General features: G+C 44.8%; 3 protein-coding genes across 5 annotated transcripts; 2 read left to right on the forward strand and 1 right to left on the reverse strand.

Annotated features, from left to right (window-relative positions):
* Positions 1-17,959: 17,959 nt before the first annotated feature.
* On the forward strand, positions 17,960-29,069 carry LOC136313559 (pulmonary surfactant-associated protein D-like). The gene is made up of 8 exons (XM_066244094.1): positions 17,960-18,085; positions 19,686-19,887; positions 24,048-24,164; positions 24,416-24,532; positions 24,803-24,919; positions 25,298-25,414; positions 26,005-26,088; positions 28,420-29,069. The coding sequence occupies exons 1-8, from the start codon at positions 18,083-18,085 to the stop codon at positions 28,800-28,802; spliced, it is 1,140 nt and encodes a 379-aa protein (XP_066100191.1). The 5' UTR covers positions 17,960-18,082; the 3' UTR covers positions 28,803-29,069.
* An 18,001-nt stretch (positions 29,070-47,070) lies between these two features.
* Positions 47,071-54,347, reverse strand: LOC136313563 (transmembrane protein 254-like). Its single transcript, XM_066244100.1, has 4 exons — positions 54,216-54,347; positions 52,691-52,794; positions 52,246-52,305; positions 47,071-47,444 (listed from the first exon to the last, which is right to left on the reverse strand). The coding sequence occupies exons 1-4, from the start codon at positions 54,318-54,320 to the stop codon at positions 47,324-47,326; spliced, it is 390 nt and encodes a 129-aa protein (XP_066100197.1). The 5' UTR covers positions 54,321-54,347; the 3' UTR covers positions 47,071-47,323.
* On the forward strand, positions 54,195-106,753 carry LOC136313561 (pulmonary surfactant-associated protein D-like). 3 transcript variants are annotated; one of them, XM_066244096.1, is made up of 9 exons: positions 54,214-54,330; positions 60,512-60,643; positions 97,007-97,208; positions 101,704-101,820; positions 102,072-102,188; positions 102,459-102,575; positions 102,954-103,070; positions 103,682-103,765; positions 106,101-106,753. In XM_066244096.1, the coding sequence occupies exons 3-9, from the start codon at positions 97,010-97,012 to the stop codon at positions 106,481-106,483; spliced, it is 1,134 nt and encodes a 377-aa protein (XP_066100193.1). In that variant the 5' UTR covers positions 54,214-54,330; positions 60,512-60,643; positions 97,007-97,009; the 3' UTR covers positions 106,484-106,753. The 3 variants fall into 3 exon arrangements, with proteins under 3 accessions (XP_066100194.1, XP_066100193.1, XP_066100192.1); XM_066244097.1 differs by lacking the exon at positions 60,512-60,643 and having other exon boundaries at positions 54,195-54,330; XM_066244095.1 differs by lacking the exons at positions 54,214-54,330; positions 60,512-60,643 and adding an exon at positions 95,297-95,422.
* Positions 106,754-120,081: the final 13,328 nt, after the last annotated feature.

Genomic DNA, 120,081 nt, shown 5'->3' on the forward strand with positions numbered 1-120,081 from the left:
AGTTCATAGCATTACAGGCATACCTCAAGAAGCTAGAAAAAGCTCAAATAAACAACTTGACCCTGCATCTAAAAGAACTAGAAAAAGAACAGCAAGTAAAGCCCAGAACAGAAATAAATATCATAGAGCCTAAAGAAACAATACAGAGGGTCAATGAAACCAGGAGCTGGTTCTTTAAAAAGGGAAACAAGATCAATGAACCTTTAACCAGATTCACCAAAAAAAAAAAGAGAGAGGACTCAAATAAATAAAATTAGAAATGAGAGTAGCGAAACAACTGACACAACAGAAATACAAAATATTGTAAAAAAAAAATACTATGAAGAACTGTATGCCAAAAAACTAGACAACCTAGATGAAATGGACAAATTCTTTGAAACATAATCTTTCAGAAATTAATCTGGAAGAATCAGAAAACCTAAACAGATTACAACAAATGAGGTAGCAACAGTTATCAAAAAACTCCCAAAAAAGAAAAGTCCTGGGCCTGATGGCTTCACAAGTGAGTTCTACCAAATATTCAAAGAAGAACTAACTCCTATCCTTCTCAAGCTATTTCAAAAAAATTCAAGAGGAAGAAAGACTTCCAAGCTCCTTTTATGAGGTGAGTATAATCTGATTCCAAAACCAGGCAAATAGGCCCTGGCCGGTTGGCTCAGTGGTAGAGCATCGGCCTGGCGTGCGGAAGTCCTGGGTTCGATTCCTGGCCAGGCACACAGGAGAAGCACCCATTTGCTTCTTCACCCCTCCCCCTCTCCTTCCTCTCTGTCTCTCTCTTCCCCTCCTGCAACCGAGGCTCCATTGGAGCAAAGATGGCCTGGGCACTGGGGATGGCTCCTTGGCCTCTGCCCCAGGTGCTGGAGTGGCTCTGATCTCAACAGAGTGATGCCCCAGAGGGGCAGAGCATCGCCCCCTGGTGGGCAGAGCATCAACCCCTGGTGGGCGTGCCGGGTGGATCCCGGTCGGGTGCATGCGGGAGTCTGTCTCACTGTCTCTCCCCGTTTCCAGCTTCAGAAAAATACAAAAAAACCCCAAAAAACAAACAAACAAAAAAACCCAGGCAAAGACAACACAAAGCAAGAAAATTATAGGCCAATATCCTTGATGAATTTCGATGCTACAATCTTCAACAAAATATTAGTAAACCGGATTCAGCAATATATAAAAAAATCATACACCATGATCCAGTGGAATTTATTCTTGGGAGGCAAGGCTGGTACAATATTTGCTAATCAATCAATGTGATTCATCACATAAACAAAAGGAAGGAGAAAAACCACATGATAATTTCAATAGATGCAGAAAAAGCATTTGATAAAGTCCAGCACCCATTCATGATCAAAACTCTCAGCAAAGTGAGAATACAGGGAACATACCTCAAGATGATAAAAGCCATGTATGACAAACCCACAGCCAACATCATACTCAATGGGAATAAATTAAAAGCAATCCCCTTAAGATCAGGAACAAGGCAGGGGTGTCCCCTTTCACCACTGTTATTTAACATAGTTCTGGAAGTCCTAGCCACAGCAATCAGACAAGAAAAAAAAAATAAAAGGCATCCAAATTGGAAAAGAAGAAGTAAAACTATCATTATTTGCAGATGATATGATATTGTATATAGAAAACCCTAAAATCTTAGTCAAAAAACTACTAGACCTGATAAATGAATTCAGCAAGGTGGCAGGATATAAAATTAATACTCAGAAATCAGAGACATTTTTATACACTAACAATGAACTGTTAGAAAGAGAAATTAAGGAAGCAATCCCCTTCACCATTGCAACCAAAAAAATAAAGTACTTAGTAATAAATTTAACTAAGGAGATTAAAGACTTGTACTGAAAAAGTTATAAAACATTGATAAAAGAAATCAGGGAAGGTACAAACAAGTGGAGGCATATACCACGCTCATGGTTAGAAAGAATAAACATCATTAAAATGTCTATATTACCCAAAGCAATTTATAAATTCAATGCAATACCGATTAAAATACCAATGACTTACTACAAAGATATAGAACGCATATTCCCAAACTTTATATGAAATTAAAAGAGAACACGAATAGCCTCAGCTATTCTTGAAAGGAAGAATAAAGTGGGAGGTATCACACTTCCGGATATAAAATTTTACTATAAGGCAAGACTCAAACAGCCTGGTACTGGCATAAGAACAGGCATATAGATCAATGGAACCGAACAGAGAAACCACAAATAAACCCACAGCTCTATGGACAACTGATATTTAACAAAGGAGGTAAGAGCATACAATGGAGTAAAGACAGCCTCTTTAATAAATGGTGTTGGAAAAATTGGACAACTACCTGCAAAAAAATAAAACTAGACCACCAACTTACACCATTCACAAAAATAAACTCAAAATGGATAAAAGATTTAAATGTAAGCCATGAAACCATAAGTATCTTAGAAGAAAACATAGGCAGTAAGCTCTTCGACATATCTTGCAGCAATGTGTTTGCTGATTTATCTCCATGGGCAAGTGAAATAAAAGGATAAACAAATGGCACTATATCACACTAAAAAGCTTCTGCACAGCTTAAGACAGTAAGAACAGAATAAAAAGACAAACTACACAATGGGAGCATATATTTGACAATACATCTGATAAGGGGTCAATAACCAAAATTTAAATAAATTTTTATTAATTTTAATGGGGTGATATCAATAAATTAGGGTACATAGATTCAAAGAAAACATGTCCAGGTTATCTTGTCATTCAATTCTGTTGCATACCCATCACCCACTGTCAGATTGTCCTACGTCACCTTCTATCTAGTTTTCTTTGTACCCCTTCCCCTCCCCCTCTCCCTATCTCCCCTTCCCTCCTCCCACCCCTTGTAACCACCACACTCTTGTCCATGTCTCTTAGTCTCGTTTTTATGTCCCACCAATGTATGGAATCCTGCAGTTCTTCTTTTTTTCTGATTTACTTATTTCACTCCGTATAATGTTATCAAGATTCCACCATTTTGTTGTAAGTGATCCGATGTCATCATTTCTTATGGCTGAATAGTATACCTTCGTGTATATGTGCCACATCTTTATCTAGTATTCTATTTTTTTTACAGTGATTAAAGCCTTTAAGCAAACTCTTGGCCAATACAGCAAGAATCCATAAAAGAGTAGTGTCCTTAACATGTTCACCAAGTCCAAGTTGGCCCCAACACCATGCCAAATCTCTGAAAAATGCAACCCAATCCAGCTCATTCTGTTAGGAGCTGTCACAAGGAGCAGGAGTCCAGGAAAACTCCACATCCAGGAAAAGTCTGCATGGCACTGGAATTGTTGTCACAATTCTATACTTTGCAGCTCACGTCCAAGTCCCAATGACTGCTGCTTCTAGCTGGTAATGATTCAGGTAGACTGGAAAAGCCATCTGCAGCATGTGTAGATATGGAGCTTCTGTTCTCTTCTGCCTGGAGAGATGAGACCAGCTTGCTTTTCCTTGGAGCTCTGTGACTGTGGCTTGGTAAAGAGAACCTTGGGATACACTAAGCTGGGTGGCAAAAGTAGATTCATAATAGAAGTTGGTAAAAGGGGGAAAGAGAGCTCTAAATTAGGAGTAGGTCCCAGCCTGAAATATGAGTGGGGCATTGAGGTAGGAGGAATAAAGGAAACACTATATATTAAACAAAGCAGCAGAAAATAGGACTATCAACAACCACAACAGAGATCTTCGAGGGAAGAATAAAAAACCTCACTATTCAGGAAAGACATAGTTAAGTGGCCCTTGTGCAAATGAGATCAGTTTACCTGCTTCTTGGAAGAAATACCCTAGGCTCATCCACAGTTTTGTAGATGGGGCTGATGACCCTGGGCACCTTCAGCCTTCAGTGGCAAATCCCAGCTTTCTGGGCAAGGTTGGGTCATAGGTGGCTGGAGCAGGGCTGGAAGAGACTGAACCCTCCCTTAGAGGAGTGAGGGGGAAGCCTACCTTCCAGTGTCTCTGTTTCCTCACAGCAGAGGCATGTAAGTCTGGCAGGCTTTAGCTCAATGACCTTCCTTTCCACTATTGAAGCAGGTCCCAGATGGCATCCTATGAGACCCCTTTGGGGCATTGGAGCCTTTAAGGCATATCCTAAAAGCTGGTAGTTCCCCTGATCTCTATTGGGCTTTTTCTGCCTCTAGGTATTTTAAAAGCCATGCTCAGAAGATCTCGCTGAGGGGTTTGAGGATCCCCATCTGCCGGTATGAATCTTTTCCATATATCTGGAGCTATTTGGAAAAAGACAAAGCAGTGTTATTAGCTGGACCTAATAAAGAAGGTAGAAGTTTGCAAGTAAAAAAGATTTGGCGTCTCCTGCTCATCAGCATTCAAAAGAAATTTAAAATTTTTTTAAGTAAAAAGCATGATATGGTAGACCCATAGGAGTTCCAGGATATGACTACCCCCTTTTAAATTTTTTTAAATTGATCTTAAAATATTTGCTGGGTACACTTTAATAATACCTTAACTTTAAAGATTGTAAGAATGACAAAATACAGTAAATGCTTTTGCTTCATATGCAGGAGCATTGTCAGTTTAACCAGTTTAGAAAATCCAATAATAGAAAAATGCATACAGAGAATGAGCTTAGCAGCCTCTTCTGTTCTGACAGAGGTTACTATAAATCCAGAATATGTATCCACTGTAACATGGACATAGGACTGTTTGCCAAATGAAGGTATATGAGTAACATCCATTTGCCAAAGTTGTCCTGGTAGGGGTCCTTGAGGGTTAACTTCAAATGAAGAGGCAGATTGTAGTATAGGACCCCTTGGACAGAGTTTCCCAGTCTGCCGTGCTGCATCCCGAGAAAGTTGAAATTGTTTACACCGGGCTGCAGCATTCTGGTGATGAATAGTATGAGACTGAATTGCTCGATCTGTCATGGTTGCTCCAAATAATTTTCTTTTTGGTAGCTTGATCAACAAGGGCATTTGTAGGCCCTGGCTGGTTGGCTCAGTGGTAGGGCATCGGCCTGGTGTGCAGGATTCCTGGGTTTGATTCCCAGCCAGAGCACACAGAAGAAGCGCCCATCTGCCTCTCCACCCCTCCCCCTCTCCTTCCTCTCTGTCTCTCTTTTCCCCTCCTGCAGCCAAGGCTCCATCTGAGCAAAGCCACCCTGGGCACTAAGGATGGCCCCATGGCCTCTGCCTCAGGTGCTAGAATGGCTCTGGTTGCAACAGAGCAACACCCCAGATGGGCAGAGCATTCATTCCCCCCTGGTAGGCGTGCCGGGTGGTTCCCGTTTGGGCGCATGCGGGAGTCTGTCTGACTGCTTCCCCATTTCCAACTTCAGAAAAATATGAAAAAAAGGGGGGGGATTTCCTTGTGCTAAAGCTCCAGGGAGCATGGAGTGAGCTTGAGTATGTCCTATGAAACATGGAGCTCTATGTTGATATACAAGTTTTTGAAGAAGGAGGAACTGCTGAAATAGTTTATCAGCATTTGTCCCTAAGACAGTAGTCTTTATAGTGGAAACACCATAAGTAAATATTTGCTGTCTGTATATAGATTAAAGGGGGAATATGGCAAATGCTGAAAAGCCATGATAATCGCATATAATTCTAGACTTTGAGCTGATTTTAAGTTGACAGTTTTAGTATAAAGTTGTCCATTGATTTGCAAGAGCGATTTGCCATTTAGTGGAAGTTTCCCAGAGCCATTGTTGTTGATCCTTTGAAAAAAGGAACAACAATAATTTTGAGGCTCAAAACCTATAAACTGTAAGGGTCACCTATGCCCCTTGATAATCCAGGAGGCAACAAGATCAAAATTTGGAAGTGTAGTATTACATGGGCTATTAGATGGTTCAATGTGCCCAAGCTGTAGCTGCTCTTGTACCAATTGAGCAGCTGCCCTAAGTTTCTCCTGAGAAAGGGGCCATTGTTCTACCCATACAGGATTATCTGATTTCCAAGTAATTGGGTCTGCACAATGCATTATTGAGGTAGCAGGAGCTACCAAGGCCCCTGTGCTAATTTTTTTTTTTTTTCTGAAGCTGGAAACGGGGAGAGACAGTCAGACAGACTCCCGCATGCACCCGACCGGGATCCACCCGGCACACCCACCATGGGGCGACGCTCTGCCCACCAGGGGGTGATGCTCTGCCCCTCTGGGGCGTCGCCATGTTGCGACCAGAGCCACTCTAGCGCCTGAGGCAGAGGCCACAGAGCCATCCCCAGCGCCCGGGCCATCTTTGCTCCAATGGAGCCTTAGCTGCGGGAGGGGAAGAGAGAGACAGAGAGGAAAGCGCGGCGGAGGGGTGGAGAAGCAAATGGGCGCTTCTCCTGTGTGCCCTGGCCGGGAATCGAACCCGGGTCCTCCGCACGCTAGGCCGACGCTCTACCGCTGAGCCAACCGGCCAGGGCTCCTGTGCTAAATTTTGATATCCTAATCCACACCTTCTGGTATTGGGTGCCACTTCTATGGGGGAGAGAATTCCTCGCTGTTTTTTCCCTAGACCCTTGGTGGGCAAAAATCCCTGATCAAGCATCTGAGTACTGACTAAACCATTAGGACTGATAAGCAACACTCCCATATTTTTCAAAACATCTCTACCTCACAAATTAATTGGCCATCCAGGGAGCACATAAGGCTTAAAAAATCCAGAATGACCTTCTTAATCTTCCCACTATAGAAAACTAGAACTTTGTTGAGGGGATTTACTCTGCCCTATACCTTGTAATTCTGTGGCTGCTGCATGAGTGGGCCAGGAAGGAGGCCAATGTAGCTTAGCAATAACAGATACATCAGCTCCATTATCTAAAAGTCCTTTAAATTTGTGCTCATGTATTGTTAGTTCCATTTCAGGGCGTTCCTTATGGTTTTTTTTTTTTTTTTTTAAATCCAATTGGCAAAATCAGAGGAGCCAAATCACCAATTTGCTTGGGGCCCCTTTTGCAGGATGTGGCCTGAGAAGCAGAATTAGCATCCTTATACTATTCTTCTAACTGTCTGAATTAGCTGTGAGACACATTCTTTTTTTTTTTTTTTTTTGATTAATTTTGATGGGGTGACATTGATAAAATTGTCTTCTGTCACCTTCTAACTGGTTTTCTTTGTGCCCCTCCCCTCCCCCAACCCCCTCCCTCTCCTACCCCCCACCCTGTAACCCCAACACTGTTGTCCATGTCTCTGAGTCTCATTTTTATATCCCACCTATGTATAGAATCATATAGTTCTTAGTTCTCTCTGATTTACTTATTTCACTCAGTATAATGTTATCAAGGCCCATCCATGTTGTTGTAAAAGATCCGATGTCATCATTTATTATGGCTGAGTAGTATTCCATTGTATATATATACCAAAACTTTTTAATCCACTTGGCCTCTGCCCCAGGTGCTAGAGTGGCTCTGGTTGCGACAGAGCAACACCCCGGATGGGCAGAGCATCGCCCCCTGGTGGGCATGCTGGGTTGATCCCAGTCAGGCGCATGCGGGAGTCTGTCTGACTGCCTCCCCATTTCCAGCTTCAGAAAAATACAAAAAAAAAAAAAAAAAAAAAAGAATATCATAGCACTGTTTGAAAAGAAGAAATGCACCCCCATGTCTATGGCAGCATTGTTCACAATAGCAAAGATCTGGAAACAGCCCAAGTGTCCATCACTGGATGAGTGGATTAAAAAGCTTTGGTACATATATACTATGGAATACTACTCAGCCATAAGAAATGATGATATCGGATCATTTACAACAACATGGATGGACCTGGATAACATTATACTGAGCGAAATAAGTAAATCAGAAAAAACTAAGAACTTCATGATTCCATACAGATGTGGGACATAAAAATGAGACTCAGAGATATGAACAAGGGTGTGGGGGTTACGGGGTTGGGGGGGAGGAGATTGAGAGGGTTGAGGGAAGGGCACAAAGAAAACTAGTTAGAAGGTGACAGAAGACAATTGGATTTTGGGTGATGGGAATGCAGCATAATCAAATGTCAAAACATATGTTCCCTGATTTATCAATGTCACCCCATTAAAATTAATTTAAAAAATCTATATGACCATATATGTGAGTGTTTATTTCTGGGTTCTCTATTCTATTTCATTGGTCTGCCTGTCTGTACTTATGCCAGAGGCACAGTTTTGATCACTGTAGCTGTGTAGTGGGTTTTGAAACCAGGAAGTATGAGATCTCCAATTTTTTCTTCTTTTTCAAGATTATTTTGGCTATTTAGGGCTCTCTTAGATTCCAAATGAATTTTAGGATAAAATTTTCTATTTCTGAAGAAAATGTTATTGGAATTTTGATAGGGTTAGCATTAAATCTGTATATTACTTGAGTATTAATGTCCTAACATTATTTAGTCTTCCAATGCATGAAGTTGGATATTTAATTAATTAATTAATTAATTTATGTCTTCTTTGATTTCTTTCAGCAATGTTTTATAATTTTAATTGCATAGATCTTCAATGTCTTTGGGAAGGCTTACTCATAATAATTTTATTCTTTTGATGCTATTGTAAAAGGGATTTTAAAAAGATTTTATTGATTTTTGAGAGAGGAGAGAGAGAGAGAGACAGAGAGAGAAAAAGGAGAGAAAGAAAGAAAGGGAAGAGCAGGAAGCATCCACTAACAGTAAGTGCTTCTCATATGTGCCTTGACAAAGCAAGCCCAGAGTTTCGAACCTGCAATCTCAGCATTCCAGGTCAATGCTCTATCCACTGTGCCACCACTGATAAGGTAAGATTGTTTTCTTAATTTTTTTCCTGAATTATTCATTATTAGTGTATTGAAATACAAGTGATATTTGCATTTTGATTGTGTATCCTGCAACATTGCTGAATTTTTTAATTTGTTCTAAGAGGTGTTTGTATGTATATCTTTATGTTTTTCTACATAAGATTATATCATCTGTGACAAAGATAATTTTACTTCTTCTTTTCTAATTTGAATGCCTTTTATTCCTTTTTCTTACATAATTCCTTTGGTAGAACTTCCAGTACTATGTTGAATGGAAGTGGTGAAAGCAGATATTCTTGCCTTGTACTGAATCTTAGAGGAAAAGCTTTCAGTCTTTCACTATTGAACTAGGTTGGCTGTAGGTTTTTTATATGTGGCTTTTATTTTATGCAGGTAGTTTCCTTCTACTCTGAGTTTGTTGAGTGTTTTTTAATTATGAATGAGTGCTGGAATCTGTCAAATGCTTTTCCTGCATCAATAGAGATGATAATATGGTTTTTGTTCTTTGTGTTAATGTGGTATATTACATTAATTCTCTTTTATATTTAGCCATCTTTGCATTTCATGTATAAATTCCACTAGGTCATTCTGTATAAATCCTTTAATATGCTGTTGAAGTTGGGTTGCTAGTATTTCGTTAAGGATTTTTGCATCAATTTTCATTCAGAATATGGTTCTGTAGTAGTTTTCATATAGTATTTTTGTCTAGCTTTAGTATCATGGTAATGCTGGTCTCATAAAGTGAATTTAGCCTGACTAGTGATGGCACAATGGATAGAGCATTGACCAGGAATGGTCGCTGAAGTCTTCAGTTGAAACCTGAGGTCGCAGGCTGTGGCCTGAGGTCATCAGCTTGAGCACAGGATTGCTGGCTAGGCTTAAGCCCAAAGTCCCTGGTTAAGGCATGTACAAGAAGCAATCAATGCATAACTAAGTGGAGCAATGAGTTGATGTTTCTCTCTATCTTCTTCTCTCTCTCCCTTCCTCTCATTCTTGAGTCCCTTGAAAGAGCTTGAGAAGGATTGGTGTTAATTATTCTTAATATGTTTTGTATTATTCTCCAATAAAGGCATTGAGTCTTGGGCTTTTCTTTATTGGGAGGTTTTTGATTACTGATTCAGTCTCCTTGTTATTGGTCTGTTCAGATTTTCTTTTTCTTGATTCAGTCTTTGTGTGTTTTTAGAAATTTATCCATTTCTGCTAGGCTATACAATTTGTTGGTGTACAATTATTCATAATATTCATATTTAACTTTATTTCTAAGGCTTTAGTTGTAATCCTCTCATTTCAATTTGTGTGTGTGTGTGTGTATGTGTGTGACAGATACAGAGAGAGAGACAAAAAGAGGGACAGATAGGGACATACAGACTGAAAGGGAAAGAGATGAGAAGCATCAATTCTTTGTTGCAATATTTGTTAATCAATTGCTTTCTCATATGTGCCTTCAATTCCTAGGGGACTATAGCTGAGCAAGTGACCCCTTGCTCAAGCCAGCAACCTTGGACTCAAGCCAGCAACCTTAGGCATCAAGCTAGCAACCTTTGGGCTCAAGCCAGCCACCATGAAGTCATGTCTATAATCCTATGCTCAAGTCAGCGACCCCACGCAAACGCTGATGAGCCTGCACTCAAGCTGGATGAGCCCGCACTCAAGCCAGTGACATGTGGGTTTCTGAACCTGGATCCTCTGAATCCCAATATGATACCCCATTCACTGCACCACTGCCTGGTCAGGCTCATTTCCAATTTTTATTTGAATCTTTTCCCCTTAATTAATCTAGCTAAGAATATCTCAATTCAATTGATTCTTTCAAAAAATCAACTCTTAGTGGTTGTTTATTTTTTGCTCTTTCAATATTTTTCATTTCTATTTTGTTTATCTTTGCTCAAAACTTCATTTTCTAAGTTTGTATTTAAGTTTTTTTAAACAAGAGAAAAAACAGAGAAATTTATAAGCATGATACTTCATATATAAAAGGGAGATTCCTGGGGAAAAAATTAATAACTCTCTAAGTGTGGGTCTTTTTCATCCATTGTTCTATGTTCTCAGGACCCCTCAATCTTCTTGGAATGTTTAAAATATTATTTATTTAGAAATGTTTTTGGTCCCATTTTCACAATTAACTCATTTTGAAAGTTCTGCACTTGAGTTTGCGTCCCACCAGAAGGAAACTTCAAATCTGGTGTGCCGATTCCACAGGCTAGAGGTCTAGAACAGGGGTCCCCAAACTATGGCCCGTGGGCCGCATGCGGCCCCCTGAGGCCATTTATCCAGCCTCCGCCGCACTTCCGGAAGGGGCACCTCTTTCATTGGTGGTCAGTGAGAGGAGCATAGTTCCCATTAAAATACTGGTCAGTTTGTTGATTTAAATTTACTTGTTCTTTATGTTAAATATTGTATTTGTTTTCGTTTTGTTTTTTTACTTTAAAATAAGATATGTGCAGTGTGCATAGGGATTTGTTCATAGTTTTCTTTATAGTCTGGCCCTCCAACGGTCTGAGGGACAGTGAACTGGCCCCTGTGTAAAAAGTTTGGGGACCCCTGGTCTAGAAGGATAATTGGCGGGTGTAGGATGGGTGAATCTGCTCTCTTTTTATGTCTGATCTGTTTGTGTGCTGAGGCAGAGGGAGGCAATGTGGGCTGAAACCACAGGCCCCGCGGGGCTCCCTCGCTTCTCCATTCTGGTGGAATCTTCTGTCTTGCTCTGTCCTGAGTTGTCTCAGGGACTTCCTATAACTGCAGGCACTGGACCCGGCTGGAAAGGAATGTCTGCTTCGATCCCACTCCCAGATCGAAGTTGGAATCAGTTGGAGTCTCACTGGTTCCTTCTCTGGTTACTTGAGGTATAAATTGGATTGTTGATGTAAGATCTTTTTTAGTGTAGCCACTGACAGCCATGCACTTCTCTCCCAGCACTGCTTTCAGTGAGTCCCATAGGTTTCGGTGTTTTGTTTCTCATTTTCATTTGCTCATGGTTTTCTAAATTGTCTTGTAACTTTTTTGACATTGGTTGTGTAAGAGTGTGATTAATTTCCACAGATTTATGTATATTTAAGTTTTTCTTCTGCTTTGATTTCTAGTTTCATTTCATTGTGATCAGAAAATATATGTTGTATGATTTCAATATTCTTGAATTTGTTAAGATTTGTTATATCTTTCTGACCTGTGGTGGCGCAGTGGATAAAGCGTCGACCTGGAAATGCTGAGGTCGCCGGTTCGAAACCCTGGGCTTGCCTGGTCAAGGCACATATGGGAGTTGATGCTTCCAGCTCCTCCCCATTCTCTCTGTCTCTCCTCTGTCTCTCTCTCTCTGTCTCTCCCTCTCCTCTCTAAAATGAATAAATAAAAAAAAAAAAAAAAAAAAAGATTTGTTATATCTTCTTGGAAATGGACCCTTTTGTCGTTATATTATGTCCCTTTGTGTCTCCTGTAATAGATTTTGACCTGAAGTGTATTTTGTCTGATATTAGTATAGCTGTCCTTGCTTTCTTTTAGTTCCCATTTGCATGAAATGTCCCTTTCCATCTCTTACCTTTCAGCCTGTGTGAATCCTGAGCCCTAAAATGAGTCTTGGTTAGACAGCACATAGTTGAATCCTGGTTTTCTTTAAACTATCATGTAAGTACACTACAAACCTTGTTACTATGTTCAAGTGACACTTAATTGCTATGTTGGAGGATGTGTGCACTTCAATTTTATTGTGTATAATAAAATCCACTTCCAAAGTGCTTCTGACAAGTGATGCTTGTACCAACCCTGATGCCCATTTCCCATTTTCTTTAATCTTTATGTTCTCTACCCACTCCACCCCAAGTACTAAATTGTCAGTTATCACATGGGTGTGTGCTGGTTTATTTGCATATCTTTAATTATTAATAAAGCTGAGCATTAGAGAGAGAAACCCTTCCCTTCTCTGGAAGTGATAAACCTCATTTTGTCCACATTAATTTAGATCCAAGTCGTTAACCCATTAGAAACCCTTCCCTTCTCTGGAAGTGATAAACCTTATTTTGTCCTCATTAATTTAGATTTAGGTCATTAACCCATTAGAAACCTTTTCATTCTCTGGAAGTCAAAAACCTCATTTAATCCTCATTAATTTAGATCCAGGTCATTAACTCATTAGTAATGCTTTTGTTATAAGCATTGAAGGAAAAAATAAGATGAATACGTTGTGAGGATATAAAACATGACTACAGTTATAAATATGGTATTATATACTTTGAAATTTGCTGAGGATAGATCTTCAGTTTTCATATACACAAAAAAGAGTTAACTATATCAGGTGAAGTATGTGTTAATTTTATTGAGATTGGTAATTATTTGTAATGTCTATGTATACCAAATTATCATGTTTTACAATTTACATATATAATTATATTTGTCACTTATTACTCAATAAAATTAGAATTTTTTTTTTTTTTTTTTGCATTTTTCTGAAGCTGGAAACAGGGAGAGACAGTCAGACAGACTCCCGCATGCGCCCGACCGGGATCCACCCGGCACGCCCACCAGGGGGCGACGCTCTGCCCACCAGGGGGCGATGCTCTGCCCATCCTGGGTGTCGCCATTTTGCGACCAGAGCCACTCTAGCGCCTGAGGCAGAGGCCACAGAGCCATCCCCAGCGCCCGGGCCGTCTTTGCTCCAATGGAGCCTTGGCTGCGGGAGGGGGAGAGAGAGACAGAGAGGAAAGCGTGGCAGAGGGGTGGAGAAGCAAATGGGCGCTTCTCCTGTGTGCCCTGGCCGGGAATCGAACCCGGGTCCTCCGCACGCTAGGCTGACGCTCTACCACTGAGCCAACCGGCCAGGGCTAATTAGAATATTTTTAAAACAAGACAAGGAATAAAGTTGTGGAGGAAACTGAACTAGCATGCTGTTTGTTTTGAATTGGTGCAACGATATGGAAAGCTGTATGGAAGTTTCTCAAAAAAATTAAAATAGGACCCCCATATTATCCAACAATCCTTTTTCTGTGTATATGTCTAAAGAAAATGTTATATATTAAGATACCTGCACTCCTATGATCATTGCAGTAGCCAAGATGTGGGAACAACCTAAATGTCCTCTTACAGATGAATAGAAAAGGAAATGTAATCTGTATAAAACACAATATTAAATAGATATAAAAACAAGAAAATCCTGCCATTTGTGACAACATGGATGAATCTGGAGGGCATTAGATTAAGTAAAATAAGCCAAAGAGAAAAATAGAATAGTACATGGTCTCACTTATATATGTAATCTAAAAAAAAGTTAAACTGATAAAAAGAGGGTAGAATGGTTGTTGCCAAGGTCTGGTGTAGAACATGGGAGAGACTGGTGAAAGGCTACGTGTTTCAGTTCTAGAATGAATAAGTTGAGGATCTAATGGTGACAATAACTAATAATACTGTGTTGTATAATTGAAATATTCGCCAAGAGTAGACCTTAAGCCAGGCATCCCCAAACTATGGCCTGCGGGCTACATGCAGCCCCCTGAGGCCATTTATCTGCCCCCGCTGCACTTCCGGAAGGGGCACCTCTTTCACTGGTGGTCAGTGAGAGGAGCACTGTATGTGGCGACCCTCCAATGGTCTGAAGGACAGTGAACTGGCCCCCTGTGTAAAAAGTTTGGGGACCCCTGCTTAAGCATTGTTACAAAAAGAAAAACAAAAGTGGTAACTGTGAGGTGATGGTTGTGTTAACTTGATTATGGGACTCCTTTCATGATGTATATACCAAGTCATCAAGTCATCCCATTTATACTTTACATATATTACGATGATATTTTTCAATTACATAGCACTTCAATAAAGCTGGATGAACAAAGAAAAATGTGTTACATACATACAGTGGAAGACTATTCAGGTTTATAAAGGGATGGCACTCCTGCCATTTACAACATGGATGGAGCTAGAGGACGTTATGCTAAGTTAAATAAGCCCAACACAGAAGGACAAATACTTCCTGAGCCCACTTTTCCGATGAATCTGTAATAGACAACGAATAAAACCTGAGAGTAGGATCAGAGAGTAGGGTAGTGGTTACTAGGGGCTGAGTGTGTGGGGGGCAGGCAGAGGAGTGCTCAAATGTGTGCTCAAAGTTTCAGTACCCTACGTATTGTTAAATATTTGTTAAATTAACCCTATGTATAGTAAAAAATTTGCTAAAAGGTGAATCTTAGGTTAAATATTTTTGCTGTAACACATAAAGATAAAAATAGGAGACAGGGCACTGGCCGGTTGGCTCAGCGGTAGAGCATCGGCCTGGCGTGCGGGGGACCCGGGTTCGATTTCCGGTCAGGGCACATAGGAGAAGCGCCCATTTGCTTCTCCACCACCCCCCTCCTTCCTCTCTGTCTCTCCCTTCCCCTCCCGCAGCCGAGGCTCCATTGGAGCAAAGATGGCCCAGGTGCTGGGGATGGCTCCTTGGCCTCTGCCCCAGGCGCTAGAGTGGCTCTGGTCTCGGCAGAGCGACGCCCCGGAGGGGCAGAGCATCGCCCCCTGGTGGGCAGAGCGTCGCTCCTGGTGGGCGTGCCGGGTGGATCCCAGTTGGGCACATGTGGGAGTCTGTCTGACTGTCTCTCCCCATTTCCAGCTTCAGAAAAATACAAAAAAAAAAAAAAAATAATAATAGGAGACAGGAGGAAATTATCAAAGATGATGGATAAGTTTATAGCCTTGATGGTTTCACAGGTGTGTATCTATTCCAAGTTCATCAAATTGTTTGTATTAAACTTGTACAGCTTTTTCTATGTCAATTTTAAATTAGTTAATTGGTTTAAAAATGACTTCATACTCTCACAGAGGAGACAGGGAAAGAACATGAGAATACAGGTTACAGTCACAAAAGAAGTTAGCATAAAGTGACTGAAAATGAGGGGCATGGCCATCCTGTGCTGAAATTGTTGTGGACTCTCTTGTGGAAGAGGGGTAAGAAATGGATACATCAGGGCCCTGGCAGGTTGGCTCAGCAGTAGACTGTCAGCCAGGCGTGTGGAGGTCCCAGGTTCGATTCCCAGTCAGGGCATACAGGAGAAGCGCCCATCTGCTTCTCCACCCTTCCTCTCTATCTCTTTCTTACCCTCCCACAGCCAAGGCTCCATTGGAGCAAAGTTGGCCTGGGTGCTGAAGATGGCTCCGTGGCCTCCACTTCAGATGCTAGAATGGCTCTGGTGCAACAGGGCAATGCCCCAGATGAACAGAGCATCACCCCTGGTGGGCATTTTCGGTGGACCCTGGCTGGGTCGGGCACATGCGGGAGTCTATCTGACTGCCTCCCCCCTTCTAACTTTGGAAACACACACACAACAAAAAAACAAAACAAAATAAAAAACACTGAAATGGATACATCAGGTATGCAATACAGTGTAATTTTCTTGAACAGAAGTAAAAAGGAACAAATCAGTGTTAGTGCAATAGTTTTTGGTTTTATAATAAGATAATTGAGGCCCTGGCCAGTGTCTCAGTGGATAGAGTGTCAGCCTAATGAATGGATGTCCTGGGTTCAATTCCCAGTCAGGGTAAAAACTAAAAGCAACCATCTGCTTCTCCCTCCACTTTCCCCTTCCCTCTATCTTCCACTCCCACAGCCACTGGCTTGAATGGTTCAAGTGTGGCCCCAGATGCTGAGGGTAGCTTGGTTGGTCCCAGCATGTCAGCCTCAGACACAAAAAATAGCTCAGTATTCGAGCATCAGCATTAAATGGGGATGCCGGGTGGATCCCGGCCAGGGAGCATGGTGGAGCCTATCTCACTGTCTACTCTCCTTTTACTTAAGGAATAAAAAGAAGATGATTAAGATGTCTCAATGCCCATGAAGTCAGGCTGGACAGGTACCTGGCATGCCCTACATCTATCCCCACTTCCTTCCCCCATCAAAAAACAGTGAGGGCGTGGTGACTCAGGTAAGAATCAGGTGAAGGTCTGGAGTGGGTTTCAAGTTTATTGCCTGGGCCATGATAAAGATCAGATATTCTCCATGAAAATCAGATTAGAAGTTAGAGAAGGGCATGAAGCCAGAAACATAGAAGAATCAAAATCCAACTATCAAGGAGAATAACTGAGAACAACAATACTGTGGCACCCCTGGGGCAAGAACTGAAGTCAAGGTCTTGGCCAAGTGTTTGGAGCCCAGACGTGAGGTCAAACAATAGCAAATCAGGCTAAGGTGAGGAGTCTTAAAAGTCTATTAGTGTCCCAAGTTAGCCTTATGGCAGAGATTTTCAAACTTTTTTATTAGCAAACATAAACTAATTACTAAAATTCTGTGGCACAGCATGTAATATTTTTTGCCAATCTGACAAAAAAAAATATGATTTTGATTCATTCACACCAGATGTCTTCTGCTGAGTTGGCTGTTGTCCCTCTTTTTATTTGACAATCTAAGAGCAAAAAGGTTAGTACCTCTGACTAAATAGTCAGGTACAGCATGTTTTAAAACTTTCAGTGGCACACAGTGTGCTGTGGCACACATCAACAGCCAGGAGCAAATCACACCACCAACAGGGTGGCCACAGGCAAGGGTTGGAGACATGGGCTGCTGGCGTGTGGACTTAGGCAAAGGGTTGATGCAAGAGATGAAGTCACAGGGTCCCTGAAGGGAGCAGAGATGGCAGCAACAGAGTAGGCTGGGTATTGCTGCAGTTACTGGAAGTCAGTTTCCTGGGGATGGTTGCAGTCGTGTATCAGCAGCTCAGGGTTCCAGACTGGTTACTAGAGCCATACACAGGGCAACACAGCTAAGGAAGAGGAAAGACGAGGGCAGAGAAGTTAAGTCCATCCCACACAAGGCAGGTGAGGGGCACTCCTAGGTCGAGAGCAGGAAGCATAACAGTGACCCCTGCCAGGTGGCTGCTCCCCTACCTCTGTCCTCACAGGCTGCTGCTGCCCCTGCAACCCCTCTACATTTCCCACACCTGCCAAGAAATGCCAAGAAGCTCCCAGCTCTTTCCCAGTATCTGGGTATTCACGTTGAGGTAGAAGAAAGAGAAATGGGTACAGCTGGTTCTGGCTCTTGAAATTTGCAGAGGCAGGTTGCTTTTGCAATAGTCGGACATCCTTGAGCCACTCAGTGTCTTCTCTGGCCCGTGGATTCCTGGATATCTGTAAAATCTAGACACCAGTGAGGCCCCACAGATCACAGGGCTGCAGTGAGGTGCAGGGAGGTCATGGACTGAGGGTGCTCTGTACACTTTCAGGTGACATGTGTGTAGTGTTAGGGATATCAGTGGCAGGCTTCCAGAACCCTGGTGGTGGTGAGTGACTAAGTCAACAAGGAAGAAAACTGCCCCTTAAAGAGTTCTCGGAAGACCAGGGCTGGGCAGCTGAGTTTCAGGTCAGTATAAATAGCTGGTGCCTGCCAAGGAGAGGCTAATTTGCCTGGAGATTCTTGAGTCCTAGAGGAAGCAATGGTGAGTGTCTCGGTCCCTGCCTCTCATTTGGTTTCCCGTCTGTCCAGGGAGCATCCCTGCCCATTCTGTGAGCTTATTTCATAGGAGTGGGGAAGGCAGTGTCTGTGCCGCTGTTCCGGTCTAGGAGGTGTGAGTGTGGGCACGAAAGGAGGCACAGTGAGGGAATGAGGGCCGCTCTTCTGCCCTTCACGTTGCCCCTTAGGTCAGTGGGGGATCTGCTTTCTGGGCTGGGGCGGGGGTGGGTGCTGAGTAGGATGTGACGCCTGCCCTGACCCCAGACGTCACTGTCTGGAAGCCCCACTGGAAATGGAGTTCCAACTCCTGTCTTGACTCCTGCCCATCCCTCATTTCTTCAAAAAAGAAGGTGGAAGAGAAACAGATGGGGATTCACAGGCCTGGGTTCTGACCTATCCTGGTACCAGCGGCCTGTGGGACATCGATAAACATGCTTCTCTCATATCTGTACTTAAAAACAAAACAAAACATTTCCTGGATCAGGTCACTGATCTCCATCCAACTTTTAGAGAAGACATTCTTTCCAATAAATTTCAGTCTGAAGTCCTGGCATAAACTGACCAGTGTGGGGGTGAAGGGGCTGAGCTCTGCCCTTCCTCCACGGGCCCAGCCTAGAGGCCCTAGCTGAGTCCTAGGTCTAAAAACCTGGGAGCCAGCTCCCTCCGAGGCCGCTTTCTGCTCCCAGCCCTGCAACTCCCGTGAGCTCCTTCCACATTCATGACTTTACAGTTTCCTCCCAGGAGAGGAGCCCACCATTGAGTGACCAGGTCCTGCACCCTCCCCGAACTCCATAGCTCTGAGTCCCTCTCACGTGCCATTTGGACGCCCTATTGGACAACCGCTCTGTCTCACCCCGAAGACTACCCTTTCTCTACTGAGCACGTCTCATCAGCCCGTGCTCCATGGGGCCCTCTTCTAAGTTGTCTCTCCAGCTGTTAATACGGTCTCTGAGAGCTTTCAGCTGGGATCCATGTGGAACTTTCTGCATGGAGACAGCGTCTAGTCCAGGAATGGCAACTCAGCCGACGAGCATGTACCCATCTTGTGCTCAAGACAGATGTCACTAAGTGTTCTGGCTGAGTGGCTCTGGACTCTGGCTTCTTTTCAGACCTGCACTGCAGTCCACCGGTGCTAGTCCATCCACGGCTCCGAGTGACAGGAAACGGGTTTGCGTTTTTTGGAGCTAAGCCAACCCCTTAATGACACAGACAGGGAGAAGGAGCTTCAAAGAGAGGAAAGGTCCTGCCCCAAGGCACTTCATGCGCCCTGCCTCGAGGAATTCGACACTCCAGCCACTGTGCCAATGGCAGTGTGCAGGGATGTCACTAGGAGGGACACACGGGGCATCAGAGAAGAGGTAGATGCGGCTTCCCCGTGTCGGAGAGTCTGTAGGTAACTCCTGCCTCCCAGGCCAGGCTGTATGCCTGCCTCGTCCTACCTCATTCAGAGCCCTGCTGCTTCTGACCCCACAGAAGGGAAGAGGAGGTAAGAGAAGGGTTTCTCCTGACCTTCAGGAGCTGGGCCAAGCACTACCCGTGTTCTCCAACCAAGAGCAAATCTTTGCTCTTTCTCTCCATCTGCCTAGGCCATGCTACTCCTTCTCTCCGGGCTGATGCTGCTCACACAGCCTCTCAGCTCACTGGGAACAGAAGGGAAGAACTGTACTGAGAATTCAGTGACCACCACTGCCTGCGCCCTGGTCACATGTGGTGCTGCGGAGAATGGCTTGCCTGGTCGTGATGGACGAGATGGGAGAGAGGGCCCCCGGGGCGAGAAGGGCGATCCAGGTAGAGCTGGGACCCTGGGCTTGTCCAGGTGGGCAGGGGTGGGCATTAAATGGTAACCAACAGAGCAACTCTGTTATATTCTGCTGTGGAAGCCTTGGGAATGGAAACCCACCCCTTTGGGAAAGAGAATTCCCCTCCTAGACATTCAGTCCTCCTGAAACACCAATTACCAGTTGGCAAATCACTGGCTGCACTGAGCCCCTGGTGTGTCCCCCATCACCCAGTGGCACCGATTCCTCCCCTGGGATGTTCTGATTCCTCTCACCCCAAGAATGAGCAGATGGCGGGTAATGACTGGTATTTGGGGCCCTCTAGAACCATGTTCCAACCTTAGCAGCTGTTCAATGTGGTCATGGTGCCTGTGCAGGCTGTTAAACATCTAATAAAGCCTACCGCCTGAAGGGTGGGAAAGCATGAGGCTCCGTGGCTCCCTACTCAGGCCTGAGCAAAAGGATTGGCCCTGAGTACTCTCCAGAGAGAAGGAAAGGGAGCTCACAGTTCTTTGTCCAGCCCTGTGCTCGGGCATTCACTTGTGTAATTCGTGTACTATTTATAAGTGGCATATTATCTTTACTTGACAGGTAATAAAATTGTCACCCAGGGGCTAAATCGCACTCAATATGGAAGGTGATAAGGACATAGGCTTCTTTGTCAGACCAGTCTGTGCTTGTTTGCTGCTACATCTGCACAGCAGATGGCTTGAGGGACAAGCCACTCAGTGTCCCTGTGTCTTTGCTCGTCTGTAAGTTGGAGAACATTTCCCACAGTGTGACAAATAATTGAGCCAAGGCTTTACTTTGTTTTATTTTTTGTGGAGTCTTCGGTATAAAGTGGCATCTTCCTGCTGTACCATCAGGTGAATTCTGAGTTTTCCAAAGGGACTGTTTGTAAGGCTTTTGTCCAAAAAGTAGTGCCCCCTAGGAGAGAGTCTGGGTCTGACCGGCAACAGAGAGAAATCAATAAACCAGCAGTGAGGATGACAAAATCCTCCTGGCACTGGACTGGGACTCTGGATATTGAACAGTGGCCTTAATGTTTGTGAAGTTTGCATTTTGGTTGAAGGAGGAAGAAGACATTAAGCTGCAAATAATAGGAATCATGCCAGGCTTTGCAGGGTGGGGCAGGAGGAACTATCTATCTGTGCTTTACAGACAGAAGGGGCTCCCAGTGGAATGGGCTGGGGCTGGCGAAGGCCACCTGCAACTGGACTCACAGAAGGGTGGTATTTAAGGGGACAGCTCTCCCTTGGAGGCTCCCAGAAACCCTGAATTGAATCCTGGGGGCTAGGGGGCGCTTACATACAGCGGCTCTATTGACATGTGGCACGGAGCATGGCTGAAACCTCCGTTTCTCATGCAGGGGCCTCATGCATGTCCAGCCTGGAGTGGGGCCCTTGCTTGGAGCAGCAGTGGTGTACAGTCACACGGGGCGACAAGGCCCCACACTGGCACCTTTATTTCAGGCCCTTCAGTCACTTAACCTTTAGGGTCTGAGGATTTCCTGGAGAGCTTGGAGCAAGCTTAGGACCCTGACCAAGTAGGTCTGGGCAGGGCTTGTGGCCACGTGCCCTGCAGATCTGATGTGTGTGGTCCCATAAAGCTGCTGTAAGAGACAATGTGAGGTGAGATGAGAGAGCCGAGGTCCAGGTGACGACCACTGCTTTAGAGGAAATGCCTGGGACTGGTGCAGCCCTATCTCTCACTTAGCTCAATTCTTGCTGGTTTCTTCAGCTAGCAGTTTTGGGGACTTCTCTTTCTGTCACTGGAACGCTGTGTGGGGAGGCTGGTGTGGGATTGGGACCTGCGCTCCTCAGAGGAAACACCACAGCTATCCCTCCCATTCTGTATTCACCACATATAGGTGTGGGACCAGCCTGTTCTGCGTCTTCGCCCCTCCTAACAGACTCTATGTGGCTTTTCCTCTAAATCCATAGTTGTAGGACTTCCATTCAGCTCGATTTCAGGTGGTTCTGAATGATGGTCGTTCTGTAGTTTAGTTGTCATTTTGATGTGGTTGTGGGAGGATTCAAGTACCGCATTTACCTGTGCCGCCATCTTGACTGGAAGTCCTCTGCTCATTTAAAATTCAGATTATTGGCTCTTTGTTATTGAGTTGTAGAAGTTCTTTATATGTTTTGGATATTAACCCTGTATTAGATATATATGATTTGCAAATATTGTCTCCCATTTGGTAGGTAGCCTTTTCATTTTGTTAGTTTGCATTGCTGTTCAGATTTTTAATTTTAATAGTTACTTCCACATTACTTTTGAAAGGTTCTGAAAATTGATGCTTTCATTAATAGTGTGTGAGAGATGCCCACTTCTTTAATCCAAATGGAGATTTTAGCTTTTGTGTCTCAGGGTCCTGCTGGTTCTGCTGGTGCTGCCATGGTTCCCACCCTGCTTGTTACTGATGCTCCCAGCTCTCCTGAGCATCCAACCAACGTGGGACCCAGAAGCCAAACCATGATCTCTTTCTATCAACAGGGAGAGACAAAGCAAAATGTGTTCTCCTTATACTGTGGCCTATTATTGAGCCATACAAAGGAATGAAGTACTGAGACATGCCAAAGTGGATAATGCTCAAAAAGTCATTCCAAGTTAAAACAAAGGACACAAAAGGTCATATTTTGATTGAGCCCATTGATATGAAATATCCGTAAGAGGTAATAGAGACAGAGAGCAGAATAGTGATAGCCAGGGCCTTGGGGCGGGACAGACGGGACAGGGTGACTGCTGAATGGCTGTGAGCGTTTCTATTGAGGTGATTAAATGTTTCTGAACTAAATAGTGCTGGTAGTTGCACGACATTGTGAAAGTGCTAAAGACCAATGAGCTGTATACTCTAAAAAGGTTCATTTTACATTATATACATTTAACCTCAATAAAAAAGAATAACCAAACTCATAGAACTGAGTTTAAGATTTTAAAATATTAATAGCCATTGGCTCCCTTTAGTCTTTTTGGGTAAATCTTCTGTAATCTCCAGCTTAGGCAGCCCCTTCTTGAGGTAACAGGTCTTTTTTAAATGTTTATTTTTCCAATAGAAATATGTGGTCATTGAGATAAACAGGAGAAAGTGAAGATGACCTTAACTGTGCCACTGAGAACACATCTCAACACTTCGCACAACCTTTCCTGTGGTTTTTCAGTCTGTTACACACGCACACACCGTACCATGTCTGCACATGTTTATGAAACAGAATCATAGCGAACATAGTATTTATAGCATGCTTTTCTACCTAATGACACAGCAGATCATAATTTTGTCTGTTTTCCATTGGTTAAAGAGCATATTACTTAGCATAATTTCTTCATGATTTGTTCTTGATGTTCCATTGGCAGGTTTTTTCTTTTTATAACTGAATACTATTCCATTACATGTGTGAGTGTGTGAGTGTGTGTTTCACATCTTTATCCATTGATCCATCATGGACACAGGCTATTTCCATGTCTTGAGTACCGTAAATAATGTTGCAATGAACAGGAGAGTACAAATAGCTTTTACAATGAGTGTTTCATTTTCTTTGGATGAATATGCAGAAATGTTATTGTTGGATATATAAATATAAATACTTTTATATTTTAGTCCTATTTTTAATTGTTGGAGGAAACTCCATACTGCTCTCCATACTGCATATGGCTGCACCGATTGACAATCCCACCGGCAGTTCACAAGGGTTCCATTCTCTCCACATCACCACGGACACTTGCTATCTTTTGTCCTTTTTATTATAGTCATTCTAACAGGTGTGAAGACATATGGCGTGGGTTTTATTTGCATTCCCTGATGATTAGTGTCAGGTGTCCTCTCTGATATAAAGTTGGGTTCTAAGAAGGGGAAAGCTAGAGTCCATGGCCCAGGGTAGGTGTGAACAGAGGGCCTGCTGTGAATTCTGTGGCCCTGGGGCGGGGACAGGACAATGCATGAGGGTCAGTCAGGCCTTGGCTCGAATCTGCTGCCAGTTCGGGCACGCCTGTTTCCTCTCCTGTAAAGTGGGGGTGTGAACACCCATTTCCTGGATCACCAGTCACCAAGGAGTGTGGAGGTGGAAGGTCTACACTCTGCACAACCCTCCAGAAATGCCAGGGGCCCACCCTACACTTGTAGGTCCTCCTAAGTCGGGGCCAGTTTTATGCCCATTTCTTCTGCTGCTACAGGTTCACCCGGAGCTATAGGACCAATGGGGTTGCCTGGACCAGTTGGTCTCATTGGGCCCAAAGGGGACAGTGGCTCTGCTGGAGAACCTGGACCGAAGGGAGATGCTGGACGACCGGGTGAGCAGCGGGGCGTGGGCTGCAATGTCTGCACGTGGTGCTGCTGCCCCTACATGGTGTCGCTTGGCATGCACATGTCCCGTCCCAGGAGAGGCTGTCTGGAGGGAGCCCTGGGTGATTTCTGGAAGCCGCACTGCTACTGGGCTCCATCTAAAGAGGGGGCTGCTTCTCTGACTTCTGCCACTGCTCCCACCTCAAGCACTTCCGCCTCCAAGATATTAGTACACTGACCGGGCTGGTCCATTCCCCAGGACCTCCAGGACCTGCAGGTGTGCCTGGTCCAGCTGGAAGAGAGGGTCCCAAGGGAATGCAGGGCAACGTAGGACCTCAAGGCAAACCTGGAGCAAAGGGAGAGGCTGGGCCAAAAGGTAGGTGGTTGGTATGTGGCTGGTCTGGAATGGGGGAGGGAGAATGACGGTGGCACTCCGTGATGTGACCTAAGGCATGCTCATAGTGCCAGGAGGAGCCTAGAGCATCAGCATCAGGTAGCGCCCCTGGAGGGGGCCACCAGTGAGGAACAGGGACTTCCCAGCCCCCTACCCCACGTGGACTGGCAGGGGAGGGGCTGCATCACTGAGGAAGGGATATGCACTGCACACAGTCTTGGCCTCATTTGTCCCAATTCGTCCCGTCCACAGGAGAAGTGGGTGCCCCAGGCATGCAGGGCTCTGCAGGGACAAGAGGCCCCCCGGGTCCTAAAGGAGACACAGGCACCCCTGGTGAGCGTGGAGCCCCTGGCAATGCAGGGGTAGCAGGTGAGTGACAGCAGAGGCTGGGGCAGGCCTTCAGTTTTCCTGTGTCCACCTGAAGCTGCTGAAGACTGTCCCTCCACCAGCAGCCCTGTCTGGCTGGAGCTGGCATGGCTGGGCGGCGGGGAGGGTCTGCATGCAAGGAGGGTGCATCTAGGCTTGAGGAACGCTCTGGGGAGGGCGTGATGAGCAGCAGGGACTGTCTGCAGGAGGGAAGGTGGGTGCTGGGTGATGGCAGGGTCAGTGTACAGAGGGTGCCTGGCTGGCTCGGAACAGACGGTCAGTGTGGAGGGCGTGTTGCAGGATGTAGCCCGGTGCATGTCTGTGAGGGTGAGATGCGAGGATGTGTGAGGAGCTCCCCTACCGCGTCTTCTCTGATCTCAGGGCCTGCAGGAGCCGCTGGTCCACAGGGACCTCTAGGTGCCAGGGGTCCCCCAGGACTGAAGGGGGACAGAGGTGCACCTGGGGACAAAGGAGCAAAGGGAGAGAGTGGGCTTTCAGGTAAGGTAGCCCCTCAGGGGTGGAGGGAGGAGGGCTCTCTTCACTCAGGACAGCCCCTGCGCTCAGTGGTCAGCCCACTGCAGGGGTGGCTGAAAAGCAGGCAGGCTGACTGGCTGGAGGCAGGAAGGTCAGGCTCTGGTTTTAACTTCCGTTACTTGGTGGAGGGCAACCTGAGCAGATTTGCCGTTGATCATGGGATCAAGCAGAGCTCCCTCCAGTACATCGGGTGGCCCTGAGCATCAAGTAATCCGAGGATGGGAAGTTTTTGGGGAACATGCAGTCTTGTCCCCTGCCTCACCGCAAAGGAACTGCTATCAGATTTCCAGAATTTGGAGTGATAATGTCACCTGGATCTGTGTCTGTCAGGTCAAGGACTTGCTCAGGGGCCGTTTGTAAACAAGGAAACTGCATTAAACCCCATGGGCAGGAGGGCCCAGGAGTGTCAGCAGAGGTGGACTTCCTGGGACCAATCAGAGCTGCTCAGCACTGACCCCAATAGTGTCAGGACCTAGGCCCCCTTCCCTACAGGCCCAGACTCTGAGCAGAACCCTGGCTGTGCTGACCTGTCACTTGGCCTGTCTCTCCTGCAGATGTTACCGCTCTGAGGCAGCAGGTGGAGGCCTTACAAGGTCAGGTACAGCGCCTTCAGGGAAGCTTCTCTCACTATAAAAAAGGTAAGTTCCTAGACCTGGACCTGAACCTGAACCGGACACTAAGGGTCCCCCCCAGACCAGGACTGTGTCTTGGTTTGGAGTTGGCGGGCCTGAGGCAGGCCTGCTGAAGGACTGTAGTGGGTGGGGACGATGGCTGGGCCGGTGACTGGGGCAGGAAGTGGAGCTAAGGGAGGGGGGGGGGTGGACAGAGCAGTGGAACCGCACAACCAGAAGCTGAAGGAGATGTGAGGACAGACACCGGATGTAGCCCTCTCACCAGAGCAGTGCGCTGGCGGAGCACGGTGAAGCTAAGAGGCTCCAAGATCCCCCCAGCTTCACAGCCACCCGTGCTCTGAGCCAGATCAACGCCCCGAGTCCAGTGCAGCTCAGCAGACCTCACTCCTGCTGGCCATGTGCTGGTCCTGCCACATATGGGGACATCCGCCCACCAGGATGCATTTCTTATTTCTGTGGGTCTTGTTGTGCGAATCAAGATGGTGCTGCCCAGCCCACAGCAGCGGGGATTCCAGACACTGTCCTGATAGTTGGGGCTGGGATGCTGTCACTGGGTTCAAGGCGATGGTGGATGACCTTGGCATCCGGCCACTGAGAATCTCACCTGAGCCATGCCCAGGTCTGGCAGAGACAGGCTGCCTCTGGGCCCTGGCCAGTGCCCGGCTCTCACGCCCCTCCCTGGGTTTCAGAGCAGAGATTCCTCCCTATCCCTGGGATGCTGAGGAGGCAGAGGCCTCCAGGAGCACACACCTGAGGGCCTTGGCCTTTGGGAATCTCCCCCTCAGTCCCTAATTTGCCCCACGTCTTCCCCTGCCTTCCATGAGGTCACTTTGAGCTCAAGTCATTCAGCAAATCTCGTTGATCTAAAGAAGAGTTTCTGAAGGAGGCAAGCCTACAGGGGGCGCCATAGGGATGCTCCTGAGTTCCCAAGCCAGCTAAGTGCCTAAGGACCCAGGAGGGAGTTTCAGGCATGGGTGTGTCTCCTCCCTCCACAAACGTGTCTGCATACGTGCTCACTCGGTCATGTGCACGCTTATGCAAAAAGGACAACTTCTGACACTTACCTGCCACACATATGCTTACATAGCTCTGCTCACTTGACATCATCTTCATACACGAGCACACACACATATGCAGGCACACACAGATATTCACACCCGTCCAGATGGACCGTTAGTGCTCCCGTGCACGTTTGATGGACACATGGCCACAGCGTGTATGCACATGCGGTGTACATACCCGGTCATGTAATGGCACGTGAATTCTTGCACTATCCTTGTCCAGGGATGCTCTGGGTGCCTTCAGTCTAGGCTCAAGAATCTGCCCCTGGAGCCCTTGTGGAAGGTGCTCGCAGGAGAAGGGCATGGGGTCAGGTGCAGCCTGGGCTCCTCTCCCCCTGTGAGGCCGGGGCTCAGTCCTCTCAACCCCTGAATGTTTCTGAGCACAAACCCAGGCGACAAAGAGATGGGAAATGAGATGGACTAGAAAGAGACAGTGGAAGGTCACACGGGGTATACTTGTATAAAACGTATTCCCACATTAGAGAAGAGGAATTGGAGACCGTGAATAAGGAAGTAGCTTAGCCTTGCCCACCGGGACAGCCACTGCCAAGGTGGGGCTGCACAGCTGGCCTCCTGACCCAGACAGGGCTCTGTGCAGCGCTGGTTCTCGCCCCGCCCCCACCCCATGCACACGTCTCAGATGCCTCCCCCTTGCCCAGCACCCGGCGTCACCCACATGCACACCAGGAGGTCAGCACTGTGCTGCGCAGTCAGAGGTTAGCACGTCGCTGCTCTCCGGTGGCCACTGTCTCCCTCCTTTCCCTCACCCCTCACCCAGCTCACAGGCTCTCTGACAGTGCCACGTGCTCAGCAGGGTTCACAGTGACATCAGAGCGAGCAGCCGAATTGCTTGCTGTAAGCTCAGAGACTCCCAGGCTGCGTGGTGCCATTCCCCAGTTCAAAATGGTCTGACTAGGCCTAATTAGAAACCCAGTTGTGGCACGCAACGTGGGGGGACATGGAACAAGCACGTCTCAGCTGTGTTCTCAGAACAAGTAAGGTTTAATCCCTAACTCTGCATTTGATGCTTCCGTGAAGCCGAGCCTCTTACTTAACCTCTGTGAGGCCAGTGTTCTCACCTGTAACTGGAGACCCCAGAACCACCTCCCAGGGCGCATTGTGCAGCTGGGGCTGCTCCGGAACTGACTGTCTGACTTTTGTCCTATCTGGTGCCCTGACACCGGTGTGGGAGGCCGGGCTCTGGTTGGAGCACACACGTCCCCAAGCCTTGGCCGGGATCTGCCAGAACCCCAACCTGACTCTCCCTTTGTCCTAGCGGAGCTCTTCCCTGACGGTAGAAGTGTTGGAGATAAGATCTTCAAGACAGCAGGCCTTTTAAAACCTTTTCAGGACGCACAGAAAATATGCACCGAGGCTGGGGGGCAGCTGGCCTCCCCACGCTCTGCAGCTGAGAATCAGGCCCTGCATCAGCTGCTCGTAGCTCAGAAAAAGGGTCCTGCATTCCTGAGCATGACTGACTCCCAGACGGAGGGCAAGTTCACCTACCCCTCAGGGGAGCCCCTGGTCTATTCCAACTGGGCCCCGGGGGAGCCCAACAATGACCGCGGAAATGAGGACTGTGTAGAGATCTATGACACTAATGGCAAGTGGAATGATATGTCCTGTGCAGAATCAAGCCTTGTGATTTGCGAGTTCTGAGCCGGCCAGGGTGCATGGGCAGTGGTGGCTCAGGGTCCAGCATGTAGGTCCAGGACCTGTGTGCTGGCTACATTCCAATAAAGGCTGACACCTCTGCTGGCCAGGGCTCCTCCACTGAGCCATGGATGAGGCCAGGGGCAGGGCTTCTGTGGAACACGACTCAGAATATAATATGAAACTGTCTTCACTCACCGGCAGACCTGTTCTGGAAAGAAGGAACCAGCCTGCTTTCCCAGTTGAAAGAAATAAAATTATATCTTAAAGATCTTCCTGTCACAAAATCCAATGGCTCCTCCTCAGTCTTCCGCCTCCTTGAACTGTCAGCCACATTTGACCAAGCTGGTCACTCCCGCCTCCGTCACTGTTCCTCCTTTTGACTTCCCAGACACCACTCACTGTTGCTGCCTTTTGTCCTATGACTGTTCCTTATCCCCTTTTGCTAGTCCCTCCTCTTCTTCTTGACCTGTTAATGGTGACATGCTCAAGTCCTAAGCCCCTATACCAGTTTCCCCTTACCCTCACTGCAGGGATGAGCTCATTCAGTCCTGGCTTCAGATTCCTTCCACTGATGGCACCACGTGTGTACCCCTGCTCAGGACACCCCTGGGCCCCTGCTCCTCTGCTCCTCTAGCCACTGCGGGCTGGTCCCGAGGTCTGGGAGGTTTCAGTGGTTGCTTTGGCTTCAAGGCTGAGCCCTGGAAGCTGCACAGCACAGTGGGCCAACCTGGCAGGTCCTCCGCCTCCCTGGCCAGATTGTGTGGCCGTGCATCCAGTAGGCTCATGTTGGCACACCCAGGACCTCTTTCTCTCCGTGTCAGTATGGCTGCCTCTTGGTTCATGGGTAGGCGTACCATCTGCACAATCTTATTCCATCTGAACTCTCCGGCATAGAGGGTGTCCCACCATGCTTACATTGACCCCCAGACCTCCTCTGTCTGACAGTTTCAGGCTCCTTCCCCACTAGGCCTCAGAAGCAGTCGAGGCAAATCCTGTTTATCTACAGATATGGAGACCAAGAGAGGAGATGAGAGACTGGCCCAAGTCCACAGGGGCGGTCAGTGCTACAGTGTGGTCCTGGATAAAGTCATCAGACCCCAAACCTCATACATTTTGTCCTAAAAATTTTAGGCCACAGGCCTCTGTATGTTAGTTCATCTTAATGATACTTGTGCTTAAGAAAATAGAATAATACCTGGATAAACCACACAGGCTCCTAGGAAGTGACAACAATTCCTTTCTCCCAGAGAGGAAGCCAACCACTCTCCTTTGTCCCCGGGGGCTGAGGGACTGCCCCTTCTAGCCCCTTATGAATGGAAACCCCAAACCCTACCCTCTTGCCAACAGTGCTGCAGCCACACCTCCTATGGAGGACAGCATGTCTGAAAACAAAAAGCCATACCTCCCAACAGCACATGGATCAGGCTCTCTGCTAAAGCCTTTACCTGATACTGTACAAATCCTAATCCTTAGCAGCTTCTGAAATATCATATGTCAGTTATGCAAAAGTGAGCTAACATTCTGGCAGAGGCCACACCTGGGCCCCATCAGCCAGGGTGCTTAGAAAGGCCTCTTTCTTGCAGATAAAAAGAAAAAACAACTGGGTATGGTTTGTGCCAAAAGGAGGCATTTTTTTCTAAGAACGAAGAGTTCTGAGCTAGCTCAAGGCCAGGTCTGCAGAGCAACACGGTGCTGCCGCCTCTGTCCTATTCACCTCTCCCTGCATCTTCACTCTTGTCTGCTGTCACACCACCTTCTTCTGCTCTGGTCTGTCCATGCCCAGGCAGAGGGAGTCATGTGTCCCAGAGATCAGAACTCTTCTTGATGTCAAGTCAAAGATCCCTGTGGAATGAACCTATCTGTCTCAGATGCCCACCTGTGGTCCACTAAGCTAAACCTGGGTTGACCACACAGGACTGTATGGCCTGTGGGACCCGTGCACAGTCATGATGGTCTGGGCAGGCCCTCTGTAAGTGACCGGGCCCATCCTAGTACTTAAGCCAAACCTGTTCTTTGACAAAACTGAAGGAGAAAATGGAAGAACAATAGGAATCAGAAGGCAGAAAAACTGTCTCCAATGGTGATGAAAGTCAGAGATGTTAGACCCCTTGTCCAGGAAGAAGCTTTAGCTCAGGGGTCGGAAACCTATGGCTCGCGAGCCAGATGTGGCTCTTTTGATGGCTGCATCTGGCTCTCAGACAAATCTTTAGTAAAAAAATAATAACGTTAAAAATATAAAACATTCTCATGTATTACAATCCTTCATTTTCTGCCACTCATGTTCACTGTTGAAGGTGGCTGGAGCCAATCACAGTTGTCCTTCGGGACAATACCAAATTTTTATTGGATAATGCATAACGCACACGGGTCGTTGTATGCCTCTCATGAAATTACATTTAAAAATATGTGGCGTTTGCCCTGGCCAGTTGGCTCAGCGGTAGAGCGTCGGCCTGGCGTGCGGAGGACCCGGGTTCGATTCCCTGCCAGGGCACATAGGAGAAGTGCCCATTTGCTTCTCCACGCCCCTCCTCCTTCCTCTCTGTCTCTCTCTTCCCCTCCAGCAGCAGAGGCTCCATTGGAGCAAAGATAGCCCGGGCGCTGGGGATGGCTCCTTGGCCTCTGCCCCAGGCGCTAGAGTGGCTTTGGTCGCAACAGAGCGACGTCCCGGAGGGGCAGAGCATCGCCCCCTGGTGGGCAGAGCTTCGCCCCTGGTGGGCGTGCCAGGTGGATCCGGGTCGGGCGCATGTGGGAGTCTGTCTGACTGTCCCTCCCCGTTTCCAGCTTCAAAAAAAAAAAAAAAAAATATGTGGCGTTCATGGCTCTCTCAGCCAGAAAGGTTCCCGACCCCTGCTTTAGATCGAACTCCACTTGGCTCTGGTTTGCTCTCCAGCACAGAGGACAAGAAAGGAGGGTCATTGGACTCTGTAGGCACAGCCTGACTAAAGCAGAGGACCAAGGCAAGGATCTCAGAAAGTTCCTGCCTTACCAGAGACCTCTCCTGCACTCACATCATGGGCAGACTAGTTTGTTTTTTTAGGTTCGCTTGCCTGCACTGGGGCAGTGCCTTGTGTGTGTAGTCTGGGAAAGGCTGCAGTGCTTGCCCTCAGGGCAGCAGATTGCAAATTGCAGATTTCCTTTCTGTTTGGAGGGGCCATTTTTGCTATTGTTGGCTGGAGAAGGTGTTTCTTCCCCAACCTGTTTCTGAAGAGAAAGAGAGCGAGAGCGAGAGCAAGAGCGAGAGCGAGAGCGAGAGAGAGCGCACTCAGGGGTTCGGGGAGGACTGCGGTTTCAGCCCAGCCTGTTGTCTGGGGACTGCTGTTTTGCTTGTGGGGACCTTGGAGTCCAGGGGGAGAGTCCAGAGAATGAGTCTGGGTTGTGGAACCAGAGCCCCAGTCAGGGCTTGGAAGCCCTGAAGAATGGGAAGCTGTTTTCACTGCCAATTTGCTGGTCTGCCCTTATGATACTTTTATAAATAGAATGGCCCACCATCCTCTGACTCCTCAGATCCTTTCCTGTCTGCCTGAATTCAGTGTGAACCTGCATGGCCATGGCAACAGGCACTGGTCCTACACACATCATGGGCAAAGGTCAACAGTATCCGCCCACCCCAACCATAGTATCCGTGGTCTCTAGCTTAGGAGCCTAGGTGCCCAGGGAAGCCAGGACTGTTGTGACTCTTACATCTCAGGAGATGTTACGATCCTCACAGTGCCAGGTGACATCACGGGAGCCCACGGGGATCCTTCCATGTCTGGAAGGTGACAACCACAGCAGTTTCATACAAAAGCCCCCTTTCAGTTTAACGGTATATTCTCAAATCACCTCCTGATTCTCAGCCCTCCTGCCACTAAGCCAGCCCACATCCCACAGTGAACTGATTGTGGGGAGTGCTTGACGTTTGCTCTTTTAGGATCCTGTCTGTGTTCTGAATTCCCTTGATTGAAATCCCTGACAACTGAGTTGCTTAAGTTCAAGGCTCTTTCAACCACTCTTATCTTTTGGATGTCCTTAATTCAAGTTTAATGATGTGCTTGACCTTTTCAAGTTACAGTGTGTTATAAACTAGAGCCAAGAAACCAGGTATCTATTAGGGGGAACAAAATACTAATTTAGAAGTCCAATATTTATCCAGGCCCCTGGTCATACCCTCATAGATGCGACAGCCCTGCCTGTCCTTGACATTAGGGATAAGCTGTAGAATTGTGTTCCTGCACCCAAGAGAGGTGCTGCGCAAGTGTATCTGAAATGAGTGGATGACTGTAACATCTTTTAACTGGAGAATAAAGGGGAGCCATCTCTCTGTGCAATCAGCAAGCTGCTCAGAGATCAAGACACTCATTATTGTTCAATTTAGTTGTGACTCTTCGGCCTCTGTATGGCTAATAGCAGGTATCTTGGGGTAGATTCTACTTTTTTTTTCAATATTTCAATAAGCGAGAGATTATGATAGCAGGCCTGTGACCTGTGTCGCAGGTGAGGGCCAGCGCACGGTTCTGAAACTCCCCCTTTTGTCTTGCCATGGTGATAACAGAAGCACTCACCAGTGCATTTTTGTATAATCCAGCACTCTGAATCCTGAGCAAATGCATGGAAAACAAGATCATCTGAGATCAGCTGGATGGGTCTACCTGGTCCTTGCGTGGGATTTAGGGGTTGTTAGTGCAGCATTCATAGCCCATCTTCACTGGATGAGTTTTGAGTATTATCCTATCTGACTTCCATCTACTTGACCACTACCGTTTCTCTCAGACTGGCTGGCTCAATGACTTGGAGCCACAGAGGAAGTCAGGAGGGCCTTCCATATATGAGCAAAATGGTACTTTTTAAATTTGTTTAGTAAGTAGGCAGAGTGAATGAAATGAGTGAATCTGAAAGAGCTGAGGGAATGAAGTCCTACATTCCTATCGGTATGCCTGTGCGTAGGGCTGCAAGAGTGTCTTCAAGATGTTACCAGGCCTTTGACCCGAGGCCGTAGTGCTGTGACCACACTGCCAGCCTCTCTGCACTTCTGCGCATCCCCTGATTCTTCCTTTCACAGTAAGTGGCAAGACCAGGCCAGGGCAGAAAGTTCAGGTGACAAGTTCTGGCCAAACAAATGCATTCTGTGACCAGGCGGCTGGATCAAAGCAGGAAGGGAGGGTATCCCCGGTGCTGGGTGTTGAGACAGCAGAAAGCCTGGCCCTGGCTACAGAGGCTGCTGTGAGAACAGGAGGAGGACGTAAGGCAGTGATGGGCAATCTTTTGAGCTTGGTTTGTCAAAATTCGCCAAAAACCCGAGCATAACTCGGGTGGTGTGTCACTTCGAGAATAAAACCAGAATTTCGCGATATTTATAGTTTAAATAAGAAAAACGTATAATTGTGATATATAACTGTATTTAATAAACCAAAAACTAACTTTTTTTTTTTCTGAAGCTGGAAATGGGGAGGCAGTCAGACAGACTCCCGCATACGCCCGACTGGGATCCACCCAGCACGCCCACCAGGGGGCGATGCTCTGCCCATCCAGGGCGTCTCTCTGTCGTGACCAGAGCCACTGTAGCGCCTGGGGCAGAGGCCAAGGAGCCATCTCCAGCGCCCAGGCCATCTTTTTGCTCCAATGGAGCCTCAGCTGCAGGAGGGGAAGAGAGAGACAGAGAGGAAGGAGAGGGGGAGGGGTGGAGACGCAGATGGGCGCTTCTCTTGTGTGCCCTGGCCAGGAATCGAACCCGGGACTCCTGCACACCAGGCCGATGCTCTACCGCTGAGCCAACCGGCCAGAGCCAAAAACTAATTATTTAACTTACCTGCTTAGTGACTTCCTTTGTTCATCTGTCAGTTGGTTTCTTTTGTTGGTCTTGATATTATTTAACTTGTGTGGGGTGCCGTGAACTAAGATAAGTGAGGGAGAGGGGGAATTCTTTAACCTGCCTATTAGTGACTTTTTTGTTGCTAAATTTCATTGGCTAAATCTTCAGTTGAAGGTTGGTATTACGTACACTTTAAGCCCAAGCAAGCGCTACTAACTTCATCTGTCAATCTGTTTCTTTTGTTGGTTTTGATATTATTTAACACTGAGAATAAGGTCTCACAAAAGTACGTAGAGGGAAAAGTTGTGAGTAAAGCCATTGCTATATTTTTCAGGGTGCTAAAAGTGTCTGGTAATTGGTTCCAGGCACTCCAAATTTCCTGTTCATAGTGGCACTCCTCTTGATTCTCCAAGCGGCTCTTTTCCAGATTCTCAAGCTTTGACCTCAAGTCGACAAATACCTGAGCCCAGATGCTGTCTTGAAATTCTGCAAGTTGCATCTTATGGAAATTAAGATGGCTGCCGCTATTTCTAATGGCGGGAAACGGCACCCATAGCACAGGCCCTCGCCTCTCCCAGCCTCCCCCTCACTTATCTCAGTAATGATGGTCAGTTAGAAATCCACGACACCCCAGAACAGTAGATTGGATGATGATTGCTGTGGTTATTTGGTTGCTGGTAATGGCGATCACAGGGCCCCCAGAGATGCATCCCCCGCAGCATTCCGCTGCTCCCTGCTCCGCCGGCCAGAAGTGAGATCAGAGATCCCCTAACGGCCTAACTGGAAGTCCCAGAACTAGATGCTCTCTGCCAGAGTTCTGTTGTTTTGGCCTACAGACCTCCAGCACAGAGTGTCTACACTACAGCAAAAGTTTTATCCTTGGCTACTGCACCTGGCCATGCAGGAGCCGAGGATGAGATGTCCTTATCAGCATGCAGCCCCATACTTCCCTGGTATGCGGCCGCGTGTCATCAAAAATGACTACACCTGTCAGTGCTGACACGCGTTTCATAGGTTCGCAATCATGGACTTAGGGGATTGGAGTTCTCCAAAAGCACGGTCTAAAAATGAGTCAGGCTGGGAAGACCTCCTCTGGAGGCCTTAGGAAAGAACAAACATCCCAGAACAGTCAGAAAAATCACTTTAAAAAACATAATGCAAATGGACTCGGTTCTTATATAAAAGTGTTTTACAGAAATGAACATAATTGCAATTGCGTGCTACTGACATTTAATGGATAGAACAAAAGAAAAGGCATCCAAAACAGGCCCAAGCATGTATACCCATATACAGCATCTCTGCATGGTAAAAATAGATTACAGAAGATCACAGGAAAGTAAGGGATTGTTCAATTAATAATTCTCAGTTTAAGGGTTAATTATTTAGGGGAAAATATAATCAGATTCTTTTAGTTATATATAAAATTCAAAATCATAAAAAACTATAAGTGGTGATTTTTGTAGTCTCTGAGGACAGAAGAGCTATCTAAGAATGATATCACAGACGAAAATCCAAAACGATACTGTTGATACATCCAACCTCACAATAAATATAAGACTGCTCTGCCAAAAGTAAAACAATGTAAGATTAAATTTAAAATGCTGATACATTTGCAAAGTACATAACAGATAAATCAATAAAAATGATAAATATCTAGGTAGGAATGAGGAGAGAAATGTCTAAGAATGAGAAAATTAATAAGAAGTACTGATGGCTCATAGTTATGAAACATGAAAAATATAGTATCTTAGTAGTAACTAAGGAAATTCAAATAAAACAACAGTAAGTATGTAAAATTTATGGAGTAAAGCTATACTCAGAGAAAATACATTACTTTCATTGTTAGAAGTTAAAACAAATAAAAGCATGGCGTTAGGTGTGGTGTTAAGGCATCTCGGATGCATCCGTTCATCCTCCTCGTCACACCCAGTGGTGCTTCCGGCTCGGGACCCCTCAGTTCTCTTTCTGATACTGCGTCCAAAGCGCACAGCACCTTTCCCCCTACCTGCCTTTGGAGTGCTGGGAAGCAGACCTCATGAGTGTAAGAGGAGATGATCACCTAGGAAGTGCGGACACAGGACACAAAAAAGATCAACACAAGTGGTCAAGGTCATTCTCCAGAGTATGTTTTTGCTGGGGAAAAGGCTCACACTTGCAACTCTCCACATGGAATGTGATAGTACTTTTGTGGTTGCCAATGTCGCGTTGCATGAAACTACACCGATGGAGGGTAAGACACTCAGACAGCTTAATAGAGGAAGGAGAATTTGAAGTAGCCAGCAGAGCACTTGGGGCGAGTAGCACCAAAGCACGAGCTCTCCAAAGTTAGGTTTCTTACATCTTATACGCCTTTCACGGTGTCCATGCAAGGGGCCTGTGATTCCTTTGTCTGAGGTCCTACGTGCACCTCATGACTCAAGGTGGGGCACGGGCGTTTTGGCGGGGCCGCGAGGGGGAAGGGGTTTCCGGACCCCTGGTCCTACCTATTTACAGATCCTATCTTTCTTGTGAGTATGTAAGTCCCCAGGAGATCAGTCAGGGATCTATAGGATGTGGATAATCTTGAACTGGCTGAGTCAGTCACTCCTGCAGGCTCCTTCTCCTGCATGCTCTGGTTTCTCCCCTCTCAGTCACAGTTCCTTATGTGAACAAGACGCTGAACTTGGCAGAAATACCAGGCAGAGCTGGACAAGTTCTTTTCCAGTCTCAGATCCCTTGGTAATAACTGCAGGGTTAAAGCCTTCTAGGGTCTCATCCAGGCTGAGTAGGAGGTAGTTGATTTGCTATGTCTGCCAGTGACATGAGGTAGCAGAGGGGCAGCACATTGCTGGAGATGCCATCCTTGGCTTAAGAGGGCACTGCTCCGCATGACCTCGGGAACCCAAGTAGGGGGTCCCCTGAGCTTCAGCAGAGAGCCAAGTGAAGCCACCTCTGGGACCTCTGCAAGAATCCCGGAGCTTCCATCGGCTGGGCTTCCAGGAAGCCCAACGACAGAGTTCCGACAATGTCATCTCCATTTGAGACTTGCAGCAGATCCCGCCCTCTCTCTCTGGGCTCCTATTCTGCTGTCCTCACACATCCCTAGACAGTGTCTCAAGTTTACTTAGTTACAGGTCCTCAGCCTGAATTCTTCTAAACTTTTGAGAGAGTGTGGAGTCACCACCAAGATCGTAAGTAAACACTTAGCAATGTTCTCCAAAAGGAGCTGGTTTAGAGAAAACCAGTTTAGAGTCTAGAACCTCTCCCTGCTGATGGCAAGGGGTAGGGTTTGGTGGAAGCCTAGGCCTTAATTCTGACTGGACTTCCCAGAGATACCGCAAAGTTCACAGAGATAGCTCAGGGAGATGTGCGTGCATGCAGCCTCCGCTGCGCCAGTCCTGTCCTTGCAGGGACTCTAGCAAGAGATCTGAGAGGGGCAGACAAGCAGGGGGCGGGGATGGCGAATGGGTCCTGCTCTGAAGAGCTCACAGGGAAGGTATGAAATGAGACAGACACACAGACAAGGAGCAGAAAGTTCCTCCAGCACCTGGGCTGCTGGACAAGAGGGCCCTATGGTCATCCAGTGGGAGCGTGCGTCTGGAGCAGGCCCCACAGCCCAGGGGCATTTAGAAAAGGCATGCTACGTGGGTGTAGCACCCAGGGCAGAAGGGGAGGGGGGGAAGCAGGAGCATCTGCAGTGACAGAGAAGGGGCTCAAGAGACCCCACCCTCACCTGGCCCCCATGTGAGTCTCAGTTTTCCAGTCCAGTCCTAGAGTCACCAGCAGAGGGCTCCGTGAGGTTGCAGCTCTTGCACAACTGAACCCACTCAGCTGAGAAAGGAGACTGCCCAGAGCCGATTCCAAAATAAGTCTAGCTGCTTCTGTCTTGGATCCAGGTTGGAGCTGAGTCGAGCTCCAGAGAAGGGAAACGGGTCTCACATTTTAGGGGAAGACTGCAATTCATTCATTTGTCAACTCGTATTCATTCGGTAGTTACTGAGAGTGGCGTGGTCCCAGCTCTTTCAGAGGCCCTGGGACTTCATAGTATGGCATAGTTTGTCACACTAACCCCAACAACTATGAGGACTTGTGCTTGGGTGGCACTTACTGCAGGCCGGTGCTGTCCTGGCTGCTGACTTCCATCAGTTCACGTCTTTCTCACAACGGCCCTGCGAGGTGGGCACTGTCAGCATCCCTATTTCACCAGGAACGGAACTAAAGCACACATCTGTGTCTGCTCAGGGCCTCACAGCTGCAATGCGCTGGAGCCAGAGCTTGACCCCAGGCAGTGTGGCTCCAGAGTGCTCTTAAGGACTTTGCTACCCGGACACAACTCAAACAAGTAAATGGTCAGGATGATTTCAGATGTCTATAATCCCTTATAAGAAAATAAAGCAGGGTGTTGTAATGATGACCGGTGTCAGGGTAACCCTCGATTCAGTTGTCATATTGAGACTTTGCAGGGAAGACAATGGTGACAATAAGTGCTAAAACCTGGCAGCAGGGGGATCATATTATCACCCACATGAGCCTTGGGGGTCAACAGGGTATTCCCGTCTGGGTGGTCTGACACTTAAATTCGGAACTCACAGCAACTTTGCGCTGAAGCCACCATGACCAAGTCCTGATTTCAAACTCACCAGGATTTGATACTGGGCCTGTCTCTTGGAGAAGATAGCCTTCACTCCCTGGGTTATCAACACGATGCTGTCCATGGTAGCAGCGAATGAGTAATTAGCCACAAAGATCACTTTCTGTGTATTCGTGGGCATCTGGAGGAAGCCAGAGGCCGTGCCCTCAAGGAGGGAAATGATCAGAAACTGGTCGAGCGAGGCCGCACTTCTAAGCAGCTTCTGGGCTCAGGTGGGGGGACAGCAGTCTGCACTGGGTGCCCAGTAATAGCAGCTCCTTCCACTGGAAGGTCCCATCAGTCCATTCCATCCCTGAGTGGGACACGGTGCTGCTGTGGCAGGGGAGATGCCACCAGGGGAGCCCTGGGTACTGGTATCGTGGACTGTTCAGTTGTTATTTGTAGGAAAACGGCCAGAGATCGGAATGCTTCACTGATACAAGTCCTTGGCGCGGACTTTGGAACGCCAAGCCCACCCCTGCAAGCACTGATAAGAGTGTTTAAAGGAAGTATCTGATCCCTATAGCCATTTCCTGCATACCTGGAAGGTTTTAGTTAATCATCCTCTGCACCTGAACCCATGCTCTGCTAATTTAACCCATGCTCTGCTAATTTAACCTATGCTCTGCTACTTTGCTTATGATTAAAGAAACAAATAAATACGATGGGGCTGCAGAGATCTGGGCTGTCAGTCCTAGAGGCTGGGCTCCCTGCACCCATCTTTTCTCTATGTTGCGTCTTGTCTGTTTTCTCTTAAGTCCTGCAGCCCCTCCTCCGTGCACACCCATTGCCGAGCTGGTCTAACAGTTACTCACGTTTATTTTTCAGATTCTGACGTTGATGTTAGGGTGATTATAGCTCTTCTTTAAGGGGGGTTGGGGACATAGAACTGCACTGTCCGAGGCCTGTGCAGTTTGGCTGCTCTTGGACCTGTGTAATGGGGTGTGCCCTGGGGTGGGGCTGGCCACTTGTCAGGGCACTTGGGGCAGAAGCAAAAGAGGGAGCAGAGGGCTCAAGCCGGCCACACATCCCTTAACTGATGTGCTTGTTTCTGTGACCAGGGAGACACCTCGGGGGATTACCGGAAGATTCTGCTGAAGATCTGTGGTGGCAACGACTGAGCAGTGACTGGTGGCTCCCTTCTGTCCACCTGCCAGCAGCAGTAATGACAGGATAAGGCCAGAAGAATGTCCTTTGTTTCTATCCAAACCCCATCTGTCCCCAGGACTCCAGTTCCAACACTCCATAGAGCCCTGGCTCTGTCCCCCACTCACCCTGTCCCTCACTTGGCCCATGCCCCACTCTGCCCATCCCTCAGTTGGCCTGTGCCGGCACTTGGTCCCATCCCCCCATTCAGCCCTGTCCCCCACTCAATCCTGTCTCCCACAGGGTCCTCCACTGGCCCCCACCCATCCTGTATCTTGCTAGAGTCCAGAAGCCTGGGTCCATGTGGAACTTTTTCAGATGCCTTTTCCATCCTGTGTTGGTCAAATAAGTTTGTAAATATGATAAATAAGTTTGCTCACTTATAGTTTGCATTGGGTGTGAGGGACAGGCTGTAAGCAGGCAGGATTGTTATACCCTAAGGCCGCGGTTTTCAACCTGTGGGTCCCGACCCAGGCTGGGTAGAATGACCAAAACACAGTCTGCCTAAAGCCATCGGAAAAAATATATTTATTATACAATACATTTTTAAATAAAATATGTATTTCCGATGGCTTTAGGCAACCCATGTTTTGGTAGTTAGACCCCTGCGGGGGTCGCCGCCCACAGGTTGAGAACAGCTGCCCTAAGGCTTAGTTTTAAGACTAAGCCTTTCACACCCTAAGTGACTTTGTATCAGAGACTTCCTTGTTTGTATGTTGGATTAAAGGTTTTGATTTCTACACTACAAAATGGGGCAGACTGGGAGCTTGCTCTCTCACTGTTCCTGAGATTAGCATTAGAGAGGAGAGCAGAGAAGGGCCATGTGGAGGAGGCCAGGAGTAGCAGCCAAGATGGTGGAGTGCTGAAGAAAAAGCCCGTTTGTGCAGAGTTTGTGCAGAGAGAGGAGATGGGGAACAGAGGTGAATAAGTTCTGGTGAGGTTAGAAACCTTTGATTCTAGGAAACTTGGATAAGTCAGTGGGTTTGGGAGCCCTGAATGAAAAGGGAAGTGTTTTCCCACTGTGTGTATTTCTTGCCTACCGGGTGCAAGCTAGGATAAAGTTAATGGCCCGCCAGTTCATGGCTCCATTGTTTCATTACCATCTGTCCGATTAAATGCAAACCTGCATGGGCCAGGTGGCTGTGATGGTGGCCATGGCTACTGGCTTTACATTTTGCATAGTCTGTGGCAGGATTCAGAATTCGGTATGGAGCCACCACCACCTTTGAGCAGTGGAGCACAGGACTGGCTGCTGTTATGGTTCCCCATGGCTGACCTTTTGGGGGCCATAGGCTGGCTGACTTTTACAGCCATGCGTGAGGAAACCGAGAGCTCTGTAGGAGAGGCTGCCAGGGACCTGCAAACTGAGAAGTGGAAGGAGCTGGAGCAAACATGGGAGAAAGAGATGCCAACCCTGGAGCTGGAGCAAGCACCAGAGGAGGAGGCTGACCAGGTTTGTGAGATTTGCCTAGAAATGGAGCAGCCAGTGGAGAAGGAATCACAGGTTCATGAGTTTCAGCTTGCCCTGGATATTGTGGAGAGCCAACAGCGGCAAGAGGCTGGGGCTGGGGCCAGAGTTGGGGCTGCAAGGCCTGCTGAGCAGAAGGTGGTGGCGGCCCGGGGCTGGAGCCCGGCAGCAGGAGCTGATGTTTTCAGTTCCTTTTTGAAGGATGAGGAGAATTGGTCTGGAGTTGTGATCTGCAGTCTCCAGAAGGTGATAGCCCAGCAGCAAGAAGTACTTACTGTGCCCCTGGTAGGTCTGCGATTTTGGGACATAGGGCAAGCCATCATGCTCTCTGGAGCAGAGATGGAAATGCTGACTGCCATTGCCACATGCTCCTCCTTCGGACAGTGTAAGACCTGCCAGGACGGCAGGAATGAGAGGGGTGGCTGAGGCCCCAGGTGCTTGGACTGGTTTCCCGAGTGTGCACTGGTTCATTGGCTGGATGGACTTACGGATTTTGGACAATGGGAAATACCCTGATGGCGGTGGGGGCGGCTTAGCCGGAGGCCATCCCCTGCCCTGGGAAGCTTTTCCCATGGTTAGAAAGAAGTCCATGGACATTTTGTGCTTTTGACAAAGTGCTCAGAAACTGGCGAAGTGTATCTTTGTAATTGTTGCAATTGTATAATTTGTCATGTTGTTGTAACTTGTGTAATGTGCTTAATTTCCTTGTGCAGGAATACCAGTGCTCTTAGATTGTGAAGCAAGCAAAAGGGGTGGCATGTTGGTCAAATAAGTTTGTAAATATGATATATAGGTTAGCTCGCTTATAGTTTGTATTGGGTGTGGGGGACAGGCTGTAAGCAGGCAGGGTTGTAATACCCCAAGACTTAGTTTTAAGACTAAGCCTTTCCCACCCTAAGTGACTTTGTATCAGAGACTTCCTTATTTGTATATTGGATTAAAGGTTTAGGGTAGACGTCTACTTGGGGATACCTCCTGATTCCACTGCCTCTTGGACGTGGGGAGAGGAGGGAATGACTCAAGGGGCATGGAGCAACTGTGTGCCGGACTCTGGCCTGGTCTACCTAGACCTGCCTCCTGCTAGAAGAGAGTAATGCAGGCCCTGGAAACGATGACAAGCCCTACACATCACTTCAGCTCTGCCTCAGTTTCCATGCTGGAGCCTCTTGACCAGGGGTCCCCAAACTACAGCCCACGGGCCGCATGCAGCCCCCTGAGGTCATTTATCCGGCCCTCGCCGTACTTCCTGAAGGGGCACCTCTTTCATTGGTGGTCAATGAGAGGAGCACATTGACCATCTCATTAGCCAAAAGCAGGCCCATAGTTCCCATTGAAATACTGGTCAGTTTGTTGATTTAAATTTACTTGTTCTTTATTTTAAATCTTGTATTTGTTCCTGTTTTGTTTTTTACTTTAAAATAAGATATGTGCAGTGTGCACAGGGATTTGCTCATAGTTTTCTTTATAGTCCGGCCCTCCAATGGTCTGAGGGACAGTGAACTGGCCCCCTGTGTAAAAAGTTTGGGGACCTCTGTTCTTGACTAACACCCAGCATGCTTGGCTGAGATGTCCCACCCCCAAGAGGTCCCTTGTCTTTCAGTGTCAGATGTGACCTAACTGGTGGGATGGACTACTTCACATTGCACAACTGGCCATGGACTCACTTTGACCCCAGTGGTCTCCATAGTTGTGCCTGAGCCTAGATTCAGTCTGATCTAATGTGATATTGAAAAATGATCTGTGACATTACCTCACCCTGTTGTCTATACCAGATGTGTAGTGTGATGACCTGGTGGCCCACAGGCACTATCTGACCTGCACTGAATTTACTTGGGTCTCCAAAGAGTCTTTTTATTTTTAACTTTATTTATTGATTTCTATTTTATTCATTGAGAGACAGAGAGAGGTAGGGAGAGAAAGAAGAGCCGCTCCTGCATGTGTCCAGAGCAGAACTCTAACCAGCAACTTCTGCACTCTGGGAGGACACTTCAACAAACTGAGATTTGGCCAGGTCTTTTTCTTTTTTCTTTTCCTTTTTTTCTTGATTAATTTTAGAAAGTCTGAGAGAGGAAGGGAGAGAGACAGTAGGGGGAAGGAGCCGTTCATTTATCATTCCACTCAGTTGTGGATCCACTAGTTGCCTCCCCAGTGTGCCCTGACAGGGGATTGAACCCACAACCTTGGTGTTTTGGGATGACGCTGCAACGTTTCTTACTGACAAAAATATTTATGTGGGCACAGACAGAAGTCAGTCCCAAGCCTCCTGAAATCAGGGCTGAACAGTTGCGTTGCTAAATTTTCTCTAAAACCCTTGCTACTCAAAGTGGTCTGCAGATCAGTAGTGTTTAATATCACTGGTCAGGCTGGGAGACAAGCTGGATCTTGGACCTGCTCCACACTCTCTGAATCAGAATCTGCCTGAGAGATCCACCTTATGGTCAAGTTGGAGAAAAGCAGGATGACTCACTGGCAGTTTACCTTCCAGTAAAACTATGCTCTCACTTAATGCATTAACAATAGTTGACAGAGTTGCTTTGCTTAGATTTCCCTTAAATTGACCATTCCATTTTTATCCCAGCTACCATGCAAAATCATCCATACTCTTTTTAATGATAAAACTAAGTCTTGGAAGGTGACCAACTTGCCTAAATTCCTGTAGTTCCGCCCAGAGTAAACCCCACAATCATCTCAGTGAGTTGTGTAATGTTTTGTACATCATACTAATCAAATAGTATGATTAATGCTATCATTAGTGTGCATGGTGATTTTACGTAATTATTATACTTTATATGCTCACATGTATTGAAGAAAAATTTAATGATCCAAGACTGGCTTTCTGTAGTTATTTTTGCTTAGGAAGACTTTTTAGAAACTCAGTTCACGTGCAGTACAGACATGTCTAGTTGCGAGTGACGGTGGTTCCCATGTGCTTGTTTAGGGAACACTTCCCTACTTTCTATTATAGATGGCTTTCCTGTCTTTCATTATATATAGCTAAGTCAGGATTTCAACCATAGTGGCAATTTTTACTGATATCTATTACTAGGAACATCCCATGCATGCAGAACAAAGGAAAGGTAGAAGTTCTTTCATGACTATGTCCCTGAACAGTATTAGTTATATGTCATTGATGTTGTCCTAATCCAACTTTATGACTTACTGCAAGCAGAAATGAGGCAATCAGTATATTCAATTTTTAGGAAAGCTTAGGAACCATCTTAAAATGTTTGTTTAGAGATTGTAAATATAGTATTTTGAATAGGATTTTCACATGTCCGCTGTGGAATCAGAATATAGATCTCTTCTTCATAAAAAGAAATGTGAAATGATAACTATAGACTCTCATTGTCCAACCTTGATGAACAGGGAACAGTTTGATGGGGAAAAGTGACCATGCAGAAAGAGGGCTTCACAGACTTCAGATATATCATTCAGCTGCTCCCCTGGCATATGTGTGTGTGTGTGTGTGTGTAATATATAGATACTTTTTTTGGTCAGCGTTGATGACAGAGGGATAAATAACACAACCCAGGCTGCTAAACTAAGAGGTTGAATTAACAAGGCACCATTGATATTATTGTCATGAATTCCCTTGGACAGGGCCATACTTTTTAAAATCTGAGTGGGATAGCCTTTATATTAACTGTAAACTATTTTACCTTACCAAAAAGCAACCCCTAATAAGAGGAGACCAGAGAGAGAGACTCAGATTTGTAGATACTGATCTCCACCAGAAACAATGCTCTTTCAGGCCTGTGTTTTTACATGGGGCCTTATTTTAGGGACTGGACCAATTTCCCATAAATGTTTGCTTAGAACACACAGCACGCCCTCCTGCAGCAAACTACCCCAGGTGCTGTGGACGCTGGTGCACCCCAGCAGTTTATAAAACATGCTACACCAGACTATTTATCAGGGGCACTGACCACTTTTCTCTTGGACAGCCAAGTAAAAATTAAAGACATTAGCCAACACAACAGCCATATAGTGTGAAGGAATAAAAGTGATACCTATTTTGACACATCAGTAAAAAATATGTTTGGTGTGGCACAGAATTTTAGTTATCAGTTTTTTTTTCCATGAGATGAAAAATGTTGAAAATTGGTGCTCTACTAAATCATGCAAGGAAAATAAGGCATGTTCCCTAGGGAACAAGCAGGTAGATGTTCATGGCTCCTAGTGGTGACAAGTCATTCCACCAGGATAAGGGGACAGTCACAAACCGTCCTGTCTCAACTGGCCAATAGTACTAAGGAATGACAAGGTGAACGGGAGGGAGAGGTGGTAACACACCGGATCACCAACGCACGAGCATTTCAGATCAGGAATGACTGTACTGGGATAAGTCAGGCTGAGGGGGGACATCTACAGAGTGGAGAAAGGAACCAAGAGCAGAGTGGAAAAAGGACACAGGCATCCAGTCGGGGGAACCAAGAAAGGTGGTCCTACCAGTCAGACAGTCGTCTGCTTCTGAGCCAAGAGCACACTAATGGGTTCTGCCTTCTTCACATCAATATCGGAATGACACTAGGACATGAAATCCACGTTCCCGTCCCTTGCTTCATAAACACTGATAGAACAGCTGCATGCAAGGCAAGGGGGCAGGTGCCACAGGAAAAAGAAAGCTGTCGGAGATGTGGTCCTGGCTTGAAGGAGTGATCGAGTGGTGGCCATCAGACCCCGCACCCTACAGGGCTCTGTGTACAGGGGCCATGTGGAGGGAAGGCTCGCTGACTGGCAGGATCAGGGACGGCATTCTCCAATTCTCTCCTCTGTGTCAGCATGTCCTTCGTGCCTTTATGAAACTGCTCAGCCTGCCCCGTTCCCGGCCCTTGCTGATCTTCCTTGTCTTGCCTGGTGGTGTGAGAAATGGAAGCTCGAGAGAAGTTCTTGCCCCACTGGTGCTAACAGATGAGTGTGGGACTGATGTGTTGTGGGCGTGTGACTCCACCCTGTTCAGTTCAGAAAGGTGGAAAAGATTTTGGGAAAGAGAGCTAAGATGGTGGTGGTATGGGTAATGTTGTTAGTCACAGCGTGGGCACAAAGGTTTACCAACAAGTGCCTCACTTTGGTGGCGCAGTGGATCAAGCATCGACCTGAAACGGTGAGGTTGCTGGTTTGAAACCCTGGGCTTGCCCGATCAAGGCACATATGGGAGTTGATGCTTTCTGCTCCTCCCTTCTTCTCTCTTTCTCTTCTAAAAATGAACAAATAAAATCTAAAAGCCAAACAAAAAGCCAAACACACAAACAGAAAAAGATAAGCCAACAAGCAAATTTATTATGTGGCTTAACCCACATGATAGGGACAGAACACCAATACAGCCAAGGACTTCAAGAGGAGGCTGGAAGCCCTTTGCTAAATATGTTGGTCTGCAGAATAGGAAATCTAAAATCTTCTCCTATTGTTGGCTCAAGCTCCACCAGAGCCTATGAAATAATGAATCACAAAAGGGCCTAAACTTCCAGAAAACAGAAAGATGGAATAAACATAGCACCCACAAATCAGATTCTTCAAGTTTGTTTCCGGTGTTTTGGTCTGAAAGCAATCAAGATGGAGAGGGAGGCTATCCCAAAGAGGAAAGTCTGCAGGAACCAGAGTAGCTGAGCCCGGCCACTCGTGATGCCTTTAGACCTACAAAAAAGAGAAAACTTTAACCGCCACAATGTTAATGTTAAGGTTTCATAGAAGGTATTTTTATGTTTAAAAAAATGTATTCCTTCTATGTACTTTGATTTGGTTTATTTTTCCATTACCTCCAGCTGCTTACCCTTGAATGGTTCGTTCATTTATTTTCATTTTTCTTGTGCATTTAGGATGGTACTCCTCTCTTAGAAGCAGTCTGGCTACTGCCTAGAGCACTGTATTATGAAACTGTTTCTCAGATGATTTTGATGAGTGGTCAGGGTTAAACAGAACTGGTATCCTTCAGAGCAAGTTTTCCTTTTTCATTTAATGCTTTTGAGAGAGAAAAAGACAGGAATGGAGATAGAGAGAGGTGAGAGGGAATGAAAAGTATCAACTCATAGTTGCTTCACAGTAGTGGCGCACTGATTGCTTCTCATTCGTGCCTTGATGGGGATGGGGTGGCTCAAGCAGAGCCAGTGACCCTTGCACAAGCCAGAGACCTTAGGATCACGTTCATGATCCCACCAGGTCCAAGCCAGCGACCCAGCGTTCAAGCCAAGACCTAATGCTCAAGCTGGCCAGCCCACACTCAAGTTGGAAACCTCGGTGTTGTGTACCAACGACCTCAGCATTTCCGGTTGACGCTCTATCCACTGTAGGACCACTGGTCAGGACAGAACAAGTATTGAGGGCAGACCAAATGTGAATCTTATCTTGGCCAGCTGTCAGCTGTGACCTTGGGCAAGTCACTCATTCTATTGATATCTCAGAATCAGTTTGTCGAAAAAATAGGAAAACTAGTATTTACCTCATCAAATTTGAGGTGATTTATAAAATATACACCAAGTGCTTAGTCAAGGGCTTGGCATATAGAAATAATAAACACCTGTAAATAAACTGCTTGAAACAAAGCTCAAAAGAAAATGACTCAGCCTGACCTGTGGTGGCGCAGTGGATAAAGCGTCGACCTGGAAATGCTGAGGTTGCCGATTCAAAACCCTGGGCTGCCTGGTCAAGGCACATATGGGAGTTGATGCTTCCAGCTCCTCCCCCTTCTCTCTCTCTCTGTCTCTCTCTCCTCTCTAAAAATGAATAAAAATAAAAAAAGAAAATAAAATAAAAAAAGAAGTAATGGAAGAAAATGACCCAACTGAAGTGAATGGCTTGCTACAGTCTCATCTGTATGTTAGTAGGTCTCATGTGGATGACTTTTAATTTAAAACAAAATGTTAAATACAATAGACGTAAAAATGATATATAGCTAACCCTTGCACAATTTCGATGGTAAGGGCACTGATCCCTCCACGCAGTTGAAAATCTGTGTATAACTTTCTTTTTTAAAGATTTTGTTTATTGATTTTACAGAGAGAGAAAGGTGGAAGGACCAGAAAACAGTAGTTGTTTCCCACATGTACCTGAGCAGGCAGCCCGGGGTTTCAAACCTGCAACCTCAGCATTCCAGGCCGACACTTTATCCACTGCGCCACCACAGGCCAGGCTGTGTATAACTTTTAACTCCCCGCCAAACTTACCCACAATGCAAACACTTGGCCCTCCACATCTGCTGATTCCCAAACTCAAACTGAAGATACTATTTTCAATCAGCATTTGGTTAAATCCACAGATATGAAACCCATGGATATGGAGGGTTGACTGTATTTATTGAAAAAACAAAACAAAACCCTGTGTTCGTTAAGAGTTAAGTGTAATTTTTCACATAAATTAAAGGCGAAAAATCATATGAACATCTTAAATTCAGAAGAAGCATCTGAAAAATCTCAACGCCCATTCGTAATCTAAGTTCTCAGCAAACCTATAAATAGAACTTCTTTACTCTGGTAGAGGAGATCCACACAACTCTAGAAAAGACACAATAGAAAATGTTCACAGGTTTCCCTTTCATCAGGAACAAGGCCAGCATGCTCGCTATCACCACTCCTAGTCAGCACTGAATTGTAGGTACTAGCCAGTGCAATAAGAAAAGAAACATAATTAAAAAGCACAAAATTGAAAGGAAGAAATGAAACTGCCTATATATTCAGACATAATAGTGTACCCAGAAAGTTAAAAGAACTAACAGATCAACTATAAGAATGAATTTAGTGAGGTCACTGAGTATACAATCAATAGATAATAATCAACTACATTCATACATTCTACCAGCAAACAATAAAAAAAGGGCCAGAATGTGTGAGAGATTCATGTTTATGCAGTGCCACTTACAGTAGTAAAAACATGACTTAAAATTCCAGCAGAAGGGAAATTTTAAAATATATAATTATATTCATATAATAGAATATCATGACCTAATAAAATGAGACAAACTTATAAATACATGGAGAAAAAGGTGTATCTGACAATGGGAAAATGTTATAGATTATACATGTATGTATATTCATTATGGGGCTATAAAGTCAAACATATAGTCCAATCTTATCTGTGGATAAAAGGAAATAAAGTCCTTTTTATAGCGGGATGGTGGGATTGCAGAAGCTACAAATGTGGTACGTATCTTCATGTATGGATTCATTCACTTAAATTTATTCATTCACTCATAATTCAAAAGGAAGATTTATTGTTTTATATATTACAGCATGTTAGACCATAAAGAAATGATTTCAGAAAAAAATAAAAACCTCTCCCTCCATCACTCTAAGAACTGGATATGGGATGTTCATGAGACGTTTGTTTTTCATTAGAGGCTCCAAACCAAGAGTACACGAGGTGTCAAGTACTCCAACACTGGAAGGTGAGGGCTGGACCACACATCTCCAAGCTAAGATTTCACCGGGAGGCTGCAGAGGGCAACGCAAAGAGGTACTAGTGTTGCAGCATTTCCTACTGCAAGTCAACCCCAAGAACAGTTTCAACAGAGCCACTTGGAGAACATGACACAATGGAATTTGGGGGACGGGATTTACATCTGATTCAAAAGCTGAAAGACTGGTCGGCTTGCCTAATGGGTAAGAGTTTGTACTGAGAACTGACACACTTGCGGAGTTATCCACTGGCAGGACAAAGAAGCTGTCACTGTAGCCATACAGATCTTGTGCAAGGACACTGGAGGTGGGTGGGCTTAAAGGACACCCCAGCCTTGTGGCCTAAATGAATGACAGAAGAGATCCCCACACAGTGGACTTTCCTCCAATCACAGATCCTGAGGGGAACTGCAAGTGATATGCTGGAGGCTTTGTCTGAAGGGACCCTTAGAGGAAATGTGGAAGAGAGAGTGACAGGAGGTTTCCAAAACCCACCAGGGCCCCTCGGGAGAGAAGAGCCAACACTGGGAATGCAACTTCCATAGCACCCAGAAGGCTGATCACAAGGGAGACTGTACTCTGTTGCCCCTATCCACCACTACCACTCCAGGGGCCACAGAGCTGCTAGTGAATAGGGGAAATGGTGGAAGAGAAGACTACAAATATACCCTCTCTCCTACAATGGGCCCCTGAGCCTCATCTAAATGAGGGCAGACATTCTGAAATTGATGCAAGTTTATAGTTCTAATAAATAGAATGGCCGAGACTAGGTCATACCACAATGAAAACCTATGGAAGTCCTCAGATTTCATCCTGGCTAGGGTGGCAGACAGACAACGATCGACAGGGTCAGTTTATTTGGAGAGGGTGGGAAAGAATAAAGCGCTTGCTGGTCCTCTCCTGGGACGTCTCCTGTGTTCAATCGCTTAGAACAATGGTCCCCAACCTTTTTTGGGCCACAGATCGGTTTAATGTCAGAAAATATTTTCATGGACTGGCCTTTAGGGTGGACGGATAAATGTACCACGTGACCGAGACAAGCGTCAAGAGTGAGTCTTAGATGGATGTAACAGAGGGAATCTGGTCGTTTTTAAAAAATAAAACATCGTTCAGACTTAAATATAAATAAAATGAAAATAATGTAAGTTATTTATTCTTTCTCTGCGGACTGGTACCGGTGCGTGGACTGGAGGTCGGGGAACACTGACATAGAAGGTAAGAGTACCATAGCCTATTTGAAGCACTCAGCAGTGTCTGGCGGAGTTTGTCCTCGAAAAATATTAATTATTTTTATTATTAAAACACTGTAGTAATAAGGTACCATCTTTTCCACTTTGAGAAACAACACTGCAATAATAGAGGGAGATACTTAATCGTCACTGGAAAAGAATCAAGTGCAGAGCAGCTGGCATCACTACCACCATCCTCCATCCCACCATGCTTTCTGGATATGCCACGTGAGTGCAAACCTAAGGAGCAGCTTTTCTAGTCCTCTCACACACTATTCACCCGCACTGGCACTTGCTGAGTGGCGTTCAGTCAAGGCGCTTTAACTCTCATTGCATCCCAGAATTATCAGTGGAGCTTGTAAAAATAACACATTCCCTTGTCTGAAGCAAGGCCGACCAGACCAGGACCTTGGGGGTTTGGAAACCAGGCTTGTGTACTTTGATAAAGTTCCTCAGTCGACTCAGTTGTGAAAGTAGGATAGAGAATCATCACCCTTGTCAGGAACTAAGCTCTTTTTCAAATTTAGAACGCAGCCTCCTTCAAAATCTGTTGATCTTGTTGGGGCTATACAGAGAATTCTTTTTTAAAATAAGAAAAACAATCTAAATTAAGTACTAAATAACTGATTACCTAGCACAAATAAAATGAATTCATTAACTACTTATTGAGTATTCCCTCTGAGGTAGGCTCAGTATTAGGCGTGGGGATTCAACTCCACCTTGAAAATGCTTTCAGTCTAAAAGTAACATGAATTTTTTAAACGTGGCTTATATTAGATACGTAGAGCAAAGTGACAAATCCCTGTTAAAAACACTTACTTGCACAATGCCATGGCATACAAGGACTCTCCCACGTGAATCAGCCAGGCAAGCCAATATCTGAAACAAGAGTCAGCCTAGGCCTGACCTGTGGTGGCGCAGTGGATAAAGCGTCGACCTGGAAATGCTGAGGTCGCCGGTTCAAAACCCTGGGCTTGCCTGGTCAAGGCACATATGGGAGTTGATGCTTCCAGCTCCTCCCCCCTTCTCTCTCTCTGTTTCTCCCTCTCCCTCTCTCTCTCCTCTCTAAAAAAAAAAAAAAAAAAGTCAGCCTAGTTTAAGGTGATGGTTATCAGCTGATGACATCTACACAGAAACCGCACAAGGAAAGGTGCTTTGATGTGACCCAGCACCAATCTTAGATACTGAAGGGCAACGGCAGGCCTCCGGTGTACAGCGAGACCAGAACTGCAGTGTCCACAGCCCGTCCTGCAGCTCTCCTTACCCATTGTGCAGGAGGGTGTGATGATGGTCCACCAAGTACTGACTGAACGAGCCCAGGGGCCCTAGGTTCTCATAAGGAACACTCTGAGGCCAGAAGACAACCCACTGAAAGAGAACCGAAGACACAGAACACCTGTTAGGACACTTAATCAGCCAATGTCTAATTTTGAGAGAGGCTATGCAATAATATTGATTCTACCATAACAAGAACAGGTCACAGAAACTCTGAACTATGTCATCTCAGGTTCCACTCTAGACTTCGATTTTCTAAAAACTATTCTAGTGGGAGAGTTATGCTGAGGAAACTGTGTGGTTGTCAGACTCAGTGCCCAGGTTGGATGACTTCTGTTATTAGTTAACTCCACCAGAACATTATTTTATATAGGTTGTTAACCAATTTTAAGAGTTGATACGGCCCTGGCTAGCTTCTTCCCTGCAGGAACGGTGGGTTGAGCCAAACCCCCATTTAGTTCACAATCCCTTTCGCTTGTTTCACTTCTACCTCTAAAACCAGGACTAACCCCTGCACAGGATGGGAAAATAAGTGAGATCGGGCTTGTCAAGTGCTAACAGCAACTGCTCAATTACTCAAGGTTTTTATAATCTTACCAATTTTCCCTCTGTCTTTGTGTAACCTCTATTAGCCTAGGCTTTGCAAAATAATTAAATCCCAATAGGTCCAAAGTTTATTGACCCAATCAGATTTCAGTCAAGCGCAGTTCTACTTCTAGCATTACGCTGTTACATACTTGGAATGTAAATAAAGCATAAAACACCAATCCATCTTCCCAAACCAAGGACAATGGTACGGGCAGCTCCCCAATACCCCAATTTGAAGCCACCAAAGTTTATCTCAACTATATTCTAACTAATCAGAGATGCAGAATCATTGAACAGAAACACACCTTTGAAGTTCTTCAGTCCAGCACCTCCATGTTAGATATGGAGTAATAGGACAAAGGTGGTCAGGTTTCACAATAACTAACACACTTCTAATCCCCAATCTCCAGGATGTACCGGGCAATATCCAAAGTTTGCCTTCATGCAAAATCATTTCAACTCAGTCCCGAACCTAGTTTCCCAGTTCTCCCGTTATCTTTCAAACGAACACTGCCTGACAAAATCGCCCCTCCTGTCATCGGTGAGCCCTGCCTTCTTGCTTCCACATCTGTGCCTTAACACCTATAAGCTCTCCATCCCCTTTTACCAACTAAATCCTACCCATTCTCTACGTTTGTCTCCGTTTGGAAGCCGTGTCCTGACGTGGCGGGCCTACAGCACCCTGTAAACGTGACTCCCTGGGCGAGCTCTGAGACTCGGTGAAACCGTCTGACCGCGGCGCGGAGAGGACGCACAGGCAGGAACACTCTGGGGCCGAACGAGACCGACCAGCCCACCGAACTTCCGCTTACTCCAGTAACCTAGGCAGCCCACAGTCCCCAGCGCCAGAGCTCGGGACAGGGCCCCTTGCACTGCCAGGGCCTGGCCGGCCAAGACCAGCTGCCCCGCCCCTTCGGCCGCCTCACCGCGAAATAGACCAGCCCAAGCAGTGTGACCAGCGAGGGAAGGGGTCTGGCTGTGCGGAAGTAGGCGGTGGTAGCCTTGCCGGCCTCCGACTTCCCTGCCACCATCCTGAGACAGGTAGAACTGAGCCGTTGGGTGAGGAGCCCTCCCCGCCCCCACCCTACCCCGGGAAAGCCTGAGTAGCCGGTTCCTCAGGCCTCCAGCACCGGCGGAAGGAGCGGGCTGACCAGTGCGCCTGCGTCTGTTCCGGCATCTGGTCTCTCCCTCGGCTCCGAGTGCGCGATTGCGCCTGCGCGAGGGGATTGCGCAGCCGGGCACCGCTAGGCGCGGAGACGGAGGGCGGGCCCGGGGCGGGGCCTCGCGAGCGCTCCTCCCTGCTTCCATCCGCGCCGGGCAAGCAGAGCGTCTGCGTGGTGGGAAAGTCCTAGGGCGGCTTTGCGGGATTCTGGCCTAGTGGTCTGGACATCCGTCCTGCAGGGGAGACTCCTTTCTGAGTGTCCTTTCCTGCGTTTGAGATAAGGTGTTAGAAATAGGCGGCGCTTTACGTACAAGTTGAACAACCACGGGGTCTGATTTTTGAACTTAAGCTGGCTGTGCTCTGTGAGAAGGCATGCTCTTCCTTTTCATTAGCTGCGTGCTGCGTGGAACCCTAGGGCATAGCAATTAATACTGCGGGGCTGGGCAGTAGACCGCCTGGGTTTAAGCCCTGGCTCTCGACTAACTTTTTGCTAAGCTTAGACTAATTACCTAACCTGTCTATGCCTTAATTTCTGTCGTAACCCATCCTCTCCATGTGTGACAGGAATGGCTAAATTCTTGACCCTCCAAGTATCCTGTATTGTCATCCCCTCTGGGTTAGCAGAGAAATTTCTCACCCTGCCTTATTTATTTTATCTCTATCCGCTAGATGAATTAATGACCTAAACATTGAAAATAATGAAGAATATTTGGAGAAGAGTTTTACGACTTTTGAGAAAGGGGAAAGAAACTTCTTAGCAGGTTATTAAAAGCCACAGAAGGAAATATTAAAAATAATTTTAATTTTTATTTATTGTTAGAGAGAATAGGAGGTAGAGAGAGAGAGAATGAGAAAAACATCGATTTATTGCTTCACTTCTAATGCAGTCATTGGTTGATTCGTGTATATGTGCTGAGCCTGGATAGATCCTGCAACCTTACCTTATTGTGTGGATGCTCTATGCAAGTGAGCTAGCTACTGGGATAGGGCAAGATTCAAAATTTGGTTACAGCAAAATTTAAATATACTTGTGAAAGGCATCACAATGTTGAAAGACCTAGAATAAGGAATTCATTACTATCTATACTACACGAGTGAAGAATATGAATTGGACATCTGTAAAAGAGAAAAAATGAATGGTCAAGAAACATGAAAAAATATTCAATCTTAAGACAATTTGTGATTTGGACAATAAAGCAAAAGTAAGGTTTTGTTTTTTGCTATAAGTTTGGTCTACAAGGAATCAAGAGACTATGAAAAACTATAATTAAAGCATTTGGTATTGGGCACACAAATCAAATAAGTGGATGGAAAATGACACTCCCAAGATAGATCTGACATATACCCAAGCATTTATTTTATGATAAAGCTAACATTTCAAATTAAGGAGGAAAGAATGAATTATGCACTAAATTATTTCCAGATGATTGGTTGTCTGGGAAAAAAATTTTTTTTTTTTTCAGAGACAGAGAGAGAGTCAGAGAGAGGGATAGACAGAGACAGACAGGAACGGAGACATGAGAAGCACCAATCATTAGTTTTTCGTTGCGTGTTGCAACACCTTAGTTGTTCACTGATTGCTTTCTCATATGTGCCTTGACCACGGGCCTTCAGCAGCCCGAGTAACCCCTTGCTTGAGCCAGCGACCTTGGGCTCAAGCTGGTGAGCTTTTGCCCAAACCAGATGAGCCCGTGCTCAAGCTGGTGACCTCAGGTCTTGAACCTCATCCCAGTCCAACGCTCTATCCACTGCACCACCGCCTGGTCAGGCGTATTTGGGAAAAGTTTCAAACTCTAACCTCAACCCAACAGAAAATAATGCAGTATCATGAGATACAGAGATAAGAGTCCCTCCAGTAGAGTCCTGATGTAGATGGACATGTGCCGATACAGCAGGAACCCACACAGTTTCACAAGAACGTGGAACGGGTGAAGTGATGTAAACACTGTTATGGAAATAGGGATAGTATTGTTTTTCCAGAGAATTAGGAGCAATTTATCGTTGCAAGAAGGAACAGTGTGAAATTGAATGAAGGACGGTGAAGCTGAAAAGGCCGATAGAGCAGGGGTCGGGAACCTATGGCTTGCGAGCCAGATGTGGCTCTTTTGATGGCTGCATCCAGCTCGCAGACCAATCTTTAATAAAAAAAATAATAACGTTAAAAATAAAAAACATTCTCATTCCATTCATTTCCTACCGCTCATGTTCATGGTTGCGGGTGGCTGGAGCCAATCACAGCTGTCCTCCAGGACAACACCAAATTTTTATTGGATAATGCATAAGGAACATGGGTCATTGTATGGCTCTCACGGAATCGCATTTTAAAATATGTGGCGTTCATGGCTCTCTCAGCCAAAAAGGTTCCCGACCCCTGCGGTAGAGGGTTCTGGTCATTAGTGTCATTAGATGGCAAATTGCCAAGCTGAGTCAGTGAATAGTTTGTTTGTTTTGTTTGCTTGTTTGTTTAATTAGTGGAGTGAAATTGGTGTACACTTGATGGAGGTAAAAATTGGGAGCAGGGAAGATGAAGGGTTGATAAAGTGTAATAATGGGAATGGGTAAAAGATGTTATTCATTCAAATATTGAAAAGCTATTGATATTTCCAAGGACTTGTTTAGTGTCAGGCACACTGCTAGGCTCTGGAGAGACAACCATGAACAAGACAAGTACAGTCCAGACGTCAGCTTGGGCACAGTGTAGTTCTAATTACACGCAGATCAATGGGGATTTACCAGAGGCAGTAGAAGTTAATGTTTTCATACACTGACCACTCTGACCTTAAGGTCAAAGACCCTGCATCCAGAGGTTACAGAGCATTACATAACAGATGAAGAAATGAGGCACAGCCAATCTGTCAGTGTGTGGTGAAACCAGTGTGTGCTTGTCTTGCCTAAGAAATCTTCAAATTCAAATAATGATGATTGATGATGATAATGATGATGATGATGGTTGATGATTAGGTTTTGTGCAGGATTTTGACCTGTGGAACACAAATTTCTTTTTAATACAGAGGTGAGGAAAAGTAGGTTTACAGTTTATTCTTGTATTATTATTTATTAGTTATCGTAATATTTTCCATAGGAACAACTGTAAATCTGCTCTGCCCACCCCTGTATATGTTTGGGAAGTGGTTTAGGGGTGGCATGAAGTTACATGTCAATAAATGTTAGCTCTTCTTTTTTCGACTGTCACATTTTAGTGACCTAAGTGCTGGAAGTGGAAGGATGAAGCAGTAAATGGCTAAAATGCACTGTGAGACTGTATCACTCTGAACTGCCAACATACATAAAGTCGTCTCAGCAAACTCAGTGTACTCAAAGCTGATTTGCTGAGTCATCAGTTTGCCAAAATTGTCAAATTTCTGGATTGTGGCTTTAGTACTTCAACAGGGATGTTACATAGCTTTGTCACATGTTTACTCTTGGTCATGGAGTAACTTTTCTGTGTATATATACGAATATATTATGAATCCCTTGAAGTGTCATTTCTTGTTTCATGATGTCTAGAATTTTTAAAGAATTTTAGCCAATTTCTGAGGCAGTGCATTGTATTAGTTAGGAGTAGATATGGCTGTAAGAAAGCAAACCCTTATCTTCCCCCCACAAATTCAGACACTGACCTCCAGGCCTGGTTTAGGGGCTCCATCGCACCCTTCATTCTGTTCCCAGTTTACCCCTACTAGGCCTGTGCCTTCTGGTAACTCTCTCAGGCACCCTCTCTCCCGAGTGAGTGATTTTACTATTGCTTTGAAATATTGCTGCACATTCATACAATTTGACAGAGATCGACTTCTCATGAATAAATAATACTTCATCATAGAGTAGGGGTGGAATGAAGTGAACATGCCCAATAATTTCCCTGTGAGCACTCATTGAGAGAGAAGGAAAAGAGTATCATTTAGAGACAGATGCAACATCTTTGTAAAACTAAAAAAAAAAAATAATAAAAAGAGAAAATGAACCAATTTAAGAATAACAAACACATTATTGCTAAGCTATGCTTAGAGTAATTGTAGAACACAGTAGGGGCTCAGAAATATTTCTTGACTAAATGACTGAATGAAATATTCTGTTTCAAACATCTATGTAGAAGAAAAATGTTACATTTTCGGAGTAGGCAAATTGAAGAGTAACAGATTTATCGGCTTTTAAGTTTCACTTTTAACATCAGGAAAACAGTGGAGAAAATGAACTAAACATTCATTGGATACAGAAAGTGGAGGACACATCCTCAAATTTAAGAGGGGGAGCTGGAGGAAGAACAAAACTACATAGCACCTTTTTTTTTTTTTTTTTTTTTTTTAGAGAGAGAGAAGCTCAGAAGGAGAGAAAGGGAGATTGAGAGGGTGGAGAGAGAGGTGAGAAGCATCAACTTGTAGATTTGTCACTCTAGTTCATTAATTGCTTTCTCATATGTGCCTTGACAGGAGGACTCAAACTTGGGCTTTAAGTTCGTGACCCCAGAATCATGTCAATGATTCTGCACTCAAGCCAGCCACCCCACACTCAAGCTGATGAGTCTGCAGTCAAGGCAGATGAGCCCACGCTCAAGCCAGCAAGCTTAGGCTTTCAAACCTGGGACCTCAGCGCACCAGGTCGACACTCTATCCACTGCGCCACCACTGGAAAGGCCACAGCACCAAATTCTTAAAATCATCTGTTTATTGTTGCGTTTTTCTTTTTCCTTTTAAACCAGATGATAATTTTCTCATTTTAACCAAATTGCCATTTTTATCCATTTACTTTTGCTCAAGTATTTTCTTCTAAAATCACCTGGATCTCTTGGTGGTGCCTGAGGCAGAGGTACAGGCCAGGTGGGCACAAAGGAGCTCAGTCCCTGGAAATAGCCTGGCTTGGTTAGAGAGCTAAGAGTTTGTGGGAAGCCTGGCAAAGGAATTCCAAAGGTGAGGCTGAAAAGCAAGTAGTGCCAGGTCATGAAACTCCCTCTGAGGCATTCTGGTAAGTTCTGACTTGTCCTTGCAAGTGACTGTTGGAGCTTACGAACTTAGAGTTTACTGAATGTTGGTTCAGAGCAGAGTCTGTATTCACGGGACTCCATGCTCAGTGCACACCTGGTATATGTTAAACTCTTACTGTTAGGAGGTATTTTTCAAAAGCATAAAGGACTCAGTGGCTATCCCTTGAAGCTGCGCTTGACAGAGAATCAGAAGTTAGAGAGTTTTCAAGCGAAACGTTTGATGACTTAGGGAGGAGGATTAACAACACGACTGGCAATTTAGGGCCTGATTTGTTGATTTTTGCCAGTGAGATCTATATAATGGAGTAGGGACAGAGGCATGATTGACTGGAGTTGAGAAAAGAATGCGAAGTGAGTATGTAATTGAAGGTCTGGTAAAAATGTCCTTTGGAAGCAGCTTGATGGAGCGGGCACAGGCAGGGTCGCCACCTGGTGTGAATTCAAGGTACTGAGAGAAAATGTAAAACAAAAACAAACTGGATAACTGGGGGAGAAAAAAAACCCGGAAAAATTAGTTTAGGTTCAACCTTATTTTGGTTTTCTCTGTTCTCTTAGTCTCCAAAGTCCTTCAATACATTCAGCTCTACAAGTATTCCCCTCAGCTACCTCAAGCACCTCGTTCTGCCCAAATGGACTGGTTGAGCTATAAGGGCCTCTAACCCCAAGTAGCAGCATAGGACCCGTCTATAGTCGTGACTCATTAGAATGACCTCCCATTATTTCATCTGCTCTTCAAGACTGTACCCCACGCTTTCCCCTCATTGGTTAGGGAAGCATGATCTATGCTTGAATCAAGTCAGAAACGAGGGTTCTCCCTCTGCCCGCACCTCCTCCACTGACCTCCCCAAATAAAAGCCTTAGTTTGACCAGCTTTCTGTTCCTGGGCATTTTGCTCTCTTTAGCGCTCGACCTCAGGCAGGTAAATCTCTGTGTTTCTGTGCTTCTCCTGTCACAGAGCCTAGGGTGGTTTTAATGCCCCTAGTATTTTTGGCAGCTTGAACTAAATAATTTAATTCTTAATTAGGCCTTTGTTGATGTTTTAACCAATCTTCCTGCTCAACTTCTTTTGTTCTCACCAACAGGGTCATAAGTTGCTGAGTGGTGTCTCTTTCAAGTAGGAGGAGATAATTCAGGGCTTGAGGAGAATTTATGAGTCTGTTTTGCAGAAGGAAAGACTATCTTCTAAGTGGCTGTGACCAGTTGCTGACGTGCAGGTAAGAAAGTGTTATCAGTGGCTAAAGAAACACAGATATCTCTCTCAGTTCCCTGGAACTCCCCATCCACTCTACTCCTACCCCAGCTGCATGAAAACTCCCTACTTTGGCTTTTTGAGAGAGACAGATTTAAGAGATCTTGCTCCCCTGTCTTGCTTTGACCAAATAGAATAAAACTTTACCTCTAAGCATTATCAGGCTGAAGGGGCCCGTTTACCTCCATGTGAAAATCCCAATAAGACAGGAACAGGAGTTGCAGCAAAGAATGGTTAAGGGTTTGTTTTAGGAAGTGGCCCACACCTGGAGTCACAGGTGAGCTAGCTCAAAGACCTAGCTCCCCATGGCTTTCAGAGGATGGGTATCTAGGAGAAAATCATTGATCATGGTGACTAAGGGGATAGGGGTAGTTGATCAATGCATCTGGCTCTGCTGTCAGCCCTGGCTTGGCTTCCTCTGGGCTGGCTGCTTTTCTGTCTCTGTGGTTAACAGACCTGAGACTTTGTTCCTAAGATTATTTGGGGTTGACCTGAACCTCATTGTCCTGAGGGCTTAATGAATGAGGGAGTGGATATGCAAGGGATAAGGAGGCAGGTGAGCCAGGGTGCTGGATGAGGTCAGTTTGAATCAAAAGGGAAGAAAGAAGAAAGTTCATATTAAAGAAATGAAGTGTCTGCACAGTTACACGAGCACCAGTGTTTCGATGTTTTGGCCTACTAGTGCATTAGGTAGACAGAACGGAATGTGGGAGGTTACTCTGCAGCACTCATGTGTAGTGGGAATAAGAGATACACAGGGTGAGCAAAAGTGGGTTTATACATGCGAGTATGCATAACAGCATTTATTCTTGTATTACTACTTATTAATTATGATATTATTTTCTGTACAAACAACTGTAAAAGTACTTTTGCCCCACACTGTATATCCACATAGGGCCACTCAAGATTTAAGGAACTCAATATATGAAGGGTCTTTTCTTTGGGCCTGCCATATACATTTATAGCAATTTATTTAAATAGAACAGTGGTTCTCAACCTTTCTAATGCTGTGACCCCGCAATACAGTTCCTCATGTTGCGGTGACCCCAAACCAAAAAATAATTTTGGTGGCTACTTCATAACTGTAATTTCGCTACAGTTATGATTCGGAATGTAAATACCTGATATGCATTATGTATTCTCATTGCTACAAATCAAACATAATTTAAACATAGTGATTAATCACAAAAACAATATTTAATTATATATTGAGAAATATTTATTACTAATGGACCTCCTTACCTAGTGTATTAGGGCTACTATTCTGTAAATAGCTGCTTAAGTAATGGATCTGTTTTTTCCAGATTAGTGGCAAGTTTTCTATATAGAATAGTGTGAACTACGTCATAGGATACACTGCAGTTTCTGCACAGCATGGTATCTTTCAGGGCTCTTTCACACTATAAAGCAGCGGTTTCTGCGGTGGAATCCACATCTCATTTACTTCAATAGGAGACCCGTGGATTCCACAGAAGAGAGATCCCCTGTACGGTAGAAATGCAATTCCGACACATTTCTTCCTCTACTATTCAAGTCAATCGGAGGCCGCAGCAGATTCCGCTCAAATATAGAGCATGTTGCTTAATTTTTTCCACGCTAGAACTTTTCCTAGAGCAGAAAAATTCCAAAGGTGGAATCTGCCACCCCCAATAGACTTCTATAGGAGGCAGATCTTTTACACTGCAGAATCCGCACAGCAGATGCCTCAGTGTGAGGCCTCTTTCAGTCTATTGGGGGTGGCGGATTCCACCTTTGGAATTTTTCTGCTCTAGGAAAAGTTCTAGCGTGGAAAAAATTAAGCAACATGCTCTATATTTGAGCGGAATCTGCTGCGGCCTCCGATTGACTTGAATAGTAGAGGAAGAAATGTGTCGGAAACTGTCATTTCTCCGCCTCTTATTGAAATCAAAAGGAGGCTGTGGCGGATTGTGTGGTAACCCAAGATTCTTGGGAGTTCTCTTCCACAAAATCCGCCGCACTCCCAATGAAATCAATAGGAGGTGGATTCAATGCCGGAAACCTCTGATTTAAGCAGTTTCCTCATTCAGAATAGGGGAAATTAGTGGGAGATATGGGAGATAATTATACATTGGGGAAAAGTGTGAATTACATCTTATAGTGGTCTCTTATAGTGTAAGACCGATGTAGTTCACACTGTGTAAATGTATGGTGCTTTGTGTAAGTGTAAGCTGCTTTGTGTACTGTGTAATGATTACACACAAAGCACCTTACACTTACACATATTGTGTGTATGGTGTGTGTACTGTTTTTACATTATTAACCTTTTTTATACCAGCAGGCTGTCTCGCAGGCTCTCTTGGCTCTCTGCCTCTTGCCTCTCCACCTCCTAGGCTTCTGTCCTCCGGCGCTTGCTGCACCCGCCCACTGATGACATCAGCAAGCGCCGGACACATGTAATGCGCTGCTATGGACAAGCAGCTGCGCTGCTATGGACTGTGGAGCATTCTCCCCGCTTCCCCCGCCCCTTAGGCCCCAGGCAGATGATGTAATCACGTCTGTGCATGACCGTAGGCATTCAGTTTGGAACGCATGTCCATAACGGTGTGCATTCAAGCTGAATAGCGCTGCTGCAGACGGTAGCGCAGCTTCTCAGTGGCTAAAGCCATCGGAAATATGTATTTTCCAATGGCTTTAGGTGACCCCTGTGTTTTGGTTGTTCGACCCCCACCGGGGTCGCAACCCACAGGTTGAGAACAGCTGAAATAGAAAGTGGGACATGTGAATCCTTCTGAATTCAGATAAATGTATTGGCTGCCTATGTTCTGTACTATGTAGGGGTTTAAAAGTGCAGGCATTGGCTTGATCCCAAGGTCACTGTCTTGAACAAGGGGTCACTGACTTTGCTGGAGCCGCCCATCAAGGCACATAGGAGAAAGAAATCAATGAACAACCAACGTTGAAACAGCTGTCAAGTATGTGTTGCATTTTTCTATACCTAGAGTATTAAAAAAACCCACACACATTTGTGAAGAGACAGAGTCCTACAGTTGTGAAGCAAACTTGAATGGCCTATAGTTTCCTCATCTGGAAAGGGAAGGTTTTGGTCATCTCAAAGGACTTTTTCAAGGACTTGATGAATTAGCATGTGATCTAAAAGTCATAATTCTTCTTCACTATCACTCTCTGGTCTCTCCTGCTCCCAACTTCAGTATTCCTTAGGAATGACGTATTAAGCTACGTGGGTCCTCTGTGAGCCTGACAAAGCTCCGTTCTCACAGCCTGCAGTCTGTAACACGGTAGGGTGATAGCAACAAGCCTGAAGTCAGAGGTTAGACTGCCTTGGTAAGAGGCTCACTCTGTGGTCTAAACCTCTCTGCCCTGGTGTTCTCAAGTCTAAATGGGGGTAACATACTATTTTGTTAGGATATTATGGGTATTAAGAAAATTAGATTCAAGTGGTGCTCACTTATTGGAATGTAGGGTTATCAAAAGGTGGAGTAGGTACGGTAATCAAGAGACATGTATGAGGTGGGTACTTCAGGGGTTTATTAATCCTACTCGAGAAGTTTTCACTTTATCACTCAGAAAGAACCTAGACTAGAGATTTGTCATGGCTCCCAATGGTGAATTTCTTTGGCAGGAGGCAGCCTATGTGTTGTACTATGTAGGGGTTTAAAAGGACAGGTATTGGCTTGATCCCAAGGTCACTGTCTTGAGCATGGGGTCACTGACTTTGCTGGAGCCCCCCATCAAGGCACATAGGAGAAAGCAATCAATGAACAACCAACGTGCTGCAACAAGTTGATGCTTGTCATATCTCCCCTTTCCTTTCTCTCCCTCTCTGTCTCTCTCTTTCTCACTCAAAAAAAAAACAACCCCACAAAAAACAAACAAAAAACCAGGCCTGACCTGTGGTAGCACAGTGGATAAAGTGTAAACCTGGAACACTGAAGTCATCAGTTGAAACCTGAGGTCATCAGCTTGGGCTACGGATCACTGTCTCACCTTGAACCCAAGCTCTCTGGTCTAATTCCCGGTCAAGGCATGTATGAGAAATAATAAATGCGCAGCTAAGTGGATTGATGAGTTGATGCTTCTCTCCCTCTTTCTCCTTCTCTCTCTCTTCCTTTCTTTAATAAAAAACAAACAAAGAAAGAAATTTAAAACTTCTCTTTATTTTTGGAAGATTCTGAGAAGGTTTGGTGTTAATTATTCTCAAAATGTTTGATATTATTTTCCTGTAAAGCCGTCAGGGTCCAGGACATTTTCTTATTTGGGGGTACTTGATTACTCATTTAGTCTACTTACTTGTTATAGGTCTGTTCAGATTTTCTTTATCTTGATTCAGTCTTTGTGTGTTTTCAGAAATGTCCCAATTTCTGCTTTGTTATGCAATTTGTTGGTGTGGAATTATTGATAACATTCGGGAACAAATTTTCTTCATTTTCTATTGCATGAGGTTTTAGATTTGTTTCTATATATTTCTGTATCACTGATTCCAAATGTGAAATTCGTTTTTCGGTTCATACTCTAATTTTTATGCAATTTTAATTTCTTTTTGTTACAGTTAATGAAATGCATTGGTTTTTATATATTTTTATTTATTTATTTATTTATTTATTTATTTATTTGTATTTTTTCGAAGTTGGAAACAGGGAGGCAGACAGACTCCCGCATGCGCCTGACCAGGATCCACCTGGCATGCCCACCAGGGCGCGATGCTCTGCCCACCTTGGCATGTCGCTCTGCCACAATCAGAGCCATTCTAGCACCTGAGGCAGAGGCCACAGAGCCATCCTCAGCGCCCGGGCAAACTTTACTCTAATGGAGCCTTGGCTGTGGGAAGGGAAGAGAGAGACAGAGAGGAAGGAGAGGGGGAGGGGTGGAGAAGCAGACGGGTGCTTCTCCTGTGTGCCCTGGCTGGGAATCAAACCCGGACTCCTGCATGCCAGGCTAATGCTCTACCACTGAGCCAACCGGCCAAGGACTGCATTGGTTTTTAAATTGGAGTTAAAGGGCAACAATGTCTCTTGAGTTGAACATAACCACAAGGCAATTAATGTTTTACAAACATCACTTTTACATAATTGTAGTGGTTTTAAATGTAAAAAATTATTATCTGATAAAAACACCCTCTTATTTTGTTTTAAGATTGAATCATGGCTTCCTCCAGTAGGTATAAATGTAAGAATAGTCCTGGCACCTTCTGTTATATATGTGGCTGTTACACACTTCAATGTCAAAGCCGCAATATTTCATCATTCATGACGTGCATATATTGCCTATTTTCAAGTTCCCCTTGGTAATCAGGACAAGAATTGGGCTCCTCATATTGTGTGTCATAATTGTGAGGTAATGCTTTGTAACTGGACAAAAGGAAAATGCAAAGGAATGCCTTTTGGTATTCCCATGGTTTGGCGTGAACCTAAGGACCACAGCAGTGACTGTTATTTCTGTCTGATCCATACAAAGGGCATCGGCAAGAAAAAACGGCATATGATTGCATATCCTAATATTCCTTCAGCAATACAACCTCTCCCACACTCTGAGACACTCCTGGTTCCAGTTTTTAATAGTTTTATTTCTTCTAAGGATGAAGAAAGTGAGCATGGTGATCAAGTATATTTTGATAAGATGCATGAGGAAACAGTTGTAGAATCTGAAGGGTATTCTTCTGAAGCCAAGTAGTCATTAGCCAACCCCTCAGCAGTTTAGCCAACCCAAATTGAATGACTTAGTAAGAGATTTGGGCCTATTAAAGAAAGCAGCTAAGTTATTAGCCTCTAGGCTTCAAGAAAAGAATGTACTTCACCCGTCAGCTAAAGTATCCCATTTCAGGAAGCATGAACAAAAATTTGTGGCCTTTTTTTCTGAAGAGAAACACTTTGTTTACTGTCATGATATCTGTAGTCTTCTCAGCCAGCTAGGTGTTACCACTTACAGTCCAACAGAATGGTGACTATTTCTTGACAGCTCTTAAATGGAGTCTAAAATGTGTTCTCTACATTACAATGGTAATGTTTATGCAGCGGTTCCAGCTGGTTATTCAAATCATCTGCGAGAAGATTATAATGACATAAAAATTGTCCTTGAGGCCCTGGCCGGTTGGCTCAGTGGTAGAGCGTTGGCCTGGCATGCAGAAGTCCTGGGTTTGATTCCCGGCCAGGGCACACAGGAGAAGCGCCCATCTGCTTCTCCACCCCTCCCCCTCTCCTTCCTCTCTGTCTCTCTCTTCCCCTCCCGCAGCCCGGGTGCTGGGGATGGCTCCTTGGCCTCTGCCCCAGGCACTAGAGTGGTTCTGGTCACGGCAGAGCAATGCCCCGGAGGGGCAGAGCATCGCCCTCTGGTGGGCAGAGCATCGCCCTCTGGTGGGCGTGCTGGGTGGATCCTGGTCGGGCGCAAGCGGGAGTCTGTCTAACTGTCTCTACTCGTTTCTAGCTTTGGCAAAATACAAAAAAAAATTTTCCTTGACTTTCTGAAGTATGAGGAGCATAACTGGATCATTTGTATGGATCTTAAAATGGTAAATTTCCTGTTAGGACAAGAGAGGGGTTTCATGAACTATCCTTGATTGCTATGTTTGTGAGATAGCCGAGCTCAGGAGAAACACTGGACTGAGAAGGAGTGGCCAAAACTGAAGCTCTGGATGTAAAGATGCAAAATATTGTGAATGAACCTGTAGTTAATTGAGTCAGGATCATTTTTCCCCCACTTCATATCAAACTTGGCTTAATGAAGCAGTTTGTTCAGGCTTTGAATAGAGAAAGTGAATGCTTTCAACATATTATTTCTGCTTTTCCTGCATTGTCTTTCGAGAAGATAAAAGCAGTTGTATTTGATGGACCTCAAATTTGAGCTAACATATGTGATGAAGAATTTGCCAGGAAGATGAATAAGGAGGAGAAAACAGCATGGCAGTCTTTTGTGGCACTTACAAAGAACTTCCTTGGCAACAAAAAAGCAGAAAACCATGAACTTCTCGTGCAAAAGATGCTGTTGCCTTTCTGCGACATTAGATGTAACATGAGCGTTAAGATTCACTTCCTGGGCTGTCACCTTGATAAGTTTCCTGAAAATCTTGGAGCTGTTAGTGATAAGCATACTACCGCTAGAGCATCAAATGAGATTGTCCTCAACAAGTACACAAATGCAAGAGCTACAAACGCAAAGTTTCACCTGAAATGAATTTAAATAAGTTCTGTGGAAATTTTATGATTAAAATAAGTGTTTTAATATGTTCTATTTCAAAATTGTAGACATTCTGATGTAATTATATCTTTTAGTATATTACTGTATTTACTACATTATATAAATTATTATATTTTCACAAAGATGATGCCCAAGAAGACATTCTTCTTCATTACGTTAAACTAAGTGTTGAAAATTTTCCAATAAAATGAAAACCTAAAACCTTTAATTGCAAAAAAACTGTAGCTTACAGAGAAAAACCAATGTCAGATTTGAGATCAGCACACTCGAATTAGGTAAGAACAGGTGTTTTTGTGGATGCAACAAAAATTTTATAATACTTGGGGAAGACAAGATGGCTCTGGAGTAGGTGGATATACCAACATCCACCTCCCAGAACCAAAGTGGATTACAAAGTAATTTTAAGAACTATCATCTGGAAAAACCAACTTTGAACTAAACTAAGAGGACTCTTCAACCAAAGAACACTGAAGAAGCCCCACCGAGACTGGTAGGAAAAGTGGAAATGCAGAGAGGGCTGTCCAGTTCCCCAGAGCAAATGGCAGCCAGGAGAGACTCACGTAGCAGGAAGTGAGTTTAGCAGAGAGGGGAGGGTCCTGAATCCCAGGAACAAAGCCTCAGCCTACAGCCCCAGAGCCTAGAAGAGGTGTAAGGACAGTATTTAGCTGGAAACAAGTCAGGATACTGTTTGTGAGAAAGAGTCTGATTTGTCAGATCCAGGATTCTTCTTAAAGGGGCCGCACAGAACACATCTCTCACAACCACTCACCCAGGGCTCTGGGGGATGGGGAGAGAGGAGAGTACTGGAGTAGCAGGAAGAGAGTGTAATCTAGGAGGCACAGGGAGAAACATTTGGAAGACAGCCACCCTAACTCCTGGGACGAGTCACTCCCCAAATCTGAAGTGAATATTTCCCCCAGAAACAGCAATACCAGCAAAGGGAAGCAGGACACCAGCCAAAAAAGCTCTCCCGCAGCACTCAGAGCAGAGTTTCTTAGAAGGAGGGAGCTTTCAGGTCTATAGTTGTGAGTGTTAGGGTCTGAACTGCAGCGCTGCCACCTCCCACGTGGCTAAGGGTTCCCCCGAGGGTGGGTGGCGGTGGGACGCGGAGGTGCAGTTCTGTCAGCAAGGGCAGAAGCCTACTGGCTGCTACTGGGCTCACTTATGAGCTCAGTCTTGCCTGGCTGGGGAGGAGTAGGCATGCAAAAGTGGTCAAGCCCAGCTGCCAGCAGCCTGTAATCTAGCCTCTGGAAGAAGGGCGGGAACCCTGAAAGGGGTGGAGATGAGCCCTTGAACAAGGGCACAGGAGCACAGCCTTGCCCTGCCCGTGGAACCAAGGCTTGAGGCCTCACTTGGGAGGCGGCTCCTCCCATGGGGTTGGAGCCTAAAGCCCAGAATACGCAGAGTTCTGCTACTGAGCTGAGCATAGGCACGCAGTCCTGCCTGGCTGGTAGAGCCAAGGCTACGAGCCGTTCCATGAGTGGGCTCCTCCTGCAAGGGTGGGATGAAAGCCCGGAAACAGGCAGAGACCTGCAGCTGAGCAATAGTGCTCGCCATTGCCCTTAGGGCCGAGCATAATGCCACTCATGGGTTCAAGGCGAAGGCCAAAGCCACCAAGGATTGTGCACCCGAGCAGTAATCACAGCCACTTCCGTGAAGGAGAGGTGGAAACCGCAGCAACAGCCCCAGTGGGCAGGCACTGGCAACGCCCAAACCCAAAAGCCCTAGGCAGCAACAGAAGAGGGGGTGGTGGGCCTGCAGACAGACCATACCTACGGAACAGAGGCCATACCCAGTGGACATCAGTGGCCAAAACCTTCCTTTACACAGAGAAAATGCAAAGGGAGAGAAATGCAACACAAAAGAACCAAGAGAAATCCCTAGAAAAGGACCTAAATGAATCATATATAACCAAATTACCAGATGCAGAGTTTAAAATAACGATTGTTAGGATGCTCAAAAATATTAGAACAACAATAGATGGTCATTATAAACACCTAAATAAAGAGATAGCAAATATAAAAAAGGACATTGAAATAATAAAAAAGAATCAGTCAGAAATGACAAATACAGTATCTGAAATAACACAATGGAAGGAATTAAAAGCAGGATGGATGAAGCAAAGAATTGAATCAGCGAGTTAGAGGACATGATAAATAAAGGCACAGAAGCAGAGCAGAAAAAAGAAAAGAGACTCAAAAAGTCTGAGGAAACTCTAAGAGAGCTCTGTGACAACATGAGGAGAGATAACATCCGCATCATAGGGGTTCCTGAGGAAGAAGAGAAAGAACAAGGGATAGAGACTTTGTTCAAGCATATCATAACTGAAAACTTTCCTCAATTAAGGCAGGAAAACATCTCACAAGTTCAGGAAGCACAGAGAACTCCATTAAAGAGAAACCCAAAGAAATCAACACCAAGACACATCATAATTAAAATACCAAAGCTAAGTGATAAAGAGAAAATATTAAAAGCTCGTAGAGAAAAAAAGACTATCACCTACAAAGGAGCCCCCATAAGGATGATTTCTGACTTCTCAACAGAAACACTTGAGGCCAGAAGGGAATGGCAAGAAATATTCAAAGTAATGCAGAACAAGAGCCTACAACCAAAACTACTTTATCCAGCAAGGCTATCATTTAAAATTGAAGGAGAAATAAAAAACTTTACAGACAAAAAAAAAACAAAAACAAAAAACAAGGAATTCACAACAACCAAACCAAGGCTGCAAGAAATGCTAAGGGACCTGTTGTAAACAGATCAAAGGAGAAAAAGAATATAGCAAAAAAGAATACAATATCAAAGAATAAAATGGCAATATGGCTCAGCAGTAGAGCGTCAGCCTGGCGTGTGGAGGACCCGGGTACGATTCCCAGCCAGGGCACACAGGAGAAGCGCCCGTTTGCTTCTCCACCCCTCCACCGCGCTTTCCTCTCTGTCTCTCTCTTCCCCTCCCGCAGCCAAGGCTCCATTGGAGCAAAGATGGCCCGGGCGCTGGGGATGGCTCTGTGGCCTCTGCCTCATGCGCTAGAGTGGCTCTGGTCGCAACATGGCAACACCCAGGATGGGCAGAGCATCGCCTCCTGGTGGGCAGAGCGTTGCCCCTGGTGGGCGTGCCGAGTGGATCCTGGTCGGGCGTATGCGGGAGTCTGTCTGACTGTCTCTCCCTGTTTCCAGCTTCAGAAAAATGAAAACAAAATGGCAATAAACAATTACATATCAATAATAACCTTAAATGTAAATTAATTAAATGATCCAATCAAAAGACATAGGGTAGCCATGTGGATAAGAAAACAGGACCCATACATATGCTGTCTACAAGAGACACACCTTAAATCAAAAGATGCACATAGACTGAAGATAAAAGGATGAAAAAAATATTTCACACAATGGAAATGAAGAAAAAGCTGGGGCCTGACCTGTGGTGGCACAGTCGATAAAGCATTGACCTGGAAATGCTGAGGTCGCCGGTTCGAAACCCTGGGCTTGCCTGGTCAAGGCACATATGGGAGTTGATGCTTCCAACTCCTCCCCCCTTCTCTCTCTCTGTCTCTCCTCTCTCTCTGTCTCTCTCCCTCTCTCTCTCTCTCTCTCCCCCTCTCCTCTCTAAAATGAATAAATAAATAAATAAAATTTAAAAAAAGAAAAAGAAAAAAAAGCTGGGGTAGCAATACTTATATCAGACAAAATGGACTTTAAAACAAAGACTATAGTTAGAGATAAAGAAAGTCACTACATAATGATAAAGGGAGCAATCCAACAGGAAGATATAACCGTTATAAATATCTACGCACCTAATATAGGAGCACCTAAATATATAAAGCAGACTTTGATGGATTTAAAGGGCGAGATCAACAGCAATACTATAATAGTAGGGGATTTCAATACCCCATTAACATCATTAGATAGATCCTCAAGAAAGAAAATTAATAAAGAAACAGCAGACTTAAAGGACATATTAGATCAACTCAATTTAATAGATATCTTCCAAACCTTTCACCCTAAAACAGCAGAATATACATTCTTTTCAAGTGCTCATGGTACATTGTCTAGAGTAGACCACATGTTAGGGCACAAAAGCAGTCTCAACAAATTTAAGAAGATTGAAATCATATCGAGCACTTTCTCTGATCACAATGGCATTTAAATAGAAATCAACCACAACAGAAAAACTGAAAAATACTCAAACACTTGGAAACTAAATAGCATGTTATTAAATAATGAATAGGTAAACAATGAGATCAAAGAAGAAATTAAAAAATTTCTAGAAACAAACAATAATGAGCATACAACAACTCAAAATTTATGAGACACAGCAAGAGCAGTCCTGAGAGGGAAGTTTATAGCATTACAGGCATACCTCAAACAGCTAGAAAAAGCTCAAAGAAACAACTTGTACCTATATCTACAAGAACTAGAAAAAGAACAGCAAGTAAAGCACAGAACTAGAAGAAGGAAGGAAATAATAAAGATCAGAGCAGAAATAAATGACATAGAGGCTGAAGAAACAATACAGAAGATCAATGAAACCAGGAGCTGGTTCTTAGAAAAGGTAAACAAAATCGATGAACCTTTAACCAGACTCACCAAGAAAAAAAAGAGAGAGGACTCAAATAAATAAAATTAGAAACAAGAGTGGAGAAATAACAACTGACACAACAGAAATACAAAATATTGTAAGAAAATACTATGACAAACTGTATGCCAAAAAACTAGACAACCTAGATGAAATGGACAAATTCCTTGAAACATATAATCTTCCAAAACGTAATCTGGAAGAATCAGAAAACCAAAACAGACCAATTACAACAAATGAGATTGAAACAGCTATCAAAAAACTCCCAAAAAAGAAAAGTCCTGGGCCTGATGGCTTCACAAGTGAGTTCTACCAAATATTCAAAGAAGAACTAACTCCTATCCTTCTCAAGCTATTTCAAAAAATTCAAGAGGAAGGAAGACTTCCAAGCTCCTTTTATGAGGCAAGCATAATTCTAATTCCAAAACCAGGCAAAGGCAACACAAAGAAAGAAAATTATAGGCCAATATCCCTGATGAATTTAGATGCAAAAATCCTCAACAAAATATTAGCAAACGGATCCAGCAATATATAAAAAAAATCATAAACCATGATCAAGTGTGATTTATTCTTGGGAGGTAAGGCTGGTACAATATTTGTAAATCAATCAATATGATTCATCACGAAAAGAAAAGGAAGGAGAAAAACCACATGATAATTTCAATTGATGCAGAAAAAGCATTTGATAAAGTCCAGCACCCATTCATGATCAAAACTCTCAGCAAAGTGGGAATACAGGGAATATACCTCAACATGATAAAGGCCATCTGTGACAAACCCACAGCCAACATCTTACTCAATGGGAAAAAATTAAAAGCAATCCCCTTAAGATCAGGAACAAGGCAGGGGTGCCCGCTTTCACCACTCTTATTTAGCATAGTTCTGGAAATCCTAGCCACAGCAATCAGACAAGAAAAAGAAATAAAAGGCATCCAAATTGGAAAAGAAGAAGTAAAACTATCATTATTTGCAGATGATATGATATTGTATATAGAAAACCCTAAAATCTTAGTCAAAAAACTACTAGACCTGATAAATGAATTCAGCAAGGTGGCAGGATATAAAATTAATACTCAGAAATCAGAGACATTTTTATACACTAACAATGAGCTGTCAGAAAGAGAAATTAAGGAATCAATCCCCTTTACCATTGCAACCAAAAAAATAAAGTACCTAGGAATAAACTTAACCAGGGAGATTAAAGACTTGTACTTGGAAAATTATAAAACATTGATAAAAGAAATCAGGGAAGATACAAACCAATGGAGACATATACCATGCTCATGGATAGAAAGAATAAACATCATTAAAATGTCTAAGCAATTTTAAAAAGGCAAAAGATTTATATGATATGAAGAGAAACAAGAGTATTAAGCAATTTATAAATTCAATGCAATGCCGATTAAAATACCAATGTCTTACTTCAAAGATATAGAACACATATTCCAAAAATTTATATGGAACCAAAAGAGAATACGAATGTCCTCAGCAATCTTGAAAAGAAGAATAAAGTGGGAGGTATCACACTTCCGGATATCAAGTCATATGATAAGGCCATTGTACTCAAAACAGCCTGGTACTGGCATAAGAACAGGCATATAGATCAATAGAACAGAACTGAGAACCCAGAAATAAACCCGCAATTTTATGGACAACTGATATTTGACAAAGGGTGTAAGAGCATACATTGGAGTAAAGACAGCCTCTTCAACAAATGGTGTTGGGAAAATTGGACAGCTACCTGCAAAAAAATGAAACTAGGCCACCAACTTACACCATTCACAAAAATAAACTCAAAATGGATAAAAGACTTAAATGTAAACTGTAAAACCATAAGCATCTTAAAAGAAAACATAGGCAGTAAGGTCTTTGACATCTCTCGCAGCAATATATTTGCCGATTCGTCTCGATAGGCAAGTGAAATAAAAGACAGGATAAACAAATGGGACTTTATCAAACTAAAAAGCTTTTGCACAGCTAAAGACAATAAGAACAGAATAAAAAGACAAACTACACAATGGAAGGATATATTTGACAATGCGTCTGATAAAGGGTTAATAACCAAAATTTATAAAGAACTTGTAAAACTGAATACCAGAAAGACAAACAATCCAATGAAAAAGTGGGCTAAAGAAATGAATAGACACTTCTTTAAAGAGGACATAAAGATGGCCAATAGGCATATGAAAAATGCTCAACATCACTAATCATTAGAGAAATGCAAATTAAAACCATGATGAGATATCACCTCACACCAGTCAGAATGGCACTCATCAATAAAACAACACAGAATAAGTGCTGGCGAGGATGTGGAGAAAAGGGAACCCTCCTGCACTGCTGGTGGGAGTGCAGACTGGTGCAGCCACTGTGGAAAACAGTATGGATATTCCTCAAGAAATTAAAAATCGAACTGCCTTTTGACCCAGCTATACTACTGTTAGGAATATACCCCAAGAACACCATAGCACTGTTTGAAAAGAAGAAATGCACCCCCATGTTTATGGCAGCATTGTTCACAATAGCAAAGATCTGGAAACAGCCCAAGTGTCCATCAGAGGACAAGTGGATTAAAAAGCTTTGGTATATATATACTATGGAATAATACTCAGCTGTAAGAAATGATGACATCGGATCTTTTACAACAGCATAGATGGACCTTGATAACATTATACTGAGAGAAATAAGTAAATCAGAAAAAACTAAGAACTATATAATTCTATACATAGATGGGACATAAAAATGAGACTCAGAGACATGGACAACAGTGTTGGGGTTACAGGGTGGGGGATAGGAGAGGGAGGGGGTTGGGAGAGGGGAAGGGCAGAAAGGAAACCAGTTAGAGAGTGACAGATGACAATTTTATCAATGTCACCCCATTAAAATTATTTAAAAAAAAAGAATTTGTCTCATGGCAAATTCAGGCAGAAGAATCGAATAAGGATGCTAATTCTGTTTCTCAGGCCACATCCTGCAAAAGGGGCCCCAAGAAAATTGGCGATTTGGCTCCTCTGATTTTTTCAATTGGATTTAATAAAATAGGTCAGGAACGCCCTGAAATGGAACTAACAATACATGAGCATAAATTTAAAGGACTTTTAGATACTGGAGCTGATGTATCTGTTATTGCTAAGCTACATTGGCCTCCTTCCTGGCCCACTCATACAGCAGCCACAGAATTACAAGATATAGGGCAGAATAAATCCCTTCAACAAAGTTCTAGTTTTCTACAGTGTGAAGATTAAGAAGGTCATTCTCAATTTTTTTAAGCCTTATGTGCTCCCTGGATGGCCAGTTAATTTGTGGGGTAGAGATATTTTAAAAAATATGGGAGCATTGCTTGTTAGTCCTAATGGTTTAGTCAGTACTCAAATGCTTGATCGGGGATTTTTGCCCACCAAGGGACTATGAAAAGAACAGCGAGGAATTCTCACCCCCATAGAAGTGGTACCCAATACCAGAAGGTGTGGATTAGGATATCAAAATTTAGCATATATCTTTGGTAGCTCCTGCTACCTCAATAATGCATTGTGCAGACCCAATTATTTGGAAATCAGATAATCCTGTATGGGTAGAACAATGGCCCCTTTCTCAGGAGAAACTTAGGGCAGCTGTTCAATTGGTAGAAGAGCAGCTATAGCTTGGGCACATTGAACCATCTAATAGCCCATTTAATACACTTTCATATTTTGATCTTGTTGCCTCCTGGATTATCAAGGGGCATAGGCGACCCTTACAGCTTATAGGTTTTGAGCCTCAAAATTATTGTTGTTCCTTTTTTCAAAGGATCAACAACAATGGCTCTGGGAAACTTCCACTAAATGGCAAATCGGTCTTGCAAATCAATGGACAACTTTATACTGAAACTGTCAATTTAAAAACAGCTCAAAGACTAGAACTATATGCCATTATCATGGCATTTCAGCATTTGCCATATTCCCCCTTTAATCTATATACAGACAGCAAATATTTACTTATGGTGTTTCCACTATAAAGACTGCTGTCTTAGCCTGACCAGGCGGTGGCGCAGTGGATAGAGCGTTGACTACGATGCAGAGGACCCAGGTTCAAGACCTTGAGGTCGCCAGCTTGAGCTTGGGCTCATCTAGTTTTAGCAAAATTCTACCAGCTTAAACCCAAGGTCGCTGGGCCCAACAAGGGGTTACTCGGTCTGCTGAAGGCCCGTGGTCAAGGCACATATGAGAAAGCAATCAATGAACAACTAAGGTGTTGCAACGCGCAATGAAAAACTAATGATTGATGCTTCTCATCTCTCTCCGTTCCTATCTGTCTGTCCCTGTCTATCCCTGTCTCTGACTCACTCTGTGTGTCTGTAAAAAATAAAAAATAAAAAAATAAATAAAGACTTAAAAAAATACTTAAAAAAAAAAGACTGCTGTCTTAGGTATAAATGCTGATGAACTATTTCAGCAGTTCCTCCTTCTTCAAAGACTTGTATGTTAAAATAGAGCTCCATGTTTTATAGGACATACTCGAGCTCACTCCATGCTCCCTGGAGCTTTAGCGCAAGGGAATGCCCTTGTTGATCAAGCTACCCATAATTATTTGGAGCAACCATGACAGATTGAGCAATTCAGTCTTATAATATTTATCCCCAGAACTCTGCAGCCCTGTGTAAACAGTTTCAAATTTCTCGCGAAGCAGCACGGCAGGTTGGAAAATCCTGTCCAAGGGGTCCTATACTACATTCTGTCCCTTCATTTGGAGTTAACCCTCAAGGACCCCTACTAGGACAACTTTGGCAAATGGATGTTACTCATATACCTTCATTTGGCAAACAGTCCTATGTCCACGTTACAGTGGATACATATTCTGGATTTATAGTAACCTCTGTCAGAACAGAAGAGGCTGATAAGCATGTTATAGCTCATTCTCTGTATGCATTTTTCTATTATTGGATTTTCTAAACTGGTTAAACTGACAATGCTCCTGCATATGGAGCAAAAGCATTTATTGTATTTTGTCAAACCTTTTGAATTATAGGTATTTCTTACAGTCTTTAAAGTCAAGATATTAAAGTGTACCCAGCAAATATTTTAAGGTCAATTTAAAAAAAAATTTTAAAGGGGGGAGTCATATCCTGGAACTCCTACGGGTCTACCATATCATGCTTTTTACTTTAAAAAATTTAAATTTCTTTTGAATGGTGATGAACAGGAGATGCCAAATCTTTTTCTCCTGCATACTTCTACCTTCTTTTATTTGATCCATCTAATAACACTATTTTGTATTTTTCCAAATAGCTCCAGATATATGGAAAAGATTTATATAGGTGGATGGGGATGATTAAACCCCTCAGCGAGATCTTCTGAGCATGGCTTTTAAGATACCAAGAGGCAGAAAAAGCCCAATAGAGATCAGGTGAACTACAAGCTTTTAGAATACGCCCTTAAAGGCTCCAACGCCCTAAAGGGGTTTCATAGGATGCCATCTGGGTCCTGCTTCAATAGTGGAAAGGAAGGTTATTGAGCTAAAGCCTGCCAGACTTACATGCCTCTGCTGTGAGGAAACAGGGACACTGGAAGGTAGGCTTCCCCCTTGCTCCTCTAAGGAAGGGTTCAGTCTCTTCCAGCCATGCTCCAGCCACCTATGACTTAACCTTGCCCAGAATGCTTTGGTTTGCCACTGAAGGCTGAAGGTGCCCAGGGCCGTCGGCTCCATCTACAACTGTGGACGAGCCTAGGGTATTTCTTCCAAGAACCAGGTAAACTGATCTCACTTGCACAAGGGACACTTAACTATGTCTTGCCTGAAGAGTGAGGTTTCTTATTCTTCCCTCGAAGATCTCTGTTGTGTGTGTTGATTTGATATTCTGATTTTCTGATGCTTTGTTCAAAATATAGTGTTTCTTTTATTCCTCCTACCTCAATGCCCCACTCATATTTCAGGCTGGGACCTACTCCTAATTTAGAGCTCTCTTTCCCCCTTTTGCCAACTTCTATTATGAATCTACGTTTGCCACCCAGCTTAGTGTATCCCAAGGTTCTCTTTACCACACCACAGTCTCAGAGCTCCAGGGAAAAGCAACCTGGTCTCATCTCTCTAGGCAGGGGAGAACAGAAGCTCTATCTCCATGCATGCTGCAGATGGGTTCTCCAGTCTACCTGAATTATTACCAGCTAGAAGCAGCGGTCATTGGGACTTGGACATGAGTTGCAAGGTATAGAATTGTGACAACAATTCCAGTGCCATGCAAACTTTTCCTGGATATGGACTGTTCCTGGACTCCTGCTCCTTGTGACAGCTCCTAATAGACTGAACTGGGGTTGGGTTGCAGTTTTCAGGGATTTGGCATGGTGATGATGCTGACTTGGACTTTGTGAACATGTTAAGGACACTACCTTTTTATGGATTCTTGCTGTATTGGCCAAGAGTTTGCTTAAAGGCTTTAATCACTTGAAAAAAAAATAAAAGACTCGATAAAGAAGATATGGCACTGCCCTGGCTGGTTGGCTCAGCGGTAGAGCATCGGCCTGGCGTGCAGGGGACCCGGGTTCGATTCCCGGCCAGGGCACACAGGAGAAGCGCCCATTTGCTTCTCCACCCCCACCCCCTCCTTCCTCTCTGTCTCTCTCTTCCCCTCCCGCAACCAAGGCTCCACTGGAGCAAAGATGGCCCGGGTGCTGGGGATGGCTCCTTGGCCTCTGCCCCAGGCGCTAGAGTGGCTCTGATCGCAGCAGAGCGACGCCTCAGAGGGGCAGAGCATCGGCCCCTGGTGGGCAGAGCTTCGCCCCTGGTGGGCGTGCTGGGTGGATCCTGGTCGGGCGCATGCAGGAGTCTGTCTGACTGTCTCTCCCCATTTCCAGCTTCAGAAAAATACAAAAACAAACAAAAAAAAAGAAGATATGTCACATATACACCATAGTATACTATTCAGCCAAAAGAAATGATATCGGATTATTTACAACAAAATGGTGGGATCTTGATAACATTATCCGAAGTGAAATAAATAAATCAGAAAAAAAGAAGAACTGCAGGATTTCATACATTGGTGGGACATAAAAAGACTAAGGGACATGGACAAGAGTGTGGTGGTTATGGGGTGGGGGGGGAGAGACGGAGGGAGAGGGGGAGGGGGAGGGCAAGGGCACAAAGAAAACTAGATAGAAGGTGATGGAGGACAATCTGACTTTCGGTAATGGTATGCAACATAATTGAATGACAAGATAACCTGGACATGTTCTCTTTGAATATATGTACCCTGATTTATTGATGTCACTCACCCCATTAAAATTAATAAAAATATATTTATAAAAAAATAAAAAAATTTTATAATACTTTATAAAATATAAAATATTTTATAATATATTATAATATTATAAACTTATTTTTTATAAGTTTATAATATTATAAAGTGTATTTATTTTTTATTTTGTTGTTATTAATTTTACTGGGGTGACATCAATAAATCAGGGTACATATGTTCAAAGAAAACATGTCCAGGTTAGCTTGTCAATCAATTATGTTGCATACCCATCTCCCAAAGTCAGATTGTCCTCCGTCACCTTCTATCCAGTTTTCTTTGTGCCCCTCCCCCTCCCCTTCCCCTCTTTCCCCCTCCTGTAACCACCACACTCTTGTCAATGACTCTTAGTCTCGTTTTTATGTCCCACCTATGTACGGAATAATGCAGTTCTTGTTTTTTTCTGATTTACTTATGTCACTCTGTATAATGTTATCAAGATCTCAACATTTTGTTGTAAGTGATCCGATGTCATTATTTCTTATGGCTGAGTAGTATTCCATAGTATATATGTGCCACCTCTTCTTTATCCAGTCATCTATTGAAGGGCTTTTTGGTTGTTTCCATGTCTTGGCCACTGTGAACAATGCTGCAATGAACATGGGGCTGCATATGTCTTTACATGTCAATGTCTCTGAGTTTTTGGGGTATATACCCAGTGGAGGGATTGCTGGGTCATAAGGTAGTTCTATTTTCAGTTTTTTGAGGAACCACCATACTTTCTTCCATAATGGTTGTACTACTTTACATGCCCACCAACAGTGAATGAGGGTTCCTTTTTCTCCACAGCCTCTCCAACATTTGCTATTACCTGTCTTATTAATATTAGCTAATCTAACAGTTGTGAGATGGTATCTCATTGCAGTTTTGATTTGCATTTCTCTAATAACTAATGAAGATGAGCATCTTTTCATATATCTGTTGGCCCTTTGTATTTCTTCCTGGGAGAAGTGTCTGTTCATGTCCTCTTCCCATTTTTTTATTGGATTGTTTGTTTGTTTATTGTTGAGTTTTATGAGTTCTTTATATATTTTGGATATTAGGCCCTTATCTGAGCTGTTGTTTGAAAATACCATTTCCCATTTGGTTGGCTGCCTGTTTATTTTGTTGTCAGTTTCTCTTGCTGAGCAAAAACTTCTTAGTCTGATGTAGTCCCATTCATTTATTTTTGCCTTCATTTCCCTTGCCTTTTGAGTCAAATTCATAAAATGCTCTTTAAAACCAAGGTCCATGAGTTTAGAACCTATGTCTTCTATGTACTTTATTGTTTCAGGTCTTTGATCCATTTTGAAGTAATTTTAGTACAAGGGGACAAACTGTATTCAAGTTTCATTCTTTTGCATGTAGCTTTCCTGTTTTCCCAGTACCATTTGTTGAAGAGGCTTTCTTTTCTCCATTGTTTGTTGTTGGCCCCTTTATCAAAAATTATTTGACCATATATATGTGGTTTTATTTCTAGACTTTCTGTTCTGTTCCATTGGTCTGAGTGTCTATTTTTCTGCCAGTACCATGCTGTTTTGATTGTGTGGCTCTATAATATAGTTTGAAGTCAGGTATTGTAATGCCCCCAGCTTCTTTCCTTGTCTTTAGGATTGCTTTGGCTATTCGGGGTTTTTTATAGTTCCAATAAATCTGATGATTTTTTGTTCCATTTCTTTAAAAAATGTCATTGGAATTTTGATGGGAATTGCATTGAATTTGTATATTGCTTTGGGTAATATGGCTGTCTTGATTATATTTATTCTTTCTATTCAAGAACAAGGAATATTCTTCCATCTCATTGTATGTTTTTCAATTTTCCTTAACAATGCTTTGTAGTTTTCATTATATAAGTCCTGTACATTCTTTGTTATGTTTATTCCTAGGTATTTTATTTTTTTTGTTGCAATCTTCAAGGGGATTATTTTTTTGAGTTCATTCTCAAATGTTTCAAATGTTTCCTTGTTGGCATATAGGAAGGCTATGGACTTTTGTATGTTAATTTTGTATCATGCGACCTTACTGTATTGGCTTATTGTTTCTAGTAGTCTTTTTGTAGATTCTTTGGGGTTTTCGATGTATAGGATCATATCATCTGCAAAAAGTGATAACTTTACTTCTTCTTTTTTGATATGGATGCCTTTTATTTCTTTGTCTTGTCTGATTACTCTGGCTAGAACCTCTAGCACCACATTAAATAAGAGTGGAGAGAATGGAGCACCCTGTCTTGTTCCTGATTTAAGGGGAAAGCCTTCAGTTTTGTGCTATTTAATATGATGTTAGCTGATGGTTTATCATATGTGGCCTTTATCATGTTGAGATATTTTCCTTCTGTACCCATTTTGTTGAGAGTCTTAAACATAAAATTGTGTTGTATTTTATCAAATGCCTTTTCTGCATCTATTGATAAGATCATGTGCTTTGTGTTCTTTGTTTTGTTGATATGGTGTATTACATTAACTGTTTTACGTATGTTGAATCATCCTTGAGATTCTGGGATGAATCTCACTTGATCATGATGTATTTTTTTTAATATGTTGTTGTATTGAATTTCTAGTATTTTGTTTAATATTTTAGCATCTGTATTCATTAGAGATATTGGTCTGTAGTTTTCTTTTTTTGTGCTATTCTTGCCTGGTTTCGGTATGAGGGTTATGTTGGCCTCATAAAATGTGTTTGGAAATGTTGCTTCTTCTTCAATTTTTTGGAAGACTTTGAGTAGAATAGGAATCAAGTTTTTGAATGTTTGATAGAATTCACAAGTATAACCGTCTGGGCCTGGGCTTTTATTTTTGGGAAGGTTTTTAATAGTTTTTTTTTTTTATTTCTTCCCTACTAATTGGTCTGTTTAGGCTTTCTGCTTCTTCTTGACTCAGTCTAGGAAGGTTGTATTGTTCTAGAAATTTACCCATTTCTTCTAGATAGTTGAATTTAGTGGCATATGGTTTTTCATAGTATTCTACAATAATTCTTTGTATATCTATGATATCTGTGGTGATTTCTCCCCTTTCATTTTGGATTTTGTTTATGAGTCCTTTCTCTTTTTTTCTTGGTAAGTCTTGCCAAGGTTTTTTCAATTTTGTTGATCTTTTTAAAGAACCAGCTTCTTGTTCTATTTATTTTCTCTATAGTTTTTCTGTTCTCTATTTCATTTATTTCTGCTCTGATTTTTATTATCTCCTTTCTTCGGCTGGTTTTGGGTTGTCTTTGTTTTTCTTTTTCTAGTTCCTTAAGGTGTCAAGTTAAGTGGTTCACTTGGGCTCTCTCTTGTTTGTTCATATAGGCCTGAAGTGATATGAACTTCCCTCTTATCACTGTTTTTGCTGCATCCCATAGATTCTGATATGTTGTATTGTCATTTTCATTTGTCTGTATATATCTTTTGATCTCTGCACTTATTTCTTCTTTGACCCATTCATTTTTTAAAAGTATGTTGTTTAGTTTCCACATTTTTGTGGGTTTTTTCCCCCTTTTTTGCAGTTGAATTCTAGTTTCAAGGCTTTATGATCAGAAAATATGCTTGGTACAACTTCTATTTTTCTGAATTTGCTGATGTTATTTTTGTGGCCCAACATATGGTCAATTCTTGGGAATGATCCATGTACACTGGAGAAAAATGTATACTCTGTCACTTTGGGATGAAGTGTCCTATAGATGTCTATCATATTCAGGTGCTCTAGTGTTTTGTTTAAGGCCAATATATCTTTATTGATTCTCTGTTTGGATGACCGATCTAGAGCCATCAGCGGTGTATTGAGGTCTCCAATTATGATTGTATTTTTGTCAGTTTTTGTTTTAAGGTCAATAAGTAGCTGTCTTATATATTTTGGTGCTCCTTGGTTTGGTGCATATATATTAAAAATTGTTATGTCTTCTTGATTCAGTGTCCCTTTAATCTTATGAAATGACCAATTTTGTCTCTGAGTAATTTTGCTGTCTTGTAGTCAGCATTATCAGATATGAATATTGCTACACCTTCTTTTTTTTGATGTTATTTGCTTGGAGTATTGTTTTCCAGCCTTTCACTTTGAATTTGTTTTTATCCTTATTGCTTAGATGAGTTTCTTGTAGGCAGCATACAGTTGGATTTTCTTTTTTAATCCATTCTGCTACCCTTGTGCCTTTTTATTGGTGAGTTTAATCCATTTACATTTAGTGTAATTATTGACAATTTTGGGTTCCCTATTGCCATTTTATACATTGCTTTCTGTTAGTTTCATGTCTTGTTTGATTCTTCTCTTTTGTTTTTCTAACCTTTGTTTTTGTTTGGTTGTATTTCATACTTCTTTCCTCTGTTTTTATCTTTTTTAAGTCATGTGCTTCTGTGGTGTTTTTTTCAAGGGTAGTTACCATTAAGTAATGAAAAGGGTTTCTCCCCTGCTCATCGTACTACACTATCTTGTGAGTACTTCTGCACTCCATCATCATTTGCTACTGTTAATCTCCATCGTCTCCCCTTTTTCTTTTGTTTTTGTTTTCACAGTTTAAATTTGGTTTTATTGTGTTCTTGGTGGAACTTTTACTTATGGTTTTGTTTTGTTTTGTTTTTTGTATCTAGTTGGAAAGCCCCCTTCAGTAATTCCTGGAGTGGGGGTTTTCTGATGATAAATTCCTTCATCTTTTCTGTGTCTGTGAATGTTTTTATTTCTCCTTTGTATTTGAAGAATAGCTTTGATGGGTATAGTATTCTTGGCTGAAAGTTCCTGTCTTTCAGGACTTTAAATATTGAGGTCCACTCTTTTCTAGCTTGTAGAGTTTCTGTTGAGAAATCTGATGGATGATAATCTAATAGGCCTTCCTTTATATGTTGTATTCTTCTTTTCCCTAGCTGCCTTCAGGATTTTTTCTTTGTCATTGGTTTGTGCCAATTTCATTATGATGTGCCTTGGATTAGGTTTGTTGGGGTCATGAAAACTCGATGTTCTGTTTGCTTCTTGAATTTGAGGCTTTAGTTCTTTCCACAGGCTTGGAAAGTTCTCATCTATTATTTGTTTGAGTACGTTCTCCATTCAATTTTCTCTCTCTTCTCCCTCTGATATACCTATTGTTCTTATGTTAGTCTTTTTTATGGAGTCAGACAATTCCTGAAGGGCTTTCTCAGTTTTTTAAATTTTTGAGTCTCTTTCTTCTTCTCTCTGTTGTGCCTCAAGTTGCTTGTCTTCTATTTCACTAATCCTACCTTCTCTCTGGCCTGTTCTATTAGCTAAGCTTTTAACCTTGTTTTTCAGCTCATGAATTGAGTTTTCATCTCTGTTTGATTTGTTTTTATAGTTTCAATTTCCTTGGTGATATATTCTTTGTATTCATTGTTTTCTGAGCTGCCTAAATTGCTTTTCTGTGTTTTCTTGTATATCTCTGAGTATTTTTAGGATTTCTATTTTAAATTCTCTGTCATTTAGCTCCAAGGTTTCCAATATATTAAATTTTTTTCTCCATAGATTTTTCCTCATCTATCTGTGCTACCTTTCTGTCTTTTGTATCCATGATATTTGATTTCTTTTTCCTTAATGGCATCTGAGGGTGGTTTTGTTGATAGTGCTAATGATAATTAATAAAGAATAAAAAGTTAAAAAAATTATTATTTCCCTTTTTTTCCCCTCTCCTCTCCTCCCCCCTCCTTCTTGAGAAAAAATTGTAGTTAACTGTGAATAATATTCTGATAAATAGAACAAGAACTACCTATACTAGAGGCCTGAGTTGGGGAGAAGTGATAAAGGGGCAAAAAAAAAAAAAAAGGGAGTATGGACTCACAAAATGCAGAAAAGGAAAAAATTTGGGTCAAGAATAAAATGATTTGCTTTTTGGTGATGGTTGACTAAGAGATATAATGAGAGCAATAAGGGGAAAACAGGAAAAAGGGAAAAAATTTTTAAAAAATTAAAAAATTACTATTGTATTTAGTGGAGTAAAGACTAGATAAAATGGAGAGCCAGGGTTGGAAGCACTGCTAATGAGTTTAAAAAGCAAAGTAGAAAACAGTCAAAGTGCCATAAAGAAAAATTTGAGTCCAAAATAAAATAATTTGTTCAAAATTGAGGGTTGAATGAGAGGAAAAGTAAAGGAGAAAAGAAGAAACTAATATAAAGGGAGAAAAACGAAAAGAAGAAAACACAAAAAGAAGAAAAAAGAACAAAAGGACAGAGAGAAAGTGTTAAGGGTTTTGGAGTGCAAACCTCATAGAGAGAAAAGAAGAAGAAAGGAAAGATAATGGGAGATGTAACACTTATGGGTAGTGTAGTTCAAGGAGAGGAAAGAGTAAAACTGGCAGAGAATTAAATGACCAAATTGGAAGAAGAAGAAAATAATCAAGACAAGAAGATAAGAGAAACAAATGAACAAATATAATAAAATGGGATATGTTATAAAGTCTGTGGATTATTCTTGATTTTGAGGGGTTATCTTCTTGCTTTTTCTTTTCTCTCCCTCTTCCTGGTCTGTGACTCTGTACCCTGGGTTCTTCCCCTGTGGCACGCTTAGGTAGAGGTTTGCAGTTGATAAGTCTCTATGGCGATGTCATATATTAGGCTTCAGTCTCCTTGGCAGTCAAGGCTCATTAGCATTTGCAGGCTCCGACAATGAGAGAGTCTGTTTTCCCGGAGCCTCTCTCCTAGTCTTTCCTTCCTGAATTAGCAGCCTAATGATCCAGCAATGGGGTTGTTGCTGCCTCTGCCTGTAGAGTAAGAGGCTCAAAGAGCTGGCAAATCCCCACTCTATTCCCACTCAGCACAGGGCTCTGGGTAAGGCTCAAACAGTCAGAGCCGCTAGCATAATCAGGCAGGGCTGGGAGCCAATTGTTTTCAAGGTGCCTTTCTATGTGCCTCTAGGCATGTCCTGAATGCTTCCGCACTCTGTGGGACCACTTTCCCCAGGCTTTTGGCACTTTGTAACCTGTTTGGGCTGGGTAGAAGATGTCCTTGTCGCTGTTTGCTAAGCAGGAGGACTTACAAGCTGCTAAGTCCCTCTTTTTAACATATAGCCCTGAGTATGAAAGCTCTGCCAATCAAAGGTTACCCCCACCCCTACATGCATAGCATAACATGAGGCACTAAAAAATATCACCCCTCTTGTCTTAGATCGCTGACCTGAGAGAGATCTTGTCAGTTAGAGTCACGTAGGTCATTTGGGAGGCGAACAGACTGTGGGTTAAGCAATCCTTCATGGGTCTGTTAGCTTGTATGGCTGAGTGAGGTGCCCCACCCACCCAGAAAAGTTTGAGCGTAGGGAATCTCACTTTCGCGTGCTGCTCTTCAGGGCGCAGGGGTGACACTGTTACTCCGGTCTCAGCCCATGCAAAGGCCTCTGACTCTGCCCCTCTGTCTGGGAACATGGGCGCCCACTCCCGGGGTGCTCGGAGGAATCTCTCACCCACTATCCACGCTCACCGACCAGGATATCAGGCCGGCTGCCTCTCACCCTGGGTGAGGCGCCCCACCCACCTGGAGAAGTTCAAGCATAGGGAATTTCACTCCCATGCACTCCTCCCGCGCTGCTTTTCAGGGTGCAGGGGTGACCCTGAGAGTCCAGTTTCAGCCCACACAAAGGTCTCTGACTCTGCCCCTCTGTCCGGTAACATGGGTGCCCACTCTTGGGGCTCTAGGAGGAATATCTCGCCCACTATCCACATGCGCCGACCAGGAGATGGGGGCGATTGCTGCCTATCTTGCATTTCTTTGTCTGGATTTGGCTCGAGCGTTAGCTTGTGTTGACTGGGTTGCCACCAGCACAGTTTTTTCTGGGCTTGGATATCCGTGCCACAGCCTGGCTCAGACATTTGTGCCGCAGCCTGGTTCTATTCACACCCTAGGCCCGCCTTAGTTCCTATTCTCTCAGTTCAAGTGAAAGCAGCCCTTATTTAGGTTAGTGAGGAAGGCGGAGTGTTCCTTTCTCTGTCTTTTCCTTCGGGGTTGATTATATACTTAGTCAATTTTTTGCTCCATCATACCTTTGTGTTCAGTGCGGGATTTCTGGAGGCTCCAAGGATAGATTTTTCTGTCTCTGGTTAAAGATCTTGTTGAATTTTTGGGGAGATTTGTCTGTATTGCTCCTTACGGCACCATTTCTCTGACGTCACTCCTATAAACTTTATTTCTAAGGCATTACTTGTAATGTCTAATTTCTCAGGTTTGTTTGAATTTTCTTTATTCCCTTAGTTAATCTAGCCAAGGATTTCTCAATTTTATTGATCCTTTCAAAAAACCAACCATTAGTTTTTTTGATCTTTTAATTGTTTTTCTGTTCTATTTTATTTTTGCTCTAATCATCATTTTCTAAGTTCGAGTTTATGGGTCTTTTTTGAATAAGAGAATAAATCACAAATTTATAAACATGATACTTCATATATACAAAGGAGATACTCAGGGAAAAAAATGAATAACTCTCTAAGTGTGGGTCATTTTCATTCATTTTTCTATGTTCTCAGGGACCCCTCAATCTTCTTGGAATTTCTAAAATATTATTTATTTAGAAATATTTTTTGGTCCAATTTTCACAATTCACTCATGCTGAAAGTTCTGTACTTGAGTTTGCCTCCTACCAGAAGGAAACTTCAAATCCGATTCCATAGGCTAGAAGGATAATTGGCGGGTACAGGATGGGTGAATCTGCTTCCTTTTTATATCTGATCTGTTTGTGCACTGAGGCAGAGGGAGGCAATGTGGGCTGAAACCACAGGCCCCGTGGGGCTCCCTCGCTTCTCCATTCTGGTGGAATCTTCTGTCTTGCTCTGTCCTGAGTTGTCTCAGGGACTTCCTATAACTGCAGGCACTGGACCCGGCTGGAAAGGCATGCCTGCTTCGATCCCACTCCCAGATCGAAGTTGGAACCAGTTGGAGTCTAACTGGTTCCTTCTCTGCTTACTTGAGGTATAAATTGGATTGTTGATGTAAGATCTTTTTTAGTGTAGCCACTGACAGCTATGCACTTTTCTCTCAGCACTGCTTTCAGTGAGTCCCATAGGTTTCAGTGTTTTGTTTCTCATTTTCATTTGCTCATGGTATTCTAAATTGTCTTGTAACTTTTTTGACATTGGTTGTTTTAGAGTGTAATTTCCACAGATGTATGTATTTTTCATTTTTTCTTCTGCTTTGATTTCTAGTTTCATTGTGATCAGAAAATATGTTTTATTTCACTGTGATCAGAAAATATATTCTTGAATTTGTTTTTTGTTGTTGTTGTTTGTTTTTTTCTTTAGTACAGAGACAGAGAGAGAGTCAGAGAGAGGGATAGATAAGGACAGACAGACAGGAACAAAGAGAGGTGAGAAGCATCAATCATTAGTTTTTTGTTTTGACACCTTAGTTGTTCATTGATTGCTTTCTCATATGTGCCTTGACCGTGGGGCTACAGCAGACCGAGTAATCCCTTGCTCGAGCCAGCTTGAGTCCAAGTTGGTGAGCTTTGCTCAAACCAGATGAGCCCGCGCTCAAGCTGGCAACCTCGGGGACTCGAACTTGGGTTCTCCACATCCCAGTTCCATGCTCTATCCGCTGCCTCACTGCCTGGTCAGGCTATTCATGAATTTGTTAAGATTTGTTATATCTCCTTGGAGAATGGACTGTTTTGTCATTATATAATGTCCCTTTGTGTCTCCTGTAGATTTTGCCTGAAGTGTATTTTGTCTGATATTAGTATAGCTGTCCTTGCTTTCTTTTAGTTACCTTTTGCATGAAACGACTCTTTCCATCTCTTACCTTTCAGCCTGTGTGAATCCTGAGCCTTAAAATGAGTCTTGGGTAGACAGCACATAGTTGAATCCTGGTTTTCTGTAAACATTCATGTAAGCACACTACAAAACTTTCTACTGTTTTCAAGTGCCCTTTGCTTTCTGTGTTGGAGAGTGTATGCACTTCAATTTGATTTTATTAATAAAATCCACTTCAAGTGGATTTTATTATAATAAAATACACTTCCAATTAATGCTTGTACCAACCCCGCTACCCATTTCCTGTCTTCTTTGATCCTTATGTTCTCCCCCACTGTACCCCCAAATACCAAATTGTCAGTTATCACATGGGTGTGTGCTGCTTTATTTGTATTTCTGTGTGACATTTTGTTAGACTAAAGAAATTCATTTCTTCCCCAGAAGTCACAAACCTCATTTTTTCCTCGTAAATTTAGATCCAGGTACTTTGCCGTTAGAAATTTTTTTTGTTATAAGTACTGAAGGAAAAATAAGATAAATATGTTGTGAGCACGGTGTACTGCATGGTGACTATAGTTATAAATATTGTATTATGTACTTTGAAGTTTGCTGAAGGTAGACCTTCAGTGTTCTTATACATGAAAAAAGAGTTAACTATATCGGGTGATGGATATTTTAATTATCTTGATCTTGGTAATTATTTGTAATGTCTATGTATACCAAATCATCACGGTTTATACTATATATATAATTATATTTGTCAAATAGTACTCAGTAAAATTGGAAAGGTATTTTGAAAACCAGAGAAGCAATAACAAATTTTGTGGAAAAAGAACTTGTGTACTGTTTGTTGGAAGGTAATTGGTACAGTCACGTAGAAAGAATATGGAAATTACTCGAAAAAATTAAAATAGGACCCCCACATTATCCAGCAATCCTACTTTTGTGTATATGTCTAAAGGAAACAACATGTTGAGATATTAGCACTCCCATGATCATTGCGGCAGTGTTCACAGTTCCCAAGGTGTGGGAACAAGCTAAATGTCCTCTTACAGATGAATGGATAAGGAAAATCTAATCTATAATAATAACACAACATTATACAGACATTATAAAAAGCAAATCTTGCCATTTCTTATAACTAAGTCCCTGGTTGGCAAACTGTGGCTCGCAAGCCACATGCAGCTTTGGCCCCTTGAGTGTGGCTCTTCCTCAAAATACCACATGCGGGCGCCACCTCGATAAGGAATGTGCCTACCTATATAGTTTAAGTTTAAAAAATTTGGCTCTCAAAAGAAATTTCAATCATTGTACTGTTGATATTTGGCTCTGTTGTCTAATGAGTTTGCCGACCACTGGACTAAGTGAAATTAGACAAGAAGTAAAAAGATTACTACATGCTTGCCCAGGTGGTGGCGCAGTGGATGGAGTGTTGGACTGGGACGCAGAGGACCCAATTTCAAAGCCCTGAGGTTTCCGACTTGAGCGTAGGCTCACCAGCTTGAGCACAGGGTTGCTGGCTTAAGTGTGGGATCATAGACATGACCCCAAGGTCGCTGGCTTGAGCAAGGAGTCACTCGCTCTGCTGTAGCCCCCTGGTCAAGGCACATATGAGAAAACAGTCAATAAACAGCTAAGGTGCCGCAATGAAGAATTGATGCTTCTCATCTTTCTCCCTTTCTGTCTGTCCCTGCCTGTCCCTCTCTGTCTCTGTCACACATACACACACACACACACACACACACACACACACAAAGATTACAACATGGTATCACTTATATGTGTTTTAAAAAGAATATAGTCATAGAAAGAGATTAGAATGGTTGTTGCCAAGGCCTGGAGTAGAACTTGGGAGAGACTGGTGTAAAGGTACAACTTTCAGTTCTAAAATGAGTAAGTTCTGAGGATCTAATGTATAGCACGGTGACTATAACTAATAACACTGTGTTGTATAATTGAAAAATTTGCCAAGAGTAGACCTTAAGCGTTGTTATAGAAACAAAAACAAAAGTGTTAAGTATGTGAAGTGATAGTTGTGTTAACTTGAATGTGGGAATCCTTTCACGATGTATATACCAAGTCATCCCATTTATACTTTACATATATTATGATGATATTTTTCAATTACGCAGCACTACAATAAAGCTGGATGAACAAAGAAAAATGTGTTACATTCATACAGTGGAAGACTATTCAGGTTTATAAAGGGATGGCACTCCTGCCATTTACAACATGGATGGAGCTAGAGGACGTTATGCTAAGTTAAATAAGCCCAACACAGAAGGACAAATACTTCCTGAGCCCACTTTTCTGACGAATCTGTAATAGACAACTAATAAAACCAGAGAGTCGGACGCTGGTTAGGTGCTGACTGAGGGAGGAAAGGCAGAGATGTTGGTAAAAGGGTTCAAAGCTTCAATTATGTAAGATCAATAAGTTCTTGAGATCTACTGTACAGCATAGGGCCTCTAATTAACAATACTTTATGTATAGTTAAAAATGTGCCAAGAAGGTAAGTCTTAGGTTAAGCGTTCTTGCCATAAAAACTTAAAAATCTAAAGAAGAGACAGGAGGAAGCTTTCAAGGATGATGGTTAAGCTTATGGCCTTGATGGTTTTACAGGTGTGTACTTATTCCAAGCTCATCGAGTTGTTTATATTAAATATGTGGAGATTTTTTATGTCAAACCTAAATTAATGAAGTGGTTTAAAAATAGCTTCATGGTCTCACTGAAAAGGCAGGGAAAGAATATGGGGACACAAGTCACAAAAGAAGTTAGCATAGAGTGACTGAAAATGAGGGGCATGGCCATCTTGCACTGGAATTGTTGTGGACTTTCTTGTGGAAGAGGGATAAGAAATGGATACATCAAGTATGCACTTCAGTGGAATTTACCTAAAGGGAAGTAGAAAGGAATAGATGAGTGAAAAACAATAGTGCAGTTGTTTTTGGTTTAAGAATAGGATGATTGAGAGGTCTCAATGCCCATGATCAGGCTGAACAGGTTCCCATGATGCCCTACATCTATCCCCACTTCCTTCCCCAATATTAAACACACAACCAGGGTGTGGAGGCTCAGTTCAATGTCAAGTGAAGGTCTAGAGTGGGTTTCTCGTTTATTGTCCAGAGCACGAGTAGAGACCAGAAAACAGGATAAGCTTAGAAGTTAGAGAAAGGCCTGAATCCAAAAACAGAAGATTCAAATCCAACTCTAAAGAGGAGCAACTGAGAACGAAACTGTGGCACTCCTGGGGCAAGAACTGAAGTCAAGGTCTCAGCCAAGTGTTTGGAGCTGGAAAGTGAGGTCAAACAATAGCAAATCAGACTAAAGTGAAGAGTCTTAAATGTCTATTAGTGTCCCAAGTTACCCTTATGGCAGTGATTTTCACCCGTGTCATCTCAGAAATTAGTACATGTAAACTAATTACTAAAATTCTGCAGCACACCAAGAAATATGTTTTGCCGATTGGACAAAAAACAAAAAAAGTATAATTTTTATTAGTTCACACCAGATGACTATTATTGAGTTGGCTGTTACCATTTCTTTATTGGACAATCTAAGGGCAAAAGAGGTCAATGCTTCTGACTAAATAGTCAGGTAGTGGTCTGGAATTTACACTGCAGTGTGAGGGGGTGCTGGTGGGGGGGGGCTCCGGCCGCATTTTAAGAACCAGCAAGGTTTTCATTTACTTAAACCTAATTTTATAGATCAGAAGTTTCTAAAAGCTATATCATGCAAACTATAAATAATCATTTAATCAACTGCCATGACCCTCAATTTATAAACTGCATGTAAGAGAAAGGGGTGGGGGTGGGGAGAGGCAACAACATAAAACATTTCTAGGCCACGGAGAAAGTCACAAACCGGATGAAACTAATGCAGTATTAAAAAATTAAAGCTGAACACTGCAGTATGAAAAACCCCACAATAAAACCCATTACAGTTCAAGGTTAAAAATAAAATGACATATACAATGAGGAGGAGTAAAATCTAAATGTTGAAAGTACACCAGCTTAAAAAAAAAAACTACTCAAGGCAAAACAAGACATTTTTGCGAACAAGAAAAATAAAAAGAAATAGTCAGGTATTGCATATTTTCAACCTTCTTAAGCTGCCTGACCTGTGGTGGCGCAGTGGATAAAGCGTTGACCTGGAACGCTGAGGTTGCTGGTTTGAGACCCTGGGCTTGTCTGGTCAAGGCACATGGGACTTGATGCTTCCTTCTCTCTCTCTTTCTCAAATGAATAAATAAAATCTTTAAACAAAAAGCACAAAAAGTTCTCGGGGCGCACAAGGTGCCACGACACACCGGAGGAAAATCGCTGCCTTGTGGCCTAGTGGTAAGAAGTGTAAGGGGCCTGCTGAGCTGGGAGTTTCAACAGTGATGGGGTGAGCATCTGGTGAAGCAAATATCAGAGGCCATAGCTCAGCTCTGGCAAAAGTACAGCTTCTGAAGTCTGTTAGGGGTGGTTCAGGCACTGCTGAGGTGCAGTACAGCATCGTGGCAGGCACCCAATGAATGTGCAGTCATCTTGGACCTTGTCTTGGGAGGATAGCATGGTCCAGTGGTCCCTACCTGAAGCCTTGTAATCATCATTTAAGATCTCATTCTTTTCACCTGTATTGAGGAACTGCGGAAGGCAAAGGTTATCATTGTTAACAGGTTGGATCATAAAGAAAACTAGACTCTGTTGTAATTTAAAGTTAGACAAAGGAAACAGTGTATTCTGTGCATATTGGAATCCCAGGATATTAAGAGGGAAATATTCCACAGGAAGTATTTATTAGGCATTAAGAGGGAAGTATATTAGAGGGTGACAGTTAATAGAAGCTAAATTGCAAAGAGGAAAAATATAGGGATTCTGAAATAAATGTCACCGTAGATAGGAATTTGTCTAGCTACCAGGATAACCCTTGACAAGTAGGCTTTGTGGGCAGGGGAGAGCAATGGTTCAGGTCAGGCTCCCTGCTGATCTAGGTCCCGGGGACGCACACGAACACCCTAGAATGGAAGGGCTAAGTGATAATAAATAAAGGGCTTTATCATTTGGAGCACAAGAGGCTCTACTATGGGATCCTTTTTCACAATTGCAGTATGAGAAACGGAAGACCTTTTCCTACCAGCTGAGGAACCTGATATTCCAGGTTCTGCCATGTGCAAAGAGATGCCATAAACACATCAACAGCCAGTAGCAAATCACACCACCAACAGGGTGGCCACAGGCAAGGGTTGGAGACGTGGGCTGCTGGCGTGTGGACTTAGGCAAAGGGTTGGTGCAAGAGATGAAGTCACAGGGCCCCTGAAGGGAGCAGAGATGGCAGCAACAGAGTAGGCTGGGTGCTGCCGCAGTCACTGGAAGTCAGTTTCCTGGGGATGGTTGCAGTCGTGTATCAGCAGCTCAGGGTTCCAGACTGGTTACTAGAGCCATACACAGGGCAACACAGCTAAGGAAGAGGAAGGACGAGGGCAGAGAAGTTAAGTCCATCCCACACAAGGCAGGTGAGGGGCACTCCTAGGTCGAGAGCAGAAAGCATAACAGTGACCCCTGCCAGCTGGCTGCTCCCCTACCTCTGTCCTCACAGGCTGCTGCTGCCCCTGCAACCCCTCTACATTTCCCACACCTGCCAAGAAATGCCAAGAAGCTCCCAGCTCTTTCCCAGTATCTGGGTATTCACGTTGAGGTAGAAGAAAGAGAAATGGGTACAGCTGGTTCTGGCTCTTGAAATTTGCAGAGGCAGGTTGCTTTTGCAATAGTCAGACATCCTTGAGCCACTCAGTGTCTTCTCTGGCCCGTGGATTCCTGGATATCTGTAAAATCTAGACACCAGTGAGGCCCCACAGATCACAGGGCTGCAGTGAGGTGCAGGGAGGTCATGGACTGAGGGTGCTCTGTACACTTTCAGGTGACATGTGTGTAGTGTTAGGGATATCAGTGGCAGGCTTCCAGAACCCTGGTGGTGGTGAGTGACTAAGTCAACAAGGAAGAAAACTGCCCCTTAAAGAGTTCTCGGAAGACCAGGGCTGGGCAGCTGAGTTTCAGGTCAGTATAAATAGCTGGTGCCTGCCAAGGAGAGGCTAATTTGCCTGGAGATTCTTGAGTCCTAGAGGAAGCAATGGTGAGTGTCTTGGTCCCTGCCTCTCATTTGGTTTCCCGTCTGTCCAGGGAGCATCCCTGCCCATTCTGTGAGCTTATTTCATAGGAGTGGGGAAAGCAGTGTCTGTGCCGCTGTTCCGGTCTAGGAGGTGAAAGGAGGCACAGTGAGAATGAGGGCCGCTCTTCTGCCCTTCACACTGCCCCTTAGGTCAGTGGGAGATCTGCTTTCTGGGCTGGGGCGGGGGTGGGTGCCGAGTAGGATGTGACGCCTGCCCTGACCCCAGACGTCACTGTCTGGAAGCCCCACTGGAAATGGAGTTCCAACTCCTGTCTTGACTCCTGTCCATCCCTCATTTCTTCAAAAAAGAAGGTGGAAGAGAAACAGATGGGGTTTCACAGGCCTGGGTTCTGACCTATCCTGGTACCAGCGGCCTGTGGGACATCGATAAACATGCTTCTCTCATATCTGTACTTAAAAACAAAACAAAACATTTCCTGGATCAGGTCACTGATCTCCATCCAACTTTTAGAGAAGACATTCTTTCCAATAAATTTCAGTCTGAAGTCCTGGCATAAACTGACCAGTGTGGGGGTGAAGGGGCTGAGCTCTGCCCTTCCTCCACGGGCCCAGCCTAGAGGCCCCAGCTGAGTCCTAGGTCTAAAAACCTGGGAGCCAGCTCCCTCCGAGGCCGCTTTCTGCTCCCAGCCCTGCAACTCCCGTGAGCTCCTTCCACATTCATGACTTTACAGTTTCCTCCCAGGAGAGGAGCCCACCATTGAGTGACCAGGTCCTGCACCCTCCCCGAACTCCATAGCTCTGAGTCCCTCTCACGTGCCATTTGGACGCCCTATTGGACAACCGCTCTGTCTCACCCCGAAGACTACCCTTTCTCTACTGAGCACGTCTCATCAGCCCCTGCTCCATGGGGCCCTCTTCTAAGTTGTCTCTCCAGCTGTTAATATGGTCTCTGAGAGCTTTCAGCTGGGATCCATGTGGAACTTTCTGCATGGAGACAGTGTCTAGTCCAGGAATGGCAACTCAGCCGACGAGCATGTACCCATCTTGTGCTCAAGACAGATGTCACTAAGTGTTCTGGCTGAGTGGCTCTGGACTCTGGCTTCTTTTCAGACCTGCACTGCAGTCCACCGGTGCTAGTCCATCCACGGCTCCGAGTGACAGGAAACGGGTTTGCGTTTTTTGGAGCTAAGCCAACCCCTTAATGACACAGACAGGGAGAAGGAGCTTCAAAGAGGGGAAAGGTCCTGCCCCAAGGCACTTCATGCGCCCTGCCTCGAGGAATTCGACACTCTAGCCACTGTGCCAATGGCAGTGTGCAGGGATGTCACTAGTAGGGACACACGGGGCATCAGAGAAGAGGTAGATGCGGCTTCCCCGTGTCGGAGAGTCTGTAGGTAACTCCTGCCTCCCAGGCCAGGCTGTATGCCTGCCTCGTCCTACCTCGTTCAGAGCCCTGCTGCTTCTGACCCCACAGAAGGGAAGAGGAGGTAAGAGAAGGGTTTCTCCTGACCTTCAGGAGCTGGGCCAAGCACTACCCGTGTTCTCCAACCAAGAGCAAATCTTTGCTCTTTCTCTCCATCTGCCTAGGCCATGCTACTCCTTCTCTCCGGGCTGATGCTGCTCACACAGCCTCTCAGCTCACTGGGAACAGAAGGGAAGAACTGTACTGAGAATTCAGTGACCACCACTGCCTGCGCCCTGGTCACATGTGGTGCTGCGGAGAATGGCTTGCCTGGTCGTGATGGACGAGATGGGAGAGAGGGCCCCCGGGGCGAGAAGGGCGATCCAGGTAGAGCTGGGACCCTGGGCTTGTCCAGGTGGGCAGGGGTGGGCATTAAATGGTAACCAACAGAGCAACTCTGTTATATTCTGCTGTGGAAGCCTTGGGAATGGAAACCCACCCCTTTGGGAAAGAGAATTCCCCTCCTAGACATTCAGTCCTCCTGAAACACCAATTACCAGTTGGCAAATCACTGGCTGCGCTGAGCCCCTGGTGTGTCCCCCATCACCCAGCGGCACCGATTCCTCCCCTGGGATGTTCTGATTCCTCTCACCCCAAGAATGAGCAGATGGCGGGTAATGACTGGTATTTGGGGCCCTCTAGAACCATGTTCCAACCTTAGCAGCTGTTCAATGTGGTCATGGTGCCTGTGCAGGCTGTTAAACATCTAATAAAGCCTACCGCCTGAAGGGTGGGAAAGCATGAGGCTCCGTGGCTCCCTACTCAGGCCTGAGCAAAAGGATTGGCCCTGAGTACTCTCCGGAGAGAAGGAAAGGGAGCTCACACTTCTTTGTCCAGCCCTGTGCTCGGGCATTCACTTGTGTAATTCGTGTACTATTTATAAGCGGCATATTATCTTTACTTGACAGGTAATAAAATTGTCACCCAGGGGCTAAATGCCACCCAATATGGAAGGTGACAAGGATATGGGCTTCTGTGTCAGACCAATGTGTGCTTGTCTGCTGCTACTTCTGCACAGCAGGGACAAGCCACTCAGTGTCCCTGCGTCCTTGCTAGTCTATAAGTTGGAGAACATTTCCCACAGTGTGACAAATAATTGAGCCAAGGCTTTATTTTGTTTTATTTTTTGTTGAGTCTTTGGTATAAAGTGGCATCTTCCTGCTGTACCATCAGGTGAATTCTGAGCTTTCCAAAGGGACTGTTTGTAAGGCTTTTGTCCAAGAAGTAGTGCCCTCTAGGAGAGAGTCTGGGTCTGACAGGCAAGATAGAGAAATCAATAAACCAGCAGTGAGGATGACAAAATCCTCCTGGCACTGGGCTGGGACTCTGGATATTGAACAGTGGCCTTTATGTTTGTGAAGTTTGCATTTTGGTTGAAGGAGGAAGAAGACATTAAGCTGCAAATAATAGGATTCATGCCAGGCTTTGCAGGGTGGGGCAGGAGGAACTATCTATCTGTGCTTTACAGACAGAAGGGGCTCCCAGTGGAATGGGCTGGGGCTGGCGAAGGCCGCCTGCAACTGGACTCATGGGAGGGTGGTATTTAAGGGGACAGCTCTCCCTTGGAGGCCCCCAGAAACCCTGAATTGAATCCTGGGGGCTAGGGGGCGATTACATACAGCGGCCCTATTGACATGTGGCACGGAGCATGGCTGAAACCTCCGTTTCTCATGCAGGGGCCTCATGCATGTCCAGCCTGGAGTGGGGCCCTTGCTTGGAGCAGCAGTGGTGTACAGTCACACGGGGCGACAAGGCCCCACACTGGCACCTTTATTTCAGGCCCTTCAGTCACTTAACCTTTAGGGTCTGAGGATTTCCTGGAGAGCTTGGAGCAAGCTTAGGACCCTGACCAAGTAGGTCTGGGCAGGGCTTGTGGCCACGTGCCCTGCAGATCTGATGTGTGTGGTCCCATAAAGCTGCTATAAGAGACAATGTGAGGCCCTGGCCGGTTGGCTCAGCGGTAGAGCGTTGGCCTGGCGTGCGGGGGACTCGGGTTCAATTCCCAGCCAGGGCACATAGGAGAAGCGCCCATTTGCTTCTCCACCCCTCCCCCTCTCCTTCCTCTCTGTCTCTCTCTTCCCCTCCCGCAGCCAAGGCTCGGAGCAGGGATGGCCCGGGCGCTGGGGATGGCTCCTTGGCTTCTGCCCCAGGCGCTAGAGTGGCTCTGGTCGCGGCAGAGCGATGCCCCGGAGGGGCAGAGCATCACCCCCTGGTGGGCAGAGCTTCGCCCCTTGGTGGGCGTGCTGGGTGGATCCCGGTCGGGCGCATGCGGGAGTCTGTCTGACTGTCTCTCCCCGTTTCCAGCTTCAGAAAATTACAAAAAAATAAATAAATAAATAAAAAAGAGACAATGCGAGGCTGAGATGAGAGAGCTGAGGTCCAGGTGACGACCACTGCTTTAGAGGAAATGCCTGGGACTGGTGCAGCCCTATCTCTCACTTAGCTCAATTCTTGCTGGTTTCTTCAGCTAGCAGTTTTGGGGACTTCTCTTTCTGTCACTGGAACGCTGTGTGGGGAGGCTGGTGTGGGATTGGGACCTGCGCTCCTCAGAGGAAACACCACAGCTATCCCTCCCATTCTGTATTCACCACATATAGGTGTGGGACCAGCCTGTTCTGCGTCTTCGCCCCTCCTAACAGACTCTATGTGGCTTTTCCTCTAAATCCAAAGTTGTAGGACTTCCATTCAGCTCGATTTCAGGTGGTTCTCAATGATGGTCGTTCTGTAGTTTAGTTGTCATTTTGATGTGGTTGTGGGAGGATTCAAGTACGCATTTACCTGTGCCGCCATCTTGACTGGAAGTCCTCTGCTCATTTAAAATTCAGATTATTGGCTCTTTGTTATTGAGTTGTAGAAGTTCTTTATTGTTTTGGATATTAACCCTGTATTAGATATATATGGTTTGCAAATATTGTCTCCCATTTGGTAGGTAGCCTTTTCATTTTGTTAGTTTGCAATGCTGTTCAGATTTTTAATTTTAATAGTTACTTCCATATTACTTTTAAAAGGTTATGACAATTGATGCTTTCATTAATAGTGTGTGAGAGATGCCCACTTCTTTAATCCAAATGGAGATTTTAGCTTGTGTGTCTCAGGGTCCTGCTGGTTCTGCTGGTGCTGCCATGGTTCCCACCCTGCTCGTTACTGGTGCTCCCAGCTCTCCTGAGCATCCAACCAACGTGGGACCCAGAAGCCAAACCATGATCTCTTTCTATCAACAGGGAGAGACAAAGCAAAATGTGTTCTCCTCATACTGTGGCCTATTATTGAGCCATACAAAGGAATGAAGTACTGAGACCTGCCAAAGTGGATAATGCTCAAAAAGTCATTCCAAGTTAAAACAAAGGACACAAAAGGTCATATTTTGATTGAGCCCATTGATATGAAATATCCGTAAGAGGTAATAGAGACAGAGAGCAGAATAGTGATAGCCAGGGCCTTGGGGGTGGGAGAGTCGGGATACGGTGACTGCTGAATGGCTGTGAGCTTTTCTATTGAGGTGATTAAATGTTTCTGAACTAAATAGAGCTGGCAGTTGCACGACATTGTGAAGGTGCTAAAGACCAATGAGCTGTATACTCTAAAAAGGTTCATTTTACATTATATACATTTAACCTCAATAAAAAAGAATAACCAAACTCATAGAATTGAGTGTAAGATTTTAAAATATTAATAGCCATTGGCTCCCTTTAGTCTTTTTGGGTAAATCTTCTGTAATCTCCAGTTTAGGCAGCCCCTTCTTGAGGTAACAGGTCTATTTTGAAATGTTTGTTTATTTTTACAATAGAAATATGTGGTCATTGAGATAAACAGTAGAAAATGAAGATGACCTTAACTGTGCCACTGAGAACACATCTCCACACTTCGCACACGCCTTTCCTGTAGTTTTTCAATCTGTTACACATGCACACACCGTACAGTGTCTGCACATGTTTATGAAACAGAATCATAGCGAACATAGTATTTATAGGATACTTTTCTACCAGTGACATGGCAGATCATAATTTAGTCTATTTTCTATTGGTTAAAGAGAACATTACTTAGCATAATTTCTTCAAGATTTATTCCATTTCCTGTGTGTTTGTGTGTAAGTGTGTGTGTTTCACATCTTTATCCATTCACCATCATGGACGCAGGTTGTTTCCATTTCTTGAGTACCGTAAATAATGCTGCAATGAACAAGAGGGTACAAATAGCTTTTAAAATGAGTGTTTCACATTCTTTGGATAAATAAATTTAATTACTTTTATATTTTAGTCCTACTTTTAATTGTTGGAGGAAACTCCATACTGCTCGCCATATGGCTGCACCGATTGACAATCCCACCGGCAGTTCACAAGGGTTCCATTCTCTCCACATCACCACGGACACTTGCTATCTTTTGTCCTTTTTATTATAGTCATTCTAACAGGTGTGAAGACATATGGCGTGGGTTTTATTTGCATTCCCTGATGATTAGTGTCAGGTGTCCTCTCTGATATAAAGTTGGGTTCTAAGAAGGAGAAAGCTAGAGTCCATGGCCCAGGGTAGGTGTGAACAGAGGGCCTGCTGTGAATTCTGTGGCCCTGGGGCGGGGACAGGACAACGCATGAGGGTCAGTCAGGCCTTGGCTCAAATCTGCTGCCAGCTCGGGCACGCCGGTTTCCTCTCCTGTAAAGTGGGGGTAGAACACTCATTTCCTGGATCACCAGTGACCGAGGAGTGTGGAGGTGGAAGGTCTACACCCTGCACAACCCTCCAGAAATGCCAGGGGCCCACCCTACACTTATTGGTCCTCTTAAGTCTGGGGCCCGTTTTATGCCCATTTCTTCTGCTGCTACAGGTTCACCCGGAGCTATAGGGCCAATGGGGTTGCCTGGACCAGTTGGTCTCATTGGGCCCAAAGGGGACAGTGGCTCTGCTGGAGAACCTGGACCGAAGGGAGATGCTGGACGACCGGGTGAGCAGCGGGGCGTGGGCTGCAATGTCTGCACGTGGTGCTGCTGCCCCTACATGGTGTCGCTTGGCACGCACATGTCCCGTCCCAGGAGAGGCTGTCTGGAGGGAGCCCTGGGTGATTTCCGGAAGCCGCATTGCTACTGGGCTCCATCTAAAGAGGGGGCTGCTTCTCTGACTTCTGCCACTGCTCCCATCTCAAGCACTTCCGCCTCCAAGATATTAGTGCACTGACCGGGCTGGTTCATTCCCCAGGACCTCCAGGACCTGCAGGTGTGCCTGGTCCAGCTGGAAGAGAGGGTCCCAAGGGAATGCAGGGCAACGTAGGACCTCAAGGCAACCCTGGAGCAAAGGGAGAGGCTGGGCCCAAAGGTAGGTGGTTGGTATGTGGCTGGTCTGGAATGGGGGAGGGAGAATGACGGTGGCACTCCGTGATGTGACCTAAGGCATGCTCATAGTGCCAGGAGGAGCCTAGAGCATCAGTATCAGGTAGCTCTCCAGGAGGAGCCCGGCAGTGAGGAACAGGGACTTCCCAGCCCCCTACCCCACGTGGACTGGCGGGGGAGGGGCTGCACCACTGAGGAAGGGATATGCACTGCACACAGTCTTGGCCTCATTTGTCCCAATTCGTCCCATCCACAGGAGAAGTGGGTGCCCCAGGCATGCAGGGCTCTGCAGGGACAAGAGGCCCCCCGGGTCCTAAAGGAGAGACAGGCGCCCCTGGTGAGCGTGGAGCCCCTGGCAATGCAGGGGTAGCAGGTGAGTGACAGCAGACGCTGGGGCAGGCCTTCAGTTCTCCTGTGTCCACCTGAAGCTGCTGAAGCCTGTCCCTCCACCAGCAGCCGTGTCTGGCTGGAGCTGGCATGGCTGGGCGGCGGTGAGGGTCTGCATGCAAGGAGGGTGCATCTGGGCTTGAGGAATGCTCTGGGGAGGGCGTGACGAGCAGCAGGGATGGTCTGCAGGAGGGAAGGTGGGTGCTGGGTGATGGCAGGGTCAGTGTACAGAGGGTGCCTGGCTGGCTCGGAACAGACGGTCAGTGTGGAGGGCGTGTTGCGGGATGTAGCCCGGTGCATGTCCGTGAGGGTGAGATGCGAGGATGTGTGAGGAGCTCCCCTACCGCGTCTTCTCTGATCTCAGGGCCTGCAGGAGCCGCTGGTCCACAGGGACCTCTAGGTGCCAGGGGTCCCCCAGGACTGAAGGGGGACAGAGGTGCACCTGGGGACAAAGGAGCAAAGGGAGAGAGTGGGCTTCCAGGTAAGGTAGCCTCTCCCCGCTCTGGGTGCACCCCTCAGGGGTGGAGGGAGGAGGGCTCTCTTCACTCAGGACAGCCCCTGTGCTCAGTGGTCAGCCCACTGCAGGGGTGGCTGAAAAGCAGGCAGGCTGACTGGCTGGAGGCAGGAAGGTCAGGCTCTGGTTTTAACTTCCGTTACTTGGTGGAGGGCAACCTGAGCAGATTTGCCGTTGATCATGGGATCAAGCAGAGCTCCCTCCAGTACATCGGCTGGCCCTGAGCATCAAGTAATCTGAGGATGGGAAGGTTCCGGGGAACATGCAGTCTTGTCCCCTGCCTCACCGCCAAGGAACTGCTATCAAATTTCCAGAATTTGGAGTGATAATGTCACCTGGATCTGTTTCTGTCAGGTCAAGGACTTGCTCAGAGGCCGTTTGTAAACAAGGAAACTGCATTAAACCCCATGGGCAGGAGGGCCCAGGAGTGTCAGCAGAGGTGGACTTCCTGGGACCAATGAGAGCTCCTCAGCACTGACCCCAATAGTGTCAGGACCTGGGCCCCCTTCCCTACAGGCCCAGACTCTGAGCAGAACCCTGGCTGTGCTGACCTGTCACTTGGCCTGTCTCTCCTGCAGATGTCACCGCTCTGAGGCGGCAGGTGGAGGCCTTACAAGGACAGGTACAGCGCCTTCAGGGAACCTTGTCTCAGTATAAGAAAGGTGAGTTCCTAGACCTGGACCTGAACCTGAACCGGACACTAAGGGTCCGCCCCAGACCAGGTCTGTGTCTTGGTTTGGAGTTGGCGGGCCTGAGGCAGGCCTGCTGAAGGACTGTAGTGGGTGGGGACGATGGCTGGGCCGGTGACTGGGGCAGGGAGTGGAGCTAAGGAGGGGTGGTGGACAGAGCAGTGAATCCGCACGACTAGAAGCTGAAGGAGACGTGAGGACAGACACCGGATGTAGCCCTCTCACCAGAGCAGTGCGCTGGCGGAGCACGGTGAAGCTAAGAGGCTCCAAGATCCCCCCAGCTTCACGGCCACCCGTGCTCTGAGCCAGATCAACACCCCGAGTCCAGTGCAGCTCAGCAGACCTCACTCCTGCTGGCCATGTGCTGGTCCTGTCACATATGGGGACATCCGCCCACCAGGAAGCATTTCTTATTTCTGTGGGTCTTGTTATGTGAACGCCCGAAGATGGTGCAGCCCAGCCCACAGCAGCAGAAACCCCAGACACTGTCCTGATAGTTGGGGCTGGGATGCTGTCACTGGGTTCAAGGCGATGGTGGATGACCTTGGCATCCGGTCACTGAGAATCTCACCTGAGCCATGCCCAGGTCTGGCAGAGACAGGCTGCCTCTGGGCCCTGGCCAGTGCCCGGCTCTCACGCCCCTCCCTGGGTTTCAGAGGAGAGATTCCTCCCTATCCCTGGGATGCTGAGGGGGCAGAGGCCTCCAGGAGCATACACCTGAGGGCCCTGGCCTTTGGGAATCTCCCCCTCAGTCCCTAATTTGCCCCACGTCTTCCCCTGCCTTCCATGAGGTCACTTTGAGCTCAAGTCATTCAGCAAATGTCGTTGATCTAAAGAAGAGTTTCTGAAGGAGGCAAGCCTACAGGGGGCGCCATAGGGATGCTCTTGAGTTCCCAAGCCAGCTAAGTGCCTAAGGACCCAGGAGGGAGTTTCAGGCATGGGTGTGTCTCCTCCCTCCACAAACGTGTCTGCATACGTGCTCACTTGGTCATGTGCACACTTATGCAAAAAGGACAACTTCTGACACTTACCTGCCACACATATGCTTACATAGCTCTGCTCACTTGACATCATCTTCATACACGAGCGCACACACATATGCAGGCACACACAGGTATTCTCACCCGTCCAGATGGCCCGTTAGTGCTCCCGTGCACGTTCAGATGGACACATGGCCACAGCGTGTATGCACATGCGGTGTACACACCCGGTCATGTAATGGCACGTGAATTCTTGCACTGTCCTTGTCCAGGGCTGCTCTGGGTGCCTTCAGTCTAGGCTCAAGAATCTGCCCCCGGAGCCCTTGTGGAAGGTGCTCGCAGGAGAAGGGCATGGGGTCAGGTGCAGCCTGGGCTCCTCTCCCCCCGTGAGGCCGGGGTTCAGTCCTCTCAACCCCTGAATGTTTCTGAGCAGAAACCCAGGCGACAAAGGGATGGGAAATGAGATGGACTAGAAAGAGACAGTGGAAGGTCACACGGGGTATACTTGTATAAAACGTATTCCCACATTAGAGAAGAGGAATTGGAGACCGTGAATAAGGAAGTAGCTTAGCCTTGCCCACCGGGACAGCCACTGCCAAGGTGGGGCTGCACAGCTGGCCTCCTGACCCAGACAGGGCTCTGTGCAGCGCTGGTTCTCGCCCCGCCCCCACCCCATGCACACGTCTCAGATGCCTCCCCCCTTGCCCAGCACTCGGTGTCACCCACATGCACACCAGGAGGTCAGCACTGTGCTGCGCAGTCAGAGGTTAGCACGTCGCTGCTCTCCGGTGGCCACTGTCTCCCTCCTTTCCCTCACCCCTCACCCAGCTCACAGGCTCTCTGACAGTGCCACGTGCTCAGCAGGGTTCACAGTGACATCAGAGCGAGCAGCCGAATTGCTTGCTGTAAGCTCAGAGACTCCCAGGCTGCGTGGTGCCATTCCCCAGTTCAAAATGGTCTGACTAGGCCTAATTAGAAACCCAGTTGTGGCACGCAACGTGGGGGGACATGGAACAAGCACGTCTCAGCTGTGTTCTCAGAACAAGTAAGGTTTAATCCCTAACTCTGCATTTGATGCTTCCTTGAAGCCGAGCCTCTTACTTAACCTCTGTGAGGTCAGTGTTCTCACCTGTAACTGGAGACCCCAGAACCACCTCCTAGGGCGCATTGTGCAGCTGGGGCTGCTCCGGAACTGACTGTCTGACTTTTGTCCTATCTGGTGCCCTGACACCGGTGTGGGAGGCCGGGCTCTGGTTGGAGCACACGTCCCCAAGCCTTGGCCGGGATCTGCCAGAACCCCAACCTGACTCTCCCTTTGTCCTACCTAGCGGAGCTCTTCCCTGACGGCAGAAGTGTTGGAGATAAGATCTTCAAGACAGCAGGCTTTTTAAAACCTTTTCAGGAGGCACAGAAAATATGCACTCAGGCTGGGGGGCAGCTGCCCTCCCCACGCTCTGCAGCTGAGAATCAGGCCCTGCATCAGCTGCTTGAAGCTCAGAAAAAGGGTCCTGCATTCCTGAGCATGACTGACTCTAAGACGGAGGGCAAGTTCACCTACCCCTCAGGGGAGCCCCTGGTCTATTCCAACTGGGCCCCGGGGGAGCCCAACAATAGCGGTGGGGATGAGGACTGTGTGGAGATCTACGACACTAATGGCAAATGGAATGATAAGTCCTGTGCAGAATCACGCCTTGTGGTCTGCGAATTCTAAGCAGCCGGCCAGGGTGCATGGGCAGTGGTGGCTCAGGGTCCAGCATGTAGGTCCAGGACCTGTGTGCTGGCTACATTCCAATAAAGGCTGACACCTCTGCTGGCCAGGGCTCCTCCACTGAGCCATGGATGAGGCCAGGGGCAGGGCTTCTGTGGAACACGACTCAGAATATAATATGAAACTGTCTTCACTCACCGGCAGACCTGTTCTGGAAAGAAGGGACCAGCCTGCTTTCCCAGTTGAAAGAAATAAAATTATATCTTAAAGATCTTCCTGTCACAAAATCCAATGGCTCCTCCTCAGTCTTCCACCTCCTTGAACTGTCAGCCACATTTGACCAAGCTGGTCACTCCCGCCTCCGTCACTGTTCCTCCTTTTGACTTCCCAGACACCACTCACTGTTGCTGCCTTTTGTCCTATGACTGTTCCTCACCCCCTTTTGCTAGTCTCTCCTCTTCTTCTTGACCTGTTAATGGTGACATGCTCAAGTCCTAAGCCCCTATACCAGTTTCCCCTTACCCTCACTGCAGGGATGAGCTCATTCAGTCCTGGCTTCAGATTCCTTCTTCCACTGATGGCACCATGTGTGTACCCCTGCTCAGGACACCCCTGGGCCCCTGCTCCTCTAGCCACTGCGGGCTGGTCCCGAGGTCTGGGAGGTTTCAGTGGTTGCTTTGGCTTCAAGGCTGAGCCCTGGAAGCTGCACAGCACAGTGGGCCAACCTGGCAGGTCCTCCGCCTCCCTGGCCAGACTGTGTGGCCGTGCATCCAGTAGGCTCATGTTGGCACACCCAGGACCTCTTTCTCTCCGTGTCAGTATGGCTGCCTCTTGGTTCATGGGTAGGCGTACCATCTGCACAATCTTATTCCATCTGAACTCTCCGGCATAGAGGGTGTCCCACCATGCTCACATTGACCCCCAGACCTCCTCTGTCTGACAGTTTCAGGCTCCTTCCCCACTAGGCCTCAGAGGCAGTTGAGGCATATTCTCTTTGTCTACAGATATGGAGACTAAGAGAGGGGGCGAGAGACTGGCCCAAGTCCACAGGGGCGGTCGGTGCTATAGTCTGGTCCTGGGTAAAGTCATCAGACCCCAAACCTCATACATTTTGTCTTGTAAATTTTAGGCTACGGGCCTCTGTATGTTAGTTGATCTTAATGATACTTGTGCTTAAGAAAATAGAATAATACCTGGATAAACCACACAGGCTCCTAGGAAGTGACAACAATTCCTTTCTCCCAGAGAGGAAGCCAACGACTCTCCTTTGTCCCCGGGGGCTGAGGGACTGCCCCTTCTAGCCCCTTATGAATGGAAACCCCAAACCCCACCCTCTTGCCAACAGTGCTACAGCCACACCTCCTATGGAGGACAGCATGTCTGAAAACAAAAAGCCACACCTCCCAACAGCACATAGATCAGGCTCTCTGCTAAAGCCTTCACCTGATACTGTAGAAATCCTAATCCTTAGCAGCTTCTGAAATATCATATGTCAGTTATGCAAAAGTAAACAAATACTTTGGCAGAGGCCACACCTGGGCCCCATCAGCCAGGGTGCTTAGAAAGGTCTCTTCCTTGCAGATAAAAAGAAAAAACAACTGGGTATGGTTTGTGCCAAAAGGAGGCATTTTTTTCTAAGAACGAAGAGTTCTGAGCTAGCTCAAGGGCAGGTCTGCAGAGCAATACGGTGCTGCCACCTCTGTCCTATTCACCTCTCCCTGCATCTTCCCTCTTGTCTCCTGTCACACCACCTTCTTCTGCTCTGGTCTGTCCATGCCCAGGCAGAGGGAGTCATGTGTCCCAGAGATCAGAACTCTTCTTGATGTCAAGTCAAAGATCCCTGTGGAATGAACCTATCTGTCTCAGATGCCCACCTGTGGTCCACTAAGCTAAACCTGGGTTGACCACACAGGACAGTATGGCCTGTGGGACCCGTGCACAGTCATGATGGTCTGGGCAGGCCCTCTGTAAGTGACCAGTGCCCATCCTAGTACTTAAGCCAAACCTGTTCTTTGACAAAACTGAAGGAGAAAATGGAAGAACTATAGGAATCAGAAGGCAGAAAAACTGTCTCCAATGGTGATGAAAGTCAGGCGTGTGAAACCCCTTGTCCGGGAAGAAGCTTTAGATCAGGGGTCGGAAACCTATGGCTCGCGAGCCAGATGTGGCTCTTTTGATGGCTGCATCTGGCTCGCAGACAAATCTTTAATAAAAAAATAATAACGTTAAAAATATAAAACATTCTCATGTATTACAATCCTTCATTTCCTACCACTCATGTTCATGGTTGCAGGTGGCTGGAGCCAATCACAGCTGTCCTCCAGGACAACACCAAATTTTTATTGGATAATGCGTAAAGCACACAGGTCGTTGTAAGGCTCTCACGGAATTACATTTTAAAATATGTGGCATTCATGGCTCTCTCAGCCATAAAGTTTCCCGACTCCTGCTTTAGATCGACCTCCACTTGGCTCTGGTTTGCTCTCCAGCACAGAGGACAAGAAAGGAGGGTCATTGGACTCTGTAGGCACAGCCTGACTAAAGCAGAGGACCAAGGCAAAGATCTCAGAAAATTCCGGCCTTACCAGAGACCTCTTCTGCACTCACATCATGGGCAGACTAGTTTGTTTTTTTTTAGGTTCGCTTGCCTGCACTGGGGCAGTGCCTTGTGTGTGTAGTCTGGGAAAGGCTGCAGTGCTTGCCCTCAGGGCAGCAGATTGCAAATTGCAGATTTCCTTTCTGCTTTGGAGGGGCCATTTTTGCTATTGTTGGCTGGAGAAGGTGTTTCTTCCCCAGCCTGTTCCTGGAGAGAGAGAGAGAACACTGAGGGGTTCGGGGAGGACTGCGGTTTCAGCCCAGCCTGTGGTCTGGGGACTGCTGTTTTGCTTGTGGGGGCCTTGGAGTCCAGAGGGTGAGTCCAGAGAATGAGTCTGGGTTGTGGAACCAGAGCCCCAGTCAGGGCTTGGAAGCCCTGAAGAATGGGAAGCAGTTTTCCCTGCCTTATTAGCTTGTCCTCTGTTATGATACTTTTACAAACAGAATGGCCCACCATCCTCTGACTCCTCAGATCCTTTCCTGTCTGCCTGAATTCAGTGTGAACCTGCATGGCCATGGCAACAGGCACTGGTCCTACACACATCATGGGCAAAGGTCAACAGTATCTGCCCACCCCAACCATAGTATCCGTGGTCTCTAGCTTAGGAGCCTAGGTGCCTAGGCTCCAGGGAAGCCAGGACTGTCGTGACTCTTACATCTCAGGAGATGTTACGATCCTCACAGTGCCAGGTGACATCACGGGAGCCCACGGGGATCCTTCCATGTCTGGAAGGTGACAACCACAGCAGTTTCATACAAAAGCCCCCTTTCAGTTTGAGGTATATTCTCAAATCACCTCCTGATTCTCAGCCCTCCTGCCACTAAGCCAGCCCACATCCCACAGTGAACTGATTGTGGGGAGTGCTTGACGTTTGCTCTTTTAGGATCCTGTCTGTGTTCTGAATTCCCTTGATTGAAATCCCTGACAACTGAATTGCTTAAGTTCAAGGCTCTTTCAACCACTCTTATCTTTTGGATGTCCTTAATTCAAGTTTAATGATGTGCTTGACATTTTCAAGTTAGCTGTGTGTTATAAACTAGAGCCAAAAAACCAGGTATCTATTAAGGGGAACAAAATACTAATTTAGAAGTCAAACATTTATCCAGGCCCCTGGTCATACCCTCATAGATGCGACAGCCCTGCCTGTCCTTAACGTTAGGGATGAGCTGTAGAATTGTGTTCCTGCACCCAAGAGAGGTGCTGCGCAAGTGTATCTGAAATGAGTGGATGACTGTAACATCTTTTAACTGGAGAATAAAGGGGAGCCATCTCTCTGTGCAATCAGCAAGCTGCTCAGAGATCAAGACACTCATTATTGTTCAATCTAGTTGTGACTCTTCGGCCTCTGTATGGCTAATAGCAGGTATCTTGGGGTAGATTCTACTTTTTTTTTTCAATATTTCAATAAGCGAGAGATTATGATAGCAGGCCTGTGACCTGTGTCGCAGGTGAGGGCCAGCGCACGGTTCTGAAACTCCCCCTTTTGTCTTGCCATGGTGATAACAGAAGCACTCACCAGTGCATTTTTGTATAATCCAGCACTCTGAATCCTGAGCAAATGCATGGAAAACAAGATCATCTGAGATCAGCTGGATGGGTCTACCTGGTCCTTGCGTGGGATTTAGGGGTTGTTAGTGCAGCATTCATAGCCCATCTTCACTGGATGAGTTTTGAGTATTATCCTATCTGACTTCCATCTACTTGACCACTACCGTTTCTCTCAGACTGGCTGGCTCAATGACTTGGAGCCACAGAGGAAGTCAGGAGGGCCTTCCATATATGAGCAAAATGGTACTTTTTAAATTTGTTTAGTAAGTAGGCAGAGTGAATGAAATGAGTGAATCTGAAAGAGCTGAGGGAATGAAATCCTACATTCCTATCGGTATGCCTGTGCGTAGGGCTGCAAGAGTGTCTTCAAGATGTTACCAGGCCTTTGACCCGAGGCCGTAGTGCTGTGACCACACTGCCAGCCTCTCTGCACTTCTGCGCATCCCCTGATTCTTCCTTTCACAGTAAGTGGCAAGACCAGGCCAGGGCAGAAAGTTCAGGTGACAAGTTCTGACCAAACAAATGCATTCTGTGACCAGGCGGCTGAATCAAAGCAGGAAGGGAGGGTATCCCCGATGCTGGGTGTTGAGCAAGAGATCTGAGAGGGGCAGAGAAGCAGGGGGCGGGGATGGCGAATGGGTCCTGCTCTGAAGAGCTCACAGTGAAGGTTTGAAATGAGACAGACACACAGACAAGTAGCAGAAAGTTCCTCCAGCACCTGGGCTACTGGACAAGAGGCCCCTATGGTCATCCAGTGGAAGCGTGCATCTGGAGCAGGCCCCAGAGCCCAGGGGCATTTAGAAAAGGCATGCTAAGTGGGTGTAGCACCCAGGGCAGAAGGGGAGGAGGGGAAGCAGGAGCATCTGCAGTGACAGAGAAGGGGTTCAAGAGACCCCACCCTCACCTGGCCCCCATGTGAGTCTGGGTTTTCCAGTCCAGTCCTAGAGTCACCAGCAGAGGGCACCGTGAGTTTGCAGCTCTTGCACAACTAAATCCAATCACTTGAGAAAGGAGACTGTGCCCAGAGTCAATTCCAAAATAAGTCTAGCTGCTTCTGTCTTGGATCCAGATTGGAGCTGAGTTGAGCTCCAGAGAAGGGATATGGGTCACACATTTTAGGGGAAGACTGCAACTCATTCATCAACTTGTATTTATTTAGTAGTTACTGAGAATGATGTGGTCCTGTTGTAAAGTACTTTACCCAAATGTTATAAAGTACCATATCTCAATTTCGCTGGTTTACGTAGAAACACCACATTCAGATGAATTCTGAAGGAGTTTTATTAGAGGAGGAAACTTATTAATATGCCAGATACATATGACTGACACGGGGCATATCTGACCCAAATCACACAGCCCCAAATACATCTCAGAGCAGGGGTTGGGAACCTTTTTTGGCTGAGAGAGCCATGAATGCCACATATTTTAAAATGTAATTTCATGAGAGCCATAAAATATGTTTAACACTAAATACAAGTAAATGTGTACATTTTATGTAAGACCAACACTTTTAAAGTACAATAAGTCTCTGAATTCTTTTTTATAACATTGTTATGCTTTTGCTAACCAATGATGAATAAAGTACTTTTTACCATTAATGCGACTTCTGGTGCTGCATGGTTTTGCTGATGGCTTTGTAGTCTGGTTGATATGTGGTGATGTTAAGCTTCGTGCAGGTGTTGAGACTTCCATCCGTGAAACGTGATCGTAGGTTGGTCTTAATGTTCTTTAGATGTGAGAAAGACAGCTCACGTGCATACATAGAGCCAAACATTGTCAGTACAGCAATACTCACACACTGCAGTGTGTGGTATGTTACGGGAAGCACATTCCAAGTTTTGACAATCAGCTGGTCTGCAGGTTGAAGTTTTTTCATTTCTCCCCACTTGTGTTTGCTCGCCAACTCTGCTTGCTGTCATGCAAGTCTTTCCAAATCTTCATTCAGTGACTTGAACTTATTCACCCACATGTCTGAGGCCTTTAGGTCAGCAGCTTGTAGCTCAAAATCTCTGATGGAGACACTGGGGATGTAACTCAGGTCGGCGCTGTACACTGGACACTCTTGTGAATGGGTGATGAATTTAAAAAGATGAGTGTGCTCACAAATTCTCCAAAGCACGGTTTGAATGACTGCAGGAGATCAGATGTGAAGCCCACTAGCTGCTGGAGATCAAGATGTTGAGCAGGGTCACTTGCTGTCCACGCATCTTAAAACACTCTCAGTTTTTCAAGTGTAGTAAACTACCTGTTTCAATGTTGGTGATGAAGAATTCTAGCTTGTTTTCAAATGCAAACACTGCTTGTTGAAGGGATAAGACTGTATTTCCAACCCCTTGCATTTTCAAACTGAGCTGGTTCAGATGTTCAATCATGTCCACCAGATATTAGAACTTCAGGAGCCACTCAGTGTTAGCTAACTCAGGATTCTCAATGTTTTTCATTTCAAGAAAAGTCTGGATTTTGCTCAGACAAGCTGCAAAATGGCTGAGCACCTTCCCTCTTCACAACCAACACACATTGCTGTGCAGAAGCAGACCAGGATAATTATTCCCAATTTTATCCAGCAGTGTTTTAAACTGGAACTCATTTAAAGCTCGGGCAACAATAAAGTTGACCACCCAAATGACCAGCAACATCACCTCAACAAGCTGCTCGCCACATATCTGAGCACAAAGTGCCTCCTGATGTAGGATGCAGTGAAAACTTAGGATGGGTCTCTTTTCATGTTCACAAAGAAGCACTATGAATCCTCTGTTTTTCCCCATCATTCACAGAGCACCATCAGTACACACCGAAATAATTTTATCCAGCGGTAGATTTTATTCTTTAGCTAACTCAGTGAAAGACTTGAAAAAATCCTCCCATCTTGTTGTCTCTTTCATAGGCAAAACAGCAAGACTTTCCTCACATAGTGTGTCAATGACAGCATACCATGCAATCACGCTGAACTGGGATAAATGGTTTACGTCTGTTGACCCACAAAGTGAGAGAAAAGAATGGTGCTGCATATATGTCCTTCACTTGTGTTGCCTCAATTTGATTTGCCATCATGATGGTACAATCGTGAACAGTTCTTGCCAACAGAGGCATGTCTTTTATTCATTTGATTATCTTGTCTTTATCGGAAAAGTCGTCAAAAAGTTCATTGGCAACATCAAGCATGAATGTTTTGGCATACTCCCCATCTGTGAATGGCTTTCCATTTCTCACAATTGCTAAAGCACCAGCAAATTAGTTGAATTTCAGTCACCTTGTTGGGTCCAAACACGGAGTTCCTGCTGACTAGCTTACACTCTGCACAGTAGGTCTTAACATGCTTTCTTCCTGCTGTCTCCCACTGGATATTTTGATGCAAATGTAGTATGTCGTGTTTCAAAGTGCTGCTTTCTATTTGACTGTTTCATCAATGCAATTTTATCATTGCATATTAGACACACTGCAGAATCTGCTCTCTCCACGAAGGTGAATTCCTCTGTTCATTCTTGCTGAAAAGTAGGATACTCCTCATCTTTTTTTCTTTTAGCCATCTTCTTCATCAAAAGGGTTTCCACAATTAGCTAGATGACTACTTGATTAAAAGGAGGGAAGTTACTTCCTGACCTCACAACAACCCATGTACATTATGCATTATTCAATAAAACTTTAGTGTTGTCCCAGAGGGCAGCTGTCATTGGCTCCAGCCACCCACAACCATGAACATGAGTGGTAGGAAATGAATGGATTGTAATACATGAGAATGTTTTATATTTTTAACATTATTATTTTTTTAATTAAAGATTTGTCTGCAAGCCAGATGCAGCCACCGAAAGAGCCACATCTGGCTCGTGAGTCATAGGTTCATGACCCCTCTCTCCGAAGCAGGTTATATACCCTTTGACCACATACAGGTTGGGGGGAGCATGACAGCATGACACAGTCATTAACAAGATTATAACATTTGTCTAGGAGATTTAAAAAACGTTAAACTTTGGCAGCGGAAACAACGCGAGGTCTTAGCAGGCTGCTGGGCAGAGATGCGCATGATTTAGAAGGACTGCAAGAAAATAGAAGTGTAAGAAATGTAAGCCACCTATGGACCTGAATATGGCAGTGGAGTAGGTGGACACACAGACGCCCAGCTCTCACCACCAAACTGGAATACAAATCAATTTAGGAAAAATCAGTGTGAAAAACAAACTCTGGACTACAATAACAACTCTCAAAAACCAAGAAGCAAAGAAGAAGCCACAACAAACCTGGTAGGGAGCACCTGAATCTCCCCTGCTTACAGGAACGGAGGTAGGGGATGAGGCTGAGAGCCCAGAGGGAATCTAACTCCAGGGGAAAGAGCAGAAAATACTGCTCACAGCCACTTGTCTGGCCACCAGGGAGTGAGGTGTGTTGAAAAGACCAGCTTATCTCCCAAGTGGAAAGAAAAGAGAGAGGGACAGACTGTGAGGGGCTAAGGAATGCAGGAAATGACCTACAAAAAGCTGACTCATTCATGCTAGAGGTGGCCATAGCTGGGGGAGGGATTGATCCTTCCCCACAAAACAGTACTGAATTGCTTCCAGAACAGGGATCTCCAGACATCTCTCCAGCTCCAGTCAGTGCAACAAGACACAGCTGAAAACAAGAAGTGGGGAGGAGGGGCAGTAATTCAGGTCTCCATGGAGATCTGAGATACACCTCCCCCTACTGAAGCTGAGAAAACACCCTGTCCCCAGAGAGATTAGTTGGTGGAAGAGGCCTTCAGAGTCTCAGGTTACACCCATTGCATTCCTGGATACAGTTTCAAGAAAGCCCCCTGCTGAGATCAGTAAACAAGACTATCACCTCTTAAGAAAACAAACAAATCAAGACTTCAAAGCTGCCCAAATCCAAAAGTGGATTACAAATAATAGCTGATACCAACCCAAGAAGGCCTAGAAATAACACAACTGAAAACTGGAGGCAGACAACACCAAGCCTAGATTCAACCAGCTCTATAAGCAAAACACCCAAACACAGACATAATGAGAAGACGAAAAAGTGCAATCCAAATGAAACCACAAGAGACACCTTCAGGAGATGAACTGAGTGATATGGAAATAATCAAACTTCCAGATGCAGAGTTCAAAATAATGATTGTAAGAATGCTTAGGGATCTTAGAACAACAATGGATGGTCATTATGAACACCTAAATAAAGAAATAGCAAGTATAAAAAAGAATCAGTCGGAGATGACAAATACAATATCAGAAATAAAGACCACAATGGAAGGAATTAAAAACAGGATAGACAGAGCTGAGGATCAAATCAGTGAGTTGTAGGACAACTGGAATGAAGGCATGAAAGCATAGAAGAAAAAAGAAAAGAGACTCAAAAAGTCTGAGGAAACTCTTAGAGAGCTCTGTGACAACATAAAGAGAAATAACATCCGCATCATAGGGGTTCCTGAAGAAGAAGAAAAAGAACAAGGGATAGAGACTTTGTTCAATCATATCATAGCTAAAAACTTCCCTAAATTAATGCAGGAGAAACTCTCACAAGTTCAAGAAGCACAGAGGACTCCATTAAAGAGAAACCCAAAGAAACCCACACCAAGACACATCATAATTAAAATACCAAAGCTAAACGATAAAGAGAAAATATTAAAAGCTGCTAGAGAGAAAAAAAAGCTATCACCTACAAAGGAGCCCCCATAAGGATGACATCTGACTTCTCAACAGAAACACTTGAGACCAGAAGGGAATGGCAAGAAATATTCAAAGTAATGCAAAACAAGAACCTACAACCAAGACTACGTTATCCAGCAAGGCTATCGTTTAAAATCAAAGGAGAAATAAAAAGCTTCCCAGACAAAAAACAACTCAAGGAATTCATTACAACCAAACCAATGCTGCAGGAAATGTTAAGGGGCCTGTTGTAAACAGATCAAAGTGGGAAAAGAATATAGCAAAAAAGGAATACAGCTTTATAGAATAAAATGGCAATAAACAACTACATATCAATAATAACCTTAAATGTAAATGGATTAAATGATCCAATCAAAAGACATAGGGTAGCTGCATGGATAAGAAAACAGGACCTGTACATATGCTGTCTACAAGAGACACAACTTAGAACAAAAGATACACATAGATTAAAGATAAAAGGATGAAAAAAACATTTCATGCAAATGGAAATGAAAAAAAAGCTGGGTTAGCAATACTTATATCAGACAAAGTGGACTTTAAAACAAAAAATATAGTAAGAGATAAAGAAGGCCACTACATAATGATAAAGGGAGGCCGCCTATGTGTTGTACTATGTAGGGATTTAAAAGGGCAGGTATTGGCTTGATCCCAAGGTCACTGTCTTGAGCAAGGGGTCACTGACTTTGCTGGAGCCCCCCATCAAGGTACATAGGAGAAAGCAATCAATGAACAACCAACGTGCTGCAATAAGTTGATGATTGTCATCTCACCCCCTTCCTATCTCTCTCTCTCTATCTATCTCTTTCTCGTGCCAAAAAAAAAAAAAAAAAAAAAAAAAAAAAAAAAAAAAAAAGGCCTGACTTGTGGTGTCACAGTGAATAAAGTGTAAACCTGGAACACTGAGGTCACCAGCTGAAACCTGACATCACCAGCTGGAGCAAGGGATCGCTGCCTCACCTTGAGCCCAAGGTCGCTGGTCTAATTCCCGGTCAAGGCATGTATGAGAAATAATCAATGCACAGCTAAGTGGAGTGATGAGTTGATGCTTCCCTCTCTCTTTCTCCTTCTCTCTCTCTTCCTTTCTCTAATAAAAAACAAACAAACAAAAAGAAATTTAAAACTGTTCTCTGTAATTTTTGGAAGATCCTGAGAAGGTTTGGTGTTAATTATTCTTAAAATGTTTGATATTATTTTCCAGTAAAGTCATTAGGGTCCAGGATGTTTTCTTATTTGGGGGTACTTGATTACTCATTCAGTCTCCTTACTTGTAATAGGTCTGTTCAGATTTTCCTTTTCTTGATTCAGTCTTTGTGTGTTTTCAAAAATTTACCCATTTCTGCTTTGTTATACAATTTGTTGGTGTAGAATTATTGATAATATTATAAAATTTATTTCTAAGGCATTACTTGTAATGTCTAATTTCTCAGGTTTATTTGAATTTTCTTTATTCCCTTAGTAAATCTAGCCAAAAATTTCTCAATTTTATTGATCCTTTCAAAAAGGCAACTATTAGTTTTTTTGATCTTTTAATTGTTTTTATGTTCTATTTTGTTTATCTTTGCTCTAATCTTCATTTTCTAAGTTTGAGTTTAAGGGTCTTTTTTGAATAAGAGAAAAAAACACAAAATTTTAAACATGACACTTCATATATACAAAGGAGATACTCAGGGAAAAATGAATAACTCTCTAAGTGTGGGTCATTTTCATCCATTGTTCTATGTTCTCAGGGACCCCTCAATCTTCTTGGAATTTCTAAAATATTTAGAAATGTTTTTGGTCCCATTTTCACAATTCACTCATTCTAAAAGTTCTGCACTTGAGTTTGTGTCTCACTAGAAGGAAACTTCAAATCTAGTCTGCCGATTCCACAGGCTCGGTCTAGAAGGATAATTGGCGGGTGCAGGATGGGCGAATCTGCTTCCTTTTTATGTCTGATCTGTTTGTGCACTGAGGCAGAGGGAGGCAATGTGGGCTGAAACCACAGGCCCCGTGGGGCTCCCTCGCTTCTCCATTCTGGTGGAATCTTCTGTCTTGCTCTGTCCTGAGTTGTCTCAGGGACTTCCTATAACTGCAGGCACTGGACCCGGCTGGAAAGGCATGTCTGCTTCGATCCCACTCCCAGATCGAAGTTGGAACCAGTTGGAGTCTAACTGGTTCCTTCTCTGGTTACTTGAGGTATAAATTGGATTGTTGATGTAAGATCTTTTTTAGTGTAGCCACTGACAGCTATGCACTTCTCTCCCAGCACTGCTTTCAGTGAGTCCCATAGGTTCCAGTGTTTTGTTTCTCATTTTCATTTGCTCATGATATTCTAAATTGTCTTGTAACTTTTTTGACATTGGTTGTTTTAGAGTGTAATTTCCACAGATGTATGTATTTTTCACTTTTTCTTCTGCTTTGATTTCTAGTTTCATTGTGATCAGAAAATATATGTTGTATGATTTCAGTATTCTTGAATTTGTTAAGATTTGTTATACCTTCTTGGAGAATGGACCCTTTTGTTGTTATATAATGTCCCTTTGTGTCTCCTGTAGTAGATTTTGACCTGAAGTGTATTTTGTCTGATATTAGTATAGCTGTCCTTGCTTTCTTTTAGTTACCATTTGCATGAAATGCCTCTTTCCATCTCTTACCTTTCAGCCTGTGTGAGTCCTGAGCCCTAAAATGAGTCTTGGGTAGACAGCACATAGTTGAATCCTGGTTTTCTGTAAACATTCATGTAAGCACACTACAAAACTTTCTACTGTTTTCAAGTGCCCTTTGCTTTCTGTGTTGGAGAGTGTATGCACTTCAATTTGATTGTGTATAATAAAATCCACTTCCAATGAATGCTTGTACCAACCCCGCTACCCATTTCCCATCTTCTTTAATCCTTAAGTTCTCCCCCACTGTACCCCCAAATACCAAATTGTCAGTTATCACATGGGTGTGTGCTGCTTTATTTGTATTTCTGTGTGACATTTTGTTAGACTAAAGAAATTGCCCTGGCCGGTTGGCTCAGCGGTAGAGCGTCGGCCTAGCGTGCGGAGGACCCGGGTTCGATTCCCGGCAAGGGCACACAGGAGAAGCGCCCATTTGCTTCTCCATCCCTCCGCCGCGCTTTCCTCTCTGTCTCTCTCTTCCCCTCCTGCAGCCAAGGCTCCATTGGAGCAGAGATGGCCTGGGCGCTGGGGATGGCTCTGTGGCCTCTGCCTCAGGCGCTAGAGTGGCTCTGGTCGCAATATGGCGACGCCCAGGATGGGCAGAGCATCGCCCCCTGGTGGGCAGAGCGTCGCCCCCTGGTGGGCGTGCCGGGTGGATCCCGGTCGGGCGCATGCAGGAGTCTGTCTGACTGTCTCTCCCTGTTTCCAGCTTCAGAAAAAAGAAAAAGAAAAAAAGAAATTTATCCCTTCCCCAGAAGTCACAAACCTCATTTTTTCCTCATAAATGTAGATTCAGGTACTTAGCCATTAGAAATTTTTTTTGTTATAAGTACTGAAGGAAAAATAAGATAAATATGTTGTGAGGATCTAATGTACTGCATGGTGACTATAGTTATAAATATTGTATTATGTATTTTGAAGTTTGCTGAAGGTAGACCTTCAGTGTTCTTATACATGAAAAAAGTTAACTATATCGGGTGATGGATGTTTTAATTATCTTGATCTTGGTAACTATTTGTAATGTCTATGTATACCAAATCATCACGGTTTATACTATATATAATTTTATTTGTCAAATAGTACTCAGTAAAATTGGAAAGGTATTTTGAAAACCAGAGAAACAATAACAAATTTTGTGGAAAAAAGAGAATTTGTGTA

This window comes from Saccopteryx bilineata, chromosome 9 (assembly GCF_036850765.1).
Source record: "Saccopteryx bilineata isolate mSacBil1 chromosome 9, mSacBil1_pri_phased_curated, whole genome shotgun sequence".
Taxonomy (NCBI): Eukaryota; Metazoa; Chordata; class Mammalia; order Chiroptera; family Emballonuridae; genus Saccopteryx; species Saccopteryx bilineata.

Bases quoted from the DNA above. Each gene is read 5' to 3' on its own strand.
- LOC136313559 (XM_066244094.1), top strand. The intron at 24,165-24,415 runs GTGAGCAGCGGG...TCCATTCCCCAG, and splicing joins GGGAGATGCTGGACGACCGG to GACCTCCAGGACCTGCAGGT. The intron at 24,920-25,297 runs GTGAGTGACAGC...CTCTGATCTCAG, and splicing joins TGGCAATGCAGGGGTAGCAG to GGCCTGCAGGAGCCGCTGGT.
- LOC136313563 (XM_066244100.1), bottom strand. From the start codon at position 54,320: ATGGTGGCAGGGAAGTCGGAGGCCGGCAAGGCTACCACCGCCTACTTC. The intron at 52,795-54,215 runs GTGAGGCGGCCG...GTTCTCTTTCAG, and splicing joins TTGGGCTGGTCTATTTCGCG to TGGGTTGTCTTCTGGCCTCA. The intron at 47,445-52,245 runs GTAAGTGTTTTT...TCTTTTTTGTAG, and splicing joins TATGCCATGGCATTGTGCAA to GTCTAAAGGCATCACGAGTG.
- LOC136313561 (XM_066244095.1), top strand. The intron at 101,821-102,071 runs GTGAGCAGCGGG...TTCATTCCCCAG, and splicing joins GGGAGATGCTGGACGACCGG to GACCTCCAGGACCTGCAGGT. The intron at 102,576-102,953 runs GTGAGTGACAGC...CTCTGATCTCAG, and splicing joins TGGCAATGCAGGGGTAGCAG to GGCCTGCAGGAGCCGCTGGT.